Source organism: Coregonus clupeaformis, chromosome 13, assembly GCF_020615455.1.
Source record: "Coregonus clupeaformis isolate EN_2021a chromosome 13, ASM2061545v1, whole genome shotgun sequence".
NCBI lineage: Eukaryota > Metazoa > Chordata > Actinopteri > Salmoniformes > Salmonidae > Coregonus > Coregonus clupeaformis.
Window position 1 is genome coordinate 11,172,385 of NC_059204.1, and position 144,179 is coordinate 11,316,563.

General features: G+C 44.3%; 6 protein-coding genes across 10 annotated transcripts; 3 read left to right on the forward strand and 3 right to left on the reverse strand.

Moving 5' to 3' along the window:
* Positions 1-5,073: 5,073 nt before the first annotated feature.
* LOC121579149 (neuferricin) lies at positions 5,074-7,799 on the forward strand. The gene is made up of 4 exons (XM_041893477.1): positions 5,074-5,451; positions 5,616-5,756; positions 6,497-6,683; positions 7,297-7,799. Exons 1-4 carry the CDS (start codon positions 5,160-5,162, stop codon positions 7,463-7,465), a joined length of 789 nt encoding a protein of 262 aa, XP_041749411.1. The 5' UTR covers positions 5,074-5,159; the 3' UTR covers positions 7,466-7,799.
* A 315-nt stretch (positions 7,800-8,114) lies between these two features.
* LOC121579148 (rabankyrin-5-like) lies at positions 8,115-36,520 on the reverse strand. 2 transcript variants are annotated; one of them, XM_041893476.2, is made up of 25 exons: positions 35,787-36,520; positions 33,752-33,968; positions 33,272-33,390; positions 32,901-33,036; positions 32,510-32,633; positions 28,322-28,471; positions 26,460-26,625; positions 25,129-25,333; positions 24,616-24,684; positions 24,261-24,466; positions 23,767-23,864; positions 22,208-22,409; positions 21,937-22,035; positions 21,246-21,399; positions 20,370-20,538; positions 20,068-20,186; positions 16,026-16,182; positions 15,496-15,696; positions 15,154-15,330; positions 13,839-13,986; positions 13,309-13,399; positions 13,076-13,200; positions 10,663-10,809; positions 10,306-10,396; positions 8,115-10,052 (listed from the first exon to the last, which is right to left on the reverse strand). In XM_041893476.2, the coding sequence occupies exons 1-25, from the start codon at positions 35,794-35,796 to the stop codon at positions 9,920-9,922; spliced, it is 3,513 nt and encodes a 1,170-aa protein (XP_041749410.2). In that variant the 5' UTR covers positions 35,797-36,520; the 3' UTR covers positions 8,115-9,919. The 2 variants fall into 2 exon arrangements, with proteins under 2 accessions (XP_041749410.2, XP_045080173.1); XM_045224238.1 differs by lacking the exon at positions 35,787-36,520 and adding an exon at positions 35,405-35,490.
* Positions 36,521-37,033: 513 nt separating this feature from the next.
* Positions 37,034-47,606, reverse strand: LOC121579150 (ubiquitin-conjugating enzyme E2 G1). The gene is made up of 6 exons (XM_041893478.2): positions 47,415-47,606; positions 44,169-44,271; positions 41,190-41,287; positions 39,152-39,330; positions 38,770-38,893; positions 37,034-38,565 (listed from the first exon to the last, which is right to left on the reverse strand). The coding sequence occupies exons 1-5, from the start codon at positions 47,458-47,460 to the stop codon at positions 38,807-38,809; spliced, it is 513 nt and encodes a 170-aa protein (XP_041749412.1). The 5' UTR covers positions 47,461-47,606; the 3' UTR covers positions 37,034-38,565; positions 38,770-38,806.
* A 13,282-nt stretch (positions 47,607-60,888) lies between these two features.
* On the forward strand, positions 60,889-90,009 carry spns3 (spinster homolog 3 (Drosophila)). 2 transcript variants are annotated; one of them, XM_041893479.1, is made up of 13 exons: positions 60,889-61,035; positions 72,754-72,994; positions 73,342-73,407; positions 80,709-80,845; positions 82,329-82,480; positions 83,760-83,826; positions 84,361-84,503; positions 86,764-86,916; positions 87,099-87,288; positions 87,507-87,572; positions 87,837-87,935; positions 88,420-88,591; positions 89,670-90,009. In XM_041893479.1, the coding sequence occupies exons 1-13, from the start codon at positions 60,997-60,999 to the stop codon at positions 89,732-89,734; spliced, it is 1,590 nt and encodes a 529-aa protein (XP_041749413.1). In that variant the 5' UTR covers positions 60,889-60,996; the 3' UTR covers positions 89,735-90,009. The 2 variants fall into 2 exon arrangements, with proteins under 2 accessions (XP_041749413.1, XP_041749414.1); XM_041893480.1 differs by lacking the exon at positions 60,889-61,035 and having other exon boundaries at positions 72,976-72,994; positions 80,722-80,845.
* Positions 90,010-102,310: 12,301 nt separating this feature from the next.
* LOC121579152 (heterogeneous nuclear ribonucleoprotein A/B) lies at positions 102,311-106,767 on the forward strand. 2 transcript variants are annotated; one of them, XM_041893481.2, is made up of 9 exons: positions 102,311-102,419; positions 102,876-103,102; positions 103,407-103,575; positions 103,677-103,835; positions 103,940-104,095; positions 104,800-104,902; positions 105,226-105,396; positions 105,489-105,574; positions 106,120-106,767. In XM_041893481.2, exons 2-8 carry the CDS (start codon positions 102,885-102,887, stop codon positions 105,557-105,559), a joined length of 1,047 nt encoding a protein of 348 aa, XP_041749415.1. In that variant the 5' UTR covers positions 102,311-102,419; positions 102,876-102,884; the 3' UTR covers positions 105,560-105,574; positions 106,120-106,767. The 2 variants fall into 2 exon arrangements, with proteins under 2 accessions (XP_041749415.1, XP_041749416.1); XM_041893482.2 differs by lacking the exon at positions 105,489-105,574 and having other exon boundaries at positions 102,315-102,419.
* A 3,302-nt stretch (positions 106,768-110,069) lies between these two features.
* Positions 110,070-112,297, reverse strand: LOC121580140 (thymosin beta-11). 2 transcript variants are annotated; one of them, XM_041895197.2, is made up of 3 exons: positions 112,175-112,297; positions 110,919-111,023; positions 110,070-110,333 (listed from the first exon to the last, which is right to left on the reverse strand). In XM_041895197.2, the coding sequence occupies exons 2-3, from the start codon at positions 111,016-111,018 to the stop codon at positions 110,296-110,298; spliced, it is 138 nt and encodes a 45-aa protein (XP_041751131.1). In that variant the 5' UTR covers positions 111,019-111,023; positions 112,175-112,297; the 3' UTR covers positions 110,070-110,295. The 2 variants fall into 2 exon arrangements, with proteins under 2 accessions (XP_041751131.1, XP_041751130.1); XM_041895196.2 differs by having other exon boundaries at positions 110,919-111,043.
* Between the last annotated feature and the right edge of the window lie 31,882 nt (positions 112,298-144,179).

The window sequence follows — 144,179 nt, forward strand, 5'->3', positions numbered from 1 at the left end:
CAGCACTCTCTAAGGAGCAGGATAGAGTACCGGGTGGTAGCCAGCTAGTAACAGTGTCTAAGGTTCAGGGCAGGGTACTGGGCGGAGGCCAGCTAGTGGTGACTCTTTAACAGTCTGATGGCCTTGAGACAGAAGCTGTTTTTCATTCTCTCGGTCCCAGCTTTGATGCAGCTGTACTGTCCCTGCCTTCTAGATGGAAGCTTCTAGGTGAACAGGCCATTGCTCGGGTGGCTCTGAGGACGCGGCTTGAAACACCGTCTGGGCCGGCAACCTTGCGAGGGTTAAGAAGCTTACAGGACTTACTCACGTCAGCCACGGAGAATGAGAACATACAGTCCTTGTTTTTCTCAAAGCTGGCGAAGAAGGTGTTTAGCTTGTCCGGGAACAAGGTGTCGGTGTCCACGATGTGGCTGGCTTTCCCTTAATAATATGTGATTGTCTGGAGTCTCATGTCTGAGCCGTTGAATTGGGACTCCACTTTGTCCCTGTACTGTAGTTTAGCCTGTTTGATTGGCTTACGGAGGTCATAGCTGGTCTGTTCCCAGTCACCTTGCCATGATTAAATGTGCTGGTTCGCGCTTTCAGTTTTACTGCCATCTATCCACAGTTATTGGTTTGGATAAGTTCTAATCGTCACAGCAGGAACAACATCCGACCAATCGGGGGAGAAGGGCCTTGGTCAGGGAGGTGACCAAGAACCTGATGGTCACTCTGACAGAGCTCCAGAGTTCCTCTGTGGAGATGGGAGAACCTTCCAGAAAGACAACCATCTCTGCAGCACTCCACCAATCAGGCATTTATGGTAGAGTGGCCAAGCAGAAGCCACTCCTCAGTAAAAGGCACATGACAGCCCACTTGGAGTTTGCCAAAAGGCACCTAAAGGACTGTCAGACCAGAACAAGATTGAACTCTTTGGCCTGAATGCCAAGCGTCACATCTGGAGGAAACCAGGCACTGCTCATCACCTGGACAATACCATCCCTACGGTGAAGCATTGTGGTGGTAGCATCATGCTGTGGGAATATTTTTCAGCAGTAGGGACTGGGAGACTAGTCAGGATCAAGGGAAAGATGAACAGAGCAAAGTACAGAGAGATCCTTGATGAAAACCTGCTCCAGAACGCTCAGGACCTCAGACTGGGGTGAAGGTTCACCTCCCAACAGGACAACGACCCTAAGCACACAGTCAAGACAATGCAGGAATGGCTTCGGGACAAGTCCCAGCCAGAGCCCGGACTTGAACTCGATTGAACATCTCTGGAGAGACCTGAAAATAGCTGTGCAGCAACGCTCCCCATTCATCCTGACAGATCTTGAGAGGATTTGCAGAGAAGAATGGAATAAACTCCCCAAATACAGGTGTGCCAAGCTTGTAGCATCATACCCAAGAAGACTTGAGGCTGTAGTCACTGCCAAAGGTGCTTCAACAAAGTACTGAGTAAAGGGTCTGAATATTTATGTAAATGTGATATGTGATATGTACGTTTGTTATTTTTTAAACATTTGAACAAAATGTTTGCTTTGTCATTATGGGATATTGTGTGTAGATTGATGATAATTTTTTAAAATATATATTTTAGATTCTAAATACTCTTCCGAATGCGCATGTGTGTGTGTGCTGATGGCATCTCAGGCCATCCAATCACTATGGTACCCAGTGTGACTGTGTGTGTGCTAGTGAGAAGTACTACTGCCCCCTGCTGCTACAATAAGTGTTAACAATAACACTACTGCCCCCTGCTGCTACAATAAGTGTTAACAATAACACTACTGCCCCCTGCTGCTACAATAACACTACTGCCCCTTGCTGCTACAATAACACTACTGCCCCCTGCTGCTACAATAACACTACTGCCCCCTGCTGCTACAATAACACTACTGCCCCCTGCTGCTCCAATAACACTACTGCCCCCTGCTGCTACAATAACACTACTGCCCCCTGCTGCTACAATAACACTGCTGCCCCCTGCTGCTACAATAACACTACTGCCCCCTGCTGCTACAATAACACTACTGTCCCCTGCTGCTACAATAACACTACTGCCCCCTGCTGCTACAATAACACTACTGCCCCCTGCTGCTACAATAACACTACTGCCCCCTGCTGCTACAATAACACTACTGCCCCCTGCTGCTACAATAACACTACTGCCCCCTGCTGCTACAATAACACTACTGCCCCCTGCTGCTACAATAACACTACTGCCCCTGCTGCTACAATAACACTACTGCCCCCTGCTGCTACAATAACACTACTGCCCCTGCTGCTACAAGAACACTACTGCCCCCCTGCTGCTACAATAACACTACTGCCCCCTGCTGCTACAATAACACTACTGCCCCCTGCTGCTACAATAACACTACTGCCCCTGCTGCTACAATAACACTACTGCCCCCTGCTGCTACAATAACACTACTGCCCCCTGCTGCTACAATAACACTACTGCCCCCTGCTGCTACAATAACACTACTGCCCCCTGCTGCTACAATAACACTACTGCCCCCTGCTGCTACAATAACACTACTGCCCCCTGCTGCTACAATAACACTACTGCCCCCTGCTGCTACAATAACACTACTGCCCCCTGCTGCTACAATAACACTACTGCCCCCTGCTGCTACAATAACACTACTGCCCCTGCTGCTACAATAACACTACTGCCCCCCTGCTGCTACAATAACACTACTGTCCCCTGCTGCTACAATAACACTACTGTCCCCCTGCTGCTACAATAACACTACTGCCCCCTGCTGCTACAATAACACTACTGCCCCCTGCTGCTACAATAACACTACTGCCCCTGCTGCTACAAGAACACTACTGCCCCCTGCTGCTACAATAACACTACTGCCCCCTGCTGCTACAATAACACTACTGCCCCCTGCTGCTACAATAACACTACTGCCCCCCTGCTGCTACAATAACACTACTGCCCCTGCTGCTACAATAACACTGCTGCCCCCTGCTGCTACAATAACACTACTGCCCCCTGCTGCTACAATAACACTACTGCCCCCTGCTGCTACAATAACACTACTGCCCCCTGCTGCTACAATAACACTACTGCCCCCTGCTGCTACAATAACACTACTGCCCCCTGATGCTACAATAACACTACTGCCCCCTGCTGCTACAATAACACACAACACTCCCACAGTCTCACTACAACCTCAAGAAAACAACAACACATCAACAAAACATCCACATTAGTTATAACCCCAGACACACAGAAAGACACACACACACACACGCACACACACACGCACGCGCACGCACGCACGCACACACACGCACACACACACACACACGCACACGCACACGCACACACACGCACAGTTATCAGCCCAGACCAGACCAGACACCCAGACAGACTAATTTCCCCTCATCTCCCCTGCAGCCAGCGGTGGAGCTCCATCTTTGTGACAAATCAACAGATGTAATTTCAATGTTCGATTGGCAGCCTGAGGCTTATTCATTCAGTGGGGAGAAGAGAGGGGGCTGGTCTAATCTAGAGCCTTCATAGTCAGTCAGGTTGCTTAGGTTAAATAAGTAAATGTGGTATTTTGTCTCACGCCAGATAGCGTGACGGCGCCGTCTGCACTCTTTCAAATGATTCCATTTGTCAGAAGACAATGTAGACGTGACCGACTCAAGTTATGTGACTTTAAGTTGGATGGATCCTGTCCTGTTTGGCTGCACACGCAATTCAAGACAGGTTAAAGAGCAGCTGGTCGCCCACGCTTCCATCCAAGGTTTCAGGTGGCCACCCATCCAAGGTTTCAGGTGGCCACCCATCCAAGGTTTCAGGTGGGCACCCATCCAAGGTTTCAGGTGGGCACCTATCCAAGGTTTCAGGTGGCCACCCATCCAAGGTTTCAGGTGGCCACCCATCCAAGGTTTCAGGTGGGCACCCATCCAAGGTTTCAGGTGGGCACCCACCAATGTTTCAGGTGGGCACCCATCCAAGGTTTCAGGTGGCCACCCACCAATGTTTCAGGTGGGCACCCATCCAAGGTTTCAGGTGGCCACCCACCAATGTTTCAGGTGGCCACCCATCCAAGGTTTCAGGTACTTTCTCTTTCTTCATCCCTCTCTTTCCCCTTTCTCTCTTCCTCTCTCTCCCACTTTCTCCCCCTCTCTCTTCCCCTCTTTCCCACTTTCACCCTCTCTCTTTTCATCCAATCCACCTCTCTTTCTTTCTCTACACCTCCCACCCCTCCCTTCCTGTCTCTCCACCATCAAGCTAGAGAGATAATAGTAGTGTAACTGCCAGGACCCAGGGGCCAAGTGCCAGGGGCCAAGTGCCTGGGGTCAGGGGCCAGGGGCCAGGTGCCAGGGACCAAGTGCCAGGGGTCAGGGGCCAAGTGCCAGGTGCCAGGGGACAGGGGCCAGGTGCCAGATGCCAGGGGCCAGGTGCCAGGGGCCAAGTGCCAGGGGCCAAGTGCCAGGTGCCAAGTGCCAGGGGCCAAGTGCCTGGGGTCAGGGGCCAGGGGCCAGGTGCCAGGGGCCAAGTGCCAGGGGTCAGGGGCCAAGTGCCAGGGGACAGGGGCCAGGTGCCAGATGCCAGGTGCCAGGTGCCAGGGGCCAGGTGCCAGGTGCCATGTTGCTGGGGATCAGAAGTGTGAATAGTAGACCTTTGCCAGTACAGAGTGATAGGCCTACGAATGAAATGTGCTACTGTAAGGTTGGCTTTTTAGCGTTCATTGCCATGGTTATCAACTGTACCGCAGAAATGGAACGTAAATCACAGAAGATAGGTGTTGTGGTGGCAGCTGCAGAGAAGTACTTGGGTTTACGAGATTTAGGGAGTTATAGGGAGTGTTGAATGGTAGTGTCCCGTCCTCCTAGGCTGTTGGCCTTGTGTAGGCTCAGAGAGGGTCAAAGTAGTGGAATAGGGTGGTGGGTTTTATTTTGTTTTGTATTTTTTAATAAGTGAAGGGTTAGTTGGCAGGTTAATTGGATTTACACTCCAGTCCAGTTTGTGGCGGTAATGCGCCTTTTGGTTGCCAACCACCATCTTTAAAAAAAAAATACAGAAGAAGAAGAAGTTTGTAAACGTGCAGTGATGTGAGCATGCGCTGTGGATGAAACGCACACCCGGAAAAACAAAACAACAGAATCGGCGATACTCTTCATTCATTGACAAAATGTAACCGCACATGACAAGGAATAGCCGCGAAGCCTTAGACATAATGCTAGGGTTTATAATTTCGTTTATTTTTGTATTAGTGGCAATACTAATACTGCGTCAGGACTGGGCCCACATTACTGGCGATGCACCTCTTCCATCGACAGTGCCACCTGCGCGGCTCATAACCAAAGATGAGTTATCGCTGTACAGCGGAGAGGAGGACAGCAAGGGCCTTTACCTGGCCATTTTAGGACAGGTGTTCGATGTAGAAAAGGGGTTGAAGCACTATGGACCTGGTGGTGGTTATCATTTCTTTGCAGGTGATTTTTTTAAAATTAATTTGCCTAGGGCCTTAACAGCGGGGCTATTGATTGTGAACATGCCAGGAGATTATATAAAATTCCGTACACTTCAAAATAAGAGACACAAATTTTGTCAGATTTATGAATGCATTTGATGCTGCTTTCTATTCCCCCCTGTTAAGGAAAAGACGCATCTCTGGCCTTTGTCACTGGGGACTTCACAGATACCGGTCTGACTGATGACGTGTCCAGTCTGTCACCTGCTCAGGTGATGGTCCTCTATGACTGGCTGACCTTCTATCACAAGGACTACACGCCTGTAGGTGGGTAATCATACCATGGGCGCATTCGAGCGGATCACTTTTGTCAAGCCTTCCAAAGTGTACCTCCCCGACTTCACTCCTCCACTTTTGTCTACAGTCGGTTAATTTCGCTTTACCACTCAAATGAGCCCAATGACTGTATGCCAGGCCAGGGTTATCTTTGTGAGGGTCCGTGGTCCATTTGATCAATTAACGTTTGCACCCAATACCAGTTCAATACATCATACATGTGGAAATACGTTATACATTTTTTTTATAAAGTCCCTCGCAGACTAAGCCTTTAAATACATAATTTCTCAGAATGGTAAAACTATGCATGCCCATATGTTAGCCCACAGGACAGGCATATACAGAGAATCAATTTACATTTACGTCATTTAGCAGACGCTCTTATCCGGACCGACTTACAAATAGGTACATTCAACTTATGATAGCCAGTGGGACAACCACTTTTTTTTTTATGGGGGGGGGGTGTAGAAGGATTACTTTTATACTATTCCAGGTATTCCTTAGAGGTAGGGTTTCAAGTGTCTCCGGAAGGTGGTCAGTGACTCCGCTGTCCTGGCGTCGTGAGGGAGCTTGTTCCACCATTGGCGTGCCAGAGCAGCAAATAGCTTTGGCTGGGCTGAGCGGGACCTGTGCTTCCGTAGAGGTAGGGGGGCTAGCAGGCCATTGACAGAAAAATGAAGGCAAGACCATTAGTGTGACATTAAAGTCCCCCTGTATGTGCTATGCTGCAGGCAGACTGGTGGGTCGGTTCTACAGTGAGAGTGGAGAGCCCACAGAGGCCCTGCTACAGGTGGAGGGGGCCCTGGAGGAGGGGCAGAGACTCAAGGACCAAGCCCAGGCTGAGAAGCAACACCTCCCAGCCTGCAACTCGGAGTGGAGCGCTGCCAGGGGAGGACGGGTCTGGTGCGCCACCAAGAGGTACTGCCATCATGGGGACACAGAGAAACATTGGGCTTCTTCGACATTGCAGCCGACGGGGCAGGCGACTGCCGACTCTACAAATCACCTTGCATCATGTGTGACTACTCATTATTTGTAGATCAGTCACAATTTATCCACAATGCACCACGGATTTGATGCTCTCGAACAGGGCCATTGTATTTACTAGCCTATGTGGTGGTGGAGCAATGTGTGCGGGTCCAAACTTTCCCATGCTGAAGAATATCATACACTAGGGGGTGCTAACTTGTAAATAACATGTTGCCTGCTATCAAACAGACTGGATAGATCATTCACAGCCATTATACGCGGTGTTTCCCAAACTCGGTCCTCTGGACCACAAGGGATGCACGTTTTGGTTTTTGCCCTAGCACTACACAGTTGATTCAAATAATCAACTAATCAAGCTTTGATCATTTGAACAAGCTGTGTAGTCAGGGCAAAAACCAAAACGTGCACCCCTTTGGGGTCCCGAGGACCGAGTTTGGGAAACATTGCATTACAGAGATCATGTCTATGGCTCTGGAAGTATTATTAGGGAATGAACTAAGTGTGAACCTCTGATTTGACTGTTGTTCTTTTCTCTCCTTAGTGGTGGAGTGCAGAGAGACTGGGCCGGCGTACCTAGGAAGCTGTTCTCTCCTGGTTCTGGCCGCTCTCGCTGTGTGTGTGTCCAGAACTCCTCCACAGTGGAAAACCCCAACATTCAGGAGTACGAGGGCTGCCCCCCTCACGCTGAGTCATGTCCTGTCAGAGAGTAGAGGACTCAGGGGGAAGGCTGGGCCCCCTCACACAAGGACTATAAAATGGCCTATATACTGTTATTTAAATCTCAGGGACTTCCCAAGGGGTCCGACTCAGCCAGTTATTCTATTTGATAATGCCAGTTTGGTTATTTTCTAAGTTGATTTGTTTCTGTTGAGTTCTTTATGCATGTACATTTAAGTTCAGTGTAATTAATATGCAGTATGCCAACTAATTGCGAGTGCTAATGGCCAAATACTGGACATCCTAATAATTAGGAATAAGGAATTGTTTCTGTTGAATACTATATCTGTACATAGACTAGATGGACAAATAAATGGATGTTTCATACGTGTTTGGTAATTGTCAACAATTGGTAATTGTCAGATGGGATATGAAGTTGTGAACACCAGAAGGATGGACAGGAGTTAACGTGTGCCATGAAGTTGGTCTTGGAAATAAGTTCGTTTTTTTTTGTTTGAAAAGTACAGAGCGAAAAACAAGATCCTGTTATTTTGATTAACTTGATGAAAAGTCAAAGGTCATCCCTTTCACACAAGGAAGTGACAGGCTAGATATCTGAGCATACAGATACAACACAATGTTCATAAAATATTTCAGTTTTGTCACAATGACAAAAAAATAAAAGAAGAAGCACAAACTGCATTAAAGTACAAAACAGTTGTAGTGGTCAAAAAATATTATACAATTCTGTACAATTTAACAATGCTTATAGTGGGCCAATGGCCACCACCAACTCCTCTCACATTCTCTCCCCTTATGTCAGAAATGTCATGTAAATCTTGATAAAAGTGCACCTGTTAGGCTTTGAAATCCAGACGCATTAAAACATACAGGCTGGTTTCCTGGACACAGATTAATAAACCTATTTCTGGACTAAAGGCTTGAACATTTTCATTGAAAGTGCTTTTTAGTCCAGGACTCATCTTAATTTGGGTCTGGGAAACCGGCCTGGTAGGTCAAGACAACACTTGACTTGAGGCAATACCAATTGGAGCATGTTACATATAATAACAACCCCCCCAACAAGAAGACCTTACTAAAGACCCAGATTAAATGGAATGTACACTTTGGTGGTCTGGGGAACAAAGACATAATTCACAATGATTATATGCTTTTAAAAAAATGATAGGCTACAAATTAAATGGCATGCATAGACATAATAGGTATTTTACTATAAATACAATTTCATAGCGAGGATTATTTTGCATTTGGGACTAACAAAACCTCAATGGTAAAAAAGGTTCTCACCCTTTCCAGTTCTGATAGAAAATACATTGACCACACTTGATAGTTGAGTGCCTAGTCCCATTTCGGGTTATACATCTTTTGACCCATGTGATCTAGAAAAGCTTATGGAGGTTGTTTTATGCAGTTACGTTTCAATCATGTGAATATAAATCGCACGTTTATTTTAAGCAGTAAGAGTTAATTCAGCAATATTTTTAACCCAATTAGTGTTATGAAAATTTGAATCATTAAATCCAATGATTTCATCATTGAATAATCGATTCAAATAGATTTCTTTTTTTTTGTGTATGAAAAATAGTAACTCAACTGTGTTCCCTTAACATCCAACCAACCGGTCTCTGGTTCTTATAGAACCAGCCACACAGTCAAAGGTAAAGACAAAAGAGAGCTAAATAACATTTCTTATAGCAGTCCTTTTCTTTTACATCCATGAAGGGAAGTGAACAAGTGCACATTTCGGGACAGATGATTGAAACGCAGGGCAGGTCTTAGAGAGCAGCATGCTCTGCTGCTGTTTTCTGTCTCAGCAGCACAGTGCAGTGATGGATTCATTTGATGAGTAGACCAGTGAGAGGCCAGTGAGACACACTCTCTGTCGGTTCTTCTGCTCTCAACAGGGATCTGACACCATCACATGTTCATCACTGACTCAATCTGACACCATCACATGTTCATCACTGACTCAATCTGACACCATCACATGTTCATCACTGATTCAATCTGACACATCACGTTCACTGATTCTCATGATTCAATCTGACACATCACGTTCACTGATTCAATCTGACACCATCACATGTTCATCAATGACTCTCATGACTCCTTCAAACACCTGATGAATGATATCGGGGTCAAATCATGACAATATGATTAACATCTCCCTCTCCCCAACCAGCCCAGTCCAGGAGTCATTGAGCCATCAAGCTACTTTCATTTCATCCAATTTTCACATTATTAATTTGATCAAAAAAACATGTATAAATTCTACTTCATAAGTCCCTGTTGGAACATTAGTTAACATGTGATAGACTGGAATGAATAGTACAGAAGTTGTGGTCTGTCTGTATCTGTCCAATAACTAGCCCTGGCTGGCCCTTCCGTGTCGCCTGATCTCCAGTTGTTGCCCAGCCTATGGTGTCAGGGTGGTGGGAAGATGGAGGGCTGGAAGGAGAGGATAGAGGAGCAGGCTGTCCGCTGCATTAGGACACCCCACCCAGAGTCAGCACGTCAAAGCACACCTCACAGACCCTCACAGGCTTGTTCAGGTCAAACTTAATGATGGGGATCTCCTTTATAGAACACTTGTGGCAGAGCAAGCGGCCGCAGTGACGGCTTGGGGGAGACGAGGGAGGAAGGGGGAGAGAAGGTAGGAGAAGAGGGGGGGGAAGAGGGAGGAAGAAGAGGGGGGGAAGAGGGAGGAAGAAGCAGAGGGGGCCAGGGAGAAGGGAGAGAAAGAGGGGGAGAGAACGTTTGGTGAGTAAGGTCTGATATTATAACTTGTCAAAAACAGGACATACTTTCCAATTTCACTTCACTTGAAGGACTAAAGCAGTCTTTATTAAGAAACTGTATTTCCAGTACTTACCAGTGATGTTTCCTTGTGGTGACTCCAAACTTGGTAGCACATTCATAACAGTTTGATCCATCACACCACGGGGGCTCTTTGGACAACATATCTAAAAACACACAAAACACATAGTGAGAATGGCTCCCATTCCTCTTAAAAAATACCTACTCAACCGAGCGTCAATAATCATGATTATTCCAAGGATCCAAAAACAAACTCTTCTCTATGCCTAACTGATATGTCAAAGCAGGTGGACTAATGTAAACTATGTACTGTATGCTTATGTACTGCACTCCATGACCTCTATGCTGAACAACTGTACGTAACACCAACAGCAGATGTATTCCAGGTGTACATCAGGACCGAGCGTCTCACCTAGAAGGCGGAAGAGCAGCTGCTTGGTGGCTACTTGGTAGTTGAAGATGTTGATTCCCTGGTTGTTGTTGAGGCCCATTCGAGCCCCAGACCTCACGACGGCACGACACAGGTTAGCGTTGCCCTTCACGTAGGCCAGCAACAGAACTGAGGAGCAAAAAAAAGGATTGACGTTATTCTCTAGAACATATAACACTTGGTTCCTTTCATTTAGTATACAGTGAGGGGAAAAAAGTATTTGATCCCCTGCTGATTTTTGTACGTTTGCCCACTGACAAAGAAATGATCAGTCTATAATTTTAATGGTAGGTTTATTTGAACAGTGAGAGACAGAATAACAGCAAAAAAATCCAGAAAAACGCATGTAAAAAATGTTATAAATTGATTTGCATTTTAATGAAAGAAATAAGTATTTGACCCCCTCTCAATCAGAAAGATTTCTGACTCCCAGGTGTCTTTTATACAGGTACTCTTAAAGGGAGTGCTCCTAATCTCAGCTTGTTACCTGTATAAAAGACACCTGTCCACAGAAGCAATCAACCAATCAGATTCCAAACTCTCCACCATGGCCAAGACCAAAGAGCTCTCCAAGGATGTCAGGGACAAGATTGTAGACCTACACAAGGCTGGAATGGGCTACAAGACCATCGCCAAGCAGCTTGGTGAGAAGATGACAACAGTTGGTGCGATTATTCGCAAATGGAAGAAACACAAAAGAACTGTCAATCTCCCTCGGCCTGGAGCTTCATGCAAGATCTCACTTCAGCCCAGAACTACACGGGAGGATCTTGTCAATGATCTCAAGGCAGCTGGGACCATAGTCACCAAGAAAACAATTGGTAACACACTACGCCGTGAAGGACTGAAATCCTGCAGCGCCCGCAAGGTCCCCCTGCTCAAGAAAGCACATATACAGGCCCGTCTGAAGTTTTCCAATGAACATCTGAATGATTCAGAGGAGAACTGGGTGAAAGTGTTGTGGTCAGATGAGACCAAAATGGAGCTCTTTGGCATCAACTCAACTCGCCGTGTTTGGAGGAGGAGGAATGCTGCCTATGACCCCAAGAACACCATCCCCACTGTCAAAAATGGAGGTGGAAACATTATGCTTTGGGGGTGTTTTACTGCTAAGGGGACAGGACAACTTCACTGCATCAAAGGGACGATGGACGGGGCCATGTACCGTCAAATCTTGGGTGAGAACCTCCTTCCCTCAGCCAGGGCATTGAAAATGGGTCGTGGATGGGTATTCCAGCATGACAATGACCCAAAACACACGGCCAAGGCAACAAAGGAGTGGCTCAAGAAGAAGCACATTAAGGTCCTGGAGTGGCCTAGCCAGTCTCCAGACCTTAATCCCATAGAAAATCTGTGGAGGGTGCTGAAGGTTCGAGTTGCCAAACGTCAGCCTCGAAACCTTAATGACTTGGAGAAGATCTGCAAAGAGGAGTGGGACAAAATCCCAAGAAACGTCTGACCTCTGTTACTGCCAACAAGGGTTTTGCCACCAAGTACTAAGTCATGTTTTGCAGAGGGGTCAAATACTTATTTCCCTCATTAAAATGCAAATCATTTCATAACATTTTTGACATGCTTTTTTCTGGATTTCTTTGTTGTTATTCTGTCTCTCACTGTTCAAATAAACCTACCATTAAAATTATAGACTGATCATTTCTTTGTCAATGGGCAAACGTACAAAATCAGCAGGGGATCAAATACTTTTTTCCCCTCACTGTATATTTATTTATTTATTTATTTATTTCAGGTTGTTATTGCAAAAGAATGCGCTATGGGTAAATAAATAAATAAATATCATTATAATGGCTTATACGAGTCAGACATTTGAGACTAACTAAGCAAGCTGTTAATCAGGACAGAAACACTCAATCCAAAAGGGCCTTGATCCAATCAGAAACACTAAACCCAAAGGGCCTTGATCCAATCAGAAACACTAAACCCAAAGGGCCTTGATCCAATCAGAAACACTAAATCCAAAGGGCCTTGATCCAATCAGAAACACTAAACCCAAAGGGCCTTGATCCAATCAGAAACACTAAATCCAAAGGGCCTTGATCCAATCAGAAACACTAAACCCAAATGGGCCTTGATCCAATCAGTCAGATAGAGATTGAAGCAGAACCCTGCTCTCCTTCCTACCTGTGTTCCCAGCACCCTGCTCTCCTTCCTATCTGTGTTCCCAGCACCCTGCTCTCCTTCCTAACTGTGTTCCCAGAACCCTGCTCTCCTTCCTACCTGTGTTCCCAGCACCCTGCTCTCCTTCCTACCTGTGTTCCCAGCACCCTGCTCTCCTTCCTAACTGTGTTCCCAGAACCCTGCTCTCCTTCCTACCTGTATTCCCAGAACCCTGCTCTCCTTCCTACCTGTGTTCCCAGAACCCTGCTCTCCTTCCTACCTGTGTTCCCTTCATTGTCCGCTTTGTCCAGAGGGTACTCAGGCATACACTCCAAGAAAAGCTCAAAGATGGCCGCCGCATTCTCTTTCCCATATTGCCCCAGGACGTGCATCGGTGACTGGCCCCTACAAAACAGACAAGTGTTCAGTGAATAAAACACAATGAACCCGTGTAATGACCATTAAGAGAAGAACCATGGCTGAAGTTATGAACAGGTGAGAACAGGAGCGTACCGGAGATTGAAGGCCTCAGCGTCGATGTTGGACTCTGTGAGAAGGGCTCGCACATTATTAAGGCGACCCTGCATTACGGCCAGGTGCAGGGCTGAGGACGGACAGAACAAGACAAAACCGTGAGAAAAACAGAGAAAAAGATGAGAGATAAAATAACTGTAGATATGAGTTTAGAAAGTCAGTAAGTAAACCAGAATGGCCCAAAGGGGGCAGGAGCCCATCTCCTGTTTCTGTAGCACGAGGCAGCTTGATGTACAAGTACACCCGAGTTAAAAAGGCTCTCTCTTTTTGGTCAGGCAAGTACCATAAACAACACATTAGGGGTGCTGAACTGATAAATAAGGAATGGTTTTTTCAGCAGGGTGTAATAGTGCAGCAGAGTTGAGGACAGGCAGTAGTAAGGAATCATTGTAAGTGCAACGTTAATAACGATGGTTTTGGGAAACAGCTCTGAGATTTAATGACGCTCCTACGAAGGTTCTAACGATGAACTTAGCCATAAGATGCTTTTGGGAAACCGGGCCCTGTACCGTTGTTGCCATTCTCGTCCACAGCGGTGAAGTCCACTCCGTTCTCCAGCAGCACAGAGCAGATAGTAGCCAGGTCCTGCTGGGTCGCCAAGTGGAGAGCGGTCTGTCTGTGTTTGGTCAGCTCATTCACTTTGGCCCCGGCCAGCAGCTGCAGTGGACATACAAGAGTCAGACACCAGTCAGACACCAGTCACACACACAGACACACGTTGCGTTCCAGGTCGTCTCTTTCACAGTCGAGTTGCGTATCTCATAAGAGCTTATATAATGTGGTTCCAGTCATGTTAAACGCTTCACCATCTGACCATCTGCACACCGCGGCTGCAATTAAGATGGAAGTCCTAGAGCAGGACTGCCCAAAGCCTGTTCCTGGAGAGCTACCGTCCTGTAGGTTTTCCACTCCAACCCTAATCTAGCACACCTGATTCTAATAATTAGCTGGTTGATAAACTGAACCAAGGTTAGTTACAACTGTGGTTGGAGCGAAAACTTACAGGAGGGTTGCTCTCCGGGAACAGGGTTGGAGAGCCCTGTCCCAGACAGACACTCGGCGCTCTATTTTCGGCTGGCGTCAAGACGATGCAAAAGCCTACACAACTTGAGACCACCACACGCGGTATTAAGCCATGGAGCACGTTGATTGGCCAGTGAGTGGTCAAGCCCTCGTTATACCTACAAACAATTTTTTTTCATAAAAACAACCCTTTCGCCCCATCGCCACCTATTGCGCCACCCATGATTCCCGCTGTGATAATAACGCAAATATTTCTGGCACTCACAGAGCTATAACGCCACGCGCGAGAGCACACAAAATCTACCACTGCATTAGGTTTGTTCAAGTCCACAGACACTCAGCTATCCAGACAGAATAACAGCCAGCACTAGAACAGTGTTACGGGTGAAAAATCGATAGTTACATATTGCAATATTATTTGGGATAATATTATATAAAATCAATACTTTTGACTACAATTATCGTTTTTGTTGCTTGGTAGCGTTAGCTAGCGCTAGTCGGCTGTACCTTCACCAAAACTCCATCTTCTTTTTAAAATAGTGAGCCAACATGTTTTCAGTACTTTTAGTTCCATGATTGATCAAAACTCATTTCCCCATGCTCTCTCATGTCCCTCTGCAGCAGACATATAGTGAGAAATATGTTCGGAACATCGGACCGCAATAAAACGGCACTACCGGATCGCAACACGCATCGTATCGGCACCTATGTACGGTAATAATATCGTAATGTGAGGTCCCTGGTACCGCCCCCCAGCACTAGTGGGACCCAGTCAGCGATGAGGAGGCAGGGTGTCATTACCAGGTTACGGACGATAATTTCGGAGCCAGCCTGAACAGCCAGGTGTAGAGGGGTCTGCTTGGCAGCGTCCTGCACCCGGGAGTTCACGTTGGCCTGGACACTGATCAGGAACAGAACACTCTCGATGTCAGAGTTCTGCACCGCCACATGCAGGAAGTTACGCCCTTTGTTGTCCACCTGAGAGGAGAAAAAGAGAGGGAAGGATTGGGGAGAAGACTTGGATCGTATAAACAGTGTGCAGTGTGTGTGTGTGTGTGTGTGTGTGTGTGTGTGTGTGTGTGTGTGTGTGTGTGTGTGTGTGTGTGTGTGTGTGGGTGTGTGTGTGGGGGGGGTCTCTCTCACCTGTTCGGCAGCCCCAGGCTCTCTCTTGAGGATGGCTTCTGCAGCCTTGTTGTTCTTGTGGGTCATGGCACAGGCAAAGGGGGTCATGCCCTGGCGGTCACGTACGTTCAGACGGATGTCCGGGTGGGAGATGAGCAGCTGGATGATGACGCTGTGCTGGTTGCTAATGGCAACGTGGATTGGAGCTCGGCCCTCGGCGTCCTGGGTTACACAGCTTATATTAGCCACAATGAATGGGCTTGGATAGGAGACACAAGATGCTCCTCGCTCACCAATGAATCATGCTTCTAGATCACAACTCTAAGTGGAGGAATCTATCACAGGGAGATGTGTGAGATGACTGTGCTTAGAGGAGTGACTGTCTGGTGAGACTGACCTGTGGAGTGACATTAGTCAGTGAGACTGGATATGCCGAAAAGCTGTTGTAGATGGCCCAGGAGGAGTAATGTCCAGGAGGAATAATGCCCAGGAGGAGTAATGTCCAGGAGGACTAAAAGGCCTAAGTAAGTAAGCAAGCAAGCGAGATGTACCTGTGTGTTGACGTTGGCCCCAAACTCCAGAAGACACTGCACCACCTCCTCCAACCCCCAGCTGGCTGCCAGGTGGAGGGGTGACTGTCCGTCCCTGGCCTCCTCACCCCCCTCTCCGCTAGGACCAGGACGCCGCGGGCTGTTCACATCACAACCACTACAGAGGAGAGACAGAGGGTTAGACTAGACCGACATATCAGCTAGCGCTATGCCAAGAGGTTACAGCAGAGGAAACATGATACAGCAGAGGAAACATGATACAGCAGAGGAAACATGATACAGCAGAGGAAACATGATACAGCAGAGGAAACATGATACAGCAGAGGAAACATGATACAGCATATACTTGACTAGAACCTAAATCATTATTGAAAACACTGTAGATCACTATTTGATATAGATTTGACAATAAAACACCATGTCAAAGCGCTAAGTGTCTTTAGCCTTCCATTCCTCTGTTAAACCAACATTAGAAAGACCCAGTCACCCCTGACCTAGTTGAATGATACAGTGGCTCTGTTGACAACACTGAGATCACCTGAGGTAACTACTGAGCTACAGTAAGCCTGTGGACTGGGACAGCTCTGTATGGGCTGGGACAGCTCTGTGTGGACTGGGACAGCTCTGTGTGGACTGAGACAGCTCTGTGTGGACTGAGACAGCTCTGTGTGGACTGGGACAGCTCTGTGTGGACTGGGACAGCTCTGTGTGGACTGGGACAGCTCTGTGTGGACTGGGACAGCTCTGTGTGGACTGGGACAGCTCTGTGTGGACTGGGACAGCTCTGTGTGGACTGGGACAGCTATGTGTGGACTGGGACAGCTCTGTGTGGACTGGGACAGCTCTGTGTGGGCTGGGACAGCTCTGTGTGGACTGGGACAGCTCTGTGTGGACTGGGACAGCTCTGTGTGGACTGGGACAGCTCTGTGTGGACTGGGACAGCTCTGTGTGGGCTGGGACAGCTCTGTGTGGACTGGGACAGCTCTGTATGGACTGGGACAGCTATGTGTGGACTGGGACAGCTCTGTGTGGACTGGGACAGCTATGTGTGGACTGGGACAGCTATGTGTGGACTGGGACAGCTCTGTGTGGACTGGGACAGCTCTGTGTGGACTGGGACAGCTATGTGTGGACTGGGACAGCTCTGTGTGGACTGGGACAGCTCTGTGTGGACTGGGACAGCTCAGTGTGGACTGGGACAGCTCTGTGTGGACTGGGACAGCTCTGTGTGGACTGGGACAGCTCTGCGTGGACTGGGACAGCTCTGTGTGGACTGGGACAGCTCAGTGTGGACTGGGACAGCTCTGTGTGGACTGGGACAGCTCTGTGTGGACTGGGACAGCTCTGTGTGGACTGGGACAGCTCTGTATGGACTGGGACAGCTCTGTGTGGACTGGGACAGCTTCTATTGGCTCTGTTTACACCACGTGTCAAATTCATTCCCCGGAGGGCCGAGTGTCTGTGGGTTTTCGCTCCTCCCGTGGACTTCATTGATAATTAAGGTCACTGATTAGTAAGGAACTCCCTTCACCTGGTTGTCTAGGTCTTAATTTAAAGGAAAAACCAAAAGCCTGCAGACACTAGGCCCTCCATTGAATGAGTATGGTTTACATAGTCATTAGGCACGGATCACACTGAATAACCATGAAACCACTTCCATTTACAGTACCAGTCAAACGTTTTAGAACACCTACTCATTCAAGGGATTTTATTTTTACTATTTTCTACATTGTAGAATAATAATGAAGACATCACAACTATGAAATAACACATATGGAATTATGTAGTAGCCAAAAAAAGTGTTAAACAAATCCTTTGCACACTCTTTGCATTCTCTCAACCAGCTTCATGAGGTAGTCACCTGGAATGCATTTCAATTAACAGGTGTGCCTTGTTAAAAGTAATTTGTGGAAATTCCTTCCTTCTTAATGCGTTTGAGCCAATCAGTTGTGTTGTGACAAGGTAGGGGTAGTGTACAGAAGATAGCCCTATTTGGTAAAAGACCAAGTCCATATTATTGCATGAACAGCTCAATTAATCACTTTACTTTAAGACATGAAGGTCAGTCAATACGGAACATTTCAAGAACTTTGAAAGTTTCTTCAAGTGCAGTCGCAAAAACCATCAAGCGCTATGATGAAACTGGCTCTCATGAGGACCGCCACAGGAAAGGAAGACCCAGAGTTAACTCTGCTGCAGAGGATAAGTTCAATAGAGTTACCAGCCTCAGAAATTGCAGCCCAAATAAATGCTTCACAGAGTTGAAGTAACAGACACATCTCAACATCAACTGTTCAGAGGAGACTGCGTGAATCAGGCCTTCATGTTTGAATTGCTGCAAATAAACCACTACTAAAGGACACCAATAAGAAGAAGAGACTTGCTTGGGCCAAGAAACACGAGCAATGGACATTAGACCGGTGGAAATCTGTCCTTTGGTCTGATGAGTCCAAATTTGAGAGTTTTGGTTCCAACTGCCGTGTCTTTGTGAGACGCAGAGTAGGTGAACAGATGATCTCCGCATGTGTGGTTCCCACTGTGAAGCATGGAGGAAGAGGTGTGATAGTGTGGGGGTGCTTTGCTGGTGACACTGTCTGTGATTTATTTAGAATTCAAGGCACACTTAACCAGCATGGCTCCCACACCATTCTGCAGCGATACGCCATCCCATCTGGTTTGCGCTTAGTGGGACTATCATTTGTTTTTCAACAGGACAATGACCCAACACACCTCCAGGCTGTGTAAGGGCTATTTGACCAAGAAGGAGAGTGATGGAGTGCTGCATTAGATGACCTGGCCTCCACAATCACCCGACCTCAACCCAACTGAGATGGTTTGGAATGAGTTGGACCGCAGAGTGAAGGAAAAGCAGCCAACAAGTGCTCAGCGTATGTGGGAACTCCTTCAAGACTGTTGGAAAAGCATTCCTCATGAAACTGGTTGAGAGAATGCCAAGAGTGTGCAAAGCTGTCAGAGGCAAAGGGTGGCTACTTTGAAGAATCTAAAATATGTTTTCATTTGTTTAACACTTTTTTGGTTCCTACATGATTCCATATGTGTTATTTCATAGTTTTGATGTCTTCACTTTTATTCTACAATGTAGAAAATAGTAAAAATAAAGAAAAACCCTTGAATGAGTAGGTGTGTCCAAACGTTTGACTGGTACTGTACATTATTGTCATTTAGCAGACGCTCTTATCCAGAGTGCATACATTTACGTACTATCCCCCTTTTTTGTACTGGTCCCCCATGGGAATCAAACCCACAACCCTGGTGTTGCAAGCGCCATGCTCTACCAACTGAGCCACATGGGACCACCTTCCTCTTGCTGACTCTTTCCGAACCAAAATGGATTCCTGAACCAGATTAAACCAAGATGGATTCCTGAACCAGATTAAACCAAGATGGATTCCTGAACTAGATTAAACCAAGATGGATTCCTGAACTAGATTAAACTCAACTGGAATCTGGAGAATGATCAATCTTAACTCTATAAATAAAGAATGGTTAAATGGAACGCTAAAAAGATGCTAACATGGCGGGCGGCTAGTGGAAAAGTTGGCAAAACTCTATAGATGACTGAGTGAAAGTAAAAAAAAAACTGTTTGAATTAGCAGCAAAACAACATCTGAGCTTGATTATCAACCAGACCCAGGCTCTGCTAAACAGTAAAACCAACCAAACAACCAGTGACTTAGGAAATATTAACCCAATATACTGGTGCCAAAGGTAGTTTCAGCACAGTGAACACGCCACGTCATAAAAGAGCTGTGAGGATTATGATCATTGAGCTGCTAGCCCATTGAGGATGAGGGCATTAGAAGGGCAGGCCGTCGTGACTCTCTCACTTCCTATTTAAGGCTGTTTATTCATTTGCTATAAAGAGGGATTAGTATAATTTGCAGTGAGTCCATGGCAAGGGATGAGCGCAGCTACCCGTTGTTGAGGGTTGAGTGCATTAGAAAGTGAGGCGCGTCGGCGACACTGTCCATTATACAAATATGTTAATTTGATAAAGAGGGATGAGTGTGATCAGACGGACCTGCGGATGAGGAAGCAGGCAGTGACCTCGTTGTTCTCGTCCACAGCCCTGTGGAGGAGGGTCTGCTGACAGCCTGAGGGACCTGGGCTCCAACTGGTGGCATCACAACCGTGTCGGACCTACAGTAGCAGGGACAAGCAGACAGCATATTCCCAGTCAAACCCGACCCGACTCCTGACTTGCTTAAATGAGTCGAGACTCTCACAAACAACTATCATAGCATTCCATGGTCACTTATTTACATTCATCTGTGGGCTCTCATTACCACAACCCCCCCCTCTCCCCCTCCCCTCAGGTCTCACCAGTGTGGAGGCGATGTCCTCTAGGCCGTTCTCCAGGGCCAGCCACAGAGGGGGGTGTCCCCTCTTGTCCACCACGGACATGTCCGCCCCCCGAGTGCAGATGGCGTCCACCACCAGGGGAAGCTGATTACTGATGGCCAGCTGCAGCGCCGTCTCTCCCTCCTGGGTCCTGCAGGGAACGAGACATGGCGGTTTTATACACCTCCTGCTTACTTATACACCTCACAGTGATATTTATCCAATGTGTAAAAACTACAGGTCATATCAGGTCATATTCACCTATGACTTGTGCTACCGCAGGGTTTTTTTCTGGACCAAAAAAGGACTTAATTGGTGGCCTTGGCAATGAACACATTTTGCCATGCAGCTGAGGGAAAATGCCATGGCTAATGCTGTGTCCTTTTGCTCAACCATAATAACAAACACACTGCTAAATACATTGTTTTGGGTATTTTCAATTCTCCCTGACTGTCTAGCTTTTATTTAGGTGATTGTTAGTTATCAAAGACGACATTATAAAAATATATAGGTCCATTATCTTTTCTACATCTCTCGTTTTAGTAATTTAAGTTCGCACTGAAAGCTTTTTTTTTCCATCCCCGAAAAATTGTCCCAAAGAAGTTTGGACTTAGGTAACCCGAAAAAAACACTTAGGTGTCCCGACCAAGGACTACAACGGCAGAAAAATCACTGCTACTGTACACATCCGCATGATTGTGTAATTCAGAGACTGCTCTGTTGTTTATGTCCGATACGCCGTCTGACTTTTAAAACGGATGCCAAATTAAAATTCCCCTCGAGGGAAAAAAATAAAGAATTGAGAAATGCATCTGCTGGTTTATGAAGCTTCTGATCTGTGACCTATTGTGTTCCTACCTGACGTTGATGTCAGCCTGGTGTTCCAGGAGGAACAGGGCACTCTTGCTGTCCTGTCTGTGGATGGCCATGTGGAGAAGGGTCTGACCGTTGGACATGGTGTTGTTGATGGACGCCCCAGAGCCCAGGAGTTGGGCTGCTATGGTGTGCATACCTGAGGGACAGACGAGAGACACGGGCAGACTGTAAATGCAGTGGATCCAGTGAGACCAAACTACCCTTTTTAAAAATCCTATTCAAAATTCAGACGCTTGCGCCTCTTCACTGTTGATTTGTTGTGTATTTGGATCGATCCAAGAGGAGTGGGTTTAGGGGCAAAGCACAGGCAAAGCTTGGAATTGGAGCTTCTGCTAAAATTCAATGTGGACTACGTCTATGGACTACGTTTTAGGTTGGACCAGAGCCATATAATTATTTTCTATTTCTACTAAATACACGGCACTGAGTTGGGACTATCATGACTAGAAAACCTTTGGCTGCACATACCTCCTCTGTTTGGCTGGCTATCCATGCCATGCCAGACTGGAGGAGGAGGAGGAGGAGGTGTGAGCCCTTTCACGACAAGGCATGTTTTAAAGCATGTCAAGTGATAGAGCACCAGCCAGATCTTTCACACTGACGTATCTAGTAGATACCTATCTGATATGAGTGTAGTGTTGTTGTTGTTGTTAACGTTGGTGAAGCCAGCTACCTGTCCATAGGGCTAGACCCAACACCGTCTGGTCCATGGAGTCTAGGAGGCTGAAATCTGGGATGATCTGCAGGTTGTTGGTGGCATGAAGAGCATTGGCTGGAAACACCAGGAAATTACATTGTCAGTATGCAGGTAACAAATCCAATTTCCCTCCGGGGATCAATCATGTTCATTCATCCATCCATCCATCCATCCATCCATCCATCCATCCATCCATCCATCCATCCCCTGGTCTAATTAACACGGAGATGCTGACCAACTAACCCACCTTTCTGCTCCAGGATGACTGACACCACGTCGGGGTGGTTGTGTATGATGGCCATGTGGAGGGGGCTCTGCAGGGACACCCCCTGGGCCTCGTCGGGGAGGGCCTTCTGGGTCTGCAGGTTAGGGTTAGCCCCCTGCTGGAGCAGCTCTGCCGTCAGACTTGCCAGACCACAGCGACACGCCGTGTGGAGAGGGGTCTCACCCTGTGGGGGGAGGAGAGAGGAGAGAGAGGGGGGGGTTAGAGGAGAGAGGGGATAGAGGGGGATAATAGGAGAACAGAGGGGGGTTAGAGGAGGACAGAGGGGGGTTAGAGGAGGACAGAGGGGGGTTAGAGGAGGACAGAGGGGGGTTAGAGGAGGACAGAGGGGGGTTAGAGGAGGACAGAGGGGGGTTAGAGGAGGACAGAGCGGGGTTAGAGGAGGACAGAGGGGGGTTAGAGGAGGACAGAGGGGGGTTAGAGGGAGGACAGAGGGGGTTAGAGGAGGACAGAGGGGGTTAGAGGAGGACAGAGGGGGTTAGAGGAGGACAGAGCGGGGTTAGAGGAGGACAGAGGGGATAGAGGGGGGTAAGAGGAGGACAGAGGGGGGTTAGAGGAGGACAGAGGGGGGTTAGAGGAGGACAGAAGGGGGTAAGAGGAGGACAGAGGGGGGTAAGAGGAGGACAGAGCGGGGTTAGAGGAGGACAGAGCGGGGTTAGAGGAGGACAGAGGGGGGTTAGAGGAGGACAGAGGGGGGTTAGAGGAGGACAGAGGGGGGTTAGAGGAGGACAGAGGGGGGTTAGAGGAGGACAGAGGGGGGTTAGAGGGAGGACAGAGGGGGGTTAGAGGAGGACAGAGGGGGGTTAGAGGAGGACAGAGGGGGGTTAGAGGAGGACAGATCGGGGTTAGAGGAGGACAGAGGGGATAGAGGGGGGTAAGAGGAGGACAGAGGGGGGTTAGAGGAGGACAGAGGGGGGTTAGAGGAGGACAGAGCGGGGTTAGAGGAGGACAGAGGGGGGTTAGAGGAGGACAGAGGGGGGTTAGAGGAGGACAGAGGGGGTTAGAGGAGGACAGAGGGGGTTAGAGGAGGACAGAGGGGGATAGAGGAGGACAGAGCGGGGGTTAGAGGAGGACAGAGCGGGGTTAGAGGGAGGACAGAGGGGGTGAGGAGGACAGAGCGGGGTTAGAGGAGGACAGAGGGGGGTTAGAGGAGGACAGAGGGGGGTGAGGAGGACAGAGCGGGGTTAGAGGAGGACAGAGGGGGGTTAGAGGAGGAGAGAGGGGATAGAGGGGGGTAAGAGGAGGACAGAGGGGGGTGAGGAGGACAGAGGGGGGTTAGAGGAGGACAGAGGGGGGTTAGAGGAGGACAGAGCGGAGTTAGAGGAGGACAGAGGGGGGTTAGAGGAGGACAGAGCGGGGTTAGAGGAGGACAGATTGTATGATGCAGTAGTTTGTGATGCAGTACAGTTTGAAGCAGTAGACTTTATGATTCACAATTGCACTGTAGTGTCTGAAGTAGTAACTTGTGATTAACTAGCAGAGCTGTGATGCATCATGTGATATTGCAGTACAACGTAACCTACCCATTTGTTGGCATGGTTGACCTTTGCCCCATGTGTGGCCAGGAAGAGGGCGGCGGCCTCACTGCCTGCACCTGCTGCCCTCTGCAGGAGGCAGTTCTCTGAGGAGGGATGGATGGAGGAAAGGAAGATGAGAGGGAAAAGAGAGTAAGAATAACAGGTAGCTTAGTGGTTAAGAGTGTTGTGCCAGTAACCGAAAGGTCGCTGGTTCTAATCCCCGAGCCGACTAGGTGAAAAATCTGTCGATGTGCCCTTGAGCAAGGCACCTAACCCTAATTGCTCCTGTAAGTCGCTCTGGATAAGAGCGTCTGCTAAATGACTAAAGAATTGAAAAAATAGTAGTGCACTGATCTCCCTGTTGTTTAATACTTTCCTTTATTGTATCATTCATCCCATTTACAAATCATTCATTAACATGTACACGTTTAGCGTGTTCCCTTCAATCAGACATTTCTGCACTGTATTCTCAGTCAACACTATGAGTTTGGGAACAGTACCTGTGGCGGTGTCTGGTGCGTCTGGGTTACTGCCTCTCTGGATGAGCTGGGCTGCAAAGCTGTTTTCATCAAACGTTGTTCCGTTCTCCACCACCGGAGCGTCTTCCTCGAAGGGGTTAACGTTGGGGTCAGAGGACACGGTGATGTACTGCAGGGCCAGCCACAGAGCTGTGCTCCCCTCATGGTCCTTCAGCTCCAGGTCCAGCCTGAGGAGAGAGGCACAGGAGGAAAGGGGGACAGATGACAGTGTTACACCAGGAAATAGAGGCTACTCCTCAGGCTGATTTTAATCAAGTCAATGATGAGCCAGGTCAATGGCTTAGTATTTAGTCAAGGGTTTTCTGTTTTAACTCACTGTTTGCACTGCAGGAGCTGGTTGAACACCGGCTCGTTCCCCGACACCACCGCTTCATGTAAAGGAGTTCTGGGAAGCAAAAACAACAGGAAATATATAGCGCCACAGTATTGGGACCATTACAAAACAACTCCTGTAACTCACACATAAACACATCACAAGCATTGGATGCAGGGGTTAAAGCAAACAAAATCCCATGACTGAAACTTAAGTCGATTGTCTGGGGCCAACTTAACCTCCCCTTTCATGTTAGAAAGTCATGACCATCATGCTTTTAGGGAAAGAGGATAATTTTGTACATGAACTGAGAGTTTGACCAATTCCAGTCCTTTTCAATATTGGAAATAAAATAATCCATATGAAGGAAGACAACTTTAACCCCTGTGGAAGCAATGGCAGATTCTCTATAGATTTCAAGTGAAAGTACAATCAATCTAAAACATAAACTGTGATTTTAATAGACTTTTGTTATATCACACAAGATGAGGTCATTGGATCAGGATGATTACCCACCTGCCCTTGCTGTTCTGCATGTTGGGGTTGGCCCCTGTCTTGAGCAGGACCTCTGCGATGCGGGCCATACCACTCATCACCTCCCCAGAGTGCTTCCTGGGGCTGAAGGAACACACCAGGTGCAGGGGGGTCTCCACTGCCCCGACCGTGGCCGCGTTCACCTGGGCCGAGTGGCGGATCAGGAAGGTGGAGGCGAACTCATCCCCTGTGGGGCGGAGGCAGAGAAGAAAGGGACGAGGTGGAGGGGAAACAAATTCAATGATTGGTTATGCACAGGTCACAGGAGACTAGTGAGGGGAGGACGGCTCATAATAACGACTGGAATGAAGTGAATGGAATGGTATCAAACACAAGGAAACCATGTGTTTAATACTATTCCATTCCAGCCACTACTATGAGCACGTCCTCCCCCAATAAAGGTTCCACCAGCCGCCTGTGGCGCGGGTGCTGTAGTTCAAAGAGAAGTGTGCAGAATCAGGACACACACTGCGGTGTGAATTTACCCTCAGCATTCAACACGCTTCATCTCTAGCCCAGCGTTGAACCCATAGGGAGGGTTGTGTTGTTGTCTCAAATCAAATCAAACACATACACGTGTTTAGCAGATGTTATCGAGGGTGTAGCGAAATGCTTGTGCTTCTAGCTCCGACAGTGCAGTAATATCTAACAATTTCACAACATATACCCAATACACACAAATCTAGTAAGGAATGGAATGAAGAATCTTCCCGGCTGTATGTAATAACACAAAACTATTTTCTGGGCTAATAACGTAAGAAATAATATATTAAAAAACTAAAACACTGCAAAGTTTCCTAAGAGCAAGAAACCATTTTCCATCTAGCCCAGTATTGAGCTTACATAGGGAGGGTTGTGTTGTCTCTAGCCCATCATTGAGCTTATATAGGGAGGGTTGTGTTGTCTCTAGCCCAGTATTGAGCTTATATAGGGAGGGTTGTGTTGTCTCTAGCCCAGTATTGAGCTTACATAGGGAGGGTTGTGTTGTTGTCTCTAGCCCAGTATTGAGCTTATATAGGGAGGGTTGTGTTGTCTCTAGCTCAGCATTGAGCTTATATAGGGAGGGTTGTGTTGTCTCTAGCTCAGCATTGAGCTTATATAGGGAGGGTTGTGTTGTCTCTAGCTCAGCATTGAGCTTATATAGGGAGGGTTGTGTTGTCTCTAGCCCAGAGTTGAGCGTTCATAGAAGGGTTGTGTTGTCTCTAGCCCAGAGTTGAGCGTTCATAGGGAGGGTTGTGTTGTTTTTGATAATGCAATATGCCAGAAGCAATATAGTACATGACATACTGCCGAGAATGTGCGGCGCCCCCTACCTCTTTGGATGGCTTTGTGCAGAAGGCTCCAGCCACTCTGGTCCACCATGTCCACGTCTGCCTTGTTGTTGACCAGCGTTGTGGCGATACTCTCCAGTTTACGAGACAGAGCCAGGTCCAGGGCCAAGTCCCCATTGTTGTCCAGTTCATTCAGCTTCCCAGGCAACTAGGGATGTGGAGAATAGAACAACATGTATACTATTCTACACTGAGCTAAAATATCAACGCAACATTTAAAGTGTTGGTCCCATGTTTCATGAGCTGAAATAAAAGATCCCAGAAATGTTCCATACTCACAAAAAGCTTATTTCTTTCAAATTGTGCGCACAAATTTGTTTACATCCCTGTTTAGTGAGCATTTCTCCTTTGCCAAGATAATCCATCCACTTGACAGGTGTGGCATATCAAGAAGCTGACTAAACAGCATGATCATTACACAAGTGCACCTTGTGCTGGGGACAGTAAAAGGCCACTAAAATGTGTAGTTTTGTCACACAACACAATGCCACACGTCTCAGGTTTTGAGGGAGCGTGCAATTGGCATGCTGACTGCAGGAATGTCCACCAGAGCTGTTGCCAGAAAATTGAATTTTCATCTCTCTACCATAAGCCGCCTTCAACGTCGTTTTAGAGAATTTGGCAGTACGTCCAACCGGCCTCACAACCACAGACCACTTGTAACCACGCCAGCCCAGGACCTCTACATCCGGCTTTTTCACCTGCGGGAACGTCTGAGACCAGCCACCCGGACAGTTGATGAAACTGAGTTCACACAACCGAAGTATTTCTGCACAAACTGTCAGAAACCGTCTCAGAGAAGCTAATCTGCGTGCTCGTCGTTCTCACCAGGGTCTTGACTTGACTGCAGTTTGGCGTCATAACCCACTTCAGTGGGCAAATGCTCACCTATGGCCACTGGCACACTGGAGAAGTGTGCTCTTCACAGATGAATCATGGTTTCAACTGTACCGGGCAGATGGTAGACAGCGTGTATGACGTCATGTGGGCGAGCGGTTTGCTGATGTCAACGTTGTGAACAGAGTGCCCCATGGTGGGGTTATGGTATGGGCAGCCATAAGCTACGGGCAATGAACACAAATGCATTTTATCGATGGCACTTTGAATGCACAGAGATACCGTGATGAGATCCTGAGGCCCATTGTCGTGCCATTCATCCGCCTCCATCACCTCATGTTTCAGCATGATAATGCACAGCCCCATGTCGCAAGGATCTGTACACAATTCCTGGAAGTTGAAAATGTCCCAGTTCTTCCTTGGCCTGCATACTCACCAGACATGTCACCCATTGAGCATGTTAGGGATGCTCTGGATCGACGTGTACGACAACGTGTTCCAGTTCCCGCCAATATCCAGCAACTTCGCACAGCCATTGATGAGGAGCATTGATCAGGCCACAATCAACAGCCTGATCAACTCCATGCAAAGGAGATGTGTCGTGCTGCATGAGGCAAATGGTGGTCACACCAGATACTGACTGGTTTTCTGATCCACGCCCCTACCTGTTTTTTACCTGTATTCCCAGTCATGTGAAATCCATAGATTAGGGTCTAATGAATTTATTTCAATTGACTGATTTTCTTATATGAACTAACTCAGTAAATTCTTTGAAATTGTTGCATGTTGCGTTTATATTTTTATTCAGTGTAGATAGAAAAACATGTAAAAAGAAAGTAGTGTAGTTGGCTTCTCAATCTGATCTATTATCAGCACTCCAAATGAGACTCTCTGTGAATACAGGCCCTGCTCCAGAGGAGAGAACAGGATATTGGTCTTCAGTGAAACCTGTTATATTGAACATACTTAGGGTGCCTCTGAGGCAAACCTGTCAAGGTCTCACTCACCTGCGAGTCCATCTCAATGAGGTAGAGGAAGACCACGTCTTCCCTCTCCACCTTGATGGCTTTGTGAAGTGGGAACTCCGTTTTAGACTTAATCATCTTGTAGAGCAGCGGAGCACTCATAGTGCTGAAGTCCTCTTTCCTCAGGTCATCCTGTCCAGACAAAAGATAGAAGTTCATTAAGAATGCTCCGTCATCTAGGTCATATACAATATAATTACTAGAACAGACATTCCCATTAAAAGGTGGTCTTAAGTAAGACAGGTAGATGTGGGTTTTGTTTCAATACTTAATTTTTTATTTATTTTCCTTTAGGGCTGGGCGATATGGCCTAGAAATTATATGTCGATTTTATCAAACTTATAGGCGATTCACGAGATATATACAGTAAGGTCAAAAGATTGGACACACCTACTCATTCAAGTGTTCTACTTTATCTTTAAATATTTTTTACATTGTAGAATAATAGTGAAGACATCAAAACTATGAAATAACACATATGGAATCATTTAGTAACCCAAAAAAGTGTTAAACAAATCAAAATATATTTTATATTTGAGATTCTTCAAAGTAGCCACCCTTTGCCTTGATGACAGCTTTGCACACTCTTTGCATTCTCTCAACCAGCTTCATGAGGTAGTCACCTGGAATCCATTTCAAATAACAGGTGTGCCTTCTTAAAAGTAATTTGTGGAATTTCTTTCCTTCTTAATGCGTTTGAGCCAATCAGTTGTGTTGTGACAAGGTAGGGGTAGTATACAGAAGATAGCCCTATTTGGTAAAACACCAAGTCCATATTATTGCATGAACTGCTCAAATAAGCAAAGATAAATGACATTCCAGCATTACTTTAAGACATGAAGGTCAGTCAATACCGAACATTTCAACAATCTCTCAAGCACAAGCCCACCTGCTAGTGAGTAGCCAGCTAATCTTTATACACTGCTCAAAAAAATAAAGGGAACACTTAAACAACACAATGTAACTCCAAGTCAATCACACTTCTGTGAAATCAAACTGTCCACTTAGGAAGCAACACTGACTGACAATACATTTCACATGCTGTTGTGCAAATGGAATAGACAACAGGTGGAAATTATAGGCAATTAGCAAGACACCCCCCAATAAAGGACTGGTTTTGCAGGTGGTGACCACAGACCACTTCTCAGTTCCTATGCTTCCTGGCTGATGTTTTGGTCACTTTTGAATGCTGGCGGTGCTTTCACTCTAGTGGTAGCATGAGACGGAGTCTACAACCCACACAAGTGGCTCAGGTAGTGCAGCTCATCCAGGATGGCACATCAATGCGAGCTGTGGCAAGAAGGTTCGCTGTGTCTGTCAGCGTAGTGTCCAGAGCATGGAGGCGCTACTAGGAGACAGGCCAGTACATCAGGAGACGTGGAGGAGGCCGTAGGAGGGCAACAACCCAGCAGCAGGACTGCTACCTCCGCCTTTGTGCAAGGAGGAGCAGGAGGAGCACTGCCAGAGCCCTGCAAAATGACCTCCAGCAGGCCACAAATGTGCATGTGTCTGCTCAAACGGTCAGAAACAGACTCCATGAGGGTGGTATGAGGGCCCGACGTCCAAAGGTCGGGGTTGTGCTTACAGCCCAACACTGTGCAGGACGTTTGGCATTTGCCAGAGAACACCAAGATTGGCAAATTCGCCACTGGCGCCCTGTGCTCTTCACAGATGAAAGCAGGTTCACACTGAGCACATGTGACAGACGTGACAGAGTCTGGAGACGCCGTGGAGAACGTTCTGCTGCCTGCAACATCCTCCAGCATGACCGGTTTGGCGGTGGGTCAGTCATGGTGTGGGGTGGCATTTCTTTGGGGGCCGCACAGCCCTCCATGTGCTCGCCAGAGGTAGCCTGACTGCCATTAGGTACCGAGATGAGATCCTCAGACCCCTTGTGAGACCATATGCTGGTGCGGCTGGCCCTGGGTTCCTCCTAATGCAAGACAATGCTAGACCTCATGTGGCTGGAGTGTGTCAGCAGTTCCTGCAAGAGGAAGGCATTGATGCTATGGACTGGCCCGCCCGTTCCCCAGACCTGAATCCAATTGAGCACATCTGGGACATCATGTCTCGCTCCATCCACCAACGCCACGTTGCACCACAGACTGTCCAGGAGTTGGCGGATGCTTTAGTCCAGGTCTGGGAGGAGATCCCTCAGGAGACCATCCGCCACCTCATCAGGAGCATGCCCAGGCGTTGTAGGGAGGTCATACAGGCACGTGGAGGCCACACACACTACTGAGCCTCATTTTGACTTGTTTTAAGGACATTACATCAAAGTTGGATCAGCCTGTAGTGTGGTTTTCCACTTTTTAATTTTGAGGGTGACTCCAAATCCAGACCTCCATGGGTTGATACATTTGATTTCCATTGATACTTTTTGTGTGATTTTGTTGTCAGCACATTCAACTATGTAAAGAAAAAAGTATTTAATAAGATTATTGAATTCATTCAGATCTAGGATGTGTTATTTTAGTGTTTTCTTTATTTTTTTGAGCAGTGTATTTCAAGTCTAGCCAACTTGGATCTATTTGCTTGCTAACAAGGTAGAACTGTTATGAATACACCCTCCTGTCCGTCTCCAACTGTTTGAATAACAGCCTGTTCACTTTGTTTAGTTGTTGAAATCAAGTGGCCTACCTGGATAAGTTGCTTATTTCTCAGAATGAGAACGAGTTGCCAATTCCTTATGTAAATGCATATTTTTATGCTTATTGCACATTTATAAAACACAGACTAGACAACTAGCACTTAAGTCTGTGGCTAAAATGCTGCTAGCGGTACATGGTACCTCAATGCCGCGCGCAACAAAAATTGAGCATAAATATTCACAATCATGTTCATTAATACTCCCGTTTTAGTAGGGTCGGTTGTACATTTTGGGAATTGAGACAAAAAGGGTATCGTTACCAAGTTCTCCTCTATTACAGTAAAATAATGTCTCAATGTGTTTCGGCATACATATGACCGATTATGATGGACCAAACCTCAAATGCAAATAGCGAGTTAAAACTGCTTGTTGTCAGATAGGAAGAAGATTATATTTTGTCTTTGTTGTTGTGAGTGGCAGGGGGAAGGGGAGGGGCTTGGTGTTGGTGTGCCAGTGGGAAGATGCACAGGGACACAGCACAGAAGGAGGAGGGGCTTGGTGTCAGGAGGAGGGGCTTGGTTTCACAGCACAGAAGGAGGAGGGGCTTGGTGTCAGGAGGAGGGGCTTGGTGTCAGGAGGAGGGGCTTGGTGTCAGGAGGAGGGGCTTGGTGTCAAGGCACAGAGGGAGGGAAGGCGATGAGACCAAAAATACAAAACACTCATTAATGAAAACAAGGTGTCAAATTCTATAAATATTGAAATGAGTTCAATCTCCTCCACACTCCAAACCTCTAATCAAAGTCTACGCCAGAGTAATAAAGGTAGAATGAAACAGCAGATTGAGCAGCAGCACTAAAGGTAGTCAGTCAGTCAGTCAAAGTGGCTGAAGATGACCAGTCATTTCCTGAGTCCTAGTCATAAACATAACCTTGAGAATCACAGGGCTCAAAACGCCGAGCGCGGGATTTTACGAGGTGATAAAGCAATAGGTTCCTTGACACGCAAGGCGAGAGATATAACTCCGGTCTGGGCTCAGGACTACAAAAAAGGGTATGTACCCCAGACATTTACATTACATTTTAGTCATTTAGCAGACGCTCTTATCCAGAGCGACTTACAGTTAGCGCATACATTATTTTTATCGAACCCACAACCCTGGCGTTGCAAACGCCATGCTCTACCAACTGAGCTACATCCCCTGCCGGCCATTCCCTCCCCTACCCTGGACGACGCTGGGCCAATTGTGCGCCGCCCCATGGGTCTCCCGGTCGCGGCCGGCTACGACAGAGCCTGGATTCGAACCAGGATCTCTAGTGGCACAGCTAGCACTGCGATGCAGCGCCTTAGACCACTGAGCCACTCGGGAGTCTAGAGACTGGACAAATTGATACAGTCCAGATGACTAGTTGCTATGGGGGGTGCAACCCGTTGGCTTAATGACTCATTGGCTCAATGATTGTTGGCTCAATGTCTCAAAGTCTATGGGAAACAGCTACCATGTCAAAGCTACTAGCAATGTTCCCCCCCCCAGTGGAACAGTGAACAGCAGTTGGACAGTGGAGATATGTGTATATATATACCCAGTGGCTGGCGATGATCTCTCCACAGTAGTTCATGAGGGTTGTAGCGTCCAGCTCCTCAGCCGTCTGGTAGAACCGGATACAGTTCCTCACGTTCACCGATGACATCACCCCTTTCTCACACCTTGTTCCAAGAGAACAAAAGCTATATTTGAGGATATTGATGTCAATGGGAAATAGTGTACAATGCATTCATAGCCTAGAGGAAAGAAAAATCACAAAGAGCACCTGTGCCCGTAGGGAGTAAAAACACACCCCAGAGGGACTGTGAGTTTGAGATGACAGTCAGTAACAGTGCAGTCACCAACTGATCTACAAACCGTAACGAGTAGTCATCTGGGAGGCAAGGTCATCAGCGACTGAGCAGAATTGTCAGGCAGCCCCTTCCTACCTCTCTCGGAGTAGATGCAGCTGGAAGCGGTTGGCCAGCTTCATCAGGTCGATGAGGAAGGCATCGTCCTCGCTGAGCTCCAGGTTGTCTGTGTAGGCCCAGCGCAACATCGCCATGGCAACCTCCGGCTTGGCATCTGGAACACCCAGCATGGGAGAGACAGTGTTAACGACCCAGAGTGGAATGAAATATAACTTCACTCAACTATAGCTCCGCTATCAATAACCTGCTTTTAATGCAGATGTTGGAAAAGACAGTTTGTAGCGCATTTTCAAAAAACTGTGAACACAATGGACTCGTCTTTTTTCTTGGGGTACATTCTGGGGCATTGTGACCAGTAGTTTTGACAGCAGGGAGGGTGCTCAACTCACCAGACAGGTCCATTTCTGAGGTAGAGGCCAGGTTGGCCAGGCTCCAGGCATCACTGCGAGCAGCCAGGACAAACTTGTGAGCGTTGAGCGTCATCTCTCCAACCGTCACCTTCAGATCACTACAAACATGGCAACAGTGACAACATAAGTGAGAAAGAATATAGCCCATGTTCATAGCTTGAGTAACTAGGTTTTGCATATTTTTTTCTGGATTTCTGTAGAAAGCTGTGAATCATAGAATCTACGACCTTGGTATAGCCACTGGAAATAATTGATAATTGGGTGTCATTGCATTGAACAATGAATATCACATCAATTAATTAAACAATTAAGTGCAATTTTTAATTTTCTTGGCTTTTCCACCTCAAGAAAAAGGAACAACAAAACAGCAGGTCCTCTTTCTGACTGTAACCATGGCAACGGCACATGTTGCTGCATACATTATATCCCACCTCTCCCCTCCCCTCCCGTCCCGTTCACCTGTACTGGTCCTGCTGGTAGAGCTGGGTCACGATGTCTAGCAGGCGGCTGACGAAGGTGTCTCCTGCCCCGGCTCCTAAGGCGCTGGTGGAGCCCTGGCCAGAGGCCTGAGCAGCCAGCATGGCACAGCGCCTCTCTGTGTCAGCCAGCTTCTGCTGCATCTTCACATACTCCTGCCTCAGCAGGGCTAGGTGCTTCTGCAGCTTGGCCACCTCCTCTGTCACAGAGAGAGGGAAGAGACGGCAGGAAGGGGAGAGGTAGAGTGGGAAATGGAGGAGGTGAAGAGAACAGGAAAGCTTGTAAAGAGCTAAGCCTTTTGATGGAGTAGGGTTGCATTAAGCACATTCTGGCTCACAATGCTTTGTGTTTTTATCCGGATTAGGAAATGAAGAAAAATAGACCTTGTTGTACAACCAAACAGTAAAAACAAACGGTCTAATTTTATCGTGCTATAGTAACCCAAATCAGGGTTGTATTGTTTCAAGGACGCCTAGTATTTCTCAAGGCAGGTTCCTGCCTAGATATAGGCTAGGGATGTTTCGCTTTAAGGCTTACTACGTGTCGGAGCCCACTCAGCCCAGGATCGCACATAACTTCCCTCTCCCATTTCCGCTTAAGTTTGAGTCAAGACAGAATGCTGAGGCGGCACATAACTTTGCCCTCCCAAAGGTCAGAGGGTTAACTAGCTGGCTGACTATAGCTTCATATACAGTCATTGGGCTATAGTCATGGGGAAGGGACGGCTGCCAGTACCACCTGATCAACGGCCACAGGAAAGGATCACTGCTGCAACAGCAAGATAGGCTGAGCTGTTCAACGAAAAACCGGTTCAGAGCCACAACCTGAATGCATGTATTACCACAGTGCAACTTGTCATTCTTCATTCACAATGTTCCATTCATTTTGAAAAGGGAGGATATGATTGCCCATCTTGTGCATGTTATAAAGCGTCTTACCTTCAACTCAGCACTTTTAGACATCTTTAAAATAAACTTTATAGGAGCAATAAAAATATAGCTTTCTCTAAGTGTCCACAACACTTGGGACTACAATGGAAGAGTGAAAAGCTTACAAAATCTAGCTAGTGAGAAACGATTGACTGGCTTGGAAAAAAAATTGAAATACTGAACAAAATCATTCAACAGTTTTAAGGCAGCACACACCAACTGGTGTATCATTATAATTGATACCGAGTAGCTACCTAGTACTGTAGGTCTACATTCACTCTTCGAGGAGACTGCAACCACACACAGCTGAATGTTTAAAAAAAAATGTAAACTGGCGCTAGTCACATCTAATCAACACATGATCGAGGCACTGACAGTGCTGTCAAAGCAAGCAAATTAGTTGCCGAGTAACCAATTCATCTTGACTGAAGGCAAATTGATCTATCACACAAACTCGTCAAATACTCTTAACATTTTCGCTAGTTACAATAAAAAATAAGTGTTCAATACCGCAATAGCAATTTTGCATTTGGTTACAATGTTTAACTATCTAGGTACTGTAGCCAACGTTAGCTAGCTAACTAACGGTACATTGTAACGTTATCCTCATCATAAAAATCTACCTGTCCTCGGTCGATTTGATAAATTACAACATCAACAAAAATGCTAACGTTAGCTAATATCAAATGATCGCGTGTATAATCACCTTCCTTATGCATTCTGCGTTAGCAAATTCTGCTTTCTTTAGTTACCAATCCCGTTCATTGAGTCTAACCACCCGGTGAATTAAGTGGCTAGCCTGCTAAAAACTAGCTAGTTTCCTTCTCCACCCAACCAAACCCAACCCACACCACCCCACCCCCCCCCTCCCACTGACACAGATATAACCCGACTAGCTAGTTAGCTGCAAGTGAAAATTAGCAGCTAACTGCACAAGATGAAAGGGAGACAGTCGTTTATTTTTTATAACATTGCAAATCCCAATTAAATCAAATACAGTATAGCCATTCAGCGATTCAGATAATACATTTAATTCGCGTCTAATAAAGAAAGGGCGTAAAAAAATATTAAAGGAATCAGTCACATACCTTCAGCCATGATGGTTCCGTGGCTTTTGGTTTGCTATCGCGAGATGACAAAGCAGAAAGTGGGCGGTGACAGTAAATTCTCTATTCCACAGGGGTCTCAGAATATTTCCAAAGTTGCCTAAAAAAGTAACTGGCATCTTTGACTGATATGCATTGTGAAATAATACACTGAGAAGTGTCCAAATCTGCATTGACTGTGACTCTAGCCTGCACATTGTTTCAGACCAATTCCACTTGTTCCGGGTTATGGGAATGCATGCATTAGGTACTTGTGTTTAGCTATAACTGCATGTTATTATGAATGATCTTCATAATAATTTGTGATTGGTTGCAAAGGGTGAGACATTTGCTGGTATAAGGTTAAGTGGTCCTTGCCTTGTCTAGACTGGAGCCTGTCCTTGGCACAGATCCCTGAAACCTGCTTTCCAAATTTCTCTGCCCGGCCTGCGGTTCATGTGGGAAAGGGAATACGTCTGTGGCAATCACACCACCTCACGGGGTGCAATAGTGCTACTTGGCTTTCTTCTGAATATGGGACACCACTATACACACACTACACTTAACCCATATACTATTCATACCATAAGTGACAGTATCCAATTGTTAATGGACATCAATGAGTCCCTGATACTTGCTAAATCTAGCTTAATATGTTGTGACTCACACCCGTTGCTGACAGGTGTATATAATTGAGCACACAGCCATGCAATCTCCAAAGACAAACACTGGCAGTCGAATGGCCTTTCTGAAGAGCTCAGTGACTTTCAACGTGGCACCGTCATAGGATGCCACCTTTCCAGTAAGTCAGTTCGTCACATTTCTGCCCTTCTAGAGCTGCCCCGGTCAACTGTAAGTGCTGTTATTGTGAAGTGGAAAGGTCTAGGAGCAACAACGGCTCAGCCACGAAGTGGTAGGCCAAACAAGCTCACAGAACTGGACCACCGAGTGCTGAAGCACGTAAAAACTCACTACAGAGTTCAAAACTGCCTCTGGAAGCAACGTCAGCACAATAACTGTTCGTCGAGAGCTTCATGAAATGGGTTTCCATGGTCATGTAGTGTATATTTCACCTAGGGCAGGGTTTCCCAAACTCTGTCCTGAATCAGCTGTGTAAGGGGGGCGAGTTTGGGAAACCCTGACCTAGGGGTTCAGACACCACATGATACAGATACACATGATAATAACATGCTAGGAAGCAAGATAATGTGTGTAAAAAATAAGTACATGTCTGATCATATGACAAAACATTGTGCATTTCAATTTCATTAAAAGAAAACACCCCAACAGTTATTGGAGGGGGGAATCATATTTTAGAAGAACTCACTACAGAAGGTGACAATTTTCATAACATGAAAAATATACATCAGTATTTTTGTCTTTGTACATTAGGCAAGTAAACTGCAATAGTCCATCAGAGCCAGAATAAAATAACACCAGGGGAAATCGAGGATCAGGGGAAGAGAGGGAGGGAAAATAAAACAGGGCACAAACATACACACATTTGAAATCAAAACCCAGACACTACCAGCATGGAAACCTAAAGTTAAAGCATGCATAACAAATCCTACCTAGGACACCACACAAAGAAAATCAAGCGCTACAAATTAATCTGCTTCAAGGTGAATATAGGAGAAATAGCTCCCCACGTCACCCTAAATCTCATCAGAATATTTAAACAAATGTAAGACCGTACACCACACACCTGGGGAAGGTTATTGCTACACTAAATTATTCCAATATTTTAATTATACATTGTCGTGGTGTGAACGGTTATAAAATAACTTCTGCACACTCGTACAATTTCTCTGACTGACTTCTCTGAAACTAACTCTGGTTCAATACAGGGTGCAATTGACAAGCAATTTAATAGGAGGCACTTTTGAAAAAAAAAAAACGAATGAAAAACCTAACTATGAGCTCAATTTGTGCATGCGTGACTTGTAATGGTTATGTCCATCTGCAAAGAAACACACCTGAACTTGCCAAATGGGGTAATGTCAACCACGGTAGGGGGAGCTCATCATGGTGTTAAAATCCAAAATAAAACACTTGCATCTATAACCTTATATTTTAAATGGTGACTTACAGCAACTTTTCCTGAAGTGCTGATAGTGAAGGAACCCAACACGACAAGCGTGCTACAGTGTGTGCGTGTTCTAAAGCACCCCCATGTCCCTCTGCCATAAATGCCATTTCGGCATGATACTCCGGTCATTCTAGAACCAACGCTGCTGTTCTCCAATAGTGGGATTCTACAACCGCATCGCATTCTTACCATTCTGCCTTCTACAAGGCCTCCTGTCCGTCAAAGCAACCTGTAACAGAACTATACTAACACACTAGAGTGGATGTTGAAGAAGGAAGTGGACTAAAAACTTCAATAACTTACAGGGTTCAAATTCTACCTACATAAGCACTATTTATTTGGTACTAAGTGTCTTGCTGGATGGATAGGAACAGTTTATATATTATCCAGTTTTACGTCTGTGCTATATACAGGTTTTTACAATATCTTCCTGAAAAGTTCATAGACTTCAAAAAGCGTGTTATTCATCTTCTGTTTTGTCGTTTTTGAGTTGGCACTTGCTTGGCGGTTTTTGGTCAGCATGTGGTAACAGCTGTTATGTTCTATTGCAGCTGTTATGTTCTATTGCAGCTGTTATGTTCTATTGCAGCCTATTGTTGCCAGACGGTTTCTGCCAAATGCAATGAAGACGAGCCTGGCAATAGGGTGGTTGAGTGCAGGAAAACAGTGCCATGTTGTTTCTCAATTGGAGACCTGTGGAAGACAAGAACAGAAAACTTAGCACATATTGATATACTGTAATACACTTCCAGCATAGTGTATTTCAGAGAATGCAACAGGTATGAATGAAGTGTGAACAGTGTGATAAGTTACTCAAGAGATGCAGTACAATAGCATTGTGACCTCTTCAAAATAATAAGACATGGCTTGTAAAAGATCAAAGTCCACTACGCTTACCCTGAAAAAGGTGAAGCTAGAAGCCGCTTGATAAAAATCACTCAAAGGCAGTCTCTTGGCTCTTTCTTACACAACGGGCCACTTTCCTTTTGAATTCCCCATGTCGGTCTTCCCTCCACTCTTTCTGCAGGGGGAACAAAGGTGCAAAAACATTTTAGTTCAAAGATGACAGAGTTCTGCTCTCGACAAAGGCAAATTTGATGTTTGAGCACCTGGTTCAATCTGAATACATTCAGAATTCAGTGCACTTCAGGACATAATAGAAATTACCATTAACTCCTTTTGTCCCAAACAACAATCCACAGATTGTCTATTTATAAAGAACTAAATCAGTGTGAGCATAAACCATTGATTTGGCCCCTCAGGTGAAAATGAGACTCACTGCAGCGTCTACATTGGCAGGCGAGTCTCCGTTAGGGTCTGCCAACATGGAGATAACACTAATCATAATGGTTTCCACTGTGTGGATGGGCAGCCAGCGCTCCTCAGGCTTCTCATAGCCGTACTTATCCTCACCAGGCTCGTGCAAAATAGATATACATACGTCGCCATTCTTGTCAACTGTAAACAGGACAAGAGACATGAAATTAGACTTATTACATCAAAAGGTTTCAATAGAACAATTATATTTATTTGTGTGTGTAAACAAGGATTTTGGTGCGTTCCAAAAAAATCATTACTTTACTGAGAAACAGGACTGATCCTCTGGAGGGATAGCTCACATTTCCCAAACAGTAAAAAATACAAAAAAGTACTAACACTTTCAAGAGAAAACATACAGTTGAAGTCGGAAGTTTACATACACCTTAGCCAAATACATTTAAACTCAGTTTTTCACAATTCCTGACATTTAATCCTAGTAAAAATTCCCTGTCTTAGGTCAGTTAGGATCACCACTTTATTTTAAGAATGTGAAATGTCAGAATAATAGTAGAGAGAATGATTTATTTAAGCTTTTATTTCTTTCATCACATTCCCAGTGGGTCAGAAGTTTACATACACTCAATTAGTATTTGGTAGCATTGCCTTTAAATTGTTTAACTTGGGTCAAACGTTTCGGGTAGCCTTCCACAAGCTTCCCACAATAAATTGGGTGAATTTTGGCCCATTCCTCCTGACAGAGCTGGTGTAACTGAGTCGGGTTTGTAGGCCTCCTTGCTCGCACACATTTTTTTCAGTTCTACCCACACATTTTCTATAGGATTGAGGTCAGGGCTTTGTGATGGCCACTCCAATACCTTGACTTTGTTGTCCTTAAGCCAATTTGCCACAACTTTGAAAGTATGCTTGGGTTCATTGTCCATTTGGAAGACCCATTTGCGACCAAGCTTTAACTTCCTGACTAATGTCTTGAGATGTTGCTTCAATATATCCACATAATTTTCCTTCCTCATGATGCCATCTACTTTGTGAAGTGCACCAGTCCCTCCTGCAGCAAAGCACCCACAGAGCATGATGCTGCCACCCCCGTGCTTCACGGTTGGGATGGTGTTCTTCGGCTTGCAATTACCCACTTTTTCCTCCAAAACATAACGATGCTCATTATGGCCAAACAGTTATATTTTTGTTTCATCAGACCAGAGGACATTTGTCCAAAAAGTATAATCTTTGTCCCATGTGCAGTTGCAAACCGTAGTCTGGCTTTTTTATGGCGGTTTTGGAGCAGTGGTTTCTTCCTTGCTGAGCGGCCTTTCAGGTTATGTCGATATAGGACTCGTTTTACTGTGGATATAGATACTTTTGTACCCGTTTCCTCCAGCATCTTCACAAGGTCCTTTGCTGTTGTTCTGGGATTGATTTGCACTTTTCGCACCAAAGTACGTTCATCTCTAGGAGACAAAACGCGTCTCCTTCCTGAGCGGTATGACGGCTGCATGGTCCCATGGTGTTTATACTTGCGTACTATTGTTTGTACAGATGAACGTGGTACCTTCAGGCATTTGGAAATTGCTCCCAAGGATGAACCAGACTTGTGGAGGTCTACAATTTATTTTCTGAGGTCTTGGCTGATTTCTTTTGATTTTTTCCATGATGTCAAGCAAAGAGGCACTGAGTCTGAAGGTAGGCCTTGAAATACATCCACAGGTACACCTCCAATTGACTCAAATGATGTCAATTAGCCTATCAGAAGCTTCTAAAGCCATAACATCATTTTCTGGAATTTACCAAGCTGTTTAAAGGCAGTCAACTTAGTGTATGTAAACTTCTGCCCCACTGGAATTGTGATACAGTGAATTATAAGTGAAATAATCTGTCTGTAAACAATTGTTGGAAGAATTACTTGTGTCATGCACAAAGTAGATGTCCTAACCGACTTGCCAAAACTATAGTTTCTTAACAAGAAATGTGTGGAGTGGTTGAAAAACAAGTTTTAATGACTCCATGTAAACTTCCGACTTCAACTGTACACTCATACTTACCATTAGGGTGCCATATATCTGTGATAAATGTCATTTTAGGTGGCCTGAGAGGGTAGTCTTTGGGAAATGTGAGATGTGCTTTGAACACACCACCTTCACTGTGAACAGGAAGGCAAAGAGAAATGTCTGTCGTTATGGTCAAATAGCAGGGGTTGAAATAGGGTTGAAAAGATCCAGAAATCTTGACACAAACAGACAACTGTTGTACATGACAAATAGCAAATACATTAGTGGTGCACGGGTTGACTCATAAGCCACAGTCCCCACGGTTATATCCGCGGGGCGGGCGGGTTTGGGTCATTCAATATTGTGTGGATGAAGGGCGAGTGGGTGGCAGGCAGGTTGAATAAAGACAAAACGCCTTTAAAAAATAAATAAAAAAATGTATCTTCTTGTGCAATTGACAGTACATCTATAGGCTACATTGAGATTTTTTTATTTCCTTATTTTAGGCTCTGGCATTAGTGTGTAAGCCTGAGCTTAAGGGCCTAACTGTACACATGCCAAATAGCCTACACGCCAATCACCAAATGCATTTGGGAACGGGCAGAAAAAGTTAACGTTGATCCACAGAGGCAAAAAGGACAATGTCTGAGTTTAATTCAATAAGAGAAAAGCTGCGAAATGGAGAGTTGAACATAAAGAGAAAGGAGGGCCAGAAAAGTAATGTTTGGAAAGATCTGGTGAAGTGGTAAAAGAGGATGATAGCAGTGCCGGCTATGTTATGTGTGATGATTGTGAGGCGTTATACAAATTCGACAGTCACAAGACGGGGACTTCAAACAGGCCTATTGCACGTCAAGGGAACTGTAGCCTACTGTTCAGATGGGTTAAACGGAAACTGAAATCTGGACACCGACTGTAGGTCTATAACCTCTCACATAGCCTTAATATTACAGTGCATTCAGAAAGAATTCAGATCCCTTCCCTTTTTCCACATTGTTATGTTACAGCCTTATTCTAAAATGGATACAATATTTTTACCCCCTCAATCTACATTCAATACCCCATAATGACAAAGCGAAAACAGGTTTTTAGAAATATTTGAAAATGTTTTTTTTTTTTTAAACAACCTTATTTACATAAGTATTCAGACCCTTTGCTATGAGACTTGAAATTGATCTCAGGTGCATCCTGTTTCCAATGATCATCCTTGAGATGTTTCTAACAACTTGGAGTCCACCTGTGGTAAATTCAATTGATTGGACATGATTTGAAAAGGCACACACCTGTCTATATAAGGTCCCACAGTTGACAGTGCATGTCAGAGCAAAACCAAGCCATGAGGTCAAAGGACTTGTCCGTAGAGCTCGGAGACAGGATTGTGTCAAGACACAGATCTGGGGAAGGGTACCAAAACATTTCTGCAGCATTGAAGGTCCCCAAGATCACAGTGGCCTCCATCATTCTTAAATGGAAGACGTTTGGAACCACCAAGACTCTTCCTAGAGCTGGCTGCCCGGCCAAACTAAGAAATCGGGGGAGAAGGGCCTTGGTCAGGGAGGTGACCAAGAACCTGATGGTCACTCTGACAGAGCTCCAGAGTTCCTCTGTGGAAATGGGAGAACCTTCCAGAAGGACAACCATCTCTGCAGCACTCCACCAATCAGGCCTTTATGGTAGAGTGGCCAGACATAAGCCACTCCTCAGTAAAAGGCACATGACAGCCGGCTTGGAGTTTGCCAAAAGGCACCTAAAGGACTCTCAGACCATGAGAAACAAGATTCTCTGGTCTGATGAAACCAAGATTGAACTCTTTGGCCTGAATGCCAAGCGTCACGTCTGGAGGAAACCGGGCACTATCCCTACAGTGAAGCATGGTGGTGGCAGCATCATGCGGTGGGGATGTTTTTCAGCGGCAGGGACTGGGAGACTAGTCAGGAACGAGGGAAAGATTAACAGAGCAAAGTACAGAGAGATCCTTGATGACAACCTGCTCCAGAGCGCTCAGGACCTCAGACTAGGGCGAAGGTTCACCTTCCAACAGGATAACGTCCCTAAGCACACAGCCAAGTCAACGCAGGAGTGGCTTCGGGACAAGTCTCTGAATGTCCTTGAGTGGCCCAGCCAGAGCCCGAACTTGAACCCGATTTGAACATCTCTGAAAAGACCTGAAAACAGCTGTGCAGCAACGCTCCCCATCCAACCTGACAGAGCTTGAGAAGATAGGCAGAGAAGAATGTGAGAAACTCCCCAAATACAGGTGTGCCAAGCTTGTAGCGTCATACCCAAGAAGACTCAAGGCTGTAATCGCTGCCAAAGGTGCTTCAACAAAGTACTGAGTAAAGCGTCTGAATACTTGTGTAAATGTGAATTTTTTTATTTTTAATACATTTGCTAAAATACATTTTTAAAACGGTTTTTGCTTTGTCATTATGGGGTATTGTGTGTAGATTGAGAAAAAACGAACAATTTAATCAATTTTTTAGAATAAGGCTGTAACGTAATAAAGTAGAAAAAGTCAAGGGGTCTGAATACTTTCCGAATGCACTGTAACTCCTGCAGAATTGAGCATTTCTTGCAGTAAAATTATACACTAAATGAATGCAACATTTTGACTCAGGAACAGGAGTGGAGAAATAATTTCTTTCAGCATCTTGAGAGAATGCGAATGCACAGTTAGATACCGTCTTTATCAGCATCGTAAAAGCTGATAGTATTTCAACCACATAAAGTATGCGTCCAAGCCGAACTAAAATCTGATCAGAAACATGTTGGGTCGTTTTCACAGCTTTGTATTTCCTTCTTTTTTTTTTTTTTTGGAGTTAGGCCTACTGCATTTTCTCCCTGGTCCGTAAACGTCTTTGCTTCGAGAACGAAGCAGAGAAAACAGATGGGTTATTAGCAATTGCGGGCGGTCGAAACAAACAGCTGAACCGCGCACCACTAAAATACATCCCCACATCCAAATACTCCCCAGCAGACTCATCAACCCACCCACACAGCAAAATCAGAGTGGAACTGGGCTGGCAGACTTACTAGCATGTGTCTGGTGGGCCGATGATTAAGACTTCCCATCTGTAGAGATCGTTATCATCTATCAAACCTGCTGAGAATCCCTCCACTGGGTTCTTATTCAGCTCTAGGAAATCAAGAGAAAACATTTATACATCATGGTTTTTCATCCGAAATACACAAAAAAAATAGTAGTGGTTCTACGGTGATGTGTGACTCTTGAACTCTATCCAGTCAACACAGTGAGACGTCCATCTCGCTAATCAGTATGTGGGAATGATGGATTCAGCCTTCTCAGACTGAAAATGTGCCTCTCTGTGAACATAAAGCTTTTGATCCATAAAATCATTTATATGCCTAAAAAAAAGTGATATCCCTATAAAGTGCCTATTATACCAAATAAACAGCTTCCTTAAGTAGCAGTTTAAACTGAACTCAGAAGTTCACTGTGGTTTAGATGTGCTGTGGCAAACAGTCTCCTGCTGTGCTGAAACACCAGCACAGTCAAACAACCGCACCCATCTGTCACACCCTGGGCTCTGGTCCTAAAAGAATCAACTTGGTATGTAGATTCCAACCATTTCATTTCCTCTCGATACAAACCACCTCAACAGTGAAGTCAACCTAAAGAGGGCATGTTAAATGGTCCCAATAACGCACCTCTTATTGTGTAAGTAAGTAGTCAAGCAGTCTAAAAGAAACATATATTCATAGTGCTGTCATAAACACCGTAAGTTGATCAGGGCTTGCACAACTCCACCTTAATGGGGATCAGTGACCTCTACTACTGCGGGTGAGTGACTATTACTACTACTGCTGTTAATGGGGGTGAGTGACTATTACTACTACTGCTGTTAATGGGGGTGAGTGATGATTACTACTACTGCTGTTAATGGGGGTGAGTGACTATTACTACTACTGCTGTTAATGGGGGTGAGTGACTATTACTACTACTGTTGTTAATGGGGGTGAGTGACTATTACTACTACTGCTGTTAATGGGGGTGAGTGACTATTACTACTACTGCTGTTAATGGGGGTGAGTGACTATTACTACTACTGCTGTTAATGGGGGTGAGTGACTATTACTACTACTGCTGTTAATGGGGGGTGAGTGACTATTACTACTACTGCTGTTAATGGGGGTGAGTGACTATTACTACTACTGCTGTTAATGGGGGTGAGTGACTATTACTACTACTGCTGTTAATGGGGGTGAGTGACTATTACTACTACTGCTGTTAATGGGGGTGAGTGACTATTACTACTACTGCTGTTAATGGGGGTGAGTGACTATTACTACTACTGTTGTTAATGGGGGTGAGTGACTATTACTACTACTGCTGTTAATGGGGGTGAGTGACTATTACTACTACTGCTGTTAATGGGGGTGAGTGACTATTACTACTACTGCTGTTAATGGGGGTGAGTGACTATTACTACTACTGCTGTTAATGGGGGTGAGTGACTATTACTACTACTGTTGTTAATGGGGGTGAGTGCCTATAATACTGCTGTTGAGGAGGGTGAGTGAGGAGTCAAAGGGAAACTGATGTAGTGCCAATGACATGTATTAACCCTGGTCTGACAGGGGGCACTGTATTGAAACCACCAGGCAACCATCTTGACAGTCCTCAATTGTAAAAAAAAAAAAATATTTTGGAAGCTATAGAAATGCATTTATTAATGTCTGCATTTGTTTGTTCCACTTTTATTCTATCACACACACACCTTAATGCATACTTTAAAATTGATATTATGTGAGCTAAACATACAAATAAAAGAAATACATTAAATAAAAAGGTTTTTAAGTATTTTTTTTTAGAGAGTATTAATGTTACTGTCCCCACTACAACAGAAAATACATGCAATTTTGTCAATGAAACACTTAATTGAAATACTGTAGAATTCCATTAATTCCTTCGGAGGAACTACTACTGGGGAGTGACAATATGGCCGACTGGTGGCTTCAAAGCCCATCAATGGCCAATACATAGCATCAGCAATCCAGGGTTTGTTATTTATATATATATATATATATATATATATATATACACTTCATTGAGTTGTACATCCCCTTTGAACAGCAACCCTGACGATCATGTTTAGAGCCAGGGAAGGCCTCTGGAACACAGCCACATAGGGCTTTAGACCGAGCTGTTCTCCCTCAGCTGAAAACACTTGGCAAGGTGCAGCATAGCCAAGTAAAACGCTAAGATATACTTCACATCAACGTTAGTTGAATGGAGACGAGAGTGTGCGGAGTGTACCTCATACTACATCGCGTCGCTGTCAGTCGATACGAGGAAACAAACGGTGGTTGTATTTGATTAACGTTTAATAAAAAAAAGTATGGATTTCAGCAAACAAAAAAAGGCACACAGCTACAGAGGACAAACATATGTACACAGTTTAAGTATCGACCTTCGGCGACTCGATGAAGTCGGAGATACAGTCCACACACTCGTCTCCGCTCAACTCCGTTGATGTGAAGGACATCGTGGAGTTGAATTTTACTTGGCTTGGAGCAGCAGTACCTTTGTTTATGCATGTCTAACTTTTATATGTGTATCAAAAAAGGAAATAAGAGAGATCATGGTGAAATCATGGGCTATTGTACACAATTGACTTCCATATCCCCTTCAACATGAAAAAAATTAACAATATGACATGAGTGTATCTATCACTCTGAATGGCTAATAGAAGTTTGACAGACACAGCCATATTAGGCTAGCTAGGTACATTTCTGAATGTACACCAGAATCGTAATCAAATACTTAACAGAATGAACACTTTTTGTTAATGGGTGGTTCAGTTAAACTCCTGCACGGCCCTGGCTTAATTTAAAATCAAGCTGACAGTTGTCCAATAATGACCAGCTGACAGTTGACGTGTGTCTGCTAACGTTAGCCAACAATCGACATTACGTTCAAAACAAAGGGGTAGTATATTAAACGTTACATTTAGCTTGGTATCTAGTTCGCTAGCTAAACTTGAACCATTTCGCGTCCACAATAACAAATTAAAAAAATAACAACCACAAATTTGATTTTACTAGCTATATTCAACTATCAAAATGAAGTAAGCCAAGATGTGACATTTCACAGCACACACGATAGTAGCTAGCTAGATAAAGTAAAAGCCGAAACAAAGATTAAACGATATGCCGCAAGTGGGCCAAATTAGATGGATTAGCTAACGTTAGCTAGCACAGCAACCGGACAAATAAAAAAGAACGTTAGCTGACGTTAGCCACCAGTTTATAAATTACCTGCCAGCTGTCTCCTGAGTAACAGTGCTGCCTGAGGCTCCGTCATGTTTTTACAACTTGGATTACAAAATGACAAATGTTAATATTGCGAGGTGAGAGAATTAGCTAGGTATTTACTTTCAATAAATAACGCCAGTGCAGTGCTTATTTTCCTTCTTCTTCTTCTTCTTTGATATAATAGCGGTCCGCAAACGAACGTTAAAGGTGCATGCCGCCACCTACTGTGCTGGAGTGTGTGGTCAATCACAGTCTACAATCCTGCTTCTTCTTCGATGAGGTTTAACGGTGGTTGGCATCCGATAAATGTTGCATTACCGCCACCTACTACATTTTCATTTTAGCAGACAACCTTATCCAAAGCAACTTACAGTTAGTGCATACATTATTTTATTTTTTTTCCATACTGGCCCCCCGTGGGAAACAAACCCAGCTACATCCCCTCCCCTACGCCAATTGTGCGCCACCCCATGGGTCTCCCGGTCGCGGCCAGCTACGACAGAGCCTGGATTCGAACCAGGATCTCTAGTGGCACAGCTAGCACTGCGATGCAGTGCCTTAGACCACTGCGCCACTCGGGGGACTAGAGTATAACTCCCTTATACTTTGCTTGAAAATAATAATAATTTCTAAATCCTCCTACCTAACTTAGAAAATAAAGAAGAGCCCTACTAACTCCTAATATTATTATTATTTTTGGTCATTTAGCAGACGCTCTAATCCAGAGCGACTTACAGGAGCAATTAGGGTTAAGTGCCTTGCTCAAGGGCACATCGACAGATTTTTCACCTAGTCGGCTCGGGGATTAGAACCAGCGACCTTTCGGTTACTGGCACAACGCTCTTACCCACTAAGCTACCTGCCGCCCTAATAGACCCTCCCCCATTCCTAAACCCCTCCCCCAAATCCCTTCTAAAACCCCCCCAACCCGTCCAACCTCAATGACCCTACACTTCAATCTTTCCCTCTCTTCAACATACTTATGACAATATAACAACACGTGCTCCACCGTTTCATCGACCATACACTCTAGACACAAACCATTCACATGCTTGCCAACCAGATGTAATGACGAGTTCAATGTACAATGTCCTAAGCGCAATCGAGCAAACACCAGCGCTTCCTTCCTAATCTGACCACAACGTTAGACACGGACACGAATGATCTGCTTGGCGTGTTAACACACTGGTGGTTTGTTGTAACCGAGTATTGATGCTAAACCGTGTTATTGGAGGCTAGCATGCTAGTTGGCTTTGGCGTCATAGGATTCGGTGCCCTGGACGGTTTTCACGGAAGAATACTGTACCAAGTTAGCTAGCTGAATAAACTAAATTAGAGTCAATTCCTAGAAAACATTGAACCGCTGTAGTTTACAACAATTATAATTTCTAAAGTGAAGTTGGGAGAGTTTTATTTGAGTGTTTTCCTTGAAACGTAAGTGAGGGAGGCCCCGCTCTCTCGCTTTCCCAGATGTTTAGTTCATTTCATTCCAATCTCCTTTGCATTATTGTAGCCTTTTTCTGTAGCCTGTCAACTATGTGTCTGTCTATCCCTGTTCTCTCCTCTCTGCACAGGCCATACAAACACTTCACACCACATGGCTGTTGCCACTCTAATCTGGTGGTCCCTGCGCGCACGACCCACGTGGAGTTCCAGGTCTCCGGCAGCCTCTGGAACTGCCGTTCTGCGGCCAACAAGGCAGAGTTCATCCCAGCCTATGTTACCCTCCAGTCCCTCGACTTCTTGGCGCTGACGGAAACATGGAAGATCACAGAAAACACTGCTACTCCTACTGCTCTCTCCTCGTCTGACCATGTGTTCTCGCATACCCCGAGAGCTTCTGGTCAGCGCGGCGGTGGCACAGGAATCCTCATCTCTCCCAAGTGGACATTCTCTCTTTTCCCCCTGACCCATCTGTCTATCTCCTCATTTGAATTCCATGCTGTCACAGTCACTAGCCCATTCAAGCTTAACATCCTTGTCATTTATCGCCCTCCAGGTTCCCTTGGAGAGTTCATCAATGAGCTTGACGCCTTGATAAGTTCCTTTCCTGAGGATGGCTCACCCCTCACAGTTCTGGGTGACTTTAACCTCCCTACGTCTGCCTTTGACTCATTTCTCTCTGCCTCCTTCTTTCCACTCCTTTCCTCTTTTGACCTCACCCTCTCACCGTCCCCCCCTACTCACAAGGCAGGCAATACGCTTGACCTCATCTTTACTAGATGCTGTTCTTCTACTAATCTCACTGCAACTCCCCTCCAAGTCTCCGACCACTACTTTGTATCCTTTTCTCTCTCGCTCTCCTCCAACACTACTCACTCTGCCCCTACTCAGATGGTAATGTGCCGTCGCAACCTTCGCGCTCTCTCTCCCGCTACTCTCCTCTTCCATCCTGTCATCTCTTCCCTCTGCTAAATCCTTCTCCCTCCGATCTCCTGATTCTACCTCCTCAACCGTCCTCTCCTCCCTTTCTGCATCTTTTGACTCATTGTCCGTGGCTTGACGACTCATTGCGAGCTCACAGAAGTGGGCTCCGGGCAGCCGAGCTGAAATGGAGGAAAACTAGACTCCCTGCGGACATCTTTTCACTCCCTCCTCTCTACATACTCTTCCTCTGTTTCCGTTGCTAAAGCCACTTTCTACCACTCTAAATTTCAAGCCTCTGCCTCTAACCCTAGGAAGCTCTTTGCCACCTTCTCCTCCCTGCTGAATCCTCCTCCTCCTCCCCCTCCCTCCTCCCTCCTCCCTCTCTGTGGATGAATTACGTCAACCATTTTGAAAAGAAGGTTGACGACATCCGATCCTCATTTATTAAGTCAAATGACACTGCTAGTCCTGCTCACACTGCCCTACCCTATGCTTTGACTTCTTTCTCCCCTCTCTCTCCAGATAAAATCTTGCGACTTGTGACGGCTGGCCGCCCAAGCACCTGCCCGCTTGACCCTATCCCCTCCTCTCTTCTCCAGACCATTCCCGGAGACCTTCTCCCTTACTTCACCTCGCTCATCAACTCATCCTTGACTGCTGGCCATGTTCCTTCCGTCTTCAAGAGAGCGAGAGTTGCACCCCTCCTCAAAAAACCTACACTCGATCCCTCCGATGTCAACAACTACAGACCAGTATCCCTTCTTTCTTTTCTCTCCAAAACTCTTGAGCATGCCGTCTCTAGCCAACTCTCCTGCTATCTCTCTCAGAATGACCTTCTTGATCCAAACCAGTCATGTTTGAAGACTGGTCATTCAACTGAGACTGCTCTTCTCTGTGTCACGGAGGCTCTCCGCACTGCTAAAGCTAACTCTCTCTCCTCTGCTCTTATCCTTCAAGACCTATCCGCTGCCTTTGATACTGTGAACCATCAGATCCTCCTCTCCACCCTCTCCGAGTTGGGCATCTCCGGCGCTGCTCACTCTTGGATTGCGTCCTACCTGACAGGTCGCTCCTACCAGGTGGCGTGGCGAGAATCTGTCTCCGCACCACGTGCTCTCACCACTGGTGTCCCCCAGGGCTCAGTTCTAGGCCCTCTCCTATTCTCTCTATACACCAAGTCACTTGGCTCTGTCATATCCTCACATGGCCTCTCCTATCATTGCTACGCAGACGACACACAACTAATCTTCTCCTTTCCCCCTTCTGATAACCAGGTGGCGAATCGCATCTCTGCATGTCTGGCAGACATATCAGTATGGATGACGGATCACCACCTCAAGCTGAACCTTGGCAAGACGGAGCTGCTCTTCCTCCTGGGGAAGGACTGCCTGCTCCATGATCTCGCCATCACGGTTTACAACTCCATTGTGTCCTCCTCCCAGAGTTCAAAGAACCTTGGCGTGACCCTGGACAACACCCTGTCGTTCTCCGCTAACATCAAGGCGGTGACCCGATCCTGTAGGTTCATGCTCTACAACATTCGGAGAGTACGACCCTGCCTTACACAGGAAGCGGCACAGGTCCTAATCCAGGCACTTGTCATCTCCCGTCTGGATTACTGCAACTCGCTGTTGGCTGGGCTCCCTGCCTGTGCCATTAAACCCCTACAACTCATCCAGAATGCCGCAGCCCGTCTGATGTTCAACTTTCCCAAGTTCTCTCACGTCACTCCGCTCCTCCGCACACTCCACTGGCTTCCAGTTGAAGCTCGCATCTGCTACAAGACCATGGTGCTTGCCTACGGAGCTGTGAGGGGAACGGCACCTCCGTACCTTCAGGCTCTGATCAGTCCCTACACCCAAACGAGGGCATTGCGTTCATCCACCTCTGGCCTGCTGGCTCCCCTACCTCTGCTGAAGCACAGTTCCCGCTCAGCCCAGTCAAAACTGTTCGCTGCTCTGGCACCCCAATGGTGGAACAAGCTCCCTCACGACGCCAGGACAGCGGAGTCACTCACCACCTTCCGGAGACATTTGAAACCCCACCTCTTTAAGGAATACCTGGGATAGGATAAAGTAATCCTACCCCAAAAAGAAAATACATTAAAAAAATAAGATAAAAAATTATAAAATATAAATAAAATAAAAATGTGTAAAGTGGTTATCCCACTGGCTATAAGGTGAATGCACCAATTTGTAAGTCGCTCTGGATAAGAGCGTCTGCTAAATGACGTAAATGTAAATGTCATTGTCCATTTGGAAGACCCATTTGCGACCAAGCTTTAACTTCCTGACTGATGTCTTGAGATGTTGCTTCAATATATCCACATAATTTTCCTTCCTCATGATGCCATCTATTTTGTGAAGTGCACCAGTCCCTCCTGCAGCAAAGCACCCCCACAGCATGGTGGCGCAGTGGTCTAAGGCACCGCATTGCAGTGCTAACTGTGCCACTAGAGATCCTGGTTCGAATCCAGGCTCTGTCGCAGCCGGCCGCGACCGGGAGACTCATGGGCGGCGCACAATTGGCCCAGCGTCGTCCAGGGTAGGGGAGGGAATGGGATGTAGCTCAGTTGATAGAGCATGGCGTTTGCAACGCCAGGGTTGTGGGTTCGATTCCCACGGGGGGCCAGTATAAAAAAATATGTATTCACTAACTGTAAGTCGCTCTGGATAAGAGCGTCTGCTAAATGACGTAAATGTAAAATGTAAATGTAAATGATGCTGCCACCCCTGTGCTTCACGGTTGGGATGGTGTTCTTCCGCTTGCAAGCAACCCCCAAAAAGTACGATCTTTGTCCCCATGTGCAGCTGCAAACTGTAGTCTGGCTTTTTTATGGAGGTTTTGGAGTAGTGGCTTCTTCCTTGCTGCGCGGCCTTTCAGGTTATGTCGATATAGGACTCATTTTACTGTGGATATAGATACTTTTGTACCTGTTTCCTCCAGCATCTTCACAAGGTCCTTTGCTGTTGTTCTGGGATTGATTTGCACTTTTCGCACCAAAGTACGCTCATCTCTAGGAGACAGAATGCGTCTCCTTCCTGAGCGGTATGACATCTGCGTGGTTCTGTGGTGTTTATACTTGCGTACTATTGTTTGTACAGATGAACGTGGTACCTTCAGGCATTTGGAAATTGCTCCCAAGGATGAACCAGACTTGTGGAGGTCTACAATTTCTTTTCTGAGGACTTGGCTGATTTCTTTTGATTTTCCCATGATGTCAAGCAAAGAGGCACTGAGTTTGAAGGTAGGCCTTGAAATACATCCACAGGTACACCTCCAATTGACTCAAATGATGTCAATTAGCCTATCAGAAGCTTCTAAAGCCATGACATAATTTCTGGAATTTTCCAAGCTGTTTAAAGGCACAGTCAATTTAGTGTATGTAAACTTCTGCCCCACTGGAATTGTGATACAGTGAATTATAAGTGAAATAATCTGTCTGTAAACAATTGTTGGAAAAATTACTTGTGTCATGCACAAAGTAGATGTCCTAACCGACTTGCCAAAACTATAGTTTGTTAACAAGAAATGTGTGTAGCGGTTGAAAAACGAGTTTTAACGACTCCAACCTAAGTGTATGTAAACTTCCAACTTCAACGGTACATCAACCGGCCTCTCTAAAGATAACTCTCCACCAGACTTTAAGCAATGGTCACCAAACTTTTCCCAGTCTGCTTTATGAAAGCACCATCTTCTGAATGGTACCCTATCTGGAAAAGTAACATCAAAGTTCATGGTGCACGAAATCAGGAAATTATCACTTCCAACAGTAGAATCATTCATTACGTTACATTCACGGATAGATGCAATAGAGTTAGAAGCCAGTGTGAGGTTCAGGCAGGATGTAACCCCTCTACCACCATCAACTATTGTACCACATCCATCGTTAAGACTTACAGTGCTTTCGGAAAGTATTCAGACCCCTTTATTTTTTCTGCATTTTATTACGTTACAGCCTTATTCTAAAATGGATTTCAATATCCACACAACACCCCATAATGACAAATCAAAAACAGAAGACTGAAATATAACAAAACCGTTTTGCGAACCCCAAACGTGTTTGCTTATTTTTTTCTTTAAGCAATGGCTTTTTTCTGGCCACTCTTCCGTAAAGCCCAGCTCTGTGGAGTGTACGGCTTAAAGTGGTCCTATGGACAGATACTCCAATCTCCGCTGTTGAGCTTTGCAGCTCCTTCAGGGTTAACTTTGGTCTCTTTGTTGCCTCTCTGATTAATGCCCTCCTTGCCTGGTCCGTGAGTTTTGATGGGCGGCCCTCTCTTGGCAGGTTTGTTGTGGTGCCATATTCTTTCCATTTTTAATGGTGCTCCGTGGGATGTTCAAAGTTTCTGATATTTTTTTATAACCCAACCATGATCTGTACTTCTCCACAACTTTGTCCCTGACCTATTTGGAGAGCTCCTTGGTCTTCATGGTGCCGCTTGCTTGGTGGTACCCCTTGCTTAGTGGTGTTGCAGACTCTGGGGCCTTTCAGAACAGGTGTATATATACTGAGATCATTTGACCGATCATGTGACACTTAGATTGCACACAAGTGGACTTTATTTAACTAATTATGTGACTTCTGAAGGTAATTGGTTGCACCAGATCTTATTTAGGGCTTCATAGCAAAGAGTGTGAATACATATGCACGCACCACTTTTCCGTAATTTATTTTTTTGAATTATTTGAAACAAGTTATTTTTTTCATTTCACTTCACCAATTTGGACTATTTTGTATATGTCCATTACATGAAATCCAAATAAAAATCAATTTAAATTACAGGTTGTAATGCAACAAAATAGGAAAAACGCCAAGGGGGATGAATACTTTTGCAAGGCACTGTATGTCAGGAGAAGTGCAGTACTATCATAAGTAGAGTTATACTTGGAATAAAGAGAGGCAGAGGAGGTCTGAGAGAGGGCGGAAGAGGGTGAGCTTGAGTCAGTTGAAAATGGCGGGAAAAAAGGGAGATGGTTTGTTAAACAAGAATGGTAGAAAGTGTAAGTAGAGTGAGTTGAAGACAGGAGGAGAAATGGAAGTGAATGAGGGGGAAGTATCAGAGGTGGTAGGTGTGGTGAAGTTCTCGGAGCCCAAGGTTTGCGCCGAGGGTCAGGATAAAGATAATTCTGTGACAGTAGGAGTGAAGTTTTTGTAAAAAGTGGACCCTTGCCTTTTGGCTGATCCATTTGTGTGTTTCAGGGTGGGTGAAAACAGAGTTGGGTGCTGTGGAATTGGTGAGGGTAACCAGAAGTGGTCTAGTGATAATTGTTTGTGTTTCTGCTGGTAAGAGGGAGCAGGCGCTCTGTGTTAAACGAATGGGGGCAAGAGATGTGAATTGTTTTGCTCTCAAGAAAAGGGCGCCATTGAAAGGAGTGATTACTGGGGTAGTGGTAAATGTGAAAGCTGACCAACTGAAGGGTAAGATTCCCGGTGTTTGTGATGCTCGTCATTTGGTGTGACGCAGACAGGCTGATGTGAGTGGAGAAACAGAAGAGTCATTGTCTGTTCTTTTGAGTTTTGATGTTGAGTCTTTGCTCGACAAAGTGATGTTAGGATATATAAGTTATCCGGTATGAGCTTTTTTGCCGAATACATTACGTTGTTACAGGTTTCAAGCTTATGGGCATGTGACAGCAGTGTGTAGGAGGGAGGTTCCTAGGTGTGAGAAGTGTGCAGAAGGGCATGAGACAAAGGAATGTGTAGCATTGGGGAAAGTAGTGGTATGTGTTAATTGTAGGGGTGCCCATGTGGTTGGGGATCCAAAATGTCCGGTGCGAGAGAGTCAGGTTGAGATTTCCAGGGTTAGAGTAGTGCATATACTGAGGCAGTGAAGAAAGTAGAGGAAGATGGTTGAAGGGGAAGGGATCCTGAGAGGAGTGGTGTGAGTAGTAGATCTGTACCAGTACAGAGGGATAAACCAACAAGTGATAAATGTTTCAGTAAGATTGGATTTTTGGCATTTATAGCAATGGTTATCAACTGTACCTCAGGAATGGAACGTAAGTCGCGGAAAATAGAGGTATTTGGGTGTGCTAGACTTGACATCAGAAGAGTTACAGAGTGTGTTAAGTGGTGGTGTCCCATCCTTTCAGGCTGTTGGCCTGAAGTAGGAAGAAATAGATTTAAATAGTGGAGTATGGTAGTTATTATTATTATTTATTTTTATTGTTATTATTTGTGAGTGTAGTGTTTTTTAAAAATGTTTTAAGCAAAGTATAAGGGAGTTATACTCCAGTCAGGTAGGTGGCGGTAATGCAACATTTATTGGATGCCAACCGCCGTTAAACCTCATCGAAGAAGAAGAACTGCGAACAGAGAGGAACGTTTTGGGGGAGCGGACGACTTTTTCATGCGTTGAACGTCGGTCGGAGAAAAATGGCGGAAGCGGATGATGAAGTGGATTCTGAATCTAATGGCGGTAGAATCAGGGAGAATTGGAAAATTGTCCAAAAGAAAGGAAAACGGAGCAAAGTAGAGTGTAGTGATGAGAATGTCACTTCGTATCTTGTAGGAATACGGTTTGTAAATGAGGAGCAGTTGATCGAATTACCAATCTTGAGGAATCCATTTGAGATATCGAAACTGGTGGAGAGAGTGCTGGGTAGAGTGAAGGCTGTGAGGATCTCGAGAGGCGGGCTGGTTTAGATTTTTTGTGCTTCTGAGGATCAGAAGAAACGTGTGTTGCGTCTCACCCGATTTGCTAAATTTGCAAGTGTTGTGTGTGTCTCTTAGGAACAGGGCACCACTCAAGGGGTTTATATCTTGATTCTCGTGGGAAGTAGATGTTGAAGAGATGAAAAAATATTCCTGGAGTAATTGATTGAATCGGGTGTTGAATTAAGAAAAAGTGAAGTCTCTGTTCTTTTGTTTTTGATATGGAGTCTCTCCTTACTCAAGTGCAGTTTGGGTATGTTAACTACAGTCAGAGTGTCTATCCCAAGACCAATGCAGTGTGATCATTGTAAAGCTTTTGGTCATGTTTCAAGTGTTTGCAGAAGGGAGAAGCTGAGATGTCCAAGTTGTGGAAATGATCATATGTGTTATAAAAGTGATGAAAATGTGACATGTTGCAATTGTGGTGGGAACCATAAAGCCACGTCTTTTGAATGCCCCACAGGGGTGAAAGAGAATGAGGTGTCCAAAGTCAGGGCTATCCAGAGCATATCATATGCAGCAGCTGTTAAAAGGGTTGAGGGTTTGAATGGTGCTCCTGAAGAGTCCATGGTGGTGGATAGGCCTTCGCTGCAGGGGTTGCCTTTCACCAGCAGGATCCTGACATTTTAAAGGTTAAGAAGGTGGACTTTGTGGCCTTTATAGCTATGGAGATAAATGGCACTGCCAAGGTGGAGAGAAGGTCCAGGAAGATAGAAATCATTGTGGAAGTGGCGGAGAGGTTCCTGGGGCTGAAAGATTTCTCGGCGAAGGAGTTACATGGAATATTGTCACAAGCCGTACCAGAGAAGGGAGGTATGGAGATTAGAATGAAGGAAGAAGTGGGAGTTTTGTTTTGTTTTGTCAATGTACTATTTTTATTTGGGTGGATTAAGTTAGTTTCCCTATCACGTATGGATTTTCTTTTTTTTACCTTGTTTTGATTTCAACCCGTCCAGTTGGTGGCAGCAATGCACCTTTTTGGGTTGTAGTCTGCCATAAAACCCACAGAAGAAGGAGGAAGAAAAATAATATAGTTTCGGTCCATGTTTCCCAGGGGATTAATTGGTGGTGAAAATGTAAAAGTTATAAAACATGTATGAAAGTAGTTTGCCTGAATTTCCTGACGTCTGTTTATGGGCAGTGTGGTTTGTTTCAGAGCCAGTTAACGGTTTGTTGTGTGGTAGAATGTGTTCAAAAATTGGTTGCAGATTATGTCGTGTTTGTCGAGGATTTTATGGGTTTTGGGTCTGAGCAGTTTATAGGCCCTTTTCACGTGACGTCAGACAACTTCCGTTCTGCCGCGATGCAGGTTATGTTTACATCCGGTGTCGCTTAGGAACGCTTAGCTAGTAGCACATCATTATGGAGTTCACCCAGTCCCTTTCACATCTGCCACCAATACGACTTAACGACGTAGAACGACTTGCTGACAAGTGGTCCCTTACTTCAAGATCGAAGCTTGATAAAGGCTACAAGTTCTTCGTTGAAGGTTACCTGTTTGATTATGAAGGTACGTGTTTATCTTTATTTAGCTTAAATTAGCCCTATGCTAGCGAAGGTTATGAGCTGACGAAGTTTCTGTTTTGCAGCCTCTTTTTAATATTACTGCTGTTTGTATCGACCGTAAGATAAGAGTCAGTAATGTATTAATGGCTAATGCTGCGCCCTTTCTCCCAATCACTGTATTGAAACAGTCTCAAGTGTAGTTAACGGTGAGGTGACAGTGAGAGGGCGATGTTACAGGTCCATGAAGAAAAAATGAGGAGGCTCATCGGCTTCAGGTTTCTCAGATAAACAGTTCTCTAACATTATGATAAGATAGGTTAAGATAGATAAGTTTTCTTTTTGTTGTGTTTTGCTGCGGTTGCAGATTTAATAAGAATGATTCCACAAAGTTCCACTGTGGATCAGTTTGTTTCTCAGTCTGAGCTCTGATTTTGTATCATTAAACTTAATACACAATGAAATTCTTACAAACCGATGTGGGTTGTTGACGGCAATAAAGACTGGGAAAGATTCTGTGATAACTCAAAATGTTCAAATTTTCGATAAGTGTTGGCACTACTTGTCAAAGGTTTCAGAACAGCCAATTTTTCTTAATTAAAAAAAAGAAATTGGGTTTTGAAAATTGTGTACAGTAGTTTATAATGAAAAGCATGAAAAAAATGTTTTGTAAGTACAGCACTAATTGTTATGTCTCTATGAACAGGTTACACTAGACTCTGCAGAGGTTCCTGTGGTACTCAATCACATGTCATGTTCCTGCTCTGCTGGGAAAGCACTATGTAATCACATAGTAGCACTTCTTTTCAAAGTGCTCACTATGTTACCATGGGCTTTAAGACAGTGCCATTGCCTCTGTCATGCACCAGCGCACTGCAGACCTGGCACCGGCCTAGGACACAGGTCAGACATTATTTGTTACACTGATGCAGAACTTTGCAGTTTGTATTGACTTTTGACAATGTATTGTTCATCATTATTATATCACAGGGAATTGTACCAGAGGCCACCAATGATATGGCGGTGTGTAAACCAGCGGCTAAGAAAAAAACAAGTGTCAGAGCTGGTGTGAAGTGCACACTGTACCGAGCCTATGATGGTGAGTCTGAATGAGCCCCCGCCTGTACTAGAGCACAAAGACTTTAGTGCATTTCTAAAATAATACAAACATAAAAGTGATTATTATTTGTTACTTTTATATAGACTTTCAGTGGATATTTTTTATTTGTATTAGAAGCATGTACGAGACTGGATGAGTGTGGTTGTCTTTTTTAGTGAAAAAGATAAGGTGGCATTTAATGAAATCTAAACTTGACATATCTCACTTTCATGCCAGGGCCTATTCCGGATCCTCACGTCATGGCCAGTGCTGAGAAACTGAAAGACATCCGTCCACAACCAGGGATTTGCAAATTGCTGCACGGGCTTGAGGGCCTTAATTTGGTGGACTCTAAATTTGGCCCTGTGCCATTTGGGTCTGTGCTTTCTTACCAGTGCCCTCTAGAATTAAGTAGAGATATTATTAAACACCCTGGTGCCAGTGAGTTTCCTCAGTTGCCTATTGAAGGTTACAACTTTAAATTTCCCATTGATTTTGAGCCCAACTACATAGTAGCAAGTAGCTAGCTTGCTAGTTAGTGGTCAACAGTTGTATTTTCGTTGAGAAGTCTCAGGTTACGGGCGAACGGAAGTGAAGTTAACCTGCTACGCGGAAAGGCGGAAGTTAGATGACGTCATCGTGAAAAGGGCCTATTGAGAGTGCCCTCCCAACACATTTTCAGCAACGTTTTAAAAAAATCGGTCAGCAACTATAGTCTCTGTGAAAACACTGTAGCGCTTTAGAAAGTGACAACTGAGATATTTGTGTTCTTAGTCAATATGTTTTACTGTAGGCCTAAACCTGTTTAAAACTAGTAAACCGGAATCATGTAATAAACTTTGGTTGATTTTGATGATACTGTTTCCGTAAATGGGCATACAGTAGTTGTGGTTTATTTAGATGTTACACATCTTTATTTCACCTGGATTATCAAGCATTTTAGGGGCACCACTAGGAATTTAGTAAATGAGAATAAACTTTTTTCCTTTTCTACCTAATCAATCAAATGTATTTTTATAAAGCCCTTTTTTTTTTTTTTCATCAGCAGTTGTCACAAAGTGCTTTACAGATACCCAACATAAAACCCTAAAGAACAACCAATGCAGAAGCAGTTGGCTAGAATAAACTCCCTAGACGGTCATCTGTAGCTCAGCTGGTAGAGCACGGCGCTTGTAACGCCAGGGTAGTGGGTTCGATCCCCGGGATAAAAGCGTCTGCTAAATGGCATATTATTAAGGAGAAACCTAGAGAGGAACCATGCTCTGATGGATGTCCAGTAGCAGTGAACAACATACCATATATTTTAGACAACTTCACAGTTGTGCCAAAGGATCCAAACAACAGCAGCACTGTCTCTGTGAAATGTAATTTCAAAGTTACATAATTCCTGTTATGTTGTCCTGGTAACTGCTTTACAGTGTATATAAAGTTAAGTCAGTTAGGATATCTGGGCTGTGTAGAGGTATTCCAAATTCTGGTGTGTCCCTTAGTGTTTGGTCCAAGAACATTCTGTATTTTGAGGACTCTGAAAGCTTAACATTTTGAATGCACAACTAGTCCACTCGACTTATATGTTGAAGTAGCCTAAAGCATTATATGCAAGTTGAATGGCAACAGGCTTTTTTGAACTTCATGATTACCTTGTGTTTGGCACCTGGTAATATACCATTTATGAGCTGTTGGATCTTAACATTGAGTATTTTATGTAGAGTGCAGTAAGATATGGCAATGTGTTAGTTTCGAAAATGGCCGTTGGCTTGTTTTCAACATTGCATTACAGTGAGGAACAGTGTGATTGCATATGACCAACCCAGAGGGGGCTGGCCTCTGTGCTAACGTAATATCCCAGCAGCATATTACCGTTAGAGCCTGAGGAGGATTTCCTGCAGGTTGTCTGTCTCTGTCTCAGCCCTGGAGACACACTGGGACTCCCCCATCGTCACTCAAAACAACATGGAATGACCTGTCCAAGATTTCAAGACTTCATCAACCAAAATGTAAGATGTATTTGATTTATTTTTAATTCAGTCTGATTGTACGGGTTAAAGTAGCCTACTGTTGACGTTGCGATTACGCTGAGTTCTACAACTGCGCTTTTGACCTGTCATGTCAAGCAAACCCAAAAGTAAATGATCTTCTAACTACAGAACCGATGTCCGTGTGTGTAGGCTATATCAAGTTTAAAAAACATACCCAGTTGCAGTGGTGTAAAGTACTTAAGTAAAAATACTTGAAAGTACTACTTAAGTAATTTTTTGGGGTATCTGTACTTTACTATTTCTATTTTTGACACCTTTTACTTCACTACATTCCTAAAGAAAACAATGTACTTTTTTACTCCATACATTTTTCATGACACCCAAAAGTAGTCGTTACATTTTCAATGCTTAGCAGGACAGGACAATTGTCATATTCAAGCAGTTATCAAGAGAACATCCCAGGTCATAATAATAATATGCCATTTAGCAGACACTTTTATCCAAAGCGACTTACAGTCATGTGTGCATATATTTTTACGTATGGGTCGGGGATCGAACCCAGTACCCTGGCGTTACAAGCGCCGTGCTCTACCAATTGAACTACAGAGGACCATCCCTACTGCCTCTGATCTGGCGGACTCACTAAACACAAATGCTTCGTTTGTAAATGATGTCTGAATGTTGTAGTCTGCCACTGGCTCTCCGTAAAAAAACACAAGAAAATGGTGCCGTCTGGTTTGCTTAATATATGGAATTTGAAATGATTTATACTTTTCCTTTTGATACTTAAGTACATTTTAGCAATTCCATTTACTTTTGATACCTAAGTATATTTAAAACCCAAATACTTTTAGACTTTTACTCAAGTAGTATTTTACTGGGTGATGTTCACTTTTACTTGAGTCATTTTCGATTAAGGTATCTTTACTTTTACTCAAGTATGACAATTGGATACTTTTTCCACAATGGCCCAGTTGTCGATGTGTTTATGTCTGCACAATGCCATTGTATTGTAGTCTGTTGCTCTGGGAAGAAGCTGCACCCATAATCGCTGGATTGTTGCTATTGACCTGACAGATTCTCTCGGACTTTACTGCTACTGTTGACGTAAACAACCACTGCAGCCAGCGTTTTTTTAAAAAGCATAAAAATGTGTGATTATATTGCATATTTTATAACACACAGTATGATATTAGTGAACTATGTCAATATTAGTAATATGTCAATGTATTTCATTTGCAAATCACGGAAGTGTTGAAGTAGCTAGTACTTTGAGGACATCAAGATTAACATAATGATGTCTTGCGCCAGATTCTTTTGAATACCATTTTTGATTGAATCGAGGTCTAAGTACATCCTACCATTAGGCCTAACAGAGCCTTCTGTTTACATTCTCTAAATCAATAGCTTGAAACACAGAGGAAATCCCATCAATCATATCTCCTACTATATTCAGAGGCTATCAGCCTAGAAACATCTATAACAAACACTTAAAAGTTAAACATGAACAGTTTTGAACTCTGACCACCATTGTTACAACCTAAATTACCAGTTTAATAACAAACATTGTGTCTTGAATGACATAGTGATGTAAGTATTGTTGCTGCTTTGCCAGAAACCCAGGAGGAGGCTGGGTTATCTGTAGAACGTTGAGACAACTACAATGAAGCAGCCAAATACTATTGTACATTGAGACATACTGTACATTTACATTTACATCATTTAGCAGACGCTCTAATCCAGAGCGACTTACCTGTAGTGAGTGCATACTTTATTTTTGTATTTTCATACTGGCCCCCCTGTAGAGGACTGCTAAAGTATTCTTCCTTCCCCTTCATCTAACAACCACATGGATCCGGTTTACAGTGTTTAAAATTAGTTCCCACTATTCTGAATGGTCTGTATCACAAGGGTGATTTGCAAAGTGTTTCCTCAAACAAGATAAATGTATTTTGGCTTTGACAAAAATGGAAGTGTCTAATGAATTTAAGGGAAACTTAAATCCGTTCTACCTAATTTCTACCAGCATGTTAAATGTGCAACCAGAGGAAAAAAAACTCTAGACCACCTTTACTCCACACACAGAGATTCATACAAAGCTCTCCCTTGCCCTCCATTTGGCAAATCTGACCATAACTCTATCCTCCTGATTCCTGCTTATAAGCAAAAACTAAAGCAGGAAGCACCAGTGACTCGGTTAATAAAAAAGTGGTCAGATGTCTATAGGCAGCAGCCTCTGATGTGCTAGTGATGGCTGTTTAACAGTCTGATGGCCTTGAGATAGAAGCTGTTTTTCAGTCTCTCGGTCTCAGCATTGATGCACCTGTACTGACCTTGCCTTCTGGATGATAGTGGGGTGAACAGGCACGGGTGATTGATGATCTTTTTGGCCTTCCTTTGACATCGGGCGCTGTAGGTGTCCTGGAGGGCGGGTAGTTTGCCCCCCTGTAATGTGTTCTGCAGACCGCACCACCCTCTGGAGAGCCCTGCGGTTGCAGGCAGTGCAGTTTCCGTACCATGTGGTGATACAGCCTGACAGGATGCTCTCAAATGTGCATCTGTAAAAGTTTGTGAGGGTTTTAGGTGCCAAGACAGATTTCTTTAGGCTCCTGAGGTTGAAGAGGCTCTGTTGTACCTTCTTCACCACACTGTCTGTGTGGGTGGTCCAGCTGTTCCGGATGACTATGTGATCACGCTCTCCGTAGCCGATGTGAGTAAGACTTTTAAGCAGGTCAACATTCACAAGGCCGCAGGGCCAGACGGATTACCAGGACGTGTACTCCGAGCATGTGCTGACCAACTGGCAAGTGTCTTCACTGACATTTTCAACATGTCCCTGACTGAGTCTGTAATACCAACATGTTTCAAGCAGACCACCATAGTCCCCGTGCCCAAGGACTCTAAGATAACCTGCCTAAATGACTACCGACCCGTAGCACTGATGTCTGTAGCCATGAAGTGCTTTGAAAGGCTGGTCATGGCTCACATCAACAGCATTATCCCAGAAACCCTAGACCCACTCCAATTTGCATACCGCCCCAACAGATCCACAGATTATGCAATCTCTATTGCACTCCACACTGCCCTTTCCCACCTGGACAAGAGGAACACCTACGTGAGAATGCTATTCATTGACTACAGCTCAGCATTCAACACCATAGTGCCCTCAAAGCTCATCACTAAGCTAAGGATCCTGGGACTAAACACCTCCCTCTGCAACTGGATCCTGGACTTCCTGACGGGCCGCCCCCAGGTGGTAAGGGTAGGTAACAACACATCTGCCACACTGATCCTCAACATGGGGGCCCCTCAGGGGTGCGTGCTCAGTCCCCTCCTGTACTCCCTGTTCACCCATGACTGCATGGCCAGGCACAACTCCAACACCATCATTAAGTTTGCAGACGACACAACAGTGGTAGGCCTGATCACCGACAACGATGAGACAGCCTATAGGGAGGAGGTCAGAGACCTGGCCGTGTGGTGCCAGGATAACAACCTCTCCCTCAACGTGACCAAGACAAAGGAGATGATTGTGGACTACAGGAAAAAAAAGAGGACTGAGCACGCCCCCATTCTCATCGACGGGGCTGTAATGGAACAGGTTGAGAGCTTCAAGTTCCTTGGTGTCCGCATCACCAGCGAACTATCATGGTCCAAACACACCAAGACAGTCGTGAAGAGGGCACGACAAAGCCTATTCCCCCTCAGGAGACTGAAAAGATTCGGCATGGGTCCTCAGATCCTCAAAAAATTCTACAACTGCACCATCGAGAGCATCCTGACTGGTTGCATCACCGCCTGGTATGGCAACTCCTTGGCCTCCGACCGCAAGGCACTACAGAGGGTAGTGCGTACGGCCCAGTACATCACTGGGGCCAAGCTTCCTGCCACCCAGGACCTCTATACCAGGTGGTGTCAGAGGAAGGCCCTCAAAATTGTCAAAGACTCCAGCCACCCTAGTCATAGACTGTTCTCTCTGCTACCGCACGGCAAGCGGTACCGGAGTGCCAAGTCTAGGTCCAAAAGACTTCTCAACAGCTTCTACCCCCAAGCCATACAAATCCTGAACAGCTAATCATGGCTGCCCGGACAATTTGCACTGCCCCCCCACCCCACCTTTTTACGCTGCTGCTACTCTGTTAATTATTTATGCATAGTCACTTTAACTCTACCCACATGTACATATTACTTCAACTACCTCAACTAGCCGGTGCCCCCGCACATTGACTCTGCACCGGTACCCCCCTGTATATATAGCCTCCCTACTGTTATTTTATTTTACTTCTGCTCTTTTTTCTCAACACTTTTTTGTTGTTGTTTTATTTTACTTTTTTATTAAAAAATAAATGCACTGTTGGTTAAGGGCTGTAAGTAAGCATTTCACTGTAATGTCTGCACCTGTTGTATTCGGCGCATGTGGCCAATAAAATTTGATTTGTAAGTCGCTCTGGATAAGAGCGTCTGCTAAATGACGTAAATGTAAATGTAAATTTGATTTGATTTGACATTGTTGTTTTTGGTGAGATTCAAATTGTATTTGTTACATGCGCTGAATACAACAGGTGTAGACTTACCAGTAGCCATATCAATGAGTAAGAGGTATTTGAGGTAGATACAAGCTAGCTAGTTAGATGAGTAGTATTTGATACACTGTATTTGATACACTGCCAATTTTGCAGGTTTTCCTACTTACAAAGCATGTAGAGGTCTGTAATTTTTATCATAGGTACACTTCAACTGTGAGAGACGGAATCAAAACAAAAATCCAGAAAATCACATTGTATGATTTTTAAGTAATTAATTTGCATTTTATTGCATGACATAAGTATTTGATCACCTACCAACCAGTAAGAATTCTGGCTCTCACAGACCTGTTAGTTTTTCTTTAAGAAGCCCTCCTGTTCTCCACTCATTACCTGTATTAACTGCACCTGTTTGAACTCGTTACCTGTATAAAAGACACCTGTCCACACACTCAATCAAACAGACTCCAACCTCTCCACAATGGCCAAGACCAGAGAGCTGTGTAAGGACATCAGGGATAAAATTGTAGACCTGCAAAAGGCTGGGATGGGCTACAGGACAATAGGCAAGCAGCTTGGTGAGAAGGCAACAACTGTTGGCGCAATTATTAGAAAATTGAAGAAGTTCAAGATGACGGTCAATCACCCTCGTCTGGGGCTCCATGCAAGATCTCACCTCGTGGGGCATCAATGATCATGAGGAAGGTGAGGGATCAGCCCAGAACTACACGGCAGGACCTGGTCAATGACCTGAAGAGAGCTGGGACCACAGTCTCAAAGAAAACCATTGGTAACACACTACGCCGTCATGGATTAAAATCCTGCAGCGCACGCAAGGTCCCCCTGCTCAAGCCAGCGCATGTCCAGGCCAGTCTGAAGTTTGCCAATGACCATCTGGATGATCCAGAGGAGGAATGGGAGAAGGTCATGTGGTCTGATGAGACAAAAATAGAGCTTTTTGGTCTAAACTCCACTCGCCGTGTTTGGAGGAAGAAGAAGGATGAGTACAACCCCAAGAACACCATCCCAACCGTGAAGCATGGAGGTGGAAACATCATTCTTTGGGGATGCTTTTCTGCAAAGGGGACAGAACGACTGCACGGTATTGAGGGGAGGATGGATGGGGCCATGTATCGCGAGATCTTGGCCAACAACCTCCTTCCCTCAGTAAGAGCATTGAAGATGGGTCGTGGCTGGGTCTTCCAGCATGACAACGACCCGAAACACACAGCCAGGGCAACTAAGGAGTGGCTCCGTAAGAAGCATCTCAAGGTCCTGGAGTGGCCTAGCCAGTCTCCAGACCTGAACCCAATAGAAAATCTTTGGAGGGAGCTGAAAGTCTGTATTGCCCAGCGACAGCCCCAAAACCTGAAGGATCTGGAGAAGGTCTGTATGGAGGAGTGGGCCAAAATCCCTGCTGCAGTGTGTGCAAACCTGGTCAAGACCTACAGGAAATGTATGATCTCTGTAATTGCAAACAAATTTTTCTGTACCAAATATTAAGTTCTGCTTTTCTGATGTATCAAATACTTATGTCATGCAATAAAATGCATATTAATTACTTAAAAATCATACAATGTGATTTTCTGGATTTTTGTTTTAGATTCCGTCTCTCACAGTTGAACTGTACCTATGATAAACATTACAGACCTCTACATGCTTTGTAAGTAGGAAAACCTGCAAAATTGGCAGTGTATCAAATACTTGTTCTCCCCACTGTATGTACATGAAGGCAGGGTAAAGTGACTAGGCATCAGGATAGATAATAATAAGGTATTTGAGGTAGATATGTACATGAAGGCAGGGTAAAGTGACTAGGCATCAGGATAGATAAAAATAAGGTATTTGAGGTAGATATGTACATGAAGGCAGGGTAAAGTGACTAGACATCAGGATAGATAATAATAAGGTATTTGAGGTACAGTGGAGAAAAAAAGTATTTAGTCAGCCACCAATTGTGCAAGTTCTCCCACTTAAAAAGATGAGAGAGGCCTGTAATTTTCATCATAGGTACACGTCAACTATGACAGACAAAATGAGAAAAAAAAATCCAGAAAATCACATTGTAGGATTTTTAATGAATTTATTTGCAAATTATGGTGGAAAATAAGTATTTGGTCAATAACAAAAGTTTCTCAATACTTTGTTATATACCCTTTGTTGGCAATGACACAGGTCAAACGTTTTCTGTAAGTCTTCACAAGGTTTTCACACACTGTTGCTGGTATTTTGGCCCATTCCTCCATGCAGATCTCCTCTAGAGCAGTGATGTTTTGGGGCTGTCGCTGGGCAACACAGACTTTCAACTCCCTCCAAAGATTTTCTATGGGGTTGAGATCTGGAGACTGGCTAGGCCACTCCAGGACGTTGAAATGCTTTTTACGAAGCCACTCCTTCGTTGCCCGGGCGGTGTGTTTGGGATCATTGTCATGCTGAAAGACCCAGCCACGTTTCATCTTCAATGCCCTTGCTGATGGAAGGAGGTTTTCACTCAAAATCTCACGATACATGGCCCCATTCATTCTTTCCTTTACACAGATTAGTCGTCCTGGTCCCTTTGCAGAAAAACAGCCCCAAAGCATGATGTTTCCACCCCCATGCTTCACAGTAGGTATGGTGTTCTTTGGATGCAACTCAGCATTCTTTGTCCTCCAAACACGACGAGTTGAGTTTTTACCAAAAAGTTATATTTTGGTTTCATCTGACATTCTCCCAATCCTCTTCTGGATCATCCAAATGCACTCTAGCAAACTTCAGACGGGCCTGGACATGTACTGGCTTAAGCAGGGGGACACGTCTGGCACTGCAGGATTTGTGTCCCTGGCGGCGTAGTGTGTTACTGATGGTAGGCTTTGTCACTTTGGTCCCAGCTCTCTGCAGGTCATTCACTAGGTCCCCCCGTGTGGTTCTGGGATTTTTGCTCACCATTCTTGTGATCATTTTGACCCCACGGGGTGAGATCTTGCGTGGAGCCCCAGATCGAGGGAGATTATCAGTGGTCTTGTATGTCTTCCATTTCCTAATAATTGCTCCCACAGTTGATTTCTTCAAACCAAGCTGCTTACCTATTGCAGATTCAGTCTTCCCAGCCTGGTGCAGGTCTACAATTTTGTTTCTGGTGTCCTTTGACAGCTCTTTGGTCTTGGCCATAGTGGAGTTTGGAGTGTGACTGTTTGAGGTTGTGGACAGGTGTCTTTTATACTGATAACAAGTTCAAACAGGTGCCATTAATACAGGTAACGAGTGGAGGACAGAGGAGCCTCTTAAAGAAGAAGTTACAGGTCTGTGAGAGCCAGAAATCTTGCTTGTTTGTAGGTGACCAAATACTTATTTTCCACCATAATTTGCAAATAAATTCATTAAAAATCCTATAATGTGATTTTCTGGAGAAAAAAAAATTCAATTTGTCTGTCATAGTTGACGTGTACCTATGATGAAAATTACAGGCCTCTCTCATCTTTTTAAGTGGGAGAACTTGCACAATTGGTGGCTGACTAAATACTTTTTTCCCCCACTGTATATATGTACATGAAGGCAGGGTAAAGTGACTAGGCATCAGGATAGATAATAATAAGGTATTTGAGGTAGATATGTACATGAAGGCAGGGTAAAGTGACTAGGCATCAGGATAGATAAAAATAAGGTATTTGAGGTAGATATGTACATGAAGGCAGGGTAAAGTGACTAGACATCAGGATAGATAATAATAAGGTATTTGAGGTAGATATGTACATGAAGGCAGGGTAAAGTGACTAGACATCAGGATATATAATAATAAGGTATTTGAGGTAGATATGTACATGAAGGCAGGGTAAAGTGACTAGGCATCAGGATAGATAACAATAAGGTATTTGAGGTAGATATGTACATGAAGGCAGGGTAAAGTGACTAGGCATCAGGATAGATAACAATAAGGTATTTGAGGTAGATATGTACATGAAGGCAGGGTAAAGTGACTAGGCATTAGGATAGATAATAAGAGTCAAATAATGAACAGAGCAGTGGCGTGTATTCATGGTCGCCAAGGGATGCCAGGCTTCCCCAAAAAAAAGAAGAAAAAAAAAAGAACATTAAATAATTTATCTTTTATCTCTCTGTGTTTCATAATTTTCTTTCAATTCGTAAGAGGCTGAATGTATCTCACAGGAGAAAGCATCCCAGCGAGCGAAACAGCGCCCCCTCTGTCTCTCTACGTGTAGGCCATTTATCTGCTACTGTCTGATCCAAACGAGTAGGACATTGTTGCCGCCCGTAGCATTGAATGCAAGGAAAGCCAGCGAACATTTGGCCTCCCTTGACAGAAAAAGTATACAAAATTGTGCCAATCAGCATTGAGCTAAACTGAGCGAACTCAACTGTGAATGGTCCTAGCTAAAAAATAAAAAATAAATGTCTAGGGGGAAGCCAGTTTGGATTTGGCATCTTCTATCAAATCGCTTTGAGAGCATACGTCGTTAACAAAAAACAACTTGAATTGTTGCATCTCGTTGTGTTGTTGTCCTCCGGTGGCTAGCTAGCTAAAATTGGCCCTTTCCTAAATTAGCCATGGATGGAGATCGGGATTTGGACTTGTGGTTTTACTTAATTGTCCGTACAGGCCAGTGATCATAACGGCGATTCTGATCCAACCATTAATTCATACATTGTTGTGCCCCCTGTCCTGAGAGGATATGTACTGTAGCTAGATGTAGAAAGCTAATGTTAACTAGCTAACGTTGCCCATGAGTGGAAGTTAGGCTAGTGAGAAAGCATTTTAGCCAGGTAGCCTAGGAAAAACAAATAAAAGGGTGTACTGTATGACATAGACTGTTTCGTCAACATGAAGGAGATGAGTAGGGTGAGTCGACTGGCTTCCCCAGTGATTTTACCCACGCACCGTGACTGGAACAGAGTAGTTTAAAAAGGTGGAAGAACAGAATAGTTTAAAAAAAGGTGGAAGAACAGAGTAGTTTGAATTCAGGGGGAAAATTACTGAGGATTTTGGACAGGAGAAGGTGTCTGAAGTGACTACGATTTTACATTTGAGTCATTCAGCAGACGCTCTTATCCAGAGCAACTTACAGTTAGTGAGTGCATACAGTTTATTATTATTTTTTTCATACTGGTCCCCTGTGGGAATCGAACCCACAACCCTGGCATTGCAAATGCCATGCTCTACCAACTGAGCTACACGGGACTATTTTAATACTGGACTTTGAACACTTGTCTTCACTGGTGGTTAAAGACCGTGCACAGATAGGGCCCTACCTGACAGATCACATGCCCCTTTCCCTTCCAGTCTCCAAAGTGCCGTTTTGGGTGGGTGGTGGTGTAATTTCCCCCCCAAATGTTTTTTTAAAAATACATTTTTAGTAATTGTTGTTCGGAACCCACTGCCCGCAAGTCATTGTCAAGTTCGCCACCCCCCACCCTGTCCGTTGGTTGCACTGGTTGATCTGCCCTGTATGGAGATTGCCCCGTTATCCAAACATGCATGGCTTGAGAGATGCGGTCACCGAATGTGTGTAGCTAGCTACCTACTTTAAAATAAAGTAAATCAAATTAAATATCAACAGTGCTGCCACAGCAGCATAACATTTGAATAACACTTGATCTTCATCAATATACGGTCTTGTTGGCTGATACGCGCAGCAGGGAGAGGCAGAAAGACAGAGAGCATCTTTCATTTTGAGCACCTGCCCCCTGAAAGGTCTGTGCACTGCCCTCTTAAAGACCGACCAGAGACTGCAGCCTGGTCTCATAAACTAGAAGTGAAATAGTAAATGTTCATCCGGGACACTTAAATGAGTATGATATGTTAAGTTTGGTATGGTTACATGAAATGGAAGGTTACTTTAGGGTGGTTGGTCAAAGTGGATCAGCCTGGTCTCATAGACTACACGTAACATAGTAAACGTAAATCCGGGACACTCAAATTAGTATGATATGTTACGTATTATAAACTATGTGGTTCAAGCCCTGAATGCTGATTGGCTGAAAGCCGTGGTATATCAGACCGTATACCATGGGTATGACAAAAAATGACTTTGGTAACCAGTTTATAATAGCAATAAGGTACCTCGGGGGTTTGTTGTAATGGCCAATATATCACGGCTAAGCGCTGTATCCAGGCATTCCGCTTTGTGTCATGCATAAGAACAGCCCTTAGCCGTGGTATATTGGCCGTACAACATAACCCCTCGGGATTTATTGCTTAATTGTATTGTTACATAAGACAGAAGGTTACTTAAGTCAAAAACGAAAAGTAGGGTGGTTAGTCACGGTGGATGGGTGGGTGTATAACGCGAACATCTAGCAACCCAAAGGTTGCGTGTTAGAATCTCATCACGGACAACTTTTGCATTTGAGCTAATTAGCAACTTTGCAACTTTTGCATTTGAGCTAATTAGCAACTTTGCAACTTTTGCATTTGAGCTAATTAGCAACTTTGCAACTACTTACTACTTTTTAGCTTCTTTGCAACTACTTAGCATGTTAGCTAACCCTTACCTTAACCCTTTAACTTAACTCCTAACCTTAACCCCTAACCCCTAGAGCTAGCTAATATTAGCGTTAGCCACCTAGCTAATGTTTGCGACAACAAATTGCAATTCGTAACATATTGTATGAATTGCAATTCGTAACATATTGTTTAATCATACGAATTGCAAAGTAAGCAGGGCAGAATGAGAAGCCACGCCCCCTGAATCAGTCTCCTAGATGTTGCTGTTTACTTTCTCACTCTATTTCCAGTAACTCAATTATGACTGAGATTTCATCTTAAATTAGTTTGAGGGCCAGAGTATGGTAGACTAATACCTTGTGGACAGATCTACGTAAACATAACTTGTACCGTAGAATCTGTCAGGAAGGAATGGGATGTGTGGGCTAACGAGCAGCATTAGTTCCAGCGTTTCGTTTTTTTTTTCGTCACTGGTTATTTGGACAAATCATGATTTCGCAGGTGTTAGCATCTTTTGAATTTTGGAAGGGTGAGGGGACATTTGGCCTGGGTTAACTGAGATTAGCTACACTCATACCTGTAGACGTCACATACACACTCTTGATTTTTACCAGTGGTATCTGTGAATACATGTGGTAAAACAATAGTCTTTCTCAATCTGCAAAACATGTAGTTTTATCTATAGCTCCATCTATGAATTTGGGAGTTGTTACGGTTCGCCCCACCCCTCAGATTGTGCCATCCACTTCATATGTTACTTTCCTTTTTCAGATCTCAGGACTGGTTGCCATGGAGACAAACGGGACAGTGACGTCTCCGCAGGACAGAGAGAAGACCTGTCTGAGTTCTAACGCAACTTCCACACACTATGGTTCCACAGCTGACAGCCTTCCTACTTCTGAACCGTCCACAGCAGAGACAACAGTCTTCTCTCCACTACGCTCCCATATAACAGTAGCCGTGCTCTGTTATATCAACTTAATCAATTACATGGACCGATACACAATCGCAGGTGAGAGTCTTTCAGCACTTCTATTGAAAACAGCTAAACACCTGCAGTCAAGCGTGCAACTTTCCCCTTTTTGCATGGTGGCTTGCATCACGTCACATCCACAGATTTATCACCTAGTCGCGGCTTGGGGAGTCGAACCAGCGACCTTTCACTTACTGACCAACACGCTCGTAACTGCTAAGCTACCTGCCACTACCTACATCAAGCTTGTGACTCTATAAACTTGTTGGATGCATTTGCTGTCTGTTTTGTTTTAGATAATGCATGGGCATTTCTGATGCTGATGAGTTATGGAGGGTCCCTTTTGTACTAACTAATGCAATACTGTTTCTGTTTTTTTCTCACAGGGGTCCTTTCCAGTATCCAGAAGTTCTTTGATATAGCTGACAGCACATCTGGACTACTACAGACAGGTATATATGATGATTCATATTTACATTCACTTCACACCCTGTTCTGTTATTGTGTTTACAACCACAACCTCATCATGCTGAGGGTGCAGAGTGCAGCGACCCTCACATTACAGGAAAACAAGAAGACGTTAGATCAACGATTACTTCACTTCCTGTGCAATGCTTATTGATACAATCTCAGGTTATCTGATTTTACTGTGCCTTGAGAAACTATTCACACCACTTGACTTTCTCCACATGTTGTGTTACTGCTTGAATTTAAAATGGATTACATTGAAATTTTTTGGTTACTGGCTTACGCAAAATACCCCAGTATGTTTTTAGAAATGTTTACAAATTAATTACAAACGAAAAGATGAAATGTCTGGAGTCTTTAAATATTCCAGCCCTTTGTTATGGCAAGCCGACATAAGTTCCAGAGGAAAAATGTGCACAACAAGTCACATAATAAATTGCGTGGACTCTGTGTGCAATAATAGTGTTTAACATGATTTATGAATCACAACCTCATCTCTGTACCCCACACATATAATTATCTGTAAGGTCCCTCAGTCGAGCAATGAATTTCAAACACAGATTCAACCACAATGACCAGGGAGGTTCTCCAATGCCTCACAAAGAAGGGAACCTATTGGTAGATGGGTTTAAAAAAAAGCAGCAGACATTAAATATCCCTTTGAGCATGGTGAAGTTATTAATTACACTTTGGATGGTGTATTATCTATCCTAATGCCTAGTTGGACCCAGTCTCTACAAAAATACAGGCGTCCTTCCTAACTCAGTTGCCAGAGAGAAAGTAAACTGCTCAGGGATTTCACCATGAGGCCAATGTTGACTTTAAAACAGTTACAGAGTTTAATGGCTGTGATAGGAGAAAACTGAGGATGGATCAACAACATTGTAGTTACTCCACAATACTAACCTAATTGACAGAGTGAAAAGAAGGAAGCCTGTACAGAATACAAATATTCAAAAACCATGCATCCTATTTTCAACAAGGCACTAAAGTAAAACTTTTAAAAATGTGGCAAAGCAATTAACATTTTGTCCTGAATACAAAGTGTTATGTTAGGGGCAAAAACAATACACAACACATTACTGAGTACCACGCTCCATTTTTCAAGCATAGTGGTGGGTAATGCTTGTAATCATTAAGGACTGGGGAGTTTTTCAGGATTAAAAATAAACAGAATACTAGAGGAAAACCTGGTTCAGTCTGCTTTCCACCAGACACTAGGAGATTAATTCACCTTTCAGCAGGACAATAACCTAAAACACAAGGCCAAATCAACACTGCTTACCAGGGACGGCTTGTTCAATAGGGCGATATGGGCGACGCACTGCCAAACGGGAAAAGGAAGGGATTTTTTTTCTAATCAATTATATCACGGCAACAGCAGTTATCAGTGTTCACGTCTGATCTGCCAGCCACTAAATGTCAAATCAGGCTAAAGTCGTGCTTCAAATGGCCCCGCCCGTTTTTGGGGCGATTTCAGTCAAGTTGAAAATCGCCCAGAAGTCTCTCATAGCCTGTCATGTAAAATCTATTTTTTTCACATTTCAAAGCTTTCAATACATTCTCTATGGGTGTCTGTGGGCTTGCACTTACGCGCTTTCGTCATACGTGACGTAACGTTGAACGTAACTAAGACAATGGCGGCTAGAAGCGTCTCTGTTGCGACCTGCAGTGCGGCGTTATTTTATGTTTTTAATTTGTAGACTTAGTTTACAAACATTCTGCCAACCATGGATTTCCAGTGGTTGGTTTTGGACTGATCTTGTTGATCGTGTACATACCCGCTACGAACGGACTAAATAATGAAAACGCTGCTGGCAGCTGAATCCCAATACAGCTGGGAGACTTGGCTGGATGAGTCCCGGACAGAGAAGTGGAGCCGGCCACCTTCACCCTGGTCAGAGCGGACCGCGATCCTGGTAAGAGAGCGACTCTGTACCCCGACATTGAACTGCTTTCTGTGTCATTGCGACCTTACTATCAATTCAATTCAATTTAAGGGCTTTATTGGCATGGGAAACGTGTGTTAACATTGCCAAAGCAAGGGAAGTAGATAGTAAACAAAAGTGAAATAAACAATAAATATTAACAGTAAACATTACACTCAGAAGTTTCAAAAGAATAAAGACATTTCAAATGTCATATTATGTATATATACAGTGTTGTTACAATGTGCAAATAGTTAAAGTACAAATGGGAAAATAAATAAACATAAATATGGGTTGTATTTACAATGGTGTTTGTTCTTCACTGGTTGCCCTTTTCTTGTGGCAACAGGTCACAAATCTTGCAGCTGTGATGGCACACTGTGGTTTTTCACCCAGTAGATAAGGGAGTTTATCAAAATTGGGTTTGTTTTCGAATTCTTTGTGGATCGCTGTAATCTGAGGGAAATATGTGTCTCTAATATGGTCATACATTTGGCAGGAGGTTAGGAAGTGCAGCTCAGTTTCCACCTCATTTTGTGGGCAGTGTGCACATAGCCTGTCTTCTCTTGAGAGCCAGGTCTGCCTACGGCGGCCTTTCTCAATAGCAAGGCTATGGTCACTGAGTCTGTACATAGTCAAAGCTTTCATTAAGTTTGGGTCAGTCACAGTGGTCAGGTATTCTGCCACTGTGTACTCTCTGTTTAGGGCCAAATAGCATTCTAGTTTGCTCTGTTTTTTTGTTTGTTCTTTCCAATGTGTCAAGTAATTCTCTTTTTGTTTTCTCATGATTTGGTTGGGTCTAATTGTGTTGTTGTTGTTGTTGTTGTTGTTGTCCTGGGGCTGTGTGGGGTCTGTTTGTGTTTGTGAACAGAGGCCCAGGACAAGCTTACTTAGGGGACTCTTCTCCAAGTTCATCTCTCTGTAGGTGATGGCTTTGTTATGGAAGGTTTGGGAATCGCTTCCTTTTAAGTGGTTACTATCTGCCCCGTGAGTTCCCCCAATTGTTTGTTACCGTTGTGTACTGTTGATAATCACAAGTTTACTGGAGAACTGAGACCAAGTAGAGACTTTGGACAGGGTGGATATGGTATAATAAAGGCAGTTTATTCAGAGGTAAAGATATCTGGAATCGCGTGCACGGACTCGTGCACGTGTGTAGGTCACCTAAATCATCAGAAAAATTGCCCCTCCTGAGAATTTTTTCAGGAGCCGCCACTGCTGCTTACCAAGAAGACTGTGAATGTTCCTGAGTGGCCGAGTTAGTTTTGACTTAAATCAACTTGAAAATCTATGGCAAGACCTTAAAATGGTTGTCTAGCAATGATCAACAACCAATTGGACAGAGTTTGAAGAGTTTAGAAAAGCATAAAGGGAAAATGTTGAACAATCCAGAGCTGTATTCGATTGTGATGTAAATTGAGTATGTAGTATGCTTATTGGTCATAGTATGGATATAGTTAGTATGCCAAAAGTTCCAAGATGTCGTACTACATTCGGCAAAATTCAAAGTATACAAGCAGTGGACACTATTTCCGGGTTTTTAGGGCCCATAATGCAATTCTCCAGAAGATGGGCGTGGCTTCACAACATTTTCAGATTTGAAGAAAATGGCGGAAAATATGCAGTCGAAGTCCGACGTGAGCGGATACACATTTGTTGCTTTAATTATGACAAATGTTAAGAAAATGTTGCGCAATGTAATAAAAATAGTAATGTCTTCTCAAATAAGTTACACGTTATGTTGGCTGACAATTTGTTAGCTACGCTAGCTTTACGAACCGCATAGCATATCATTACAGCAGTTGCTTGTATGTACCAGTATGTTAGCTAGGTACCTAACGTTAGTTGGCTACTTTTATTTATTTTATTTTATTTTACCTTTATTTAACTAGGCAAGTCAGTTAAGAACAAATTCTTATTTACAATGGCGGCCTACACTGGCCAAACCTGGACGACGCTGGGCCAATTGTACGCTGCCCTATACTAATACATGGAACTTGCCAGTATATTAACTATATGCTATCTAACTAACTACCCAACGTTTATTGACTTGATTATTCACGTCATGCTTAGCTAAGTGGTATAGTCGTTGTGCGTTCTCAACGGACATTGTTAGTGGAGTAATAAGATGTCTAGCTAGTAATTTCTTATGCTAACAAGCTAGCAAGAAGTTGCATAGCAACAGCATGAACTGGTAGACAGGCGACGCGCTAGTACACTCAACTGAAAGGGTACCGTTCGTTTACAGTATACTAAAATGAACTAATAGTAGGTAGTATATACTCATTAAGTATGTAGTATACAGTATGTCAGTATGGGTATTCGAACACAGCTCAGGTGTGGAAAGCTCTTACAGACTTACCCAAAAAGACTCGCAGCCGTAAAGGTGCTTCTACGAAGTATTGACTCAGGGGTGTGAATACTCATGTAAATGAGATATTTCTGTATTTCATTTTCAAAAAATTAGCAAAAATGTCTAAAAACATGTTTTTACTTTGTCATTATGGTGTATTATGTGTAGATGGGTGAGATATATATTTTTTGAATGCATTTTCAATTCAGGCTGTAACACAACAAAATGTGGAATGAGTCAAGGGGTTTGAATACGTTCTGAAGGCTCTGTACATGTTCTGTTTAATCACAGAATGGTTTTTACCACATCTCTTAATCATGTGCATTTAGTTCTGGGTATGTTGGTCTTGATTGTGTTTTCACATGTAACATATTGTCCAGTGTAGGCGACATTTTATACTTTATCTGCTCCGACTGAATCCTAGTGACCATCTGGTCCTATGGACCAGGACGTGTGTCGGAAAACAGATCACCTCTCACTCTAACACTGACTGGGCCATATAATGAAGGCATTGTGGAGATGCAGCACCGAGGTAGACTTAACCAATACAAGCTGATTAAGGCAACAACATTAGACTATCTCAGAGCCCTTTTTTACTTTCACCCCCAGGCTTCTCAGTCAGAAGCATAGTGCAGCAGTATTTGTCAATAGTTTTAACGATGCTTTCCTCACCGTGGCGTATTGCATTATCAACATAAACATTTTTCCTTGCATTGTGGCTGCAGTTATTGGTAAAAAAAAAACTGTAGTGTCATGATGGCAGGCATTTTGTTTTGAATGCCTTTATGAGGAGATAGTTCCTCACTCCAACAAAATGAATAATCCAGTCTCATGATGTTGCAAACTGTAAAACGTCATTTTAATGTAATAAATATTTATGTCACGCCCTGACTCAGGGGACGCTTAAATGTTGAGTCAGGGTGTGTATATTCTATGTTGTGTGTTTTCTATGTTTCGATCTATTATGTGAAGATCTATGTTGGCCGGTGTGGTTCCCAATCAGAGGCAGCTGTAGCTCGTTGTCTCTGATTGGGGACCATACTTAGGCAGCCTATTGGCACTATTGGGTTGTGGGATCTTGTTCCTTGTAAGGTATGTTGTGTGTGCTACCTTGGACTTCACGTGTCGTTGGTTTATTGTTTTTTCGTGTGTTTATTCAGTGTAAATAAACATGTACGTATATCACGCTGCGCCTTGGCCTGACCCGTCATTAAACGAACGTGACAATTTAGGGGTAGATCAGCTTTAATATTGCAGATTGTGGCTTCTATCAATGTAATTGTTTGGATAATTTCCAATCCCCATATATATTTTTTGTGTATATATATATACAGTGCATTCGGTTTATATACAGTGCATAGTTTTTTCCCCCTCATTAATCTTCACACAATATCCCATAATGACAAAGCAAAAACAGGTTTTTAGGAATTTTTGCAAATGTATAAAAAAATAAAAAAAGTATATTACATTTCCATAAGTATTCAGACCCTTTACTCAGTACTTTGTTGAAGATCCTTTGGTAGCGATTACAGCCTCGAGTATTCTTGGGTATGACGCTACAAGCTTGGCACACCTGTATTTGGGGAGTTTCTCCCATTCTTCTCTGCAGATCCTCTCAAGCTCTGTCAGGTTGGATGGGGAGCGTCGCTGAACAGCTATTTTCAGGTCTCTCCAGAGATGTTTGATCGGGTTCAAGTCCGGGCTTTGGCTGGGCCACTCATGGACATTCAGAGACTTGTCTCGAAGCCACTCCTGCGTTGTTTTGGCTGTGTGCTTAGGGTCGTTGTCCTGTTGGAAGGTGAACCTTCGCCCCAGTCTGAGGTCCTGAGAGCTCTGGAGCAGGTTTTCATCAAGGATCTCTCTGTACTTTGCTCCGTTTATCTTTCCCTCGATCCTGGCTAGTCTCCCAGTCCCTGCCACTGAAAAACATCCCACAGCATGATGCTGCCACCACCATGCTTCACCGTAGGGATGGTGTCAGATTTCCTCCAGACGTGACGGTTGGCATTCAGGCCAAAGAGTTTAATCTTGGTTTCATCAGACCAGAGGATCTTGTTTCTCATGGTCTGAGAGTCCTTTAGGTGCCTTTTGGCAAACTCCGATGGTAACTCTGACAGCGCTTCAGAGTTCCTCTATGGAGATGGGAGAAACTTCCAGAAGTACAACCATCTCTGCAGCGCTCCGCCAATCAGGTCTTTATGGTAGAGTGGCCAGACGGAAGCCACTCCTCAGTAAAAGGCACATGTGCCGGTTGAGAGAATGCCAAGAGTGTGCAAAGCTGTCATCAAGGCAAAGGGTGGCTACTTTGAAGAATCTCAAATATAAAATATATTTTAAAATAAATAAATAAATATATTATTTATTTATTTTAAAATATACTGTACCAGTCAAAAGTCTGGACACACCTACTCATTCAAGGGTTTTTCTTTATTTTTACTATTTTCTACATTGTAGAATAATATTGAAGACATAATAACTATTAAATAACACGTATTGAATCATGTAGTAACCAAAAAAGTTTTGATGTCTTCACTATTATTCTACAATGTAGAAAATAGTAAAAATAAAGAAAAACCCTTGAATGTGTAGGTGTGTCCAAACGTTTGACTGGTACTGTATATATTTTCCTTCTTCATTATTTTCCCCTAACCCTACCACCCCTCCCCTAACTGGAGTAAACTAATGGACAACAATACTTAGGCTTCTACTTCCACCAATACTTAGGCTTCTACTTCCACCAATACTTAGGCATCTACTTCCACCAATACTTAGGCATCTACTTCCACCAATACTTAGGCTTCTACTTCCACCAATACTTAGGCATCTACTTACACCAATACTTAGGCTTCTACTTCCACCAATACTTAGGCTTCTACTTCCACCAATACTTAGGCTTCTACTTCCACCAATACTTAGGCTTCTACTTCTCACCCAACAAAATGAATCATCCTGTCTCATGATGTTGCAAACTGTAAACACACTTAAATTGTTAATGCGTTTACAGTTTTCATCTGCAGTTTCATTATTTTGGCTCCAATCTTTGGGTACCTTGGCGACCGCTACAACAGGAAGTTCATAATGATTGGCGGGCTGAGTGTGTGGGTGGTGACGACCCTGAGCAGCTCTTTTGTCACAGAATCGGTAAGTAAAACATTGGCTTTGTTCAAGAGCATCAAAACCGTGATGTATCATGGGTAAAATTGTGACTGACTGACTGACTGATCTACAAATAATATTTAGTAGTTATTTATGATGCTAGGTGATTTGTAGATCAGTCAGGCTCGACTCGCCTTTAAAGGGCCAATCTGTGATTGCTACCTAACTTTTTGTGACTTTTTAAATTAATGATATATGGCTATTGATTCTTGAAGAATATAATGTATAAATGCCTCATAAGCTTAGTTAAACTGTCTAACCCCATCAGAACCCCAAATATGGCCTTGTTTTGTTTATAACATGCGCAGTTAGAGCTAGTCCAGGATGTGACTTAGCCTGCTAGCTCAGTGCTGCCACCGCTCGTTGTGGATCTCGACGTTGAAGGCCGACCAGGGTACTGCAGGCTGCTTATATGATCCTTGTAACTTCTTCTGTGTACGATTTTAAAATGATTGGTGCAAGGGACGCACAGTTGGGTCTGAAATTATGGACACCCTTGATAAAGATTAGCAATAATGACTATAAAATTAAATAATTCTACTACTGAGCTATATTGAGCTATTAATATTGAAATAGTGAGCTATACTGAGCTATCCAAAAAATTTGGGAAATGATATTATTTTATACTGATACAATTTTTGAGAAAGAGATTTTGTTTAGAAACGTATTCTATTCTTATTTTCAATAAAAGTAACTCCAAAATGACACAATACATGATTAACCATTCATTTCTATTCTATCCAAAACGAACTGCAAATGCATCCAACAAGTTTGTAGAGTCACAAGCTTAATAATGTAGGTAGTGGCAGGTAGCCTAGCGGTTAAAAGCGTTTGGCCAATAAATGAAAGGTGCTGATTCGAATCCCCGAAACGACTAGGTGAAAAATCTGCCCTTGAGCAAGGCACTTAACCCTAATTGCTCCTGTAAGTCGCTCTGCGTAAGTGCATCTGCTGAATTACTGAAATGTAAATGTAATCAATGCGTTCTAAGAATATGGTACCAAATACTACACTTTTGACTACTTTATTTATAACAATCTTTAGGGCTGTCAATCATTTTGATCTTTTTGAGGTTTGTTTTTATTACTTGTTAAACAAAATCTCTTTCTCTGACCAATTGTATTAGTGTAATAATAAAAATGTCCATACAATATAGCTCAGTATTTGAATTATTTATTTTATACAGTCGTTATTGCTCATCTTTATCAAGGGTGTCAATAATTTCAGACCCCTCTATACATCTGGTGTACTAGAAGCAAGTATTGGCACCATGAAAAAATATATTTACACAAATATTGCCCACCAAGATTGCCATTTTCCCATTCACTATAATGGGGGATCCTGCTTTCTGAAAACAACAGTGTGTAGTATCCCGGTCAGGCCTTTAACTTCATGGCTTCAATGAGAGGGGGCAGTCGTTCTCCCCTGGAGTGGACTGGTTAAAGCTTCAGTATTGTTGTATTGTCAGTATTTCTGGCTGCTGGTGCTGTTGAGAGCCCTGGTGGGGACTGGAGAGGCCAGCTATTCCACCATCGCCCCTACCATCATAGGAGACCTGTTCTCTGGAGCCAAGAGGACCATGATGATCGCTGCCTTCTACATATTCATCCCTGTTGGAAGGTCAGATTCTACAGAGGAGCTTAATAATCCTCATGTTGCCATCAACATACTACACCATGGTCTGCGTCTGAAATGGCTATTCCCTATTTAGTGTTCATGTGAAGTGTGCACTGTATCCATGTCCCCTGTAGCTCAGTGGGTAGAGCATGGCGCTTGCAACGCCAGGGTTGTGGGTTTGTTTCCCACGGGGGGGGTGTTAAGTGAATTATTTAACAAACTATTTCAGTGTCTCTGTGCGTCTCCCAAAAGGTTGTAAGTCTTTTGGGATTTAAGTAACGGCCAGAGTCCCGGTCTGCATAGTCAGAGATTTATTCATTGAGAATTCTGCCATCACAATTTCAGAGTCCATCTTTTATACTCATACGTCATACAAACATCCCTCCCCTCTGTAGGCGGGCTTTCTTATCATAGCCTACTCCCTGCATTCCTCAGTTATCGCCGTTCTCACAATATTCTGCACCATGTTTTCATAACAGTTTCTCTCCTCCCTAAATTCCTCAGTTATCAGTTGCCTGTAGGCAGTTCTCCTTGTCCTTTGTTGTCTGGCCTAACTCTTACTCACATTGCTAAATAGTAGCTCAATGCCATAGTCTTTACTGGTCCTACGCTCACACATTTCTAACACATTATACACAATTTCAGGGTGTAATAATTAGTCATTAATAATTAATCTATCAGGGGGCCAGTATGAAAATGTATGCACTCACTAACTGTAAGTTGCTCTGGATAAGAGCGTCTGCTAAGTGACTCAAATCTAAATGCATCTTGCTCTAGTGGTTTTGCAAAATAGCACAAACTGCGTAGTCAAGTCACAGGCAAGGGGAATCACACTGTTGGTATGCTAATTGTGTAAGCGTATTAAGACTGGAGAAAGAAAGCAAACAAAGTGTAAAATAAGTCTCTGCAACCGAGCAGAACGTTGGGCACTAGCATTCCATTTGGGCACTAGCATTCCATTTGGGCACTAGCATTCCATTTGGGCACTAGCATTCCATTTGGGCACTAGCATTCCATTTGGGCACTAGCATTCCATTTGGGCACTAGTATTCCATTTGGGCACTAGCATTCCATTTGGGCACTAGCATTCCATTTGGGCACTAGCATTCCATTTGGGCACTAGCATTCCATTTGGGCACTAGCATTCCATTTGGGCACTAGCATTCCATTTGGGCACTAGCATTCCATTTGGGCACTAGCATTCCATTTGGGCACTAGCATTCCATTTGGACACTAGGCTAGCTTCACATTGTCAATGTCCTCCTGTTTGTGTGTTTTTCAGTGGTCTGGGATTCATAATAGGATCCTCCGTTGCCAATGCCACTGGAGACTGGCGTTGGGCCTTACGGGTAAGTCCCAGAAAGACAGAAACGCAACCTATTCTATTGAAATAAAACAACACACCTCCAGCTCCCATGTTGTGACACACATCTTTTATAACACACCTCTAATCCACACACCGTGACACATTATCTTCTCAGTATTTCATCAGGATTGTATTCATTACAGAAACCGTTTACCGTTTAAGAACCAAACGGAAGCAAACAGAGCAAATGTAATGAAATGGGGAGGTACCTACAAAATACCTGAATTTGTCCAATAGAAACTCTCGTTTGCGTTTTCCGTTTGGAGTAAACGGTTTCTGTTGCGAAACGTTTTGAAACAGAATCAGTGTAATTATTAGACCCCTGGCTCCCTGTCATGAAATAATGTCATTTGAGATCAGACCGTAGTAGCTCTATCTATATTGTATCTGAAGAAGCAGGTGAAATCATGTCATCCCTTCTGAGTCCTAGTGACAGAGAGCAAGAGTAGACATTTTCTCTGGTTGATGACTCATATTGTCTGTCCTGTCTGTCTGTCTGTCCGTCCGTCTGTCTCAGCTCAATCCCATCCTAGGTTCCCTGGGTCTGCTCCTGCTGGCTGTGTTGTGCCCCAACCCACCAAGAGGGGCCTCTGACACCCACGGAGGAAGTACCATAGAGCACACCTCGTACCTGGAGGACGTCAAGTACCTTCTGAAGAAGTGGGAGAAAATGACAACGCATCTCTTAACACATTGTCAAATCATCTTATCTCCTTGATTGAATACCGTGTCTCCGACTCAGGGCTGGCACTAGCCTTTTCGGGGGCCGCCCACCTCGCGGGCCAAATTTTTAGTGGCCCTTCTCTTGGTGGTGGAGAGAAAGAAAATAGGCATTTTACAGCTACACTATATAAACAAAAGTATGTGGACACCCCTTCAAATTAGTGGATTCGTCTATTTCAGCCACACCTGTTGCTGACAGGTGTATAGAATCGAGCACACAGCCATGTAATCTCCAAAGACAAACATTGGCAGTAGAATGGCCTGTACTGAAGATCTCCGTGACTTTCAACGTGGCGCTGTCATAGGATGCCACCTCCTTTCCAACAAGTCAGTTTGTCAAATTTCGGCCCTGCTAGAGCTGCGCCGGTGAACTGTAAGTGCTGTTATTGTGAAGTGGAAACGTCTAGGAGAAACAACGGCTCAGATGCGAAGTGGCCAAACAAGCTCACAGAACAGGACCGCTGAGTGCTGAAGCGCGTAGCGTGTAAAAATGGTCTGTCCTTGGTTGCAACACTCACTACCGAGTTCCAAACGGCCTCTGGAAGCAACATCAGCACAATAACTGTTCGTCGGGAGCTTCATGAAATGTGTTTCCATGGCCGAGCAGCCGCACACAAGCCTATGATCACCATGCGCAATGCCAAGCTTCGGCTGGAGTGTTGTAAAGCTTGTCACCATTGGACTCTGGAGCAGTGGAAACGCGTTCTCTGGAGTGATGACGTTTCACCATCTTGAAGTCCAACTGATGAATCTGGGTTTGGCGGATGCCAGGAGAACGCTACCTGCTCCAATGCATAGTGCCAAATGTAAAGTTTGGTGGAGCAGAAATAATGGTATGGGGCTGTTTTTAATTGATTCAGGCTAGGCTTTAGTTCCAGTGAAGGGAAATCTTAACGCTACAGCATACAATGACATTCTAGATGATTCTGTGCTTCCAACTTCGTGGCAACAGTTTGGGGAAGGCAGGCCCTTTCCTGTTTCAGCATGACAATGCCCCCATGCACAAAGCGAGGTCCATACAGAAATGGTTTGTCTAGATCGGTGTGGAAGAACTTGACTGGCCTGCACAGAGCCCTGACCTCAACCCCATCGAACAATTTTGGGATGAATTGGAACGCCGACTGCGAGCCAGGCCTAATCGCCTAACATCAGTGCCCGACCTCACTAATGCTCTTGTAGCTGAATGGAAGCAAGTCTCTGCAGAAAACCTTCCCAGAAGAGTGGAGGCTGTTATAGCAGCAAAGGGGCGGGGATCAACTCCATATTAATGCCCATGATTTTGGAATGAGATTTTCAACGAGCAGGTGTCCACATACTTTTGCTCATGTAGTGTATTTTCCTGAAATACTACACATTTTGTCATGGGTGTAGAGAAAATGTTGCAGTTAAAAAAAAAAACTAAATGTATGCAATGCTACGCATTTTGCCATGGGGGCAGAGAACATTTTGCAGTTTTAAAGATTATTTCCTGCAATTCTACACATTTTGCCATCACTTATATGATGATTTTGCCGTGTTAATATGATGAGAGGGACTAACAAAATCAATGGGGGCCCCCAGGAGGTCCGGGGCCTGCCTACCTGGTTGGTAATTCAGCCAGGATTACTAGCTCAGTTGGTAGAGCATGGCGCTTGCAACGCCAGGATTGTGGGTTCGATTCCCACGGGGGGCCAGTATGAAAAATGTATGCTCTGGATAAGAGCGTCTGCTAAATGACTAAAATGTAAATGTAGATAGCTGGCTAGATTAATTAGCCTCACAATCTATAACATTTTAGCTGACATGGATAAATGAGTGACTGTCAGTGACTGACATAACAAGAGGAAAACTGCGGATGCACAACCACATTTCTAAATTGCACCTTTGTCTAACTAAGTTAAGACCCTGACTGAGTTCCCTTAAATAAAAAATAAATAAATAAAAACAGTGGGTAGGGGGGCCTGCTAGCCATGCAGTAGGGTTACAAAGGAAGGGTATATTACTGGTAACTTTCAAAGTTTACCAGTAAACTACCGGAATTTTGGAAACTTTCAGGATTTTATGGAATTTTCATAACATGTCAAATATATTAAAAATACGTTTATTTAAAAATAAAAATAAATAGAAATGACAAAGGTGTGAAACGTTCTCCAAAATATAACTCGTCAACTTAGTGAATGCTGTTTTGTTTAATATCTCTCTCTGTTCCTCCTTGCAGTAAGAGCTTTGTGTGGTCGTCTCTGGGAGTGACTGCCATGGCTTTTCTGACTGGAGCTCTGGCCTTCTGGACACCCACCTTACTGAGCCGAGCTCAGGTGACTCAGGGCATCAAACCACCTTGCATCGCTGAACCGTGCGACCCCTCCGACAGGTATGAATTAATTAATTAATTAATTGGTGGATAGATGAATGAACAAATTAATGAAAACCTTTTATTTTTTTATTTTTATTTTTTTGCCTGACCTCTGACCTTTTCATTCTCTTTGCTTGAATTCCTTGAAACAATATCCCTTTAGTTACATGTTTCAACTGTTTGTTTGTCTTTCTGTCCAGTTACATCTTCGGGGTGGTGACGGTGTTGACGGGTATTTTGGGTGTTTCGTTGGGCAGCACCATCTCCAGGAGACTGAGGGACAGGGTGCCCAATGCAGACCCCCTCATCTGTGCTGTGGGTATGCTCAGCTCCGCACCCTGCTTCTTCACCGCCATCGTACTGGCGTCTACAAGCATCCCTGCCACTTATGTATGACATCAGCTCTTTAGCTTTTTTTGCTTGCTCTTTGGAGTCTATGCCAGGTTACTGTAAAATCTCTTTGTGACAAGTGCTGATGCACAAAATACTTCATAAATTCATTTGATTGAGGTCCTGCTCACGCTAGGAGCTGCTAAAAACGCATATGAACAAATATTACGTTGACCAGATGTTGTTTTGGAAACCTGTAAACGTGTCATTCTGCTCAGGTGTTCATCGGCATTGGGGAGACTCTATTGTCACTGAACTGGGCCATTATAGCGGATATCCTCCTGGTGAGTTTGATTCACTGATATCTTGTGACCCTTCGAATTGCAAAGTGCATTAACCAATCAGTCAGTGAGTTAGGCCTATGTTCCTGTGTGACAAAGTTGACATGCCTTTCCTACCCTGCATCCAAAGAATTGATTTGAGCAAGCTAGTTCTTGATTCTACTTATGTGACAAAGCCTGATATATATATATATATATATATATATATATATATATTGCAGTGTATTTATAAGTCAATGAGTTCACCTCGATGTATTCTCTTCTCAGTATGTGGTGGTGCCAACCAGGAGGGCTACAGCTGAAGCTCTGCAGATCATGGTCTGTCATCTCCTAGGCGATGCCGGAAGCCCTTACCTGCTAGGAGCTGTAAGACTGTCATTTATGGTTGAATCAAAATCGCTCAGACATACAGTATGGTGTGTATGTCGCAGGTTGACATTTATTGGGATGAGTCTTGTCCTTGAGGCAGAACTGAGCGATTTCTGCTAGATGTGCCAACTGCAAAGTCAAAATTGTGTATATTGGAAAAAAAATCATGAAAACTAAAATGAGCTTTTTGGTCTTAATTTAAGGTTAGGGTTAGTAATTTGTGTTAGCAGTGTGGTTAGATCTAAAATCATATTTGATGACTTTGTGGCTGTGCCAGCTAGTGACCACTCTGCAGGGCTGCCTCCAGAACAAGATTCATGATGAAAAATGCTAACCTGCGTGTACGTCAGTAACCAGTGACCATCAGGGTTGAGGTCAATTCCTCATAAAATTCTCATTGATTTGACTGAATTGAAATGGTATTGAGCACGACCCTGATATGACTACTGTCTCTCCTCTTGCCCCCCCTATCGGTCAGTAGATCTCTGATGCTCTGAGTAGAGACCAGTCTGACTCTCATGCGTGGCGTTTCCGTAGTCTGGAGTACAGTTTCCTGCTGTGCCCCTTCGTAGGTGTCCTGGGCGGGCTCTTCTTCCTCATGACAGCCCTCTACATCACAAAGGACAGGAAGAACGCTGAGCTTCTCACTGCAGGTACTATAGTGACGTATGGCTTCATATGGGTATATAATAATAATAATAATAATAATAATAATAATATGCCATTTAGCAGACGCTTTTATCCAAAGCGACTTACAGTCATGTGCGCATACATTTATATGATTGATGTATGTTCTGCTTGTATGTTTTTTCGACTAAACATGCTGTGAGGGTTCGGTTTGAGTTAGTCTCTTGTAATACGGTTAAATAAATGTCTTGTTACTGGGCACGTGAGATTTGATTCTTGGTGCCAAGGTTAGATTTTATTCTTATTTGGATTGTTATATGCCAGACAGTTCTACATCCTACTTTTTTTTATGTTCTATGACGTATGATGCAAAGTCAAATAAGTGTGTGTACGTGTGCGTTCTTGTGCACATACGTGTGAGGCTGGCCGTGCACTAAGAGCCCTTGGTGTGTGTTTGGTCGTTGTGTTCGCTAGCGTTGGTGCCGGACAGAGTCATGCCACATGATCGGTTTGGTCGTTGTGTTCGCTAGCGTTGGTGCCGGACAGAGTCATGCCACATGATCGTAACACTTACTCAAGGCCATGACTGGACAGAGGCTCTCTTTGTCCCCCTCATAACTCCTCTGAACCATCCCAACACACTTCCTCTCAGAAACTACACACACACACACACACACACACACACACACACACAATCAGTACAGGTCCTTGATTAGGTTAGAAGGGAATCAGACAGTGAGAGGACAATGCTCCCTCCACAGACAAAGACAACATTGTGTTTTAAGTTTAGTATCTTGTAAGTTTAGGATCTCACAGCCTCTTCAGTCTGTGGGCGTGTGTTTATCCGTTGTGATTGAAGACCCACCACCTCAGGAGATAAGAGTTGGTTCCTTCCTTCCTGATAAGCGTTTCTGTCATCTCTTGTCTGATTTTGGACCTGTACCACTCACATCAATCATCTGCAAAGCGCAAATGTTTCACATGCATGATGCTGTCTAAGTAGCCTTGTGTTCCAGCCAGGAAAGCTCTCTTTTTCCCCCCTGGGTCTCTATCTTACTGTACCTCTCTCTGTGTGTTCTCTGTGTGTTCTCTGTGTGTTTTCAGGGCTGTGTGATCCAGTAGATCCTCCTACTCAGTTTATTCCCACGGCAGGCTCCACAGATTGCTGAGGTGAAACTGGGATCCTTGGAGGACACTCGACTAGAGGAAGATATGTTAGATGTTGGTTGGTATGTGACCAAACTGAGCGTTGGGGTGACTGTCTGTAGTACCCCAGACCACTCTAAATGAGAAAAGAATGGAACTGGCAACAAGTTCATATAGAAAGATTCCAAAGCTGCACACTGATCCAAAGAAAATGAGTTGTGGTCCATGGTACACAGACCTGTTTTTAAATGATGTGCCTTTTATGACAAATCCGTTTTAAAAAATTTACCCCATTTTATAATTGCTGTGTTTTTATGTCTTACCACCTCACAATGTTTTTTTTATCTCACACAACCTTCATTGAAGTCCACTGTAAATACTCTGTGTAGTGTCCTAAACCAAACCTGAACAACTTCATTTTATGGGGAACAAACCAGCAGCAATTGAAAAAAAAATTGTTTTTAAGACCAGCGGATGAATCTGCCAACCCATCCATTTTGTTGGCACGTTCCAGATTGACCTGTCCCTCCCCAGGCCCAAGCCTCCCTCTCCCACCCAGCAGCAAGAGGACGGAACGGGGTCTGAGGCTGGCCTGTAGCAGGAGCACCTGGAGGCTTCTCCACTCCACCTCACAGTGTGCAAGGGAATCCCCAGCCAATTCTCACTTTTCTCTAGCTTGATCAATCCACCTATTTAAAATAACTGCAAAATTATTAGAATAATGACCACGTGGTAAAGAAATGTGGAGTTGAATTGATGTTGAGAATATATGTATACTGAACAAAAATATAAAAGCAACATGCAACAATTGCAAAGATTTTACTGAGTTACAGTTCATATAAGGAAATCGGTCAATTTAAATAAATAAATTAGGCCCTAATCTATGGATTTCACATGACTGGGCAGGGGCCCACCCACGGGAGCCAGGCCCACCCACTGGGGAGCCAGGCCAGGCCAATCATAATGAGTTTTTCCCAACAAAAGGGCTTTATTACAGACAGAAATACTCATTACTGTCCCCAGCACAAGGTGCACCTGTGTAATGATCATGCTGTTTAATCAGCTTCTTGGTGGATGGATTATCTTGGCAAAGGAAAAATGCTCATTAACACGGATGTAAACAAATTTGTGCACAACATTTGAGAGAAATAAGCCTTTTGTGCGTATGGAAGATTTATGGGATTTTTTATTTCAGCTCATTAAACATGGGACCAACACTTTACATGTTGCGTTTATATTTTTGTTCAGTGTAAATATGTGTGTGTTTCTATCAAAGTAAAACATTTGGTGTATTTACAGTCTTGTCCAGTGCTCTTTGAGCCTCTGTTGGAAAAGTGTGCAATCTAATCATATTCCACTTGAAATGGCGATGTCACATCGGGAAAATATTAACTGCAGCCATTAAGAATCAGACAGCCACACATGGCTGTAGAACAGCTCCGTTGAAACTGAGCAGGAATTAAGTGTAACATTACAATAACAAAAAAAATTCTGACAGTTTAACAGAGAAACTATTGAGTGTGCATATACATATTCATTTTACATTTTAGTCATTTAGCAGACGCTCTTATCCAGAGCGACTTACAGTTAGTGAGTGCATAAATTTTTCATACGTCTTACAGGATGTGAATGTAGTCTACCATTAGGAAGGCTGCTTGTGTTCTGAGCAGATATTAGGTATTATGTATTGTCTGTCCTGACAGTATGCTGGCACTACTGGCCGTGTGGAGACTGAATGGGGTTTTAATATCCCTTGTGTTCTGGGCTCAAACTATTTAATGAGCGAGGTGCCCTCCACCACCTGACTAGTAAGCAGAGCTGTTACAATATAATAAAATGCCATTACAGTCATGTGAGCTGTTAAGAGGTCATTTTATATCTGCTATCCCACCTATTCCTCATAATGGTACTGTTCCACTTTTAACCAACCCTAATTATATTAAAAACATTTTACTACCTGAAAAAAACAATTTAATCAATTTTAGAGTAAAGCTGTAACGTAACAAAATGTGGAAAAAGTCAAAGGGTCTGAATACTTTCTGAATGCACTGTATATACAAATAATACATACCTGACTAAAAAATTGAAAATTCAATGCCCGCTTTGTTAAAATATTTTTCGGACTCTTCAAATCTCAGGATATAACATTAATGTGGAAAAAAAACGGAAATAATGGCAATAGGAAAAATGTAAATAATAACTGGTGATCTACAGCACTGATTCTCAGCCTGGTCCTGGGGACCCAAAAGGGGGCACATTTGTGTTTCTTGCACTAGCTGATTCAAATGATCAACTCCTTATCAGGCTTTGATTATTTTTAATCAGGTGTGTAGTGCTAAACAAAAATGTGCCCAAGGTTTGAGACCAACTGATCTACAGCAATCATTTAAGTGGACCACAAAAAATATTAAAAACTTAGGATGCTTAATAACATTTACATTTATTTTAGTCATTTAGCAGACGCTCTTATCCAGAGCGACTTACAGTTAGTGAATACATTTTTTTTATTTTTTTATACTGGCCCCCCATGGGAAACGAACCCACAACCCTGGCGTTGCAAACGCCATGCTCTATCAACTGAGCTACATCCCTGCCGGCCATTCCCTCCCCTACCCTGGACGACGCTGGGCCAATTGTGCGCCGCCCATGAGTCTCCCGGTCGCGGCCGGCTGCGACAGAGCCTGGATTCGAACCAGGATCTCTAGTAGCACAGTTAGCACTGCAATGCAGTGCCTTAGACCACTGCGCCACTCAGGAGTTTGTGACAGGAATAAGTGACAACAACCAACAAATACAGTATCTAAAGATAACTGTATCCGATTACTCAACAATATGAAAGCATATCTAATTAAATTGAATAATCTCCACCTAAATCTTACAGGTAGAGTAAAACCTCTTTAGAATGACATGGCTCTCAAAGTTTATATATTTATTTTCGGTAATACCAATTACCCCACCGAAGACATTCTTTAGAAAATAATACTTGTCCGTAAGACTTCATATAAAACTCATAGCATAAATAGGAACGTTTTACATGTATCAACTCGCCACCGAAGGCTTTTACTTGCGACATATTGTTCAATCACTAAAGAGGAACAATGGGTACATATTGAAGATGCACATGCTCATCCTCAGAAACGTTTCACGCATTTGTTTTCAAAGGATGGAGCCAAGAACATTTACAACTTCATAGTTAAGAACACTATAACAACATGGAAGAAAATGAAACGTATTCTACAAGATCCAAAATCACTCCCTAAAAACACACCCCTATTGAACAATCCTTCGATAGCTTTTCAGAATTCACAGATAAATTGGCCCACATGGAAAACTAAAAACATAGGAACTGTAAATGAAGTGCTAATAGGAAATACAATTATTTCCATGACAGAGTTGGGTAAGGCTTCCTCGATCAGTGTTTTGGGTTTCCAAGGAGATGGGATCATTCGTCCTACGGGCGTGGCCTCGCCTTGCAGAACTTTGATCTGATTTCTGTTTCGTAAGTTCTCTTATTTATAGGGAGACTCACAGAAGGCGGGCTCTAATGGCCAGACAGTATGACATGGGAACGCCCCGTTGATCCGGAGAACCCCGCAAATTAATGTTCTTATGAGATAAACCTGACACTTACTCATAAGTGTTCACAGCATGTTTTTTCTTGTACAGAAGACCATTTCACAATCTTCAACATTCAATACGTAGCCTGTAGTGAAACACTTGTTGTGAAAAAATCCATACATTTTATGTTAGTGAAGTACCCATTATATTTATTTTATGACAGAAGAAAGATATCACATTGTTTCAGGTTATATCAACATGTCATGAGTCCAACAGTTTAATACATTTATAAGAAACACGTTTAATATGTTTTGCCGGTATTTGCGCAACCCTCTCTTTGTTAATGAGGAGGAAAAAGTCCCAAATTCTTCTTTCTTTATTGGAACAAAGCTCCAAAAGTCTCTGATGACCTATGTATGTTTTGTTGTCAAATTTTTTTAATATATATTTTTTTAAGAATCCCCAAGCCGACAAGGTGAAAAGTCTGTCAATGTGCCCTTGAACAAGGCACTTAACATTAATTGCTCCTGGGTTGCCGTTGATAATGGCAGACCATGGTCTTGACCCCACTCTCCAAGGGTGTTTCAGGGAGTGCGGGATATGCAAAAAACACATTTCCAATTCACACATGCATATTAATATGCCCTTGTACATGTGTGAAATACGACAAATATAAGCACCCACCTAATTATTTTATTTATTATTATATTTCCAAGTCCTATTCTTGAATATCAAGGGGTATTAAATTAATTGGAATGACTGGAAATCTGACAGACTTTGGTTATTAATGTAAAGATATAGCCTAGTTGTATTATTATCTGTAATGAAGTAGAAAGTGATGGATATGAAGAAGCCTATAACCCAGAAAGGAAAATGTAACATCCATTTATGGCCAGCCATGTAAACTCTAACATTGATTTACAGTCCTGTGTAGCTCAGCTGGTAGAGCATGGCGCTTGCAACGGCAGGTTTGTGGGTTCGATTCCCATGGGGGACCAGTATGAAAACAAAATATATATATAGTGGCGTACCGCGGATAAGCCACCAGGGGGAGACTCGTCTAGGCCTGGTGACAGACGGAGCCTACATCACGAGGCGGTGGCTCCCTCTGCTGGACGTGCCAGGTCTCGACGGGTCCGCCGGCCAGGACTAATTGGGTCTGATTGAAGCTGGTGTGTAATCAAGGGGCTGATTGCTCACCAGCCATACGGGGCCCATAAAGCTGCCAGGAGGGCAGCACACGGGAGGGTTGGAGGTAGTGAGAGGTTGCTACCGGACAGACGTCCTCACGATCTGATAGAACCGAGGGGCTCGGTGTTCTACCCCATAGGAGACAGCATTCCCCGGAGCCCAGAAGGCGGTAACCCGGATGAGGTCTCCTGGTTGTTGTAAAGAAACACCTTGAAACTGAGGTATCACACTTGTCTCCGTGTCTGATCTGTGTAAACGTCTTGATCAAACCCACTGGTGGAGAATGCAGGCAGTCTGAACGGATTTTCTCCGCATGTGTGGTTCCCACCGTGAAGCATGGTGGAGGAGGTGTGATGGTGTGTTTTTTAAATGTATTTAGAATTCAAGGCACACTTAACCAGCATGGCTACCACAGCATTCTGCAGCGATACGCCATCCCATCTGGTTTGGGCTTATGTGGGACTATAATTTGTTTTTCAACAGGACAATGACCCAAAACACACCTCTAGGCTGTGTAAGGGCTATTTGACCAAGAAGGAGAGTGATGGAGTGCTGCATCAGATGACCTGGCCTCCACAATCACCCGACCTCAACCTAATTGAGATGGTTTGGGATGAGTTGGACTGCAGAGTGAAGGAAAAGCAGCCAACAAGTGCTCAGCGTATGTGGGAACTCCTTCAAGACTGTTGGAAAAGCATTCCTCATGAAGCTGGTTGAGAGAATGCCAAGAGTGTGCAAAGCTATCATCAAGGCAAAGGGTGGCTACTTTGAAAAATATAAAATATATTTGGATTTTTTTGACACTTTTTTGGTTACTACATGATTCCATATGTGTTATTTCCATACATCTGACATCTGCCTGGTACAGTTGAAACCGGGATTCATCTGTGGAGAGCACACTTCTCCAGCGTGCCAATGGCCATAGCAGGTGAGCATTTGACCACTGAATTCGATTAAGACGCCGAAATACAGTCAGGTCAAGACCCTGGTGAGGATGACGAGCACGCAGATGAGCTTCCCTGAGACGGTTTCTGACGGTTTGTGCAGAACTTCTTCGGTTTTGCAAACCCACAGTTTCATCAGCTGTCCAGGTGGCTGGTCTCAGACGATCCCGCAGGTGAAGAAGTCGGATGTGGAGGTCCTGGGCTGGCATGGTTACACATGGTCTGCGGTTGTGAGGCCAGTTGGACGTACTGCCAAATTCTCTGGCAACCGCTCTGGTGGACATTCCTGCAGTCAGCATGCCAATTGAATGCTCCCTCAACTTGAGACATTAGTGGCATTGTGTTGTGTTGCCGATGTAATTGTATTTATTTATTATACATCCTATCTAAACAGCTGTAGTATAGCCTCGATTTTCGTCCGTACCCCGATTTTAAGTCCCAGTGAGGGGATTCGATTAAGCTGGTTGGATTGGGAGTGTCGCTGCACAGCTATTTCCAGGTCTCTCCAGAGATGTTCAATCGGGTTCAAGTCCAGGCTCTTGCTGGGCCACTCAAGAACATTCAGAGACTAGTCCCGAAGCCACTCCTCCATTGTCTTTGGTTGTGTGCTTAGGGTCGTTGTCCTGTTGGAAGGTGAACCTTCACCCCAGTCTGAGGTCCTGAGCACTCTGGAGCAGGTTTTTATCAAGGATCTCTCTGTACTTTGCTCCGTTCATCTTTCTCTCGATCCTGACTAGTCTCCCAGTCCCTGCCGCTGAAAAATTCCCCACAGCATGATGCTGACACCACCATGCTTCACCGTAGGGATGGTGCCAGGTTTCCTCCAGATGTGACGCTTGGCATTCAGGCTAAAGAGTTCAATCTTGGTTTCATCAGAGCAGAGAGTCTTGTTTATCATGGTCTGAGAGTCCTTTAGGTGCCTTTTGGCAAACTCCAAGCGGGCTGCCATGTGCCTTTTACTGAGGAGTGGCTTCCGTCTGGCCACTCTACCATAAAGGCCTGATTGGTGGAGTGCTGCAGAGATGGTTGTCCTACTTTTACCACATCCAGCTTGGGTTACATATACAGTGCATTCATTAAGTATTCAGACCCCAAGTCTCTGAATGTCCTTGAGTGGCCCAGCCAGAGCCCAGACTTTAACCTGATCGAACATCTCTGCAGAGACCTGAAAATAGCAGTGCAGCGACGCTCCCCATCCAACCTGACAGAGCTTGAGAGGATCTGCAGAGAAGAATGGGAGAAACTCCCCAAATACATTTACATTTTTTTACATTTAAGTCATTTAGCAGACGCTCTTATCCAGAGCGACTTACAAATTGGTGCATTCAACTTAGGATAGGCAGTGGGACAACCACATCTTGATCACAGTAAGTACACTTCTTCAAACAAGCAGCTGTGAGCAAAGTCAGTGCAATCAGGGACAACTACATCTCGATCACAATAAGTACATTTCTTTAAACAAGTCAGTGCTAGCAGGTGAAATAAGTCAGGTGTTAGTTTAGACAAAAGACAGTGGTAGTAAAGGGGGGGGGTAGAAGGATTACTATTATACTATTCCAGGTATTCCTTAAAGAGGTAGGGTTTCAAGTGTCTCCAGAAGGTGGTCAGTGACTCCGCTGTCCTGGCGTCGTGGGGGAGCTTGTTCCACCATTGGGTTGCCAGAGCAGCGAATAGCTTTGACTGGGCTGAGCGGGAACTGTGCTTCCGTAGAGGTAGAGGGGCTAGCAGGCCAGAGGTGGATGAACGTAGTGCCCTCATTTGGGTGTAGGGTCTGATCAGAGCCTGAAGGTAAGGAGGTGCCGTTCCACTCACAGCTCCGTAGGCAAGCACCATGGTTTTGTAGTAGATGCGAGCTTCAACTGGAAGCCAGTGGAGTGTGCGGAGGAGCGGGGTGACGTGAGAGAACTTGGGAAGGTTGAACACCAGACGGGCTGCAGCGTTCTGGCTAACTTGCAGGGGTTTAATGGCACAGGCAGGGAGCCCAGCCAACAGCGAGTTGCAGTAATCCAGATGGGAGATGACAAGTGCCTGGATTAGGACCTGTGCCGCTTTCTGTGTAAGGTAGGGTCGTACTCTGCGAATGTTGTAGAGCATGAACCTGCAGGATCGGGTCACCGCTTTGATGTTAGCAGAGAACGACAGGGTGTTGTCCAGGGTTATGCCAAGGTTCTTTGCACTCTGGGAGGAGGACACAATGGAGTTGTCAACCGTGATGGCGAGATCATGGAGCGGGCAGTCCTTCCCCGGGAGGAAGAGCAGCTCTGTCTTGCTGAGGTTCAGTTTGAGGTGGTGATCCGACATCCACACTGATATGTCTGCCAGACATGCAGAGATGCGATTCGCCACCTGGTTATCAGAAGGGGGAAAGGGGAAAGTGAATTGTGTGTCGTCTGCGTAGCAATGATAGGAGAGACCATGTGAGGATATGACAGAGACAAGTTACTTGGTGTATAGAGAGAATAGGAGAGGGCCTAGAACTGAGCCCTGGGGGACACCAGTGGTGAGAGCACGTGGTGCGGAGACAGATTCTCGCCACGCCACCTGGTAGGAGCGACCTGTCAGGTAGGACGCAATCCAAGAGTGAGCAGCGCCAGAGATGCCCAACTCGGAGAGGGTGGAGAGGAGGATCTGATGGTTCACAGTATCAAAGGCAGCAGATAGGTCTAGAAGGATAAGAGCAGAGGAGAGAGAGTTCGCTTTGGCAGTACGGAGAGCCTCCGTGACAGAAGAGCAGTCTCAGTTGAATGACCAGTCTTGAAACCTGACTGGTTAGGATCAAGAAGGTCATTCTGAGAGAGATAGCAGGAGAGTTGGCTAGAGACGGCACGCTCAAGAGTTTTGGAGAGAAAAGAAAGAAGGGATACTGGTCTGTAATTGTTGACATCGGAGGGATCGAGTGTAGGTTTTTTGAGGAGGGGTGCAACTCTTGCCCTCTTGAAGACGGAAGGGACATAGCCAGCGGTCAAGGATGAGTTGATGAGCGAGGTGAGGTAAGGGAGAAGGTCTCCGGAAATGGTCTGGAGAAGAGAGGAGGGGATAGGGTCAAGCGTATAGGTTGTTGGGCAGCCGGCCGTCACAAGTCGCAAGATTTCATCTGGAGAGAGAGGGGAGAAAGAAGTCAAAGCATAGGGTAGGGCAGTGTGAGCAGGACCAGCGGTGTCATTTGACTTAATAAATGAGGATCGGATGTCGTCAACCTTCTTTTCAAAATGGTTGACGTAATTCATCCACAGAGAGGGAGGAGGGAGGGGGAGGAGGAGGATTCAGCAGGGAGGAGCAGGTGGCAAAGAGCTTCCTAGGGCTAGAAGCAGAGGCTTGAAATTTAGAGTGGTAGAATGTGGCTTTAGCAGCAGAAACCGATGAAGAAAAAGTAGAGAGGAGGGAGTGAAAAGATGACAGGTCCGCAGGGAGTCTAGTTTTCCTCCATTTCCGCTCGGCTGCCCGAAGGCCTGTTCGGTGAGCTCGCAATGAGTCGTCAAGCCACGGAGCAGGAGGGGCAGACCGAGCCGGCCGGAGAGAGTCAAAAGATGCAGAAAGGGAGGAGAGGAGGGTCGAGGAGGCAGAATCAGGAGACCGGAGGGAGAAGGATTTAGCAGAGGGAAGAGATGATAGGATGGAAGAGGAGAGAGTAGCGGGAGAGAGAGAGCGAAGGTTGCGACGGTGCATTACCATCTGAGTAGGGGCAGAGTGAGTAGTGTTGGAGGAGAGCGAGAGAGAAAAGGATACAAAGTAGTGGTCAGAGACTTGGAGGGGAGTTGCAGTGAGATTAGTAGACGAACAGCATCTAGTAAAGATGAGGTCAAGCGTTTTGCCTGCCTTGTGAGTAGGGGGGGACGGTGAGAGGGTGAGGTCAAAAGAGGAAAGGAGTGGAAAGAAGGAGGCAGAGAGAAATGAGTCGAAGGCAGACGTTGGCAGGTTAAAGTCACCCAGAATTGTGAGGGTTGAGCCATCCTCAGTAAAGGAACTTATCAAGGCGTCAAGCTCATTGATGAACTCTCCAAGGGAACCTGGAGGGCGATAAATGACAAGGATGTTAAGCTTGAATGGGTTAGTGACAGCATGGAATTCAAATGTGGAGATAGACAGATGGGTCAGGGGGAAAAGAGAGAATGTCCACTTGGGAGAGATGAGGATTACTGTGCCACCGCCGCGCTGACCAGATGCTCTCGGGGTATGCGAGAACACATGATCAGACGAGGAAAGAGCAGTAGGAGTAGCAGTGTTTTCTGTGGTAATCCATGTTTCCGTCAGCGCCAAGAAGTCGAGAGACTGGAGGGTAGCATAGGCTGAGATGAACTCTGCCTTGTTGGCCGCAGAACGGCAGTTCCAGAGGCTGCCGGAGACCTGGAACTCCACGTGGGTCGTGCGCGCAGGGACCACCAGATTAGAGTGGCAACAGCCACGTGGTGTGAAGTGTTTGTATGGCCTGTGCAGAGAGGAGAGAACATGGATAGACAGACACATAGTTGACAGGCTACAGAAAAGGCTACAATAATGCAAAAGAGATCAGAATGAAATTAACTAAACATCTGGGGAAGCGAGAGAGCGGGGCCTCCCTCGACTAACTCCCGCAGAACAACTTGGCAGAACTGTCTTTGTTTCAGGGACAGTCTTCGTTTTGGGGACAGCTGCCGCAGACAGCTGCCGCTGAACAAAGAGGTAGTGCTAATAATACAGGTGTGCCAAGCTTGTAGCGTCATACCCAAGAAGACTCGAAGCTGTAATCACTGCCAAAGGTGCTTCAACAAAGTACTGAGTAAAGTGTCTGAATACTTATGTAAATGTGATATTTCTGTTTGTTTTTTTCTATAAATTTGCAATAATTTATACAAACCTGTTTTTGTTTTGTAATTATGGGGTATTGTCTGTAGATTGATGAGGGGGAAAACCAATTTAATCAATTTTAGAATGAGGCTGTAACCTAACAAAATTTGGAAAAAGTCAAGGGGTCTGAATACTTTCCGAAGGCACTGTATGTACATCATTGTTATCAACCCCTTGCACGGCCGTTCCGCTCATTAGGCAGGATTAGGCAGCAGATTGACGAGGGCGGCATTTTCTGAGCTAAACTGACCAAGACGCACCAACAACAACACATAAAACCTCACATAATTCTGCCCCAAAACAATGACAATTTCTCTCTACCAGTGGCATATGGGGTTTTTAGGTGAGCACTGATACCGCCCTGTGATAAGCAGTGGGCAATTTGTCAAAGGCAGTGGCGCAAAATATTTTGCTTGTCCATTCCCTGTGCGGATCATAGCGAAAAAGAAAATACCCCTGCATTTTGTGCTGTGTACACACATTGCAAATAGGCTCACGATAAATCGTAAAAAGTTGAGTAGCTGATATTCAGAGCTTAAATAGCCAAAGTGATTAGTCACAGGAATCAGGACTAATAAAGACAATGCAACGGCCTGTTTTACAAATGGTGGGCCTACCACATGGATGGGCATTCATAAAATTCCATTGCTGGCCCACATGGTAGGCTACACCCCAGTAAGCACGGACTGACGCCGACGCCATTTGGACGTCTTTTTTTTATGCAGTCCGGACCGGCCTTGATTGTCACATCCATGGACATTGGTTTTTGGTCTGGTCCAAATCTGAACCATCATAGACGTCTATGTTTGCTTCAGATTTGGTGCGGTCCAGACCGGCCTTGATTTCAACGTACACGGACATTGATTTTTGATCCGATCCAGACCAGATCTGAACCTATCGTAGATGTCTATGTTTGGTTCAGATTTGGTCCAGTCTGGACCAGTCAAACGTAGACGTCTATAAATGACATCTTTTCAACTTTCATTCAGAACCAAAAATGAACCTGATTTCAACATCCGGAAAATACAAAAAAATCAATATCTGGAAAATACGTATTTTCAACTTCCAGAAAATAAGTATTGTCAACATTCATTCAGAACTGAAAATGAACCTGATTTCAACGTCCGGGAAATACGTATTTTTCAACGTCTTTAATGCCCTTTCAGCATCCAGAAAATACGTATTTCACCTTTCATTCAGAACCTACATTGAACCTAAAGTCAACGTCTGGAAAATATGTATTTTAGACGTCTTTTCAACTTCATTTTGCTTACTGGGACTATTCTAGTTTTACAGGGGCAGCATTTTTGGTCTCCCCTAGGGCGGCAGAAAGGCAAGGACAGGCCCTGCCTTGGCGGACATGGTAACTTTAGCAGGACACAATGCAACTATACAGACTGGGAGAGGCAATCCATCACCAGCATAACTGTTGTTGTTGTATCTAAAAACCTGCAATTCTATTTTTAATCCTAATTCGTTAGCTAGTTTGCTCGCTATCTGTCAGTCAATCGGAGCTGGCTGAATTTCTGCAGTCTTGCTACGCAGCCGGTAGCTAGCTAACTACTTTGCCGCTTTAGATGCAGCAGGCAGACTGCCGGCAGAGATCAGTCATGCTTGCTTCCCCCTCAAGCTTGCTAGGTAGCGCTAGATATCAACAGCCAATCCAGTAGGGGCTGGAAACTATAGTGAGCTTCGATTGGTCAATCTCAACGCGATGTCGCGGAGTATTTCAACAAAATTCAGTTTATTCCAACGTTGGTCCCCCGCCTACTTCGCTTCCTTCATTGAAAATGAATATACTTCCGTTGTTTTATCGCCCCCAATGTGCTATGTGGATCTCTTGTGTACTTCTCCTTGGATGCGGCGGTGGAAGCGTTGCTGAGAGCCCATTGGCTATCGAACGGCCAATGGTGTGGGTTTGAAGGCTTGGGAGCTTCCGGAAGGAATATTTAGGTTCGTTGCTAGGAGGAACATCTCGTGTGAGTTGCGGTAAGTAGGTGGCACCTTTTTGCTAAAAAAGCCAATAGGAAAACACCATTATCACGATGACAACTTTAGATACCCAATCGTGGATTCCTTCTTACAGGGGCGCTCTCTTCCGGTAGTATAAAGATTGCCACGAGTTAGCTCGCGGAATCGGAGAGTATCCATCTTGAAAAGCATCCTCCGGGACCTTGCTAAATTTTAAACGGTAAGCGCTGTTTGTATTTGTTTACCTCGCACGCATTGATTGCTGTGATTCAACGATGTATGTCACCCGGCATCTAGCTAGCTAAATAAGGTATAGCTACCTTGACGTTAGCTATTGCTAACTCGAATTTCAAGTCAGGCACTGGCAGGCCGCAAACACTAACAGAATAACCAACTAGCTAGATCTGTATAGAAGTTTATCGCTGACATTTGAATTGTTTCTGTACAGTTTGCTTGAATGCGTAATAAGGTACTCGAATACAAATCAAAACGTTGGCTATGGTATTTTATCAACTCGTCAAATGTGATTGTGTACCGTTTGTTAGCACGCTAACGTTAACTAGCCAGAGAAGCCGGTTAGCTTTATGGCCTGCGTTTGAATGTGCACGGTTGTCTACAACAAATGTAGTTAATGTTAGCCAACAGCTAGTTAGCATTTCCTTTATCCCCATGGTAGGCGATCACAATGTCTGACGACGCTGAGCAGCAATTCATGGAGACCTCCGAAAATGGAAACGAAGCCGAAGAGCTGAATGGAGCAGAAGATTCCACAGAACAGCCCGAGGCGGAGGAACAAGAGAAACAGAGTTGCGAGGAAGAGGCTGCGGTGGAGGAAGTGGACGCTCAGAACGGAGCGGCAGAGGGTGGACAGATAAATGCAAGCAAAGGCGAGGATGACGCTGGGTAAGTTTCTGTATGGTTGTTTTAGCATAATCGTTAACGTTACATGTTTCTTTTGTTTAGTCTTGGCGCCATGTCCACATTCAGTTATACTTAAACAATCGGTGTTTTGAGTTGCAGTGATGCAACCGAAGTGTGTGAACTCCCAGTTTTTGTTATTGGCCTGTACAAGTTTGTAAGCCTCCATGTGTGCCCCCCACCCCCCGAACACGCATAATATAAAATGTTAATGAAATGTAAGTGGCTGCTCAGTTGTCAGTGTATGAGCATTGTCCTCAATGCTTTACTGATCTGTGTTTCTCTGCAGCAAAATGTTTGTTGGTGGACTTAGCTGGGACACTAGCAAAAAAGACCTGAAAGACTACTTCTCCAAATTTGGAGAGGTCACAGATTGTACCATCAAGATGGACTCAAACACAGGAAGGTCACGCGGGTTTGGGTTCATCTTGTTCAAAGCAGCAGCAAGTGTAGACAAGGTGTGTGTGCCATGGGAAAGGTGACATGATTTGATATTTTACATTGTGACAAGTTGGACTTTGTAGACAACTTTATTTTTTATTTTATTTTTACCTTGAAGGTTCTTGAGCAGAAAGAACACAGGCTAGATGGACGACAGATAGACCCGAAGAAGGCGATGGCGATGAAGAAGGAGCCAGCCAAGAAGATCTTCGTTGGTGGTCTAAACCCAGAAGCCACAGAGGAGACCATCAGAGAATACTTTGGTACCTTTGGAGAGGTTTGTCATTAGCCTTCTATTGTTCTATGATAGCCTCTCCTGTGTGTTGCAGTAGCTGGATTTTTCCCCCCCAGTGTTATTCATTTCTCTTTTCAAACCTTCAGATTGAATCCATCGAACTTCCAGTGGACCCCAAATTCAAAAAAAGGAGGGGGTTTATCTTCATCACGTTCAAAGAGGAGTCCACTGTTAAAAAATGCCTTGAGAAGAAGTTCCACAATGTGTGTGGAACCACGGTAACGGATGGAAAGGAAGGCCTTGTATGTATATTTTCTTTATTTTTCTACTTACTTTTGGTGGAGATGTGCATGCTTGGGTGTGTTCTACATCACTGGCTAAGCATCCTATTTGTGTATGAAATGCTGACTTGTCTAAATGCAACTTTGTTAGTGCATAGTCTTCATTCCCTGTGAAATGCTTTGGGACATGGTCATGCACCCTTGGTTGAAATAATGTATCCTCACTGACATTTTCACATTGCTCGCAAGAGTTTCAGACCTGTTTGCATGGTGATAAAATACTAGAATGCTTTGTTTCATCAATTTGAACACATTTAATTTTTGCATGTCAGAATTCATATCTAGATTTGTCAAGTTTTTTAAAATTGTGTTGAGTGTCCTCTGACTGAGATGGGGTCCAGTGTGAGCTTTAAGCTAAAATCCAATGCTTGGACTTAAAATGTGACTTGTGTAAAATAAGCCACCATGTGTGGTGCACAATTGGCCCGGGGAAGGGAAGGGAATGGCCGGCAGGGATGTAGCTCAGTTGGTAGAGCATGGCGTTGTGGGTTCGATTCCCACGGGGGGCCAGTATGAAAAATAATGTATGCACTAACTGTAAGTCACTCTGGATAAGAGCGTCAGCTAAATGATATAAATGTAAATAGCCCTTGCATGTTTGTACTCCATGCCATGACATCTTTGCAGCATCTGTATAATAAACATCCCCCTTGATTTCATCCCAGTGTGAGATCAAAATCGCCCAGCCCAAAGAGGTGTACCAGCAGCAGCAGTTTGGAGGCCGTGGCGGCGGCTATGGAGGAGGCAGGGGAGGCAGGGGCCGTGGTGGTGAGTATTATAGCAAGCAGTCTGACGTATTTGTTATGAGTGACTAGGGCATAAACACGTTGGCCTTGTATTTGTATGATGCATACGGCTAGTTTAATTTCAAACGAAGGTCTGTGCGCTCCAAGGTCTGAAGGTCCAAAGGATTCTACCTGCAGGAAGACATTCGGTGTAAGGCTGCAAGACGGGTGTTGCGGGGAAGGATCTGAGAAATTGGATCGCTAATTGGCATCCATCCCCTGGACCATAAATATCTGGAATATTTAAAAACAAAACCAATACGTTTTAGTCTTTGTCTGACTTGGAACCACCTTTCTTTCCCTCAGGCCAAAACCAGTATGGCAACCAGGGTTATAATAACTACTGGAACCAGGGCTACGGCAACCAGGGCTATGGCTATGGCGGGCAGCAGGGCTATGGAAACTATGGCGCTTACGGCAACTATGACTACGCTGCTGGATACTACGGCGGCGGCTACGGAGGGGGTTACGACTACAGTGAGTATACAGACCTCTGGCAAGCGCCTACCTGATTATATGTGACTTGTCTTTGCACAGAAGCACTCAGTCCTCTCTCTCTATTCCTGCAGACCAGGGCAATACAAGCTATGGGAAAACTCCAAGACGTGGAGGCCACCAGGGTAGCTACAAGCCATACTGATCTCATGTAGTGCAGGTATGCATTTTAGTGCTTTGTAACATTGTGGTGCGATATAGCTGTTAGATTTGTGGCATTGATGCAAACAATTCCTTGCCACGATTTAGTCTGGCCCAGGGGAAGGCAATTGTGGATTAGAATGAAATTATCCACTGTTCATCAATTGGATTTAGAAAATACAGTTCTGTTGGGGACAGGAAACTTGTTTTTAAAAGTACACAACCTCAAACCCTCAAATTTGCCAGCACAATCTGCATCGAAGATGCACCCCTACAACTACACTACTGGATCAATAAGGGTTGATGTTGCGGTGGACCATGTTCAAAACAATGGGTGTTCTAGCGTGGGAGATGGGAGACTATCTGCTTAAAGCTGCACAGCAAATTTAACAATGTCTGCTGTTTCCCTTTAATGCTATGCTATGACCACTCTAACCAGCAGCGTTGGCTTCCTAATCCACCCCCTTCTTGCATGCTTGTTGCCCTAGCTGTTTGCTCTTTGATGCAGGGTGGTGGGGTTGTCATAAGTGGTGTGCAACAATTCCTTTTTCTCCTCTCTTAAAGGACTCAAGTAATCCAGATTTGAGACTGAGGTGTGGCAGAAGTATGCAGGACTTGATTCTTTCGTTTGGGATGACAGACTTGCACTCCACTTGTACAGACCATCTGAGGAACTGGGGAAGCAAATGTCACTTTTCCACGTTTGTATTTTATCTTTTTTTTTGGTCCACATTTCCAGAGATGGAAGTGTAATTTTTACTGTACTTTTTGGTACCTTTGAATCTAATGTATTGTATGGTATTTTACATGTCGACTGGATTTACATGTGAATCGGAAACTGTCAGAGCTTTTGAAATAAAGCAATTTTGAGTAATTTTTTTCTGGTGTTTCTAGATTACTTTATTTTCTGACTCTGCAACTGGCAACGGAACTTTCAACAAGGAATTCTGTGTGGGATTGGCGATCATGTAAAAGGGATTTACCTAAATGTGAATTCATTTAAGATTGTGTAGAGAATGTCGGCTTGTAGATGGAAGCAACCAGTATATTTTGGATTCATTTTAATTTTGACCTGTGTTAAGTGGCATTTTATAGAACATCTAGTTGATGCTTAAAGCCTGCAAAATATTGCAAGGGGGTTGCAGCCTCTCTGGAATTTCATTCCACCAGTGTCTTTGGCAAATTGTTAGAAATAAACATTTTGGTTTATAATTTGTGTCCATCTCTGTTTTAATGCGTAACTTATGGATACTGTTTTAGTGTTAAATTCATCGAATGGCTAATTTAGTTTTGGAATTGAATTTAAAGTTATTGGCATACACATGGGGTTGTCTAAATACCTTCAGCTAAGTCATTATGTATTTGAGATGACTATTTTAAAACAGCTTTTCAAACTGTTTGCTGACAAGTGTTGCTTTCATATTGTTTATGGCTGCATTTACACAGGCAGCCCAAATCTGTTCTTTTGCCCAATTATTGGCTAAAGTTCTGTGCTTATTGGTCAAAGGACGAATAAAATATTTTACATGGGATTTGGGCTGCCTGTGTAAATGCAGCTGTATACATTGCAAAACGAACACACAACCTACTAATGTGTTTGAGGGGCTACATCTAGCCAAAGTGGACAGTAGTGGTTTGCAATTGTGGCCTAAGTGTGTTTTAAAATACACTGCTCAAAAAAATAAAGGGAACACTAAAATAAAACATCCTAGATCTGAATGAATGAAATAATCTTAAATACTTTTTTCTTTACATAGTTGAATGTGCTGACAAAATCACACATTATCAATGGAAATCAAATTTATCAACCCATTGAGGTCTGGATTTGGAGTCACCCTCAAAATTAAAGTGGAAAACCACACTACAGACTGATCCAACTTTGATGTAATGTCCTTAAAACAAGTCAAAATGAGGCTCAGTAGTGTGTGTGTCCTCCACGTGCCTGTATGACCTCCCTACAATGCCTGGGCATGCTCCTGATGAGGTGACGGATGGTCTCCTGAGGGATCTCCTCCCAGACCTGGACTAAAGCATCCGCCAACTCCTGGACAGTCTGTGGTGCAACGTGGCGTTGGATGGAGCGAGACATGATGTCCCAGATGTGCTCAATTGGATTCAGGTCTGGGGAACGGGCGGGCCAGTCCATAGCATCAATGCCTTCCTCTTGCAGGAACTGCTGACACTCCAGCCACATGAGGTCTTGCATTAGGAGGAACCCAGGGCCAACCGCACCAGCATATGGTCTCACAAGAGGTCTGAGGATCTCATCTCGGTACCTAATGGCAGTCAGGCTACCTCTGGCGAGCACATGGAGGGCTGTGCGGCCCCCCAAAGAAATGCCACCCCACACCATGACTGACCCACCGCCAAACCGGTCATGCTGGAGGATGTTGCAGGCAGCAGAACGTTCTCCACAGCGTCTCCAGACTCTGTCACGTCTGTCACATGTGCTCAGTGTGAACCTGCTTTCATCTGTGAAGAGTACAGGGCGCCAGTGGCGAATTTGCCAATCTTGGTGTTCTCTGGCAAATGCCAAACGTCCTGCACGGTGTTGGGCTGTAAGCACAACCCCGACCTTTGGACGTCGGGCCCTCATACCACCCGCATGGAGTCTGTTTCTGACCGTTTGAGCAGACACATGCACATTTGTGGCCTGCTGGAGGTCATTTTGCAGGGCTCTGGCAGTGCTCCTCCTGCTCCTCCTTGCACAAAGGCGGAGGTAGCAGTCCTGCTGCTGGGTTGTTGCCCTCCTACGGCCTCCTCCACGTCTCCTGATGTACTGGCCTGTCTCCTGGTAGCGCCTCCATGCTCTGGACACTACGCTGACAGACACAGCAAACCTTCTTGCCACAGCTCGCATTGATGTGCCATCCTGGATGAGCTGCACTACCTGAGCCCCTTGTGTGGGTTGTAGACTCCGTCTCATGCTACCACTAGAGTGAATGCACCGCCAGCATTCAAAAGTGACCAAAACATCAGCCAGGAAGCATAGGAACTGAGAAGTGGTCTGTGGTCACCACCTGCAAAACCAGTCCTTTATTGGGGGTGTCTTGCTAATTGCCTATAATTTCCACCTGTTGTCTATTCCATTTGCACAACAGCATGTGAAATGTATTGTCAATCAGTGTTGCTTCCTAAGTGAACAGTTTGATTTCACAGAAGTGTGATTGACTTGGAGTTACATTGTGTTGTTTAAGTGTTCCCTTTATTTTTTTGAGCAGTGTATGTTGAGTGACTTGGAGATGCAATTTTTTTTTCTACAGCAGGGGTACTCAACTCTTACCCTACGAGGTCCCGCCTGCTGGTTTCCTGTTCTACCTGATTTAATTGCACACACCTGGTGTACCAGGTCTAAATCAGTCCCTGATTAGAGGGGAACATTGAAGAAAAAAGAAAAAAAAAAGCTGTTGAACTGGTGTCGCGGTCCATAGTTGTGTTTGAGAGTTCTACAGTATCCAGTGACAAATGGTCTGTGAAGCGTTTCACTTATAGTATACAGGCTGTAGGTCAATTGTATTGAACATGGTGGCATTCGGTACGTATGTTTTCATGTTATGGAATGTTCAATTGAACTGCAACGGTGCGGTACTGAATTACCAGTTGAAAAATGGGGTGGGGAACGAGGTTAGCATGGCCACTGCCCTTTAAATAGGTCACTCATTACTTCAAGCCACACCCAGCAAACGTACCTCAGTCTGTTCAATAACATTTTGGGGAAACTTGTCGTTCAGTACAAACCGTTCCGCAACGTAGCAAATGTTAGAGCAAACAATGTTCTTTCATGGTGCAGTCAAACTTTTTTTTTATGTGGGAATTTGATAGTCTCAGCCTGGTCCCAGATCTGTTTGTGCTCTTGCCAACTCAATTGTTCATTGTCAGGCCAAATTAAATTGTCATGTTTGGCATGACAAGGAGTTGGCACAAACATACTGGCACTCAGGCTAGGAATTTGATTGAATTGACACACTGAAAATAATATTCCTTGTGTCATTTCACAGGAGCCAATCAGTGTTGAAAATCCCCCTCCTTGCTCTTCAGCGATATTTGCAGGTCCCTGGTTTGAAACCGGGCGGAAACATCCTTTTAACAATGTCAAAATGTAGTAAAAAGCAAGATTACTTGTAATTAAATCTAAACAAATGGTAATATGTCATGAACAACAGTCCTCCAAAAGTGCCAAGACAGGTCAACTAATCGAGGTAGGCTACAACCAATTAGCCTGGTCCCAGATCTATTTGTGCTTTTGCCTACTCCATTATCAAGCCAAACTATTTGACAAGGAGTTGGCAAGAGAGCAGAAACTGACTGGCACCCAGGCTAGCCACTAATCAATGTTTATTAAATTGCAGCTGCTATTCTAAGGTTTTGGGAAATGTGGAAGACTGTATATCTGAAGAGGATAACAAACCACAATATACTGTTAAATAGCTGCCAGTGTGACTGGGACTTTTCTTTAGGCCTGTAGTGTACTTGAATTTATTGAGGACACAACCTGTTAACATAAAATGAACCCGTTTTTTCTCAGTGTCGCCTTTATTACTCGGACTAAGGCGGTGTTTACACAGGCAGCCCAATACTGATCTTTTCTTTTGACCAATCACATCAGATCTTTCCACATCAGATATTTTTTTAGCACCAGTGTGATAAAAGTCAAGGTCCTGTTATAGTGTTGGTTCTTGGCAGACATAGGTCAGATAATCATATTAAAGTAGCTTGTCTGAAACTCTTCTCTTCCTCTGGTCAAGGCGATGGCTCTCGCTTCCTCTCTTGATCGATTGCTACAACAGAGAAACAAAGCAAATGTTGAACCCTTTGCAATGAAGACCGCCATCTCTGATATTCATGAATAATAAACATATTTCCATTATTGAACGATACGGATGATACAATGAACTTCTCTCATCCTCCCTTAAGGCAAAATGGTTGTGAGATGGCTGAGACACCCTGACTAAGAAGATCACTTTCACAGATTGCAGCTCGAGTGAAGCACAGATGTTGACTCATCACCACTGTCACCATGTAAAATGTATGTAAATTAAGAGAACTCCTCCCTTATTTGGGACAGGGTACAGTACAATGTGTCTTTTATAAGGAATCCTTGGTTAATGCTTTAGTTAATCTGTCACATATTTGCATTTCCTTTGTCAATCAACCTATTATATACAATACCCTCCCCCTGAACACACACAGTTGCCCTTGCATGGACGGGAGATAATGTCATTTTTTTTTTTGCCTGGTCATGTTGCTAGGGAGAGATGCCAGTAAGAACAGTGAACCATCTAACAACCCATGGCAGGCCTCACAGGGCTGCGCCCTGGCTCAAGTACATTCATCACACAGCTAGATTGACAAGATTCACTCACTTTCTTTGGTTGGCAATGGGTTCTTCACTCTGGTCTCCGTCTTCTTCAGCTTGGTCTTATCAAAGCTGGAGATTTCCCTCATATTGGGTTTGTCAGACATGATGGCTGTAAGTGGAGAAAGAGAGCTGTCAATAAGACAGTAGTTACCATCAGTATGGCAATGATTATGGACACACCTTAGAATGGAACATGGCTGATGTCATAATCTCAGCCAAACAGAGTTTCAAGACTGCTACCCCTGTATGTATGTATGTGTGTGTACGGGGGTTGTGAAGGGCAGCTGTTTCTAAGATGTTCATGGATGGGTGTTGGTCTCTCTGCCTGGCTGAGTGATCCCTCATGTCAGCGTCTCAGATCCTCTATGTACTATTGAGCTTGTTCTTTGTTCTCCCTTCTACCCATCCTTCACTCTGTCTACCCCCTTCCAGCCATCCTTCACTCTGTCTACCCCCTTCTACCCATCCTTCACTCTGTCTACCCCCTTCTACCCATCCTTCACTCTCTCTACCCCCTTCTACCCATCCTTCACTCTGTCTACCCCCTTCTACCCATCCTTCACTCTCTCTACCCCCTTCTACCCATCCTTCACTCTGTCTACCCCCTTCTACCCATCCTTCACTCTGTCTACCCCCTTCTACCCATCCTTCACTCTGTCTACCCCCTTCTACCCATCCTTCACTCTCTCTACCCCCTTCTACCCATTCTTCACTCTCTCTACCCCCTTCTACCCATCCTTCACTCTCTCTACCCCCTTCTACCCATTCTTCAATCGGACTACACCCTTCTACCCATACTTCACTCTCTCTACCCCTCGTGTGAATCCATCCCTTCCTTTCTCCTCCTAGAGGTAATCAATCCCCACCCAGGGAGAGAAAGTATCTCGTTATATTACATTATATTAGTAACATCCCCTTCTAAAATATCCTCTTCTAAAACCACCAATGTCCTCAGTCTTTTTGGGGTAACGCTGTCTAATAGCCAGCCTGCTGTGGAACATCAAGTAACCGGCGTTATCGTCCAATTAAACGGGTGGCATATGGACCGTGATAGATATTTTGGCATACTGACACAGATTGTGCGTTCAACCAATTTGTTAATTACGTCGGTTACCTGAAGACCACACCACTGGAGATGAATGACAGCAATCACTGATATTAGCCTTATGGGCTACATTTCCACGTATGTTAACAGATGTAGCATATGTAGTATGATATACATGTAATATATGTAGCAGACTAATGGAGAGCATGTCTTACCTTAGAGCAGGGTGTGCTGGTTCCAGAAGCTGCACGTGCTGGTGTCTGTGTCTCTCTATTAGCGGTTCAGAGTTCCGTCTGACGCTGCATGCGTGTTCCAGAAGGGTGTGGTCAGGGAAAGGGAGGGGGCTATAGATCTGCCCATCTCTCCCCCATCCATCCATCCTGACACACCATGAAATATCCATGCGACATAGTAGGAGGGGTTACACTGCTGATTCCACACTGATAGGAAATACAGTGGTGTCCGAAATTATTGACACCCTTGATAGAGATAATGACTATCAAATAAATTATTGAAATACCGGGGAAATTGTATTATTTTATACTAATACAATTGCTCAGAGAAAGAGATTTTGTTTAACAAGTAATAATAGTTTTTCTCAAAAAGGTAGGGGGTCAACATGATTGACACCTCTAAAGATTCTTATAAATAAAGTAGTCAAAAGTTGAGTGTTTAGTCCCACATTCTTAGCACGCAATGACTAAATCAAGCTTGTGACTCTACAAACTTGTTGGATGCATTTGCAGTTTGTTTTGGTTTTGTTTGCTATTATTTTGTGGCCAGTAGAAATGAATGGTAAATAAATAATATATTGTGTCATTTCGGATGATCCTGAATTAACCGTGAATAATGATGAGTGAGAAAGGGTTAAAGGTCATACCCCCAAGACATGCTAACATCCCCTGTTATTAGTAATGGTGAGAGGACCCTCTATAACTTTCTCACTCATCATTATTCACGATTCATTCAGGATTATCCGTAATCATGGTAGCATCCACATTCATGAAGAAGTGTTTAGAAATACACTACCAGTCAAAAGTTTGGACACACCTACTCATTTAAGGGTTTTTCTTTATTTTTTTACTATTTTTTACATTGTAGAATAATAGCGAAGACATCAAAACTATGAAATAACACATAACACACTAACCAAAAAAGTGTTAAACAAATAAAAATATATTTTATATTTGAGATTCTTCAAATAGCCACCCTTTGCCTTGATGACAGCTTTGCACACTCTTGGCATTCTCTCAACCAGCTTCAACTGGAATCCACATGAATGTAGAAGTGTTTAGAAACATATTCTATTCTTATTTAAAATAAAAGTGACTCCAAAATGTCACAATACATTATTTACCATTCATTTCTATTGGGCACAAAATAATCTCAAACACAACCAAAACGAACTGCAAATGCATCCAACAAGCTTGATGTAGTCATTGCGTGCTAGGAATATGGGACCAAATACTAAACTTTTGACTACTTTATTTATAAGAATCTTTTTAAATTTTTTTTATTTACAATTAAAACATTGTTAAACAAAATCTCTTTCTCTGAGCAATTGTATTATTATAAAATAATTTAATTTCCCTTTTTATATATATATATAGTTCAGTATTTGAATTATTTATTTTATACAGTCATTATTGCTCATCTTTATAAAGGGTGTCAATAATTTCAGACCCCACTGTATATTAGGCTGCAATATGACGGGGTTAAGAGAGGCAATTATGTAATGGATGAAAATCCTGATTTTGAATAGCCGTATGGAGATTATGCAGATGAGTCAATGCTGATAGGAGTTAGCAACAGGATTTCTTCAAGGGGCGTGTAGTCTGGCGAGAAAGATAAAGATGGATTAGTTATGCCTGTTGAATTGCAGAGAGGCACTCTGACACTCCCCATCTGTTTATGCCTTTCCAGGCCATCTCCACCACTGCCATTTGTTATGTGTCCTCTCATCTAATGACTCCATTGTATACTCTACCTTTCCCTCAGACTGAACACAGCACTGGGGGGTAGATTTCACAGACATTTAGTCATAAGATCCATAGAAATACACTGTGATAAATTCAGAGGACTTATGCACAAACTGAGACAACGTGGACTCAGCTGGAGATGGATTCCTTTGAACAGACAGACAAAATATAAATATCAATGCTCAATATCAAAAGGATACATTCTCCTCATGTATATGGCCGCTCAAGACAATAGAGGGGCCTACACTCTGTCTGCAGCCTCTGTGCTCCACCAATGGAGAGGGGCTCTGCCCATTGGACGCATGGTGAGGATTCTTTGACTGCCAGCTGCGTCCTTAGCCCGGGTGCCAGTCTGATTCTGCACTCTGGACAACTCCTTATGGAATTGTCATGCGTGATAATGATAGTGGAGTAGGCAAAAGCACAATCAGATCTGGGACCAGGCTACTGCACCCTGGCTGTTCCATAAGAACAAGAGGAATGTCAGTTATTCAGACACACACAGCTGTTGACAGGGTCCAGGGTGCCTCTGTTAATCTGAGGTGGGGCAGGCTGGGGTGGGGCAGGCTGGGTTGGGGCAGGCTGGGTTGGGGCAGGCTGGGGTGGGGCAGGCTGGGTTGGGACACATTCCATCCCTGCTTTGAGGTGGTCGATGGCCATATGACAGAGACCTCTCAGTTTCATTACAGCGTTACAGTATTTAACAATAGTATGCATACATTAGATGCCGGCAAACTCTTGAAGGGTCCACAAAATGCACGGGCAAAAGGTCCCACCAGTTCAAGGTTAAATTACTTTAATGTCTTTTTTGAATTGTACAATTAGGCCTGTATTCAATATGAATATCCAAATATAAGAAAGAGGCATTTCAAATGCATTGTCCATACTTGCCATGATTATCACTGATAGCGTTTATGGAAGTTCAAGTTTAATCTTCACCACTAGATGGAGTCAGAGCACATGAAATATGACAATGAGTAAAACCCTGCCACATGTACTTAGCCCGTGTATCAGACTCACTCAACCCAGGTCTGTATGCCTGTTGTCTGTTCAGGCCAGCTGGGGGTTGTATCTGAAGAATGACTCCACTGAAAATATTAATATAGTGCCTCAATACAAGCACTGGACAGCACGGCATAGCCTACATTCAATGCTGAAGGAATATGTAAATTAGTCAGGCTACTAGTCAGGCTACTGGTTGTTTCTTGTTGACAACTATGGATACAGTTTGAGAATAACCATGACATCTGCATGCTCTTCTACCCCCAACTGCCCAACTCCAGTCCTCCAGTACCCCCCAACAGCCCAACTCCAGTCCTCCAGTACAACCCCAACAGCCCAACTCCAGTCCTCCAGTACCCCCAACAGCCCAACTCCAGTCCTCCAGTACCCCCAACAGCCCAACTCCAGTCCTACAGTACCCCCAACAGCCCAACTCCAGTCCTCCAGTACCCCCCAACAGCCCAACTCCAGTCCTACAGTACCCCCCAACAGCCCAACTCCAGTCCTACAGTACCCCCAACAGTTCACATTTTTGTTGTAGCCCCGGACAAACGCACCTCATTCAGCTCATTGAGGTCGTGATGATTAGTTGACAAGTTCAATCAAGTGTGCTTGTCCAGGGTTACAATAAAATGTGTACTGTTGTGGTTACTGGAGGACCAAGGTTGGGAACCACTGTTAGATGAGGACAGGGTATAGGCTGGGCACATTGCCATACCCTAGGTCTCAGTTTTTCTAATGTTATCTGATCAGAAAGGATTAAATGTTAGAATTAGTTTGTTAAAAACAGAAAAATTCGATTCTGATCCTCCGGATAGGGATTCGGTTTGGTAATCCAATCTGACATTGAGGATTAAATGTCATTTTCTCATTTCTTAAAGGTGATTAGGATAGTTTTGATGCCGATTATCTTGATTATCTTTATCCATTTTTTACATTTTAGTCATTTAGCAGACGCTCTTATCCAGAGCGACTTACAGTTAGTGAATGCATACATGTTTTTTGTTTTCATACTGGCCCCCCGTGGGAAACAAACCCACATCCCTGCCAGCCAAACCCTCCCCTACCTTGGACCAATTGTGCGCCGCCCATGGGTCTCCCGGTCACGGCCGGCTGCGACAGAGCCTGGACTGAAACCAGGATCTCTAGTGGCACAGCTAGCACTGCGATGCAGTGCCTTAGACCACTGCACCACTCGGGAGTACACTATTATCCCACTGGAAGGGTGGATTCAGGGTGGATTTAGAAAGGTGAAAGGCACTCCAACCAATACATTTTACTGTAACTAAGGTGACGAGGTGTTAAATGTTTTCTTAAATCTGAAAACCAACGGTTCATTATGTTAAATTTACCACAGTATAGGTAGATGGCCAGTTGTTATATTGAGAAATATCAAATTAATGCATGTACTTACTGATATGTAGGCTAAATATATATTTTTATCTAGGTACCTTTATTCATGTATTTTCACTCCTCCCTGTTTCCCTATGACAGTGTAGAAGTAGTCCCACCTGTACATAAGATGGCAAGGTGTAGGCCTGTTCAAAGCACTGAAAACCTGTGGTATCTGGATCAAAATTATCCTATCCTGGATTGCAAAAAAAGAAGATTACAGAATTAAAAGTTTTGAAAAACTGGGGCCTGAATAAAACGTTATATCTCAAGATTTGTCATTTTTGACAAGCAGTTTTAATCTTTGTCCACTAGGCGGCAGTGTAAATCGTTTTTGATCATGCTCTGCAATAACATACATTGCCTTCAGAAAGTATTCATACATCTTGATGTGTTCCACATTTTGTTGTGTTACAGCCTGAATTCAAAATGGATTAAATCGATTTATTTCTCACCCATCTACACACAATACCCCATAATGACAAAGTGAAAACAGAAAATGAAATACAGAAAATGAAATATATAAGTATTCACACCCCTGAGTAAATACTTTGTAGAAGCACCTTTGGAAGCAATTACAGCTTTGAGTCGTCTTGTGTATGTCTGTATCAGCTTTGCACATCTGGATTTGGGGATTTTCTCCCATTCTTCCTTGCAGATTTTCTCAAGCTCTGTTAAATTAGATGGGGAGCGGCGGTGAACAGCAATCTCCAAGTCTTTCCACAGATTTCCTATGGGATTCAAGTCTGGGCTTTGGCTGGGCCACTCAAGGACTGTCACATTCTTGTTCTGAAGCCATTTCAGTGTTGCTTTGGCTGTATGCTTGGGGTCATTGTCCTGTTTCAATTTAAATATTTGCCCCCAGTCCAAGGTCGTTTGCACTCTGAAGCAGGTTCTCATCAAGGATTTGCCTAAATTTGGCTCCATTCATTGTTCCCTCTATCCTGACCAGTCTCCCAGTCCCTGCCGCTGAAAAGCATGCCCATAGCATGATGCTTGCACCACCATGCTTCACGGTAGGGATGGTGTTAGACAGGTGATGAGCTGTGCCTGGTTTTCTCCAGACATAGCATAGCGCTTTTTGCATTCAGGCCAAAGAGTTACATTTTTGTCTCATCAGACCACTGAATCTTTTGCCTTAGGATCTCAGTCTTTCACGTGCCTTTTTGAAAACTCCAGGTGTGCTGTCATGTGCCTTTTTCTCAGGAGTGGCTTCCATCTGGTTACGCTCCCATAAAGCCCAGATTGGTGAAGTGCTGTAGAGACTGGCAGGTTCTCCCATCTCAGCCAAGGTACTCTGTAGTTCTGTCAGAGTGGTCATTGGGTTCTTGGTCAACCTCCCTGACCAAGGTCCTTCTTGCCCGGATGCTCAGTTTGGGTCGGACGGCCAGCCTCTAGGCAGAGTCTGGGTAGTTCCGTATTTTTTCCATTTCCCAATGATGGAGACTGTGCTATTGTAAACTATCAACATTTGTATACCCTTCCCCAGATATACAGTAACTTCAAATTTTGTGTCCAAAGTTTAATCTCTACCTCTTGTGGTCTGCATCACTCACTGTTTACATTAGTCAGACAAACTCAGACTACCTGGTCGGTCCTGTTACCATTGGAGACTGCTGAGGGGAGGACCGCTCATAATATTGTCTGGAACGGAGCAAATGGAATGGCATCAAACACATGGAAACCATGGAAACCTTAGTTTTGATGTATTTGATACCATTCCACTTATTCTGCTCCAGACATTACCACGAGCCCGTCCGTCCTCCCCAATTAAGGTCCCACCAACCTCCTGTGCCTGTTCCGCTCTTCAAATCCTTCAGCACTGTCAAAAAGCCGGCGAGGGAGAGAGAGCGTGAGGGAGAGAGATAGCGAGAGAAAGATAGAGGGAGAGAGAAAGAACCATCACTGCAGACCACTTTACCAGTCCCACCTCATCCTGAGTATCCTGTTAATGGGGGGGGTTGAGAGGACAGAAAACATTTTGCAGTCAGAACAGCATTACAAATACCTCCTCTGCTTAGTCAGTCAGCATGTGAAAAGTTGGTGAAGAGGTACACTTAGAGGGGATGATAACAGGGTGAAGACGAGTCATGCGGAAATATAGTGCTTTTTCTTTTGTGTGGTTAGTACAATCCTTCTCATGACCATGATTGGTTGTCTGTTGACTCCTTCAAGGTGAAACTGCAGGCCACAGCATCCCACATCTGTTAAAAGGTATAATCTTTCATTCGGACCATTAGACAGTGAGACCACCCCCCTACTCTTGACGCTGGAGATACATTTTGAAGTTAATTTCCTGTACTTCTACACATTTTGCCATGGGGCATAGAGAACATTTTGCATTTTTAAAGCACGCTTTCTGCAATTCCACACATTTTGCCATGGGGTGAAGAGAACTTTGCAATTGTATAACACATTTCATGCAATTCTACTCATTTTGCCTTGGGGCAAAGATAAATGTTTTGCCGTTTTACAGCTATTTTCATGCAATTCTACCCATTTTGCCATGGGGGTGGAGAGAAATGTTTGCAATTTTAAAGCTAATATCATGCAATTCTACACATTCTACACAAAATCAATGGGGGCCCCCTGGAGGTCAGGGCCCCTGGACAGGTGCCCTGCATGCACAGTCGGTATTCGGCCATGATTCCTACAAGTTATATAGCTGGCTAGACTAACTACCAATCTAAGACATTTTAGCTGACATGGCTAATCGAGTGACTGTCAGTGACTGACGTAACAAGAGAAAAACTGCGGATGCACAACCACATTTTGAAATTGCACCTAGTGTATTCTACTATTCTTACTCTCAATAGGAAGTTGAGACATATTTTTTTTATTTAAATAATTGTCGTCTAGGGCCCCCTAGTGGCCGGGGCCCCTAAGCGACCGCTGATGTCTTATGCCTGGAACAGGCCCTGCTGTGACTCCGATGTGATTCTGTCACTGGGTGTTGTGAGTGCTTTCATCAAAATGACAAAAGAAGGGAGAGCGGCAGCCTGGAATGGATGGACATTGGGCAAATTCTCAACTTGGACTGCCTAAAGTGCGTGTAACTTTCTAGCTGTGAAAAGTATGCAAAACACACATACACACACACACAGATTCCTATTTACTCGTAAGGTTTGAACATAAAAGCCCAGAGGGTTTGTTCAGAGAGTTGATCCAGAGGGTTTGTCCAGAGAGTTGATTCAGAGGGTTGATTCAGAGGGTTTGTCTTGAGAGTTGATTCAGAGGGTTGATTCAGAGGGTTTGTCCAGAGAGTTGATTCAGAGAGTTGATTCCCCGGGACCACCCATACGTAAAAATGTATGCACGCGTGACTGTATGTCGCTTTGGATAAAAGCGTCTGCTAAATGGCATATTATTATTATTATTATTATTATTATTATTATTATTATTATTATTGATTCAGAGGGTTTGCCCAATCTTGCCCTTATTTATCTTTCTCCTCGGAGTGGAATGCACTTGACGTGTCGCAGCTGTGTTCAACAGAGTCCACTTCCCACGCTCCATCAGTCACCCTCCACATTTTGCCATGTCTAATGTGTATTCATGTGATATTTCAGTATATCAATCATTACTACAAAATCTATGGGCTAAAAAACATAAGCTGACATGGACTAGTAGATCTGGACATTTTCTGACAAGTTATAAATAGCTCTCTAAGGTATGCAATGACTGACATGACAAGAGGAAAACTGATGATCCACTACCAAATTTCGAAAATTGTGCATTCTACTATTACAACTTTCAAGAGTAAGTTGAAAGCTGATGGAGCAATAATCAAAGGCTTTGTGATGTTGTAGCAGCCAGTATCATTAAAAACAAAACATCCCTATTGGTCCTTGCAACCACTTTGTTGTTTGTTCCTATCTCACTGTTCTGCCCACTGTAGGGTCTCCCCACTGTAGAGTCTCCCCACTGTAGGGTCTGCCCACTGTAGGGTCTGCCCACTGTAGGGTCTGCCCACTGTAGGGTCTGCCTACTGGGATTCTGCCCTCACTGTCCACCACCACCCATTGCTGTTGACATGACAGGAGTCTATGGTTAGCTTATACCAATGCATGTCTTAGTCCCCTATCATCCCGAAGGAGCTAGTATAGCATCCACCCATGGAGATGCAGGAGAGAGAGAGCTGCTTCCCGGGAAGAAGCTGTTGTCATGGGAACAGTGTACCGATGGAAACGCATGACAATGAGAGAGGGAGCTGAGAGAGAGAGAGAGAGAGAGAGAGAGAGAGAGAGAGAGAGAGAGAGAGAGAGAGAGAGAGAGAGAGAGAGAGAGAGAGAGAGAGAGAGAGAGAGAGAGAGAGAGAGAGAGAGAGAGAGAGAGAGAGAGAGAGAGAGAGAGAGAGAGAGAGAGAGAGAGAGAGAGAGAGAGAGAGAGAGAGAGAGAGAGAGAGAGAGAGAGAGAGAGAGAGAGAGAGAGAGAGAGAGAGAGAGAGAGAGAGAGAGAGAGAGAGAGAGAGAGAGAGAGAGAGAGAGAGAGAGAGAGAGAGAGAGAGAGAGAGAGAGAGAGAGAGAGCGAGAGAGAGAGAGAGCGAGAGAGCGAGAGAGAGATATGATCCATTACTCCTCTGGGCACATTACACACTGACCAGATCTGGCCTCGCCAAGGCAGAGGCACTGAACGCTTAAGGGTCAGTACAGTACGGAAGAAGAGTCTAATTATGTGTGAAAGCACTCGTCATACACAACGTAGCGGGTTGAGACGCAGCAATCACTCTGTGGCAGATAGTTTAATGGACGATCGGCAGGTGTTATTTGGAGCAGGAGGGGGTTAGAAAGGAGAAAAGGGTGGTAGGGGCTGTGCCAGACGTTTCCCTCCTCTCCTGCCGAGCTCTCTGTAAGAAGGTGCAGTCTCCCTTCCTGTTACATAAATTCTCCACGCTTGTGGAGGCGGCTTACATAAGCATTGGAGCTTAATTCTCCATCAAGACGTTCGCTCCTCACTGGCTGACAATTCACATAGTTCCCCCCCCCGATTAAAGCCCCAATCTCTCCCTCTCGTTTTCCCCCTCCCTCTCTCTCTCTCTCCCTCTTCTTCTCCGTCTCTCTTTTGGTTAACATTGCTGGGGTGATTTTCCTGTCCTGGCTTGTGAGCCTTCTGTTCACACTGCTGGGGTGATTTTCCTGTCCTGGCTTGTGAGCCTTCTGTTCACACTGCTGGGGTGATTTTCCTGTCCTGGCTTGTGAGCCTTCTGTTCACACTGCTGGGGGTGATTTTCCTGTCCTGGCTTGTGAGCCTTCTGTTCACACTGCTGGGGTGATTTTCCTGTCCTGGCTTGTGAGCCTTCTGTTCACACTGCTGGGGTGATTTTCCTGTCCTGGCTTGTGAGCCTTCTGTTCACACTGCTGGGGTGATTTTCCTGTCCTGGCTTGTGAGCCTTCTGTTCACACTGCTGGGGTGATTTTCCTGTCCTGGCTTGTGAGCCTTCTGTTCACACTGCTGGGGGTGATTTTCCTGTCCTGGCTTGTGAGCCTTCTGTTCACACTGCTGGGGTGATTTTCCTGTCCTGGCCTGTGAGCCTTCTGTTCACACTGCTGGGGTGATTTTCCTGTCCTGGCTTGTGAGCCTTCTGTTCACACTGCTGGGGTGATTTTCCTGTCCTGGCTTGTGAGCCTTCTGTTCACACTGCTGGGGTGATTTTCCTGTCCTGGCTTGTGAGCCTTCTGTTCACACTGCTGGGGTGATTTTCCTGTCCTGGCTTGTGAGCCTTCTGTTCACACTGCTGGGGTGATTTTCCTGTCCTGGCTTGTGAGCCTTCTGTTCACACTGCTGGGGTGATTTTCCTGTCCTGGCTTGTGAGCCTTCTGTTCACACTGCTGGGGTGATTTTCCTGTCCTGGCTTGTGAGCCTTCTGTTCACACTGCTGTTGTAAAGTTCATCTCCATCACATCCTCCTACTGTATGGACACCTATTCCTCATTTTCGATGAGAATATCCAGACAGCGATAATGAGTCATGGCTGATTTAGTGAGTGATGTTTATTAGATGATATTATCTCTCCGTCAGTGTAATTAAAGACAACCTTAAATCTCTGAGTGATGTCTCAAACACATTAGTGGCTGAATATAACATGCTGCAGAACTGTAGATGGACCACTTCCACATGGGATGAGAAGGCTGAGGAGAGTTACGTTATTGACAAAGCATTTGTTTACTTTTCTCCTATCCATCAGAGAAATTGAACTGAATTGGCCCTAGCCTAGTATTAACCTATTATTAGAGGTTGAAGTGTTTATCTATTGGGAGTTTATGTTGAATCATGTAAAAAGTCCATCTGTTCTATGCATGGTCAAAGGGGAATAGTATGTGAAAGCATCTAGAAAAAGACCTCCCCAGAGTCAATGTTTTGGAAAATGGTTTTGAGAGTTGACTTTGAGAGAGAGAGAGAGAGAGAGAGAGAGAGAGAGAGAATATGCTAGGGTGACGGCGAGAGAGAAAAGTTTAGAAGTTTATGAATCAAAAACCTGTATGGACCTTCACAGAGCTCCTGCAGAGATAAAGCTGTCGGCGCTCTATCTTACTGATCAGCTTCTTTCTGACCTATTTCAGAGCAGCCGGAATCGCTATCAGCTGCTTGACGCAGCATCCACAGTACTCACCAACATCCCGGGCCAGGCAGATGATCTGAAGGGGGGCTGAGAGAGAGAGCGGGGGAGGGCCACAGAGAGGGGAAATATTTATCCCCTAGTCTTCACAGGCCAACTAACTTCCATATCAATGCTTTCCCCCCTGAAAAAGGAATGCACTGTTTTCCCCCCTGACACAGGAATGCACTGCTTTCCCCCTGAAACAAGAATGCACATACAGTAGTACCGAACAGTCTAGTACAGTACATTACAGTACAGTACAGTCTAGTCTAGTACAGTCCAGTACAGTAGAGTCCAGTACAGTATACCTGGATACTGCCAGGAATCCAGAGAGTAGACCCATGAGCTTACCAGGCTTCTACCACTCCTAGTACAGGGACCAGGTTATTACCACTCCTAGTACAGGGACCAGGTTATTACCACTCCTAGTACAGGGACCAGGTTATTACCACTCCTAGTACAGGGACCAGGTTATTACCACTCCTAGTACAGGGACCAGGTTATTACCACTCCTAGTACAGGGACCAGGTTATTACCTCAATACAGGGACCAGTTACACTCTAGTACAGGGACCAGGTTATTACCACTCCTAGTACAGGGACCAGGTTATTACCACTCCTAGTACAGGGACCAGGTTATTACCACTCCTAATACAGGGACCAGGTTATTACCACTCCTAGTACAGGGACCAGGTTTATATGATAACCTGCGACAAGACAGCTCTTTGGACGCAGAGTGAGTAGGTTCATGTTTTTTTGCTGTTGGCTACAAAAACAGTGAGCAGTGCTGCCGATGTGAGTTTACACATTAAGACCAGATCCATGAGAGAAGAAGCATCAGACTGACTTGGGGGTGAGGAAAGAGGAAGCTGTGTTTCCAGGAGGGTTGCTCCCTCTCCAGATGACTGGGGAGGGAGGTGATGTAGTGCTGACACCAACTGGGAGGTAAAGCGCTTATCTGCCGGGGAGCAGGCTGGACCCAGGAGATTGCAGCATAAGTGCCTCCATGGTATCCCTGGGCTTTGTCACAGGTGGAAATCAATGATTTATTGTAACCAAGCTGGTCTGCTTAGAGCAAAACACTGGACTTTAGAGTTGCACTTTAAGTGCCAAGATTCTCAAGAAAGTGTGATATTTTGGGACAAATCTTAAATGTATGAGATGCAGTATGACAATTGTGGATTTACACAAAATAGCTAAGTATCTCTGGGGTGCAGTGCACTGTAGAGAAGTCTTTGCAGGAATACATGAGCTGGAACTAACTATTTTTGGGGTAGGATACTTTTTAATGGGTGCCATCTGCTTAAGTGAAAACAGAGCATGCAAATTGCAGTCATTCCTCATTCCTATTGTGTTCTAGCTATTAAATTATGTTTAACCTTCGGATAAAGTTTGGGGCACAGACTCTCTCTCTCTCTCTCACTGTGTTCCAACTCTGTTTACTTGCCCAGGGTCAAGGGATCTCTCGTTGATTTGTGGAATACCCTCAGAGGGATTCTTGGAGGAATAGTTATGTTCCGTCTCACTCACATCTAATGCTGCACACTGGTGCCACAGAATTATATTGCCAATCAGCGCTGTGAGGAGACAACAAATTTTCTTGCAGACAATGGCAATACATATAGGCCTCCTGCACAGAAAGCCTATCATCTTCTGTTCCAGCTGAGCCCCACAGAAAAGCCCCCTCACTGCCAAATACTGCTGTGCATAAAGAGAGAGGCTGTGTACAGCAGCCATGATGGAATATAGGATGCTCTCTGTGCAGTGTAATGATTTACCCAATGCCGAGTTTCTATGGAGCAATTTAAAGACAGTAGCTGGGTTTCCATCCAATTGGTGACAATTTTCTAGAATCCACATAAATAAAAATATGCACATTTCCCCACCAATGGTACACTACAGTGCATTCGGAAAGTATTCAGACCCCTTGACCTTTACAACATTTTGTTACGTTACAGCCTTGTTATTTTATTTTATTTTTACCCCCTTTTTCTCCCCAATTTCGTGATATCCAATTGCGATCTTGTCTCATCGCTGCAACTCCCCAACAGGCTCGGGAGAGGCGAAGGTCGAGTCATGTGTCCTCTGAAATATGACCCGCCAAGCCGCGCTTCTTAACACCCGCTCGCTTAATCCGGAAGCCAGCTGCACCAATGTGTCGGAGGAAACACCATTCAACTGAAGGCCGAAGTCAGCCTGCAGGCGCCCGGCCCGCCACAAGGAGTCGCCAGAGCGCGATGAACCAAGTAACAAACCCTCCCCTAACCCGGATGACGATGGGCCAATTGTGCACCACCCTATGGGACTCCCGGTCACGGCCGGTTTTGACACAGCCTGGGATAGAACCCCAGTCTGTAGTGACGCCGCAACACTGCGATGCAGTGCCTTAGACCACTGCGCCACTTGGGAGGCCCGTTACAGCCTTATTCTAAAATTGATTAAATAGTTTTTTTCCCTCATCAATCTACACACAATAACCCATAATGACAAAGCAAAAACAGGTTTTTAGACATTTTTGCAAATTTATAAAAAAACAACAACTGAAATATAACATTTACATAAGTATTCAGACCCTTTACTCAGTACTTTGTTGAAGCACCTTTGGCAGTGATTACAACCTCAAGTCTTTTTCGGTATGACGCTACAAGCTTGGCACAGCTGTATTTGGGGAGTTTCTCCCATTCTTCTCTGCAGATCCTCTCAAGCTCTGTCAGGTTGGACGGGGAGCGTCGTTGCACAGCTATTTTCAGGTCTCTCCAGAGATGTTCGATCGGGTTCAAGTCCGGGCTCTGGCTGGGCCACTCAAGGACATTCAGAGACTTGTCCCGAAGCTACTCCTGCGTTGAACCTTCGCCCCAGTCTGAGGTCCTGAGCGCTCTGGAGAAGGTTTTCTTCAATGATCTCTCTGTACTTTGCTCCGTTCATCTTCCCTTGATCCTGACTAGTCTCCCAGTCCCTCCTGCTAGAAAACATTCCCACAGCATGATGCTGCCACCACCATGCTTCACTGTAGGGATGGTGCCAGCTTTCCTCCAGATGTGACGCTTGGCATTCAGGCCAAAGAGTTCAATCTTGGTTTCATCAGACCAGAGAATCTTGTTTCTCATGGTCTGAGAGTCCTTTAGGTGCCTTTTGGCAAACTCCAAGTGAGTTGTCATGTGCCTTTTACTGAGGAGTGGCTTCTGTCTTGCCACTCTAGAATAAATGCCTGATTGGTGGAGTTTAGTAGAGATGTTTGTCCTTCTGGAAGATTCTCCCATCTCCACAGAGGAACACTGGAACTCTGTCAGAGTGACCATCGGGTTCTTGGTCACCTCTCTGACCAAGGCCCTTCTCCCCCGATTACTCAGCTCTGGGAAGAGTCTTGGTGATACCAAACTTCTTGCATTTAAGAATGTGTTCTTGGGGACCTTCAAAGCTGCAGACATTTTTTGGTACCCTTTCCCAGATCTGTGCCTCAACACAATCCTGTCTCGGTGCTCTACGGAAAATTCCTTCGACCTCATGGCTTGGTTTTTGCTCTGACATGCACTGTCAACTGTGGGACCGTATATAGACAGGTGTGTGACTTTTAGAATAAGGCTGTAACGTAACAAAATGTGGAAAAAGGGTAGGGTTCTGAGTACTTTCCGAATGCACTGTATATATACAAAAGTATGTGGACACCCCTTCAAATTAGTGGATTCGGCTATTTCAGCCACACCGTTGCTGACAGGTGTATAAAATCGAGCACACAGCCATGTAATCTCCATAGACAAACATTGGCAGTAGAATGGCCTTACTGAAGAGCTCAGTGACTTTCAAGATGGCACTGTCATAGGATGCCGCCTTTCCAACAAGTCAGTTCATCAAATTTCTGCCCTGATAGAGCTGCCCCGGTCAACTGTAAGTGCTGATGTTGTGAAGTGGAAACGTCCAGGAGCAGCAACAGCTCAGCCGTGAAGTGGTAGGCCACACAAGCTCATAGAACGGGACCGCTGAGTGCTGAAGCGCGTAGCGCGTAAAAATCGTCTGTCCTCGGTTGCAACACTCACTACCGAGTTCCAAACTGCCTCTGGAAGCAACGTCAGCACGTCGGGAGCTTATGTAGGAGGAGTAATGGTCTGGGGCTGTTTTTCATGGTTCGGGCTAGGCTCCTTAGTTCCAGTGAAGGGAAATCTTAATGCTACAGCATACAATGACATTCTAGACGATTCTGTGCTTCCAACTTTGTAGCAAAAGTTTGGGCAAGGCCCTTTCCTGTTTCAGCATGACAATGACCCCGTGCACAAAGCGCGTTAAATAAAGAAATAGTTTGTCGAGATTGGTGTGGAAGAACTTGACTGGCCTGCACAGAGCCCTGACCTCAACCCAATCAAACACCTCTTGTGTCTGAATGGAAGTAATGCTTTTGGTCATGTAGTGTATGTTTCCACCAAACTGACTTGTTTCAAATAAAAATCAGTGCGTGATGATGTAGCATCACACAAAATGTACTTTTTCGCTTAAACTATCACGATCGAATACAGATCTAAAGTTCAATGTGATTCCATCACATTTTCAACTCTATCGATAGTTTTGTCACAAAAACTGTTGCGTTAAATAGCAAATGTGCCTACTCTGGTCTTGGCACCTGCACTCTAGCCAACAGCTCGCAGATACAGTGCAGGTATGCTGTGCGGGTTGTGTAGTCTACATGAGGAGATTATTATGGATAATATTTGTATTTGTCAAACGGTAGTCAAGCATCGATCATCATGTCACCAGAATAAGACCCTCAATATTTATTGGAAAGGAGCATCAAGCTCATCTCTGTGCACTTTTACCACCCTGTGAAGTTCATCCTAATTTATTTAATCTGTAGCCCAATAAACTGAGTCATAGTGAGAGGCCAACACAACAGATCATCGCGTGACTCCAAATGTACTTAGATATATGATGGTTATTAAATCAATATTTGCACATAAAGGCGTTTCCACCGCCATTTCTCGCATAATATATTTTACCCACAAAAGAAAGATCCCACCATGTGGAACGAACAAATTATCTGTCGACATTTAGAAAATGACACCGAAACTTCCTGTTTCCATCACAGCTGTCCTGATTTAAAAAATATATATATATATATATACAATATGACATAAAAACTGTGGATGGAAACGTGGTTAGTGATAGAGGAGCAGTTGCCCGCCTGCCATCAATACATGGAAAGAAGAAAGACATGGAGAGATAGAAGGAGAGGGTGATTGATTGCTGGCACACTTCATGGGAACCACGCTTTTAAATCAATTTCCTCTGTGGAACCACGACAACCACCCACCACTCCTGTGTGTTCTAAAGGAAGCCTGCTATTTATATCGGGGATTTGAAAAGATAGAGGGAAAAAAAGTTATTTTGCGGGTTGTGGCGATGCCCTGGCAACGAGTGTGTGAATCACTTCAGAAATTAACCCTTAATGGTGTGTCAACAAATGCTGTCTCCTAACCCAGGGAGACAGCTCCTCTCCAGTCTGTCCTAATTTAACCCCTGGTCAAGAGATTGTGAGGCCCTCTGAGTTGGTGATTTCTGCTATACTGCTGAGTGAATGTGCAAGGTGTCAAAACGTCAGTATCCGTCCTTGTGACAAATGTGACACAGTGGATGGAGGTTACAGCCAACCAAGGAGGTGCCTCATCACATCAACCCAGTGGAATGGAATGATGACTCCAGAAGTGATCATGAGTAGAATATCCAAAGGGTATGTGTACATGGCTGTTCTCTACAGGCTGATCCAGTGGCTGTTCTCTACAGGCTGATCCAGTGGCTGTTCTCTACAGGCTGATCCAATGGCTGTTCTCTACAGGCTGATCCAATGGCTGTTCTCTACAGACTGATCCAATGGCTGTTCTCTACAGGCTGATCCAATGGCTGTTTTCTACAGGCTGATCCAATGGCTGTTCTCTAAAGGCTGATCCAATGGCTGTTCTCTACTGGCTGATCCAATGGCTGTTCTCTACAGGCTGATCCAATGGCTGTTCTCCACAGTCTGATCCAATGGCTGTTCTCTAAAGGCTGATCCAATGGCTGTTCTCTACAGTCTGATCCAATGGCTGTTCTCTAAAGGCTGATCCAGTGGCTGTTCTCTACAGTCTGATCCAATGGCTGTTCTCCACAGTCTGATCCCATGGCTGTTCTCTACAGGCTGATCCAATGGCTGTTCTCTACAGGCTGATCCAATGGCTATTCTCTACAGGCTGATCCAATGGCTGTTCTCTACAGGCTGATCCAATGGCTGTTCTCCACAGTCTGATCCCATGGCTGTTCTCTACAGGCTGATCCAATGGCTGTTCTCTACAGGCTGATCCAATGGCTGTTCTCCACAGGCTGATTCAATGATCACCCTTTGCCTTGATGACAGCTTTGCACACTCTTGGCATTCTCTCAACCAGCTTCATGAGGTAGTCACCTGGAATGCATTTCAATTAACAGGTCTGCCTTCTTAAAAGTTAATTTGTGGAATTTCTTTCCTTCTTAATGCGTTTGAGTCAATCAGGTTGTGTGTTGTGACAAGGTAGGGGGGTATACAGAAGATAGCCCTATTTGGTAAAAGACCAAATCCATATTATGGCAAGAACAGCTCAAATAAGCAAAGAGAAACGACAGTCCATCATGACTTTAAGACATGAAGGTCAGTCAATACAGAACATTTCAAGAACTTTGAAAGTTTCTTCAAGTGCAGTCGCAAAAACCATCAAGCGCTATGATGAAACTGGCTCTCATGAGGACCGCCACAAGAATGGAAGACCCAGAGTTACCTCTGCTGCAGAGGATAAGTTCATTAGAGTTACCAGCCTCAGAAATTGCAGCCCAAATAAATGCTTCACAGAGCTCAAGTCAGAGACACATCTCAACATCAACTGTTCAGAGGGGACTGTGTGACTCAGGCCTTCATGGTCGAATTGCTGCAAAGAAACCACTACTAAAGGACACCAATAAGAAAAAGAGACCTGCTTGGGCCAAGAAACACAAGCAATGGACATTAGACTGGTGGAAATTTGTCCTTTGGTCTGGAGTCCAAATGTGAGATTTTTGGTTCCAACCGCCGTGTCTTTGTGAGACGCGGTGTGGGTGAACGGATGATCTCTGTATGTGTAGTTCCCACCGTAAAGCATGGAGGAGGAGGTGTTATGGTGTGGGGTGCTTTGCTGGTGACACTGTCTGTGATTTATTTAGAATTCAAGGCACACTTAACCAGCATGGCTACCACAGCATTCTGCAGCGATACGCCTCCCATCTGGTTTGGGCTTAGTGGGACTATAATTTGTTTTTCAACAGGACAATGACCCAACACACCTCCAGGCTGTGTAAGGGCTATTTTACCAAGAAGGAGAGTGATGGAGTGCTGCATCAGATGACCTGGCCTCCACAATCCCCCGACCTCAACCCAATTGAGATGGTTTGGGATGAGTCGGACGGCAGAATGAAGGAAAAGCAGCCAACAAGTGCTCAGCATATGCGGGAATTCCTTCAAGACGGTTGGAAAAGCATTCCAGGTGAAGCTGGTTGAGAGAATGCCAAGAGTGTGCAAAGCTGTCATCAAGGCTGTCAAAAGGCTGATGTGTATGCGGTGGTGAAGTCAGGCGCAGGACACAGAGGATAAGTAAAGACGACTTTACTAACAAACTAAATACGCACAAATAAACGTCTCCAACACTGGAGGGTGACCATTAAAATTGTCCGGGTAGCCATTTCATTAGCTGTTCAGGAGTCTTATGGCTTGGGGGTAGAAGCTATTAAGAAGCCTTTTGGACCCAGACCCGGCGCTCCGGTACCGCCTGCCGTGCGGTAGCAGAGAGAACAGTCTATGATTAGTGACACTTTGCTGTGTGCTGCTGTAACCGTTGGCCTGCCCAAGGCTATGGTCCACTAACTGTTTTGATTAGAATGTCCTGCTCTTGCTAATTAAAGCTAGCTAAACATTAACGACATGAGAGGAGTTGGGTTCCAACTGGCTGGATGGATGCATGGTCATTAAAATGATGAAGGTGACCCGTTCAGATCCACACGCTGACCTCTGGGCCTGTATTGGCTGCTGGAACCACTGGGAAGAGTGCTTCATGCTGGTTTGGGATTTGAGGTTGTAGTGAAGACACCTTCTTGATGACAGGCTTTGGCACAACGGTATCAATTAATCCATCAACAAGTCAATCAATTTATCAAGAAATCAATACAAATTTACATAGAAAAAATGTACATAGAAAAACTGTCACCTCCCACAGTCTTCTCTCAGCCTATCTTTTATTTTCTCAGCATGAGGTTTGACATGGCAACCTGGTCTCAGGGCAATTCGTAGGATTTGGTATGTAAATCTGTTCCCTTTATTTAGTATGATATATAATGTTATGTTAGGTTACATTATAAATGGAATAGCGGTCGTATAATATCATACGAATTAGAGGATGTATAGTATTATACATATGTCTCTGAGACCAGGAGGTTTGTTGTGAAGTAACAGCAAAGGAGAATTAAGGGGAGAATTTACACTGGTGGTTAGGAGAACTAATGGCAAAGGTTTGGATAATTTACATAGCAGGTTAGGTGAAATGGGTTAAGGTTAGAATAAGGGTTACGGGAAGGGTTAGCTAAAATGCTACAGTTGTCCTTGACGCGACTTGAACACGCAACCTTTGGAATGCTAGACAGTCGCGGTATACGCACACACATCCTCCCGACCAATCTCCCTACTTTCATTTCTGTCTCAAGTAACTAGACCATTAGTACAGAACGTCTTGGAGATATGAAATATGTATAGACCCCTTTCTGTGCCGCACGAGGACGATGCGAGGACGATACGAGGACAATGCGAGGACGATGCGCACAATTTGGTTGCAGAACATGGGGGAGTTCTCATAGACCACCAGCAAATGTTACTTATGAGTGCATTTCACACTACTTTTGGATTATAATTGGATTTTAAGGCTCGTATGAACGTCCTACTTAATATCATGTTTGTGTCTGTCTCGTACTTCATAATGTGAAATTAAACTTTACTCAAAAGGTGCTCCTTGTCCCATATAACCTCGTCGCATGTAACCCCGTCCCATGTAACCTCATCTCACGTAGACTCGTCGCATGTAACCCCGTCCCATGTAACCTCATCTCACGTAGACTCGTCCCATGTAACCCCGTCCCATGTAACCTCATCTCACGTAGACTCGTCCCATGTAACCTCGTCCCATGTAACCTCATCTCACGTAGACTCGTCCCATGTAACCCCGTCCCATGTAACCTCACTCTTGCAGCTGAGATTGAAAGAATCAAAAACAAGTTTTACCAAACACTTCCCTTCATGTGTTTCTTGTTCATTCATGATAAGAATATTCTACAAGCTTTTGCTCCTGTACCCATAGAATAATCATTCAGGAGTCACAGTAGATAGTAAGCCAAATAGATGACTTTGAGAGTGAGTGGGGTAAGTTAATTCTTATTGGGTGGGTTTACGTCTGTCCCTGGTGTCTTACGAGACCAATTACCAGAACCAGTAGAACCTAACATGGAAATCCTAGATCAAGAGAAAGGGGAACAAAGAGGTCTCTGTAATTTAGAGTGATGCAGAGATTTGATGCATTGATTGGCACCCCTTCCTCCTCGTCCCACTCAGACTCCCAACATCCTGTTTGTCTATCTACATTTTACATTTTAGTCATTTAGCAGACGCTCTTATCCAGAGCGATTTACATTAATGCATTAATCTTAACATACACTACATGTACGTGGACATATGCTCGTCGAACATCTCCTTTTAAACTCATGGGCATTAATATGGAGTTGGATCCCCACTTTGCTGCTATAACAGCCTCCACTCTTCTGGGATGGCTTTCCACTAGGTGTTGGAACATTGCTGCGGGGACTTGCTTCCATTCAGCCACAAGAGCATTAGTGAGGTCGGGCACTGATGTTGGGCAATTAGGCCTGGCTCGCAGTCGGCGTTCCAATTCAACCCAAAGGTGTTTGATGGGGTTGAGGACAGGGCTCTGTGCAGGCCAGTGAAGTTCTTCCATACCGTTCTCGACAAACCATTTCTGTATGGAAGACAAAGATAGAACATGTCAATCTCCTTGAAAGTGTTAGGCTAAGCCCCAGAAATGAAAGTGAATCCGGTGGAAAACTCACAGCTGGGGCAGAGACCGGGTTAACTGGTTTATTCCAAAGTGTTTCTCCAAAATAGTCACCTGAGTCTATTTGGTTTCTTATTTTTCTAACTAAATATACTGTCTGTCCTCAATTTCATATTAGTTTTACACTCTTATAGTCCCTAAATCCACCCCCTCCCTGCAGCCCTCAGGCCTGTCACTGTCTCACTCACAAAACCTGGAGGCAGAACTCTAACAGACGGTCACGCGCATGGTCAAACACACACACACACACACACACACACACACACACACACACACACACACACACACACACACACACACACACACACACACACACACACAGACACACACACACACACACACAGACACAGACACAGACACACACACACACACTCATACACTCACACAGACACACTCACACAGACACACACTCACACACACACAGACACAGACACACACACACACACACACACACACAGACACAAACACAAACACACAAACTTGTACACACACACACATTCACATTTGTCAGGCAGAGACAGCTTGCTGGATCATTACTGACATGACATGAATAATTGAAAAGGCTCTCCTGTTCCTCCGCCCAGGGGAACATCCTCAATACACCTCTCTCATGGTTGCAGCCTTTACACACTGCCCACACACACAGAGCTCATCATTTCCAGGTCAGATGATAACCTGTTTGTTTTCCATGTAAGGCTTGTATACAGGAGTATATTCAAGTCAGATATGGGGTTATGGTATAGGGAACAATGCCTGCTAAATGGCCCCAGTCATTGATTTACAAGGTGAGCTGACAACAGCAATTTGGTTGACACTTTATCTTAGGTTAGAGTTGGGGTTAGGGTTATGCCAAGAATAGGTTTAGGGTAAGGGTTAGAGTTAGGGTTAGGGTTATGCCAAGATTAGGTTTAGGGTAAGGGTTAGAGTTAGGGTTAGGGTTATGCCAAGATTAGGTTTAGGGTAAGGGTTAGAGTTAGGGTTAGGGTTATGCCAAGATTAGGTTTAGGGTAAGGGTTAGAGTTAGGGTTATGCCAAGATTAGGTTTAGGGTAAGGGTTAGAGTTAGGGTTATGCCAAGATTAGGTTTAGGGTAAGGGTTAGAGTTAGGGTTATGCCAAGATTAGGTTTAGGGTAAGGGTTAGGGTTAGGGTTATGCCAAGATTAGGTTTAGGGTAAGGGTTAGAGTTAGGGTTAGGGTTATGCCAAGATTAGGTTTAGGGTAAGGGTTAGAGTTAGGGTTATGCCAAGATTAGGTTTAGGGTAAGGGTTAGAGTTAGGGTTATGCCAAGATTAGGTTTAGGGTAAGGGTTAGAGTTAGGGTTATGCCAAGATTAGGTTTAGGGTAAGGGTTAGGGTTAGGGTTATGCCAAGATTAGGTTTAGGGTAAGGGTTAGGGTTAGGGTTATGCCAAGATTAGGTTTAGGGTAAGGGTTAGAGTTAGGGTTAGGGTTATGCCAAGATTAGGTTTAGGGTAAGGGTTAGTGCTGCTGCTGTAAGTACAATGTATTACCAGTCTAGGGTTATGATCACCTAACCCTAATCCAACACTGTAATAAAGTAGCATTTGTTTTAATGCAGGTATGTCTCTGTTACAAACACATGGTTCTAATGATGTCATGATCATACTTGCACTCATGAGCTATTTTACAGTAAAACATCCCAATAGCATTTATTATCATTACATTTACGTCATTTAGCAGACGCTCTTATTCAGAGCGACTTACAAATAGGTGCATTCACCTTATAGTCAGTGGGATAACCACTTTACAATGTTTTTTTTTTTTTGGAAGGGGGGTGGGTTGGGGTAAGGGGGGAGGGTAGAAGGATTACTTTATCCTATCCCAGGTGTTCCTTAAAGAGGTGGGGTTTCAAATGTCTCCGGAAGGTGGTGAGTGACTCCGCTGTCCTGGCGTCGTGAGGGAGCTTGTTCCACCATTGGGGTGCCAGAGCAGCGAACAGTTTTGACTGGGCTGAGCGGGAACTATGCTTCCGCAGAGGTAGGGAGCCAGCAGGCCAGAGGTGGATGAACGCAATGCCCTCGTTTGGGTGTAGGGACTGATCAGAGCCTGAAGGTACGGAGGTGCCGTTCCCCTCACAGCTCCGTAGGCAAGCACCATGGTCTTGTAGCAGATGCGAGCTTCAACTGGAAGCCAGTGGAGTGTGCGGAGGAGCGGGGTGACGTGAGAGAACTTGGGAAGGTTGAACACCAGACGGGCTGCGGCATTCTGGATGAGTTGTAGGGGTTTAATGGCACAGGCAGGGAGCCCAGCCAACAACGAGTTGCAGTAATCCAGACGAGAGATGACAAGTGCCTGGATTAGGACCTGTGCCGCTTCCTGTGTAAGGCAGGGTCGTACTCTCCGAATGTTGTAAAGCATGAACCTACAGGATCGGGTCACCGCCTTGATGTTAGCGGAGAACGACAGGGTGTTGTCCAGGGTCATGCCAAGGCTCTTCGCACTCTGGGAGGAGGACACAACGGAGTTGTCAACCGTGATGGCGAGATCATGGAACAGGCAGTCCTTCCCCGGGAGGAAGAGCAGCTCCGTCTTGCCAAGGTTTAGCTTGAGGTGGTGATCCGTCATCCATACTGATATGTCTGCCAGACATGCAGAGATGCGATTCGCAGAAGGGGGAAAGGAGAAGATTAGTTGTGTGTCGTCAGCGTAGCAATGATAGGAGAGGCCATGTGAGGATATGACAGAGCCAAGTGACTTGGTGTACAGCGAGAATAGGAGAGGGCCTAGAACTGAGCCCTGGGGGACACCAGTGGTGAGAGCACGTGGTGCGGAGACAGCTTCTCGCCACGCCACTTGGTAGGAGCGACCGGTCAGGTAGGACGCAATCCAAGAGTGAGCCGCGCCGGAGATGCCCAGCTCGGAGAGGGTGGAGAGGAGGATCTGATGGTTCACAGTATCAAAGGCAGCAGACAGGTCTAGAAGGACAAGAGCAGAGGAGAGAGAGTTAGCTTTAGCAGTGCGGAGAGCCTCCGTGACACAGAGAAGAGCAGTCTCAGTTGAATGACCAGTCTTGAAACCTGACTGGTTTGGATCAAGAAGGTCATTCTGAGAGAGATAGCAAGAGAGTTGGCTAAAGACGGCACGCTCAATAGTTTTGGAGAGAAAAGAAAGAAGGGATACTGGTCTGTAGTTGTTGACATCAGAGGGATCGAGTGTTGGTTTTTTGAGAAGGGGTGCAACTCTCGCTCTCTTGAAGACGGAAGGGACATAGCCAGCGGTCAAGGATGAGTTGATCAGCGAGGTGAGGTAAGGGAGAAGGTCACCGGAGATGGTCTGGAGAAGAGAGGAGGGGATAGGGTCAAGCGGGCGGCCTGCCGTCACAAGTCGCAAGATTTTATCTGGAGAGAGAGGGGAGAAAGAAGTCAAAGCATAGGGTAGGGCAGTGTGAGCAGGACCAGCAGTGTCATTTGACTTAACAAACGAGGATCGGATGTCGTCAACCTTCTTTTCAAAATGGTTGACGAAGTCATCCACAGAGAGGGAGGAGGGGGGAGGATTCAGCAGGGAGGAGAATGTGGCAAAGAGCTTCCTAGGGTTAGAGGCAGATGCTTGGAATTTAGAGTGGTAGAAAGTGGCAGCAGAAACAGATGAAGAAAATGTAGAGAGGAGGGAGTGAAAAGATGCCAGGTCCGCAGGGAGTCTAGTTTTCTTCCATTTCCGCTCAGCTGCCCGGAGCTCTGTTCTGTGAGCTCGCAATGAGTCATCAAGCCACGGAGCTGGAGGGGAGGACCGAGCCGGCAGGGAGGATAGGGGACATAGAGAGTCAAAGTACGCAGAAAGGGAGGAGAGGAGGGTTGAGGAGGCAGAATCAGGAGATTGGAGGGAGAAGGATTGAGCAGAGGGAAGAGATGATAGGATGGAAGAGGAGAGAGTAGCGGGAGAGAGAGAGCGAAGGTTGCGACGGCGCATTACCATCTGTGTAGGGGCAGAGTGAGTAGTGTTGGAGCAGAGGGAGAGAGAAAAGGATACAAAGTAGTGGTCGGAGACATGGAGGGGAGTTGCAGTGAGATTAGTAGAACAACAGCATCTAGTAAAGATGAGGTCAAGTGTATTGCCTGCCTTGTGAGTAGGGGGGGGGACAGTGAGAGGGTGGGGTCAAAAGAGGAGAGGAGTGGAAAGAAGGAGGCAGAGAGAAATGAGTCAAATGTAGACGTAGGGAGGTTGAAATCCCCCAGAACTGTGAGGGGTGAGCCATCCTCAGGAAAGGAACTTATCAAGGCGTCAAGCTCATTGATGAACTCTCCAAGGGAACCTGGAGGGCGATAGATGACAAGGATATTAAGCTTAAATGGGCTAGTGACTGTGACAGCATGGAATTCAAATGAGGAGATAGACAGATGGGTCAGGGGAAAAATTGAGAATGTCCACTTGGGAGAGATGAGGATTCCTGTGCCACCACCCCGCTGACCAGATGCTCTCGGGTATGCGAGAACACATGGTCAGACGAGGAGAGAGCAGTAGGAGTAGCAGTGTTTTCAGTGGTAATCCATGTTTCCGTCAGCGCCAAGAAGTCGAGGGACTGGAGGGTAGCATAGGCTGAGATGAACTCTGCCTTGTTGGCAGCAGAACGGCAGTTCCAGAGGCTGCCTGAGACCTGGAACTCCACGTGGGTGGTGCGTGCAGGGACCACCAGGTTAGAGAGGCAGCAGCCACGCTGTGTGAGGCATTTGTGTAGCCTGTACGGAGAGGAGAGAACAGGGATAGGCAGAGGCATAGTTGACAGGCTGCAGCAGATGGCTACAATAATGCAGAGGAGATCGGAATGAAATGAACTAAACATCTGGGAAAGGAGAGAGCGGGGCCTCCCTCACCACAACTCCCAAATATAACTCTCCCAACTTCCACCTCAGAAACTATAATTGTTGTAAACTACAGCGGTTCAATGTTTTCTAGGAATAGACTAACTTAGTTTATTCAGCTAGCTAACTAGGTGCAGTATTATTCCGTGAAAATCGTCCTGGCACCTAGTCATAAGACGCCACAGCCAGCTAGCATGCCGGACTCCAACAACACGGTTTAGCGCCAATACTCGGCCACAACACACCACCAGTGTATCAACACGCAAGCAGATCGTTTGTGTCCGTGTCTAATGTTGTGGGTTAGTCCCGACAGCTTGAGCGAGTCCGTCGTCAACTTATTCAGCCAGTTAGTTAGCTAGAATAGTTAGCAAACTAGCTAGCCATTGCTTTCAGACAAAGAAGAACCCCTCCTTTCACGGCACGAACACACAGAGAGAGCCAAACTAATGTTAACTAGTCACCCATGTCCCGAATTCCTTGAATGACTCGGGCTATCAATATGTAAAAAACTAAACACAAATGTAGGTTATGACTTACCCCTAGCAGCTACTGTTAGCTAGCCAAGTGCAAAGCTAGCCACTGAATTGACTCAGCCAGTTCGCGTCTGTTCGCTCGGTCGTTCCAGCTATTGTTTACTAGTAGCTATCCAGGTAGCAACAAGCTAGCTAAATTTCAAGCACAGTAGCCACTTGCTACCTAACGTTAACGGTTCAGACAATGAGGTTAGAAAACAGCTGAATGGTAGGCAATTATTTTATGTAATTATATATGTAATCATCAGTCAATGGTCTGGTCATGGTCTGGTCATTCAATAGGATAGAGAAAATAATCAGTGCCTAGTTCATCTATCATTTCCTCCCTCTATTCCACATTCTACTGCTCCAGTTCATCTATCATTTCCTCCCTCTATTCCACATTCTACTGCTCCAGTTCATCTATCATTTCCTCCCTCTATTCCACATTCTACTGCTCCAGTTCATCTATCATTTCCTCCCTCTATTCCACATTCTACTGCTCCAGTTCATCTATCATTTCCTCCCTCTATTCCACATTCTACTGCTCCAGTTCATCTATCATTTCCTCCCTCTATTCCACATTCTACTGCTCCAGTTCATCTATCATTTCCTCCCTCTATTCCACATTCTACTGCTCCAGTTCATCTATAATTTCCTCCCTCTATTCCACATTCTACTGCTCCAGTTCATCTATCATTTCCTCCCTCTATTCCACATTCTACTGCTCCAGTTCATCTATCATTTCCTCCCTCTATTCATTTACATTTTACATTTTAGTCATTTAGCAGACGCTCTTATCCAGAGCGACTTACAGTTAGTGCATACATTATTTTTTATACCCCCCGTGGGAATCGAACCCACAACCCTGGCGTTGCAAACGCCATGCTCTACCAACTGAGCTACATCCCTGCCGGCCATTCCCTCCCCTACCCTGGACAACGCTGGGCCAATTGTGCGCCACCCCATGGGTCTCCCGGTCGCGGCCGGCTACGACAGAGCCTATTCCACATTCTACTGCTCCAGTTCATCTATCATTTCCTCCCTCTATTCCACATTCTACTGCTCCAGTTAATCTATCATTTCCTCCCTCTATTCCACATTATACTGCACTAGTTCATCTATCATTTCCTCCCTCTATTCAGTTGACCAGTTGAAAAGGGATACATTTACTGTGACTCAGATTGATTTAAATTGCCTTTCACGCAATCATGAGGAAAAGAAGACATATTGTAGTGGAATGGTTCTTCCTGTCATTTCCTCCACATGTTTTATCAGTGCCAGATAAATCACCATGACAGCCAAACAGAAGCCAGGAAGCCCCCCAGGGCAAGTCACTGTGACTCCCACTGAACACAACACACCAAACACCAAACACCACACCAAACACCACCTCAACCCACACACCCCACACAACACACCCCACACACCAAACCCACCCACCCCACCCCACCCAACACACCCCACACAACACACCCCACTCCCCACCCACCCCACCCCACACAACACACCCCACTCCCCACCCAACCCACCCCACCCCACCCCACACACCACACCCCCCCCACACCTCCCCACCCCACCCCACCCCACCCCACCCCACACACCCCACCCCACCCCACCCCACCTCACCCCACCCCACCCCCCCACCTCACCCCCCCCACCTCACCCCACCACACCCCACCTCACCTCACCTCACCCCACACACCATAACACACTGCCTTATTACAGAAACAACACACAGACTGACTGCCATATGCTGAACGGCTTCTTCCATCACTCCAAACAAACTATTTCAAAAGGGACACAGCACAGTTCAGGTGATGAAGAGAGACTTGTATCGCTTCTCTTGACACTGTGACACTGGGATATTTGGAGACCGGGTGGGAAGTGAAGTTGTCACTTACCATGGGCGACCTCTCACTTATCCTATGGTTATGGTTAGGAAAATAGGGAATGAAGCCAACTGAAGGGAGGGGACATATCCGTTCCTCATCCTAACCCTCTTATATGGTGTGGATCAGTATGTTATGGATCATTATGGATCAGTATGTTATGGATCAGTATGTTATGGATCATTATGGATCAGTATGTTATGGATCATTATGGATCAGTATGTTATGGATCAGTATGTTATGGATCAGTATGGATCAGTATATTATGGATCATTATGGATCAGTATGTTATGGATCATTATGGATCAGTATGTTATGGATCATTATGTTATGGATCAATATGGATCAGTATGTTATGGATTATTATGGATCAGTATGTTATGGATCAGTATGGATCAGTATGTTATGGATCAGTATGTTATGGATCATTATGGATCAGTATGTTATGGATCAGTATGTTATGGATCAGTATGTTATGGATCATTATGGATCAGTATGTTATGGATCAGTATGGATCAGTATGTTATGGATCAGTATGTTATGGATCATTATGGATCAGTATGTTATGGATCAGTATGGATCAGTATGTTATGGATCATTATGGATCAGTATGTTATGGATCATTATGGATCAGTATGTTATGGATCAGTATGTTATGGATCAGTATGTTATGGATCATTATGGATCAGTATGTTATGGATCAGTATGGATCAGTATGTTATGGATCATTATGGATCAGTATGTTATGGATCAGTATGTTATGGATCAGTATGTTATGGATCATTATGGATCAGTATGTTATGGATCAGTATGGATCAGTATGTTATGGATCATTATGGATCAGTATGTTATGGATCATTATGGATCAGTATGTTATGGATCATTATGGATCAGTATGTTATGAATCAGTATGTTATGGATCATTATGGATCAGTATGTTATGGATCAGTATGTTATGGATCATTATGGATAAGTATGTTATGGATCATTATGGATCAGTATGTTATGGATCAGTATGTTATGGATCAGTATGGATCAGTATGTTATGGATCAGTATGGATCAGTATATTATGGATCATTATGGATCAGTATGTTATGGATCATTATGGATCAGTATGTTATGGATCATTATGTTATGGATCAATATGGATCAGTATGTTATGGATTATTATGGATCAGTATGTTATGGATCAGTATGGATCAGTATGTTATGGATCAGTATGTTATGGATCATTATGGATCAGTATGTTATGGATCAGTATGTTATGGATCAGTATGTTATGGATCATTATGGATCAGTATGTTATGGATCAGTATGGATCAGTATGTTATGGATCAGTATGTTATGGATCATTATGGATCAGTATGTTATGGATCAGTATGGATCAGTATGGTATGGATCAGTATGTTATGGATCAGTATGTTATGGATCATTATGGATCAGTATGTTATGGATCAGTATGGATCAGTATGTTATGGATCATTATGGATCAGTATGTTATGGATCAGTATGTTATGGATCAGTATGTTATGGATCATTATGGATCAGTATGTTATGGATCAGTATGGATCAGTATGTTATGGATCATTATGGATCAGTATGTTATGGATCATTATGGATCAGTATGTTATGGATCATTATGGATCAGTATGTTATGAATCAGTATGTTATGGATCATTATGGATCAGTATGTTATGGATCAGTATGTTATGGATCATTATGGATAAGTATGTTATGGATCATTATGGATCAGTATGTTATGGATCAGTATGTTATGGATCAGTGTGGATCAGTATGTTATGGATCCATATGGATCAGTATGTTATGGATCAATATGGATCAGTATGTTATGGATCCGTATGGATCAGTATGTTATGGATCATTATGGATCAGTATGTTATGGATCAGTATGTTATGGATCAGTATGGATCAGTATGTTATGGATCCATATGGATCAGTATGTTATGGATCATTATGGATCAGTATGTTATGGATCCGTATGGATCAGTATGTTATGGATCAGTATGGATCAGTATGTTATGGATCGTATGGATCAGTATGTTATGGATCAATATGGATCAGTATGTTATGGATCCGTATGGATCAGTATGTTATGGATCATTATGTTATGGATCAGTATGTTATGGATCATTATGGATCAGTATGTTATGGATCATTATGGATCAGTATGTTATGGATCAGTATGTTATGGATCAGTATGGATCAGTATGTTATGGATCAGTATGGATCAGTATGTTATGGATCGGTATGGATCAGTATGTTATGGATCATTATGGATCAGTATGTTATGGATCAGTATGGATCAGTATGTTATGGATCAGTATGGATCAGTATGTTATGGATCAGTATGTTATGGATCAGTATGGATCAGTATGTTATGGATCAGTATGTTATGGATCAGTATGGATCAGTATGTTATGGATCAGTATGTTATCGATCATTATGGATCAGTATGTTATGGATCCGTATGGATCAGTATGTTATGGATCAGTATGGATCAGTATGTTATGGATCGTATTGATCAGTATGTTATGGATCAATATGGATCAGTATGTTATGGATCTGTATGGATCAGTATGTTATGGATCATTATGTTATGGATCAGTATGGATCAGTATGTTATGGATCATTATGAATCAGTATGTTATGGATCATTATGGATCAGTATGTTATGGATCAGTATGTTATGGATCAGTATGGAGCAGTATGTTATGGATCCGTATGGATCAGTATGTTATGGATCATTATGTTATGGATCAGTATGGATCAGTATGTTATGGATCATTATGGATCAGTATGTTATGGATCAGTATGGATCAGTATGTTATGGATCAGTATGGATCAGTATGTTATGGATCAGTATGTTATAGCTCAGTATGGATCAGTATGTTATGGATCAGTATAGATCAGTATGTTATGGATCAGTATGGATCAGTATGTTATGGATCAGTATGGATCAGTATGTTATGGATCAGTATGTTATGGCTCAGTATGGATCAGTATGTTATGGATCATTATGGATCAGTATGTTATGGATCAGTATGGATCAGTATGTTATGGATCAGTATGGATCAGTATGTTATGGATCAGTATGTTATGGATCATTATGGATCAGTATGTTATGGATCATTATGGATCAGTATGTTATGGATCATTATGGATCAGTATGTTATAGATCATTATGGATCAGTATGTTATGGATCCGTATGGATCAGTATGTTATGGATCATTATGGATCAGTATGTTATGGATCAGTATGTTATGGATCATTATGGATCAGTATGTTATGGATCAGTATGTTATGGATCAGTATGGATCAGTATGTTATGGATCAGTATGTTATGGATCAGTATATTATGGATCATTATGGATCAGTATGTTATGGATCATTATGGATCAGTATGTTATGGATCATTATGTTATGGATCAATATGGATCAGTATGTTATGGATTATTATGGATCAGTATGTTATGGATCAGTATGGATCAGTATGTTATGGATCAGTATGTTATGGATCATTATGGATCAGTATGTTATGGATCAGTATGTTATGGATCAGTATGTTATGGATCATTATGGATCAGTATGTTATGGATCAGTATGGATCAGTATGTTATGGATCAGTATGTTATGGATCATTATGGATCAGTATGTTATGGATCAGTATGGATCAGTATGTTATGGATCATTATGGATCAGTATGTTATGGATCATTATGGATCAGTATGTTATGGATCAGTATGTTATGGATCAGTATGTTATGGATCATTATGGATCAGTATGTTATGGATCAGTATGGATCAGTATGTTATGGATCATTATGGATCAGTATGTTATGGATCAGTATGTTATGGATCAGTATGTTATGG

Bases quoted from the DNA above. Each gene is read 5' to 3' on its own strand.
- LOC121579149 (XM_041893477.1), top strand. From the start codon at position 5,160: ATGACAAGGAATAGCCGCGAAGCCTTAGACATAATGCTAGGGTTTATA. The intron at 5,452-5,615 runs GTGATTTTTTTA...CCCCCTGTTAAG, and splicing joins TGGTTATCATTTCTTTGCAG to GAAAAGACGCATCTCTGGCC. The intron at 6,684-7,296 runs GTACTGCCATCA...TTCTCTCCTTAG, and splicing joins GTCTGGTGCGCCACCAAGAG to TGGTGGAGTGCAGAGAGACT.
- LOC121580140 (XM_041895197.2), bottom strand. From the start codon at position 111,018: ATGTCTGACAAACCCAATATGAGGGAAATCTCCAGCTTTGATAAGACC. The intron at 110,334-110,918 runs GTGAGTGAATCT...TCTCTGTTGTAG, and splicing joins CCCATTGCCAACCAAAGAAA to CAATCGATCAAGAGAGGAAG.
- LOC121579152 (XM_041893481.2), top strand. From the start codon at position 102,885: ATGTCTGACGACGCTGAGCAGCAATTCATGGAGACCTCCGAAAATGGA. The intron at 103,103-103,406 runs GTAAGTTTCTGT...GTTTCTCTGCAG, and splicing joins AAAGGCGAGGATGACGCTGG to CAAAATGTTTGTTGGTGGAC. The intron at 104,903-105,225 runs GTGAGTATTATA...TCTTTCCCTCAG, and splicing joins GGGAGGCAGGGGCCGTGGTG to GCCAAAACCAGTATGGCAAC.
- LOC121579148 (XM_045224238.1), bottom strand. The intron at 24,467-24,615 runs GTGAGTTAAAAC...CTCTCTCCTCAG, and splicing joins CAGCTCCTGCAGTGCAAACA to GCTGGACCTGGAGCTGAAGG. The intron at 22,036-22,207 runs GTGGGTTAGTTG...TGGTGTTTCCAG, and splicing joins AGTCATCCTGGAGCAGAAAG to CCAATGCTCTTCATGCCACC.
- LOC121579150 (XM_041893478.2), bottom strand. From the start codon at position 47,460: ATGACGGAGCCTCAGGCAGCACTGTTACTCAGGAGACAGCTGGCAG. The intron at 44,272-47,414 runs GTAATTTATAAA...TTGATTTCCTAG, and splicing joins ACTCAGGAGACAGCTGGCAG to AGCTGAATAAGAACCCAGTG. The intron at 38,894-39,151 runs GTGAGTCTCATT...TTCCCCCTGCAG, and splicing joins CTGCCAATGTAGACGCTGCA to AAAGAGTGGAGGGAAGACCG.
- spns3 (XM_041893479.1), top strand. From the start codon at position 60,997: ATGACCTGTCCAAGATTTCAAGACTTCATCAACCAAAAT. The intron at 86,917-87,098 runs GTATGAATTAAT...CTTTCTGTCCAG, and splicing joins CCGTGCGACCCCTCCGACAG to TTACATCTTCGGGGTGGTGA. The intron at 87,573-87,836 runs GTGAGTTTGATT...TTCTCTTCTCAG, and splicing joins TTATAGCGGATATCCTCCTG to TATGTGGTGGTGCCAACCAG.